The 144,179-nt window shown below is 43.4% G+C and overlaps 2 protein-coding genes, 2 long non-coding RNA genes and 1 pseudogene across 7 annotated transcripts in view; 4 read left to right on the forward strand and 1 right to left on the reverse strand.

The window, feature by feature from the left end:
* Positions 1 to 3,743: 3,743 nt before the first annotated feature.
* On the forward strand, positions 3,744 to 78,187 carry SEC22A (SEC22 homolog A, vesicle trafficking protein). Of its 3 annotated transcripts, XM_045502290.1 has the most exons (8): positions 3,744 to 3,840; positions 4,539 to 4,671; positions 9,796 to 9,996; positions 23,699 to 23,862; positions 24,985 to 25,179; positions 52,607 to 52,722; positions 69,167 to 69,232; positions 77,552 to 78,187. In XM_045502290.1, exons 3-8 carry the CDS (start codon positions 9,815 to 9,817, stop codon positions 77,750 to 77,752), a joined length of 924 nt encoding a protein of 307 aa, XP_045358246.1. In that variant the 5' UTR covers positions 3,744 to 3,840; positions 4,539 to 4,671; positions 9,796 to 9,814; the 3' UTR covers positions 77,753 to 78,187. The 3 variants fall into 3 exon arrangements, with proteins under 3 accessions (XP_045358246.1, XP_045358244.1, XP_045358245.1); XM_045502288.1 differs by lacking the exon at positions 4,539 to 4,671 and having other exon boundaries at positions 3,759 to 3,840; XM_045502289.1 differs by lacking the exons at positions 4,539 to 4,671; positions 69,167 to 69,232 and having other exon boundaries at positions 3,759 to 3,840.
* Positions 62,537 to 63,813, forward strand: LOC123610979 (annotated as a pseudogene).
* A 9,055-nt stretch (positions 78,188 to 87,242) lies between the features above and the next one.
* On the forward strand, positions 87,243 to 90,500 carry LOC123610980. Of its 2 annotated transcripts, XR_006718362.1 has the most exons (3): positions 87,243 to 88,018; positions 88,490 to 88,641; positions 88,848 to 90,500. It is a non-coding gene; the product is annotated as an uncharacterized LOC123610980 (long non-coding RNA). The 2 variants fall into 2 exon arrangements; XR_006718361.1 differs by lacking the exon at positions 87,243 to 88,018 and having other exon boundaries at positions 88,025 to 88,641.
* The window catches only part of ADCY5 (adenylate cyclase 5), a 147,975-nt gene continuing 92,551 nt past the window's right edge, over positions 88,756 to 144,179 (reverse strand). Inside the window, exons 4-21 of the mRNA XM_045502281.1 lie at positions 132,142 to 132,253; positions 130,411 to 130,538; positions 128,253 to 128,411; positions 127,243 to 127,384; positions 124,856 to 124,996; positions 120,610 to 120,632; positions 119,538 to 119,682; positions 118,252 to 118,349; positions 115,163 to 115,250; positions 105,838 to 105,954; positions 105,306 to 105,470; positions 102,376 to 102,551; positions 100,698 to 100,727; positions 99,273 to 99,405; positions 95,371 to 95,634; positions 94,180 to 94,384; positions 93,099 to 93,223; positions 88,756 to 91,274 (exon numbers count right to left, since the gene is read on the reverse strand). Coding sequence (XP_045358237.1) covers positions 91,146 to 91,274; positions 93,099 to 93,223; positions 94,180 to 94,384; positions 95,371 to 95,634; positions 99,273 to 99,405; positions 100,698 to 100,727; positions 102,376 to 102,551; positions 105,306 to 105,470; positions 105,838 to 105,954; positions 115,163 to 115,250; positions 118,252 to 118,349; positions 119,538 to 119,682; positions 120,610 to 120,632; positions 124,856 to 124,996; positions 127,243 to 127,384; positions 128,253 to 128,411; positions 130,411 to 130,538; positions 132,142 to 132,253 — 2,380 coding nt within the window. The 3' untranslated portion in view covers positions 88,756 to 91,145. The remainder of the gene's footprint in view (positions 91,275 to 93,098; positions 93,224 to 94,179; positions 94,385 to 95,370; positions 95,635 to 99,272; positions 99,406 to 100,697; positions 100,728 to 102,375; positions 102,552 to 105,305; positions 105,471 to 105,837; positions 105,955 to 115,162; positions 115,251 to 118,251; positions 118,350 to 119,537; positions 119,683 to 120,609; positions 120,633 to 124,855; positions 124,997 to 127,242; positions 127,385 to 128,252; positions 128,412 to 130,410; positions 130,539 to 132,141; positions 132,254 to 144,179) is intronic.
* On the forward strand, positions 102,649 to 110,842 carry LOC123610981. Its single transcript, XR_006718364.1, has 3 exons — positions 102,649 to 104,558; positions 107,883 to 108,090; positions 108,507 to 110,842. It is a non-coding gene; the product is annotated as an uncharacterized LOC123610981 (long non-coding RNA).

Here is a 144,179-nt window from a genome sequence, read left to right on the forward strand (position 1 = left end):
GAAGCAGGCTCCAAGCTCTGAGCTGTCAGCACGGAGCCCAATGTAGGGCTCAGATTCACAGAACCCTGAGATCATGACCTGAGCTGAAGTTGGATGATTAACTGACTGAGACTGAGCCACCCAGGCGCCCCTAGTATTTTCTTTTAATTATCGATTTTTAAGTGTGAGTGTAGTGTGCTTTGGTAAGGATTTCTTTGTGTTTATCATTTTTGGGGTTATTTTTCTTTCTTGGACCTATGGGTTTATATTTTTTATCAGTCTTAGAAAACTTTCATTATTTCTTCATATTTTAAAAAATCTCCTCTCCTGTCTTTCTGCATCTCTAGTTACACATATGTTAGATAACTAACATTGTTAGTTATTGTTTTACAATTGTTTTACAATTGTACATTGTTTTACAGGTTATTAAGGCTCTGTCCATTTTATTTTCAAGTTTACTTGTCCTTGCACTTTGTTATAGTTCATTCTTTTGAACAGTTTCTTTCTTCACAGATCTTTTCTTCTGCAGTGTCTAAGCTGCTTTTAAGCCCATCCAATGAAATTTTCATTTTGGATATTATATTTTACTACTCTAGAGGTTCTGATTCTTTTTTATAGTTTCCATTGTTTTAATTACATTTATGTCTTTCTTCAAATTCTTGATCACACTTATAACACCCGCTTTAAAGTTCCTATCTGCTAATTTCATCATCTTCACCATTTCTGGGTCTGTTTCTATTGACTGATTTTTCTCCTGTTCACATTTTCCTACTTCTTCACATATACAGTAATTTTTTATTGAATAATGGACATTATAGGTATTACTGGTTTGGTGCCTGGATTTTGTCTTTATGTAAAGATTAAGTTTCATTCAAGCAAGTAGTTAATTACTTGCAGGTAAGCTTTTTCAGCTTTGTTTTGAATGGATAGAATAGCCTTTAATCTTGGGCTAGTTTATTTTTAGCCTTCTCTCTAAAATGTGGCCTTTCTGAGGTATCCCTAGCAAATGACCCAGGTGTTTAATAAGGTTTCTTCATTCCAATTGGTCAGAACTTGAATGTTTCTAAACTTTACTTAAGTTCTAGTAGTTGTTCAGCTTATAGTTCCCCCAGTAATTGTTATTTAACTAGCCTCATGAAGTCTATCCTTAAACCTACACTAAAGATTCATGCAGACCCTTATGCATATTTCTGGAGCTCTTTCTCTGATATTCTGCCCTGCAGATTTAAGTTGCCTGAATCTCTCCTAATTCCAATTTCTCTCTCCTCATTTTGCAAGAGAACTGTATCCCGTTTGACTTTCTTCTATCCCGTGCTTAGGTAAATACCTCCAGAAAGAAATCTAGGGAAACCTTTGGCCTCATCTTATTTGTTTTCCTTCTTTCCAGTATCACAGTCTTACTGTACCTATTGTCCAGTGTCTGAAAACACTTGTTTCATAGATTTGGTCCAGTTTCCTATTGTTTGTGATAGGAAGGTTATCTGGTACCAGTAACTTATTGATGGCTAGATCACCCATATCAGTTTTATTTATTTTTTTAAGATTCCACTTTTTTAAGTTATCTCTACACCCAACATGGCACCCAAAGCTCACAACCCTGAGATCAAGTGTTGCATGCTCTTCTGACTGAGCCTGCCAGATGCCCCACCCATAACATTTTAAAAATGTAAAATTTTTACTGAATAAAAAATATATATACTAAGGGTGCCTGGGTGTCTCAGTCAGTTAAGCATCTGACTCTTGATTTCAGCTGAGGTCATGATCTCATGGTTCTTGAGTTTGAGCCCCACATTGGGCTCAGTGCTGATAGCATGGAGCCTGCTTGGGGGATTCTCTCTCTCCCCCTGTCTTTGCCCCTCCCCTGCTCACACACACACACACACACTCTCAAAAAAAATACATATATATATATATATATATATATATATATATATATAAAATACATACTGAAAAATTGCATAAATCTTAAGTGTATAGCTTGATGAATTTTCATTAATTGGACTTACTGGTGTAATTAACACCCAGATCAAGAACAACAGTATCAGAACTCCAGGAGCCCCCTTAGTGGCCCTTTTTAAATTTAATACCACTTAAAGATAACCAATATCCCAACTTCTATTACCATATATTATTTTTGTCTGTTTCTGAATATTTTACAAGTAGAATAATATAAAAAACAATTTTTGTGTCTGGCTTCTTTTGTTCAATTTTATGACTGAAATTCATCTATGTTTTGTGTGTAGTTGTAAAATGTTCATTCTCTTTCCTGTGTGCTATTCCACTATATGAATATTCTAAAATTTGCTCATCCTGTTAACATTCTTATATATGTCTTTTGGTTAACATATGAATACATTTCTATTGCATATATACCTATAAGTGGAATTACTGGGTTAACCCATTCCAACAACCACCAAACTTATATAATTAGTCTAGCCATTTCTTCTGACCTCCAGACTTAAACATCCGAATCTGTTTGACACCTCATTTATAAGCATCTCAAATTTGTATCCAAAACCATTTGCTCCTCTATGTTCCCTGAATCAGTAAAAGCCTTCTTAATCCATCTAGTTACTTAGGGAGTCATTCTTAATGCTCCTCTTTTTTTACTCTTCCCAGAAAATCAATCCATTATCAAGTCCTTAGATTCCACCTCTCATTTATACATGTCCTGAAATTATCTAACTCTCACTGTCTCTACTGCCATTACCCTAGGTTAAGCCACCCTCATCTCTAGCCTTGACTAATGTAACTGCCCCTAAACTGGCCTTTCAGCAACACCTCCTGCCCTCCTCCAAACTATTCCCCACAAATAGCCCGAGTGAGCTTTTAAATATGTAAATCAGATTCTACTTAACATTTTATATTAGCTGCCCATTAACCTTAGGATACATTCCAAAATACAGTCTAAAATCTATTATGTGGCCAATAAGAGCTTGCATGGTCTGGCCTCTGTCTCTTCTCAGCCCAAGCTTGCTCCCTTCGTTTCAACCACATTGACTTCCTTTCAGTTCTTAGAACGCACCAATTTCTTTCATGCCCCAACCACCTAACACTTAATGTTCTTTTGGCCTGAAACATCCTTTAAGGTTGTTTCATATACCTGGAACTTAAAAGACACTTCTTAAAAAATATCTTCCCTGATAGTCCAAAATTAATTCATCATCACACCCACTAGTTTTTCTTCATAGTACGGATCACAATTTATAATTATGTAATGATTTATGCTTTAACATCTCTTGCTCCTGTTACACTTTAGATTCCATTCAGTGTTATGTTCTTTCCTGTAACCCAATGCCCAACACCGGGCTTGGCACGTGGTACACAGTCATCAAGTGTTTATTTAATAATGCATGTCCAGGCAAAGGGTGAAAGGGGCCGTAGGGTCTGCATCTGGCATTTCTTTGCCAAGGTTAGGTGCCTGCTTGTGTGGTGATAGATGGGACAAGTCCTTTTCTTGCTCACTCAGACGGGGCTTTTCCCCCCGCTCCTTGCTGTGTGGCCGCGTGAGAGACGAACTGACTCCAGATACCGGCGACCAGCAGGAGAGATTAGCTTCATTTGTGAAGGACAACATTAGCTGTCACCAGAGGACTTTGCAACGTCTTGGCGCAGGTGCGTGAAACGCTGCCAATCTTTCCTGGAACCGGGCGGGACAACCTCGGGCCTGGGGAGGGGGCGGGCCAATGTGTCTTCCCACAGACCCTGATTGGCCTGGGCGGGCGGAGGGGAGGGGGCGGGGCTTGATCCCGCCAGGCGCCAGCCACGTTGGACGTGGGGCTGCCCCGAGGAAAGGCCACTCCCTGGCCCCATAATGCACTGCGGGCGCGTCACTTGGAGCGGCGGGTCTCGGCTCGACAGGTACGACCTGGCCCCTCCCAGTTCTCCTTCCTCAACCCTCTTAGGGTCGCTCAAGATTGGGTCCCTTCGCTCTCCCTCTCTCCCGCCACGGCTGTGACCCTCGCCCTCGCGACTACAGACCTCCCGAGCAGGAACCCAGCGCGTGCCTTGGGGGGCGGGAGCTGGGTGGTTGGAGCCGCGGAGCATTGGAGGGGTGGGATTGCGGGGACTTCTTCCCCTTCAGCTTAACGGGGGCTGTGGGGTCGCGCGAGTGGCAGTTGCCCCTTGGCTGACCTGTCTTGGGTATGGGACTGCTCAGGCAGGGGACCCCGGGGGAGGGACAGTCGCTGTGGGCTGCCAGCAGTGGGGGGCATTCCCTGGCGTCCAGTTGCTAGAAACACGGCCATCTACCTAGGCTACTTAGGTGGACCAGAGAGCTTGATGTGGCATTTCCTATTTTTTAAAAGCAGGGTGGGATTTGAACTAGTGGCTTACTTTGCGTTCAGTGGGGTTTTAATGAGCATTGAGCCCAGAGATTTGACCTCGTTGGCCAAAGAAGCCTCTTAAGGCCCGTTAGTGGCACTTTGGGTGCAATGTGGCTTATAGGAGATCTGAGCAATTGGCTCCACAGATGGAAGAGGGCTCCAAAATAGGAGGCCGAGCCCCAGCTGGCTTGAATCTCTCTGCCAGCGAAAACAACTTTGGACTTTTCTCCTCAGTTTCCTGGATCAACCTCTTGGGGGCAGTTGGAGAGCTTGAGAACCAGTCCCTCCTATGCCTGTACAGCCAAGGCAAAGTCCAGGGCTAAAGTGTCAGCCACCAGACGCGAGATGTTGTAATCCCATCTAACAGGTGGAACAATCACTTTTCTAAATTCTGAATTTGCTCACGTGCTGAGATTATAAGGAATTAGTACTTGAAACAGTACCAACACTTTCCATTATTGAAGGTTGTATTTCAATATTTGATATGTGTGATCATGCCCTAAATTAATGGGATATCTGGACATTTCTTATGTTGAGAACCATGATAACCAATTTAGTACCTTTGTGTGTGTGTGTGTGTGTGTGTGTGTGTGTATTGATTTTTTAAAAATCTATGTTTTATATCGATGTTTAAAAGAAGCCTAGGTCTTTTCAAAGGGGTGCCTGTGACTTTCCAAATACCTGAGTAAGAAACTTGAAAACGTTGTGAGGCAGTATCTCATAGGGTGGTTAGAGTTAGGCCTGGATCTAAATCTGTCACTTGCGAATTTAAGAATTGAATACATTTCTTAACTTTTCTGAGCTTGAATATCCTCAAAGGAAAAATGGAACTGATAGTACCTATCTCATAGGTTATTGGAAGGCTTAAATCAGGTGGTATATAAAGTGCCTGATAATTAGAGGGCAGTCAGTAAATTAATAATAATAAGCAATATTGCACTTTCAGTCTTCAAGGTGATGTTTCAGGTTCTTTATGTAGCTCTGTAAGGTAGATACTATTAGTGTCTTTAAAATAATCCTAGGAGATACGTGCTATTAGTGACCACAATGTATAGGTGACCAAATTGAATACAGAAAGGCAAAGCTTGCCCAAGTTTACAGTTAGCACATGGTGGAGCCAGTTTTTGAACCCAGGCACTTGTTCCAGACTCCATCCTGTTAACTGTTATACTGCCTCTTACAGAAAATGTAAGGTGGTCTTTTATTATTTCAAAGAGTAGCTAGAAAGCTTCTGTATCACTGGCTTCTTGCTCCTTGCTGGTTTAAGGAGACTGATGTAGCACAGTGATACAGAGATACAAGATACTTAAGTTTAAGCACCAGTTCTGCTGTATATTCGTAGTGACACTGAGAAAGGGACCTTCAGTTTCCTCATCTGTAAATGGAGATTATACCTACCTCACTGTTGGGGACTCACAATTTGTGCATGTATTGAGGGCCCTGTTCCTAGATATGGGTATCTACTCTGGAGCCTGAGGTCTTATACATACTTTGTAGTACAAGCACCTATAATAGTATTGAAGGCTTCTGGTAAGGTGGGGGCATAGGCAAAGCCATAAAATAAATTCTGATTGTCCTTGGCACTCTTTTCCCCTTTTCCTCTTTGAAGCTCTGTCTTTCAAGTGTCTTTCTGTTAACCTATGGCTGTTGAGTCCTTCCCTTTTCACTCAATCTTGCTCCCACCCTGTGTGCCATAATTAGTATAGCTTTCTCCCCCCAAAACCCCTACCCCCATTTCCACAGATTTCAGCCAGCATTTTCAATGAAATATGTACCAAGGGAGTGTTTCCCATGCAAGATAATTTGAGTATAAGCAGATGAACATTAAATAATTTTCCAAAAAATTAAACACACACATTTGGATGAAAGAAAAAAAATTCTCTAAATTAGAAAAATGTAATACCTCAAAACTGATTTCACAGATATTATTGCTAAGGATAGGGCAAAAAATAAGTCAGTTGAAAGGCTGCTTTAGGTAAATAATAGTACAAGTGCGATGTAGATATAAGAATTCTGAAAAGGATAGTTGGATAATTAAGTTTGGGAAATAATGAACTTAAAATATGAGTGGTTAACGCAGTATGAAATGTTTTTACCTATTATGAAAGCATCTTGTTGAAAGTAGATATAAAATATACTTCTGTATTAGATTTTGTTAATTACTTTTTGAGAAACTGCCTTCCTGGTGGCCCACAGTCATTACCCCACAAGGTTGTGAAGAAGAGATCAGCCTCTAGGTAAATGCTTTCCCAGACCTACCTAGATTCTAATTTGGGTTTTTTCCTTTAGCAGTTGCTCTTGAGGAAAGGATATGCAGGTCAGTACCCAAATCCCTATGAGTTTTCTGCTATCTAAAGACAGATTTTTTTCAGGGTTAAAGGTGAGGGAAAATGGATCATGCTAAAAATATACCTATGGCCCTGATAAAACTACTATTGCCTTGAATCTCCCCATGCAAATGTTAACCTCTTGATTTCCTTGGTTCCTCCCAACGCTTCCTTGGTTTCCCAACCACCACTGTGCCTAGACTCTAAAGGTACTCTGACCTTAGCTTGGTCTTCATGTGGGTGGATACCTTTTTCTACTATCATAATCCAGATGAGATTGGAGTGTTTTTTTTTTTTTAAGGAATCCAAGATAGAAAGAATCCAAGATAGAAAGAGAAGGGAGGTATTAGTTGATAGAGGAGAGATTGCTTATCCTAAAGTGATTGAAGTCCATCTACAAATTAGTTAAGCCTGACATTATTCATTGGACAGTCATACTAGTTTCTTTTGTTAGTTCACTGGTTTGGATGTTAGGTCAAATGACTCTGGGAGGAAGAGATTTAACTTTTTCTCTTCAGAAGAATCTTATCTACTAATAGAAGCAATTTTCTGACAACCTTTTAAGAATTTTGACAGGGACTATCAGTGCTGTGTTGTGCTTTTGGTTACAAGCCCAAATGTATTAGGGGTATCTGAAATGCAGGTTTGTCTAACAATGGTTTTCTAATTAGCTAAGTGGTGGTCAACACAGGTTGTGTTGTGTTTGCTCTTTTCATCTATTGATGATTCTTGGGGGTAGGAATAGCCTTTGGCATAGTCCCTGGCATTTGGTATGTACTCAATAAATGTTTGTTAAGTGAATGGAATTTGCAGGTTGGTATTTGTTTCTCAGTATATATTTTAGGAAATACGAATCATATCTTTCTGTTTTTAATTCATAAAAGAGTAACTGACAATTACATGAAAATTGCCACTCTGTAATAAAGATTATTCTTAATATTTCTGTTGAGATCCTAGACAGATCAGGCATAAAATAATACAGTCTACTTTTAAATACTAAGAATATGGGTGTTTGGAAAACTAGAAGTCACAACCCTGCTCTCATGTTGATTCCCCGGGTACTTATTGTGTTGCGGTAAACTTTGGGAAGAAAACATTTTATGTTTAAATAATACATGCCTAAAGGTATGAAGTAAGACATTTTCCTACTTTCTTATTCTTAGGCTAAATATCATAATTATGGTTTAATAATTAAGCAAAACATAGTAACAGTTTTTAATAGGGGTTTTTACTTTAGATATCATCCTTTGAGGGAACCCAGCTTTCTCTTGCTACTGCTTTTAGAAAAGGAAATAAACTGGGGCGCCTGGGTGGCTCAGTCGGTTAAGTGTCCGACTTTGGCTCAGGTCATGATCTCGCGGTTCGTGAGTTCAAGCCCCGCGTCAGGCTCTGTGCTGATGGCTCAGAGCCTGGAGCCTGTTTCAGATTCTGTGTCTCCCTCTCTCTCTGACCCTCCCCCGTTCATGCTCTGTCTCTCTCTGTCTCAAAAATAAATAAACGTTAAAAAAATAAAAAAAATAAAAGGAAATAAACTGATTGAATAGAAAAAAATAATTTGAATATGTCATGTTGGAACTTTTGTTGGAAGATCCCATTATGGTAAAGGCTAATTTAATTTCTGTTGGTTATTTTTTTTCATTTTAAACGAATGGAGGAAAAAATATTAAAGAGTAAGGACATGTTAATACCTATCTATTCCTCTCATTTCCCCATGAAAAGATGATGCATTAACTTTGTTATTTGGGTTAATGTTTCTAGTCAATTACCATCATGAATGGATAGTCACATTTTGACTTTACATAGCAACAAAAGCTAGGAGCTGTAGTACTAATTTCCAGATTCGGTACCACTTGGTTTTCTGCGGCATTTTAAAATATTCTAACTAACTCAGTTTTTCATTTTTGGAATGAGATAGTCTTGACCTATCTGAACAGGGCAGGTAAGGGTTAATTTAGTCCCTGAGATACAATATCTTGAAAAAAGCTATGAAATTGTTAGCAAATTTTTCAGTGTTCACCGTTGCCCCTACTGCTAGCAAAGCAGTATTTAGTAGCATTATGCTCTGAAGGCCTGTCAGGAAAGAGTTACCACTTAATTTCAGACTGTGAACATGTTTTAATTTAGTGTTTTTGAAAGTATGATCTGTAGAAACTAAACATAGCATTTACCCGGGAATTTGTTAAAAATGGAAGATTCTCAAGCTCCACCCCACAGTCAATGGATCAGAATTTGGGGGTGGGAGGAGGTTCAGAAATCTGCCTTTCTGACCAAACTTCCAATAGTTTTTATACAAGCTAAAATTTGAGCAGTATTCTATATCTTAAATCTAAGTTTCCGTTTACCTGATTTTCAGACCTGGCCTGTGAAGTCCTTTTATCTATTTTTATGAAGCATGATCAGAATATAATAAAAGAGACCATTATGATTTTCTGGTATAAAGAGATTGAGAGCAGTATTAAAACCACTATTCCTTTAGCTTTAAGATTTACTATGAATAATTTTTTTCTTATTATAAAGGTAATATATGGCCATTGTGGGATATTATGAAAATTTAGGAAATTATAAAATAACAATCACACATAATCCTGTTTTCTGGAGATAAGCATTATTATAATTTTGGCATGTTTCCTTCTAATATCTATTTCTCCATTTATCTCTCCCTTCTTTTTGTCTTTATGGAAAACAACATTTGCAGTTTTTATCCTGCTTTTTTCCTAATATAAGGATTTTACCACATTATTAAACTGTTTTTCACAAACATAACTATTGTGCTTTATATTCCATCATAGGGATGTACTGTAATTAACCATTTCTTTTATTGTTGGATGTTTAGATTGTTTTTGGCAATTTCTATGAAAGAATGTCTTTCTGTTTAAAATGTTGTCTGAATCTGATTACTTCTGTTAGGATAGGGTTATATATTGTGGTCAAAGGGCATAAATATTTTCAAACTCTATTGAATACCACCAAATTAGTTTGAGTAAATATTTCAATATTTACCTCTGTAGATACTTATGAGAATACCAGAAAGAAGCAAGTATTATTTTTTAAAAGCTAATTTATTAAGGAAAGTGTAGTATGTCATTGTTTTAATTAGTATATCTTTGATTATTAGTGCGGCGAATAGTTTTTTTATCTAACCCAAATTGTTCATTTTGTTTCAGGTCTTCTCTGCTGGTTGAAATGTCTATGATTTTATCCGCATCAGTCATTCGTGTCAGGGATGGGCTGCCACTTTCTGCTTCTACTGATTATGAACAAGGCACAGGCGTGCAGGAGTGCAGGAAGTATTTTAAAATGCTCTCGAAGAAACTGGCTCAGCTTCCTGATAGATGTACACTGAAAACTGGACATTATAACATTAAGTAAGACTTCAGTTTGCTCTCTTTACCGAGTAGTTGCCATCCGAATGAAATTTAAGTGGTTGCAGTAAAAATCAGTGAGTGATTAGGAAAGTGTGTTCAAGTCAAGAATCACGTGGTTCTGAACTTACACAAAGCAGTAGTCATGTCATTGCCCCTTTTGCAGTTTCTCTGTGTTTAAATCTGGCTTTAGAAATTTTTATAGTTTTGTAGATCGAAGGTATTTTATAAGTTGGTCACTAGGTTATTTATTGGTGTTCTTACATGCCAGGCAAACTGTAATGGGAAATACAAAAAATTGTACATGATACTTTACCTCAAAGAACTTAAGAAGTTTACATTCTAGTGAGAGAGGATAGCACTCATCTGTATTTATTGTATATAAAGATGGTAACACTGGGTGATGGGGTAGAGTGACTTTATGGTAGTCTAGGGCTTCTCTGAAAAGGCAATATTTGAGCAGAGACCTAAAAGATGAGAAAAAAGATGGTCGTGTGAAGGATGCTGTGGTTAAAGAACAAGGCAGAGTAACAGCTAGTGCATAAGACCTTTGATATTGATGACTGGATGGAAAGAAAACCAGAGATGCTGAAGCAGTATGGACAATTAATACAGTGGTGGCAGAAGCTGAGGTCAGAAAGGTAGGAATGGGACAGGTTACATAGAGCATTCTAGGCTGTGATAAAGAGTTTGGATTGAGTCTAATGTAATAGGAAGCCACTGGAGAGTTTTAAGCTGGAGAGTTGTATAATGTGGTTTTGGCTTTGCGTAGATCATCCTGGCTGCTGTATGGAGAATGTGCTCTAAAGGAGAAAGAGTAGAAGCAGAGAGATCATTTAGGAAACTCTTAAAGAAGTTCATTTAGAGGTGATGGCTTATAACTTGAATGACAGTGATAATGATGAGAAATGGTTGGATTGGGGCTGTATTTTGGGAGTAGCACCAACAAATCTTCCTAATGGATTGTAGTGGGATGTGAGGAAAAGAGAATAATCAAGAGTTGCCTCTAGATTTTTGGCCTAGAGAATGTCCATAATTACTTGGCTAATGGGGCTGAAATGAGTAAGATTGGAGAGTGTATGTTTTTTGGTAAAAATCAAGAGTTCTGTTTGGACATGTTAAGTCTGAGATGCCCAGTAGATATTCAGGAGGCACTGTCAGGTAGGCAGCTGGATGTGTAAGTCTGACGTTTAGTGAAGAAGGACAAGTATGGAGATTTAGATTTGGGGGTCAGCTTATTTATAATTAAATCCATGGTAATAGATAAGAACCCCTTGGGGAGCATGCACATGAAACAGAGGACAATGAACTCTTCAGAAGTTTGACACTGATTTTGCATACAGAAAGAAATCAGATAAGGACAGGGTCCACAAGGGATATAATTAGGAGAGGGCTTCATTTTTGAGATGAGACACGAGCCATGTCCTGAAGAATTCATAAGATTTGGTTAAGGCAGAGAAGAGGGTGTTTCAGGTGTAGAGAGGAAAGGCAGAGTGAGTAAAGAATGACTTAGCACTGGGAGTACATTCACCCATTTGACCTGATGTAGTGAATGGTGATTTAGGGATAGTTATGGGAAATGTCAGATAATTAGTGTGAGGCCAGATCCTGGATTTCCCTGAAAGTTCAGACTGAGGGATGTCACTTTGATGTAATAGGTTAAAAGAAGCTGTTATTGCAGGTTTGAGGGAAGTGACTTGGTAAAAAACAATGCTGAGGCAGTGAAATGGAAAGTCTGAGAAAGAGATTAACTTATAATTGGGGCCTGAACTAATAAGATGTAAGTGCAAATGGAAAAGAAAAATGCCAACCACAGAGACACTTCAAAAGAAGAAATGGTCAAGCCTGATAAGATGGAATACCAGAGATGAAGAGATGGAATTCCAAAGATGACTTAAACCTTGGAATTGGACACAAAGAGGTCTTTGGAAAGCGTTAGGCTAGGCACTGTCTTGGGTATTTTACATGAGGTTGTGACTAGGCAGTCCAGTTGAGATGGGTAGAGATTTTGGAATCATTCACATAGAAGTTGAAACTGTGAGGGTAGAAATGCCCACTGAGTTTCTGAGATGCCCAGAATAGACCCTTACAGAATGTCCATAATTACTTAGATCACCTGGATAATGGTAAGATCATTAAATTGGGTTTTCAAAGGGTTTAACTGGAAAATGTGGTGGTGGTGATGGTTAAAATATATTTAAAATGATGTCTAACCTACTTTTGTTTTATGGAGAGAAACTGGAAACATTTTAATATTCTGTTTAATAGGCTCTTTTAGTACCCTTGGTCATTATTCTGAGTTTCAGTTGATATTATATAGTATAGTAGACACATGTCAGAATTATAGAAGATTGTTTGAATGCATATGAATTCTGGCAGATATCCTGGACTTGAAAGAAGAGCTTTTTTTTTTTTTTTGCAAATGGGTTTTCTTTCTGTATTCTCTTCAAAGTATAGTATCATGTAGTAAAATTTTAACACTCCTCCAATTCTGTTTTGAGTTCTAGATTTTGTATTGTTTCTTTGTACCTCATCTTATTCCACAAAGGATGTGAGGCAGTTTACAAAAAAATATAATAATTCAAGAGCACAGGAAAGAGAATCACATAAAGGTAGAGATAAAGATAGGAGAATAATAAACTGAAGTAACATTTCCTTCTGGAGATGCAAACTGCATAGTCCATTCATTTGTTGAAAAGGACTGCAAATATTGCCCTGAGCTTCCTCATGGCCAAAACAAAGGAGGAGGATGAATCATTTACAGGATACAGTGTCCAGGGAATAAGAACATTGCTCTTCATGTTACTGAGACCTGATGTATGTAAAGAGGGACAGCATTTGGGTAGCATTCTTCCAGCAGCCATAACAATGAGCTTATGATTTTTCTTATAATATTCCTCAGTGTAAGCAAATGACATAATGCAAAAAGCAATTTTATGAGAGAGAGTTTATGAGTGAGATGAATCAGCAGTGGTCTAATCTGGCCTGATCTGACAATTTTGAAATGTCTAAAGGAATAAATAGATTACATGGCCTTCAGAACCACACCTAGAAAAGCCTATATGCACATTATTTTTGTAACCAAGTTTTTTAAAAGGATTGAATAGTAGATAAGTTTAATTCTAGCTCTTGACAAGAACCTGGGTTTTATGTATTTTCTATCATTGACTAGAGGACTTGTTCGTTGTTTTCTAGTTTATTGAGGTTTTCATGCTATATGACAGTACATTTAGACTGAATTATAAAATCCCTATAAAATTGGGGGCTTATACATTACCTGAGTATTTAAAATTCTCTTGTGACACCTCTTTTTCTAACTACCCATGAGCTTGCCAGATAAAATTTAGAGATTTGCAGTTATAGCATCATAGCATAGCCTGAAACTGACACTAGGCTGCCTGTCTGCCTTCTCGAAGCCCAGCCTATGGCCTCCTTTTTCTTGAATCCCCTTCCTTGCTGCTATTATTTTATTTCTCTCATGATCAGTCCCTTCATACATTGCCTGTAGAACTTACTTGACTTCTTTCTCATTTATATTTTTCATATTTTAAATTTATTTTTAAATTTCTATATCCTTTCTCTGTAGTTAGATAGCTCACTGAGATAATTGATCTGGTCTGGCTTATAAATGATTCCTCATCTCTTAGCATTGTGTTTTTCAAACTGGTGTAGAAATTGAGGTGCTCTTTGCAGAATACCACTGAGAACCAAAACATAGTAGCTAATAAGTATGTAATTATATGCTAAATCAGATGGTACCTTGCACTAGATTCTAGTGCAGTAGGTAGAGAAAAACCATAGAGTTTGAGAAAAAAATTGGGAGAGTAACATTTTAAAATTAAATTCCTCCCCTCCCCCGCCCCCACCCTGTATTAGGAAAATGATGAACTTTACCACATTGTAGTGGCTGAATACTTGAGTTCAGCTGATGGAGCCCATTCTGTGGAGCTTATGTTGGCACAGTGCCTTGCACATAAGATACTAGCTGCTAAATGAGGGATGGTTGTTTTGGGAGTATGGCAGTGTTCAAAGTGCCATAGAGTTAAGTCTTCATTTTGTCAAAATACTTCAGTTTGCCTTGTTGCTTAGTGGGTGGTTGAGGGGGTGCATAATCTAGTTTTGTGATTTCTTCTCATGGTCCAGTTGAATCTTTGAACAACACGGGTTTGAACTGCACAGGTCCATTTATAAACTAATTCTTTTGAATAAGTATAGTATAGTACTGTAAATGTATTTTCTCTTATGATTAAAAATTTTTTTAATGTTTAGTTTTGAGAGAGAGAGCACACATGAGCTAGGGAGGAGCAGAGAGAGAGGGAGACACAGAATCTGAAGCAGACTCCAGGCTCTGAGCTGTTATCACAGAGCCCAATGTGGGGCTCGAACCCATGAGCCATGAGATCACTACCTGAACCAAAGTTAGACGCTTAACCGACTGAGCCATTTAGGTGCCCCTCTCTTATGATTTTTTTAAATAACATTTTCTTTTCCCTTGCTTATTGTATGAATACAGTCTATAATACATATAACATACAAAATATGTGTTAATTGTGTTACTGGCAAGGCTTTCAGTCGGTAGTAAGCTATTAGTAGTCAAAGTTTTGGGGAGTCAAAATTCATGCTGTTTTTTGACTGTGCAGGAAGTTGGCGTCCCTAACCCCAGCATTGTTCAAGGGTCTGATGGTACAATTCTATGTAAAACTTTAAGGAATTTATCTATTCCATAAGTTGAAGGAAACTTTCCTTAAGTTGTCATAAATGTTTAATATATAAACCTATGTCAGAACTTAGGAAACAATGATAACTAAAGCAATAATTAAGAACCATATGAAATTAAGTTGTGTCATGTGGGATCTTAAAATTTTGAGATTGGTTTTGGGGGTTTGAAAATGATAGTTGTACATTTTGAGGTCTCATTAAACATTGAGATACTCCTCTTATGAAAATGTAAACCGCTTTGGGAGGTCAGTCATACTCTACTGTGAATTTTAGTGCGAGAAATAAAATTTCTTAGTTCTTTCACTGTGAATTCTTTTTAAGTCTGATAATGTCTGTGAGCTTTATAGGTTCTCTCTTTACCTGAGTCTTTACTTCCTCTGTATTTGTCCACAAACTACTATCTCTAGCCAGGAATGCTATTTTAGGCTTACCTGCCTTTGTTTTTAGTTTCTTGCAGTGCTTTTCTTTCACTCTTTGGTGCTATTTTCTGATTATAAGAATAACAACTTCAACAATGACCCAGTTATTAAGTACCTGCAGTTTCCAGGCACTTTTCTTACGTTATCATTCAATTTTGCAACAGCTCTTTTGCATTGTCCAGGGCAGACACACAACTCACACTAGCTTAAGTAAAAAAAAAAAAAAAAAAGAAAGAAAAAAAAAAAAAAGCGTTCTATGAAGGCTAGATTGGCTTCTGAGTTAAATGGAGCCAGGGACTCATGTTGTTATCAGGAATATTTCTCTCATTTCTTCCCTCTCTCTCCTTTTGCAGATAGGTATTCTCCATGTATAGGAAAACACTTTACTGCCAGCTGTAGGCATACTTCATTTCAGGTGAGCCAGCCCTCTCCCTCCATGTTTCAGGGAAAGGACTTTATTAGTCTGGCTGTGTTGTGGCCCATTTCTGGAATAGCATTGTGGTCAGAGGGCTGAGGTACTTTTGGTTGGATCCTGGATACATGTCCACCCTTTGGATAAACAGCTTTACCAAAGTCATATAGAATAGGTAGTAGAGCTGGAGAGAATTCCCCAAAGGGAAGGAGAGAAGGGTTGTTGGACAGATAGCCATTGTAGTACTACCACTGCTTTTTTACAGATGAGGAAACTGAGACTTAGGGACTTAAGAAACTTAATCACTGTCAGAAAGCCAATAAATGGTATATATGAACCATAGTCTTTTAGCTTCAGCATTCACATTATACTCTGGTAAAAGAATTGCCTCCCTTTACCTTTAACCTCTCTCTTTATAAGGTGCATGTGTAACTCTCCTAATTCTTTTTACTTTTTATGGAGAGAAAAATTAACTAGGGAAGAGAATTAAGTGAAACTTATCCTCCCCCCTTCTGTTTTTGGTTGAGAAATAATGAGGAATAGAGTATGTGTGAAGTCTAAAATTGATGAGCCATGGGGTGCCTGGGTGGCTCCATCAGTTAAGCGTTTGGCTCTTGATTTTGGCTCAGGTCATGATCTCGTAGTTCATAAGATCGAGCCTCACATTGAGCTCTGTGCTGATGGTGTGGAGCCTGCTTGGGATTCTCTCTCTTCTCTCTCTCTGCCCCATCCCTGTTAGTGCATGTGCGTGCGCACGCTCTCTCTCTCTCTCAAAATATATACATATATTATATATATATACATATATATATGTATATATATATATATAAAACAGCTTTTCAACCACATACATGTTAAGTAGGCTTTTATGAACTGGTTTTGGGACCTCATTTCTCTTACAATACAGTTTTTGTGGAAAAATGAGTTCTAGGTGCCGTAAAGTTTTGGGATTCCACTGAGAGGTAAATGAGGGATTACCTTTGACTGATTATCTTAAAAAGTCAAGATTTCATTCTTTGTGGTGTGAAGGTGTTAGAGTTAGTGGGAGAGCATGAATCAAGGGATAGGTTAACTCTGCAGAAAAGAAAATGAGGGACTTCATAGGCAGATTTTTTTTGCTGTTTATTTCATCCAAGGTTTGGATGGTGTAATCCTTTGCCCACTTAAAATTCTCTGATTCTCGTTTTGCTTACTGTTATAAGTTGCTATCACCTGGCATGCTGCATATTAATAAATATTTTCTTACATAATGGGTTTAAAATTAGTGACTAAATGGGTCTTTTTTTTTAATGTTTTTTTTAATGTTTATTTTTGAGACAGAGAGAGACAGAGCATGAACGGGGGAGGGTCAGAGAGAGAGAGGGAGACACAGAATCTGAAGCAGGCTCCAGGCTCTGAGCTGTCAGCACAAAGCCGGACACGGGGCTCGAACTCACAGACCGTGAGATCATGACCTGAGCCGAAGTCGGATGCTCAACCGACTGAGCCACCCAGGCGCCCCTAAATAGGTTTTTAAAAAAATTTTTTTAATGTTTATTTATTTTTGAGAGACAGAGACAGAGGTGTAGAAAGAGAGAGGGAGATGCAGAATCTGAAGCAGGCTCCAAGCTCTGAGCTGTCAGCACAGACCCCGTGTGGTTCTTGAACCCATGAGCCGAGATCATGACCTGAGCCGAAGTTGGATGCTCAATTGACTGAGCCACCCAGGTGCCCCTAAATGGGTCTTTTATTCATTAGATAACGTATTCATAATTTATCTCTTCACCAGTGGAGGATAACTGAAAGTTGGCCACATAAGAGAGGCCTAAGTGAGAAAAGAAGTTCCTGGTAGAATGCTGCACATGGGAGACACTCAGTGTTACTGAGTTTTCTTTCTGGTTCTTTCTACTCGCCCAGTGATGGCACAGTCTTGCTTTCACTTTATTTCCTATTAGGAATATTTGGTGATAATAAAATCTGTAAGTTATACTCACTTTCTTTTTTTTTTTTTTTTTTTTTTCAACGTTTATTTATTTTTGGGACAGAGAGAGACAGAGCATGAACGGGGGAGGGGCAGAGAGAGAGGGAGACACAGAACCCGAAACAGGCTCCAGGCTCTGAGCCATCAGCCCAGAGCCCGACGCGGGGCTCGAACTCACGGACCGCGAGATCGTGACCTGGCTGAAGTCGGACGCTTAACCAACTGCGCCACCCAGGCGCCCCAATTATACTCACTTTCATAGTGTCCAACTTATTCTTATTTAAAAGTTTAAGTGCTTTATTTTAGGGAATGGAATTCAGCATGAAAGGTTCTGTTTCAAAGATAATAATTTTCTTGGGATGCCTGGCTGGATCAGTTGGTGGAGCATGCGAGTCAAGATCCTGGAGCTATGAATTTCACCCCCATGTTGGGTGTAGAAATTACTTTATTTTATTTATTTTTGAGATTACTTTAAAAACATATATATATATATATATATATATGTATAAAGTTTAAAAAATAATCTTCTTACACTTAGCAATTTTAACAGATGGCATGTCCTTCTGGAGAACTTTTCTTCACCCATGAAAGCTATTCACAGGGCAAATGAGGCTACAAAGGATTGACAGATTTTCTATGTGTAATGGTACAATGGTACGTACCATTGTAGGGAATACAAATGTTAATTATTACTGGCTCAATTTATTAATAGTTTGCTATATACATTGTCATTTAGCATGCTACAAAATGCAGTTTTATTTTCTTGTTTTGTATGTTGTTGTTTTAAGTGCATTTACAGCACCGTATTGCAAGTGCCTGGCAGGCAGAGATTTGGTCTTTGAAATCAGAGTCTGTAGAGTAGAATGCTAGACATATGCATGAGAGGTGCTTTGTATTTGCTATGGGGAAGACCATTGCTTTCACTCATTGTTTACTTTGGTACATCAGGCCACAGTTGTCCTAATAATGTCAGTGTTTCATTGGTGATGTGTAAAATTTCTTTGACAGTTCATAAATAAAATCAGATACTAGAAAATGCTTAATGTTTAAAACTGCTTATTTTATTGGATTTTAGAAATCACTTGAGGTATGGCCTGCTTGGATACATGACAGAATTAGCTTTTTAATGAAGTGATTGAAAGGGGTAAATACGCCTTATCTGCAGTTTGAACTTTTCTGTCAGCCTTACCTGTTTAAGACACACTTGATCCTAGAAGGCCCTAAAGAAGTTCCTACTGTTGGGGGGAGGAACCAAAGATGTAATGAGCATGGATAAATTCCTTGGCCAGAAGAAAGACAGTAGCTCTAAAGACCAAACCCCATTGGTACCAAAGCCCAGAAATAGAAGGAAAGTAAAAAAGAAATTAGAGCAAAGTAGGAAGAAAACGATGGCAATTTAAAAATTGTGCTCAGGGTGTTGACAGGAAAAATTTTGGTGTGTGTGTGTGTGTGTGTGTGTGTGTGTGTGTGTGTGTATTAGTAATGTTCATGATAAAAGGAGAGTAGACCTATCTAACAGATATGTATAGCCATCTGTAGATGAGTAATTCTGCATGGTATCTGAGAACATCTCTGTCTTTAGGGGAATGTTGAAAATTCACTGACCTGAACCCTAGAGCCTTCTTGGAACACTGGAAGAGGAGGTGAAGTTGTACTCTGTTCTGTAAAATTTACTCAAATATTTATTGAGCTTCTGCTTTATGTAGATACTTTGTGTAGACACGGCTGGGCTGTACAATTATATGTGCACAATATGTTGAACAAATTAGTGTGTAAATGAGTGAATGAGTGATGTCATCTTTGCACTCATATATTCACTAATTTATTGATCACTTATTGTATCCTAGACACCAAATATTCTAGTTGCTAAGAATACAGTGGTGAACCCTACAGAAATTATCTCTGCTCTTACGGAGCATAGTTATTAGTGAAAGAGACATTACAACAAATAAACATATGAATATCTAATTACAAACTGGGCTAGTTACATGAAGAAAAATAACAGCTGCTATGATACAACCATAGGGGTGGGATCCATTTAGATTGTGTGCTTTGGGAGGGTCTTTAAGTCCAAGAATGATGAATAGGATCAACCATGTCAGAATTGGAGCCATGATAGATGGGGTTGGGTTGGGAGCATTGCAAGTAGGGAAGACAGAATTCATGAAGTTTCTCAGGTTGGAAGTTGGAGGACCCGGAGTAGGTTGGTATCCCTTGGATCTGAAATGACACTAGTGTGGCTGGAATGCAGAGAGGGAGGAGTGGAGTTGCACAGGAAGTAGAGAAGTTGGCAGGGCTTCCTGAATATCCTTGTAATACAAGTTCCCAAATCCTTAAGATTCATTACTTTTAATTAGGGGGGAAAATAGAGATTGATTTGTAGCTTGAAAACATGAAAAAAAAGTTGGTGAGTTGGCACATAATTGGCTCATCTGTAACATTGGGAAAGAATGTAGGCTTTGGAGTTAGAACTAAGTTCGTCCCTGCTGTGCTTCTTAATGGTTGTTGTGGCCCTGGGTAAGCTACTAAACATCTCTGAGCCTCTGTTTCATCATCTGTAAAATGGAGATAGTGATGTCCCTTTACTGTGAGAATGAAATTAAATCAAATACATATATAAAGCACTTAGCAAAGGGCCTGGTTCAGACTAAATGGTCAGTAAACTATATCTGCTGCTGTTACTACTAATCTTCTTTCTCCTCAAGGCACAAAGGCAACAGCCAGATTGTTTGTAAAATGTGAGCCAAATGAACCTAATGGACATACTAAAGCTTGCACAAACTGACATGCCTGTAGTCATTTTAGACTATATCATATGAGGAGTTATCCGTGAAAGGGTAGGAGTCTTTGAATTTGTCCCCATGATAGTTGAAAAAGCCAGAAAAAATCTTTTGATAACAGAAGATTTGTATGTACTGTTGGAAAACTGACTTTGCATTTCAAAGAAAAACAATAACGTAAGAGTAAATTCACTATGAAAAGCCATAATATTATAGAGCACTTTGTAGCCTTTTCAGAGAATATCCTGTAATTATAGTAAAATAAAGGCTTGGGAAGAAGGACTCTCTGAAAATGCTGACATAAAATCTTAAAAACAGAGGCTTTCTTTTATTTTACAAGTAATTCTCTAGCGCAAGCAAGAGAAACCGTTTGGGATAAACTGTCATGTATATGTCTGTGGTTCACTTTATTATTAATATAGAAATACAGTAAAATTTTACCATAACACAAAAAAATGAAGTCCTATTTTTGGAGGATAATGAAACAATTCCTAGTTAGCTACTTGGGTGTTCTGAGTATGGGGAAGCCAATCATCATTGTGTTTTTATCCCAATTCAGGTTACTGGGGCATTTATTTGAATGCTAGTGACATGTCAAAGAATTTTTATAATGATAGAATTTTTATAATGATTTTTTGGGAAGAGAAAATTGCTTGGGAAAAACATACTTTGTCTTTTGATTTCGTTATTTCATAGAAAAATTTTCATAGAAAAATGCAATGTGTATGGCTAAACTTTTTTGACTGATCCATAAGAAGAGATAATTTTAGTTTCTGAACATTATCTATATAAAAATAAGAAACTAAAAACTTCTTTGAAGCAATGTGCATTCCAATATTTTGTTATGTGCTATTTCAATTTTAAAGAAAATATGTAGTTTACTACACTAACTTTATGACCTTTTAACAGTAACAGTTGCAGTTTGAAAAACAGTGCATCAAATGATGGTGTTAAGTGAACCTCAGAAGGGAATTCCAGGTTATTCCAGTAGTAGAAGATGAGCACAATTTTTCCAGTGGTATATCCCATGCCATTAATCATAGATGATTAATAGGTGCCAACTCCACATCATTTGGCTGCATGGGATGGTCTTTTAAGAGAGGGTGGAGGGGAGGGAGGGAGGAAACTGTATATGCATGAACTCTCACTGAAGGATACTTAAGAATTTAATAATAATATGAGTTGGGGCACCTGGCTGGTGTGGTTGGTGGAACATGTGGCTCTTGATCTTTGGAGCGTAAATTCAAGCCCCCATGTTGTTTGGGTGTGGAGATTACTTAAAAAAAAAAATCTTAAAAAAATAACATGAATTGCTTGAGGGATAGAGAACTGGGTATCTTTGGGTGGAGGTAGTGATAAAACACTTTAAATACCGTATTTCATTTTCAGTTTTTAAAAATTTGAGTTACTTGAACATATTTATTCTATAAATATAAATTTAAAATAAATTCTGCTTCTACATTATTAGAGAAAAAAGAGGGTAGGAGGACTCCCATATGGATCAGGGTTTGGCAGTAAAGATTACCGTGATAGATTAACAGTGTTTTTCGCAGGAGTGGGAGGGAGGTACAGCCTTTATGCTCTGTTTGCTGCCCCTGATCTAGATGAGTTACACTGAACAGTACTATTAAAGAATGTTAAATTGACTCACTAAGAAGGGTTAATTTGTATCCCATTCTCTGCTTATTGTAGGGGGTTGTACACTTTAGAAATTTTTGTTTTCAGTAGAACATAGCTAATTTGAACATTTCAGTGCTTAAAGTAGACATTTTAAAAAAATTTAACTTAGAAATAATTTCAAACTTACAGAAAAGTTGTATAAATAAGAATAATACAAATAATACCTATTTCCAGATTTACCTTTTGTTAACATTTTAGTCCATTTACTTTATTGTTTTTATCTGCCTACCTATTTATCTGACTTATCTTTGTCTAAGTCATTTGAGATAAACTTAAAATACCATGTCCCTTTATTCCTAACTTCTAAGTGTATTTTCTAAGATTAGGGATACACTTCTATTTAACTACCGTACAGTTATCAGCCCTAGTATCAGAGATACCACACTTTACTGCCTGCCTTCCATTTTTATCAGTTGACCCGGCATGTCCTTTATAGCATTCCTTCCCCCAACCCCCTTTCCCCACTCCTGCCCTGGCACAGGATCCAGATTAGGGTTAGGTATTGCATTTAGTTGTGTCTCTTTAGCTTTTGATCAGAAACATTTACATAGTCTTTATGTCTTTTTTATAACATTGAAATTTTTAAAGACTATAGGCCCCCCCCTTTTAAATAGAATCTTGATATTCTTTCATGATTAGATTCAGATTATGCGTTCTTGGCTAGAATACTACATGCTACATATATATATATATATATATATATATGTATATACACATATATATATGTAGTATGTACATATATATGTACATATATATGTAGTATGTATATATCATATATATATATTACATATACACATTTAATACTACATAGCTGATATGTCTTTCTGAGGATATCACACCTAAAGGCACAGGAGGTCCATCTGCCCATCATTAGTAATGTTGGAATACTCAGTCAAGATATTGTCTAGTGTCTGCTGTATAATAAATATTTTCCCCTTGCAACAAATAAGCAATCAATGGGAAGACGTTTTAAAACGATGCAAAATTTCCTACTCCTCACCAAAATTTCCCCCTAGATTCAACATTCATTGATTATCCTTCCTTGCCCTACTGTGTTGGTGCAAAATGTTGATTTTTCCAGTTCTAGCACTACCTCCACGTTTACTGGTTGGTGCTCAGCATTCTGCTGTAAGCAAGAGTTCTCCTTTCTACCCTATTTATTTTATTTGTTGTTGTTATAAACTCATAAATTACTCTTATTTACCCCATGGTTCGTAATTCATTATGATGTGAAGTAGAACATTTGATTGTGGAGTCAGTGGATGACTTCAGAAGCTCAGTGACCACCCTGAAATTATGTGCCAAGTTTTGTGTTGTTTGCACATCTGAGGAGAGTGTCCATAACTTTAATCGGAATCTCTAGAGTTCTTGATTCGAACAGTATTAGGTTCCACTAGGTTGAATAGTTAAACCTTAAGCTATCTGTAACCCTTGCATATTTGTATATTCTTTCCCCGGCTTTCTACCCCCAATGTTAAATGACTGAAGTGTTAGAATTATAGTGTGTGTCCATCTTTAGGTACATTACATTTTTTTGGTTTACTGTTTTTAACTGCAACTGAAAGTAGAATTATATTTTGGTTTCTTTAATTTTTTTTGCTAGAATATATAATAAATGTTAATATCTTCATTGCCACTGTAGCAGCAGTTTACGGTGTATAGAACCAGTCTTTTGAAGCAACGAATTACTTTGATTTAATTTGAAATTTTAAAACCAATGTTTTTTACACTGTAGTTTTATTAGCTCTCTGGGAGTGAGCTACATGATGTTGTGCACTGAAAATTACCCAAATGTTCTGGCCTTCTCTTTCCTGGATGAGCTTCAGAAGGAGTTCATTACTACTTATAACATGATGAAGACAAATACTGCTGTCAGACCATACTGTTTCATTGAATTTGGTAAGGGCCTGATTTTTTTCCTTTTCATTGTCCTGTCTCCATCCAGTCATAAGCTATTTTTCATATAATACTGGGGGCCAGGGGAAAAACTCAGAAAATTCTGCTACCTTGCTTTTGATAGAATAATTTGACAGAGGGTCTATAAATTATGGCAACTTCTTCATGTAGGTGCCTATTAGAAAAAATTGTGTCTGAGCTGTGGAGAGGATTGTGATTATTGACACATAGAATTAATCCCAGAGGACAATTTTTCAATGAGAAATTTATAAGCCAGAGATTCAGAGTTCTGTGTTTATGTGATAATCTTTTATAGTCTGCTTAATGTAGAATGGAGGTTGGCAAACATTTGCTGGAAAGTACCAGAGAGTACATATTTTAAGCTTTAAAGACCATATGGTCTCTGTCACAACTACTCAGCCCTGCCATTGTAGCTTGAAAGCAGCCATAGGCAATACATAAATGAATGAGTATATATTCCAATAAAACTTTATTTACATAAACAGCGGGCTTGATTTGGCCCATGGGCATTAGTTTACTTGACTCCTGGTGTAGGAGGAAAAGAAGTAAAACCAACTTGTAAATATGAAAGTAAAATTGGAAGATATTTCGAAAATGTCTTTTATTAAATTTATTTCTTCAAAACATACATTCTAATGGTGTAAGCAGTAAATAAGAAAACAGGTTTGTAAGAACATGCTATTTACAGTGTATGTTCTTATGTAATTACAATTGGTAAATAGTGATAAACTTTATATTTTATGAGATATGAAACCCTATAGAAATTAAGACTGATCTAAAATTAAACAAAGCTGTTTTTGTTTTTTTTTGTAAAAATTTAAAATAATTCCGTGAAGTGGATATAATAGAAATGGTCTCACAGTCATTATTTTAAACTATTATTTTATTTATAATTATTAATTTCTAGAGTGAAAAATGGATGACCCCATGATATATTAACCATTAAACACAAATAATATTAGAATATTCCATGACAAACTGAATAGTTTTGGATAACAAATTAAACTGTTTATCTGCAGAATTTACTCCATTAACATCACACTCTCACACACTTTATTTAATAAACAAATGACTGCAAGGAAATTTATTTTTTATTTTACATAGATAACTTCATTCAGAGGACCAAGCAGCGATATAATAATCCCAGGTCTCTTTCAACAAAGATAAATCTGTCTGACATGCAGATGGAAATCAAGCTGAGGCCCCCTTATCAAATATCCATGTGTGAACTGGGGTCAGCCAATGGAGTCACATCTGCATTTTCTGTTGACTATAAAGGTGCTGGTAAGATTTCTTCTGGTGAGTTATGGATCTCAATTATTTCATTAAAAAAACAAACTTTAATAAGAACTGAATAACTCTTGAAAATGAATTACTTTTTTCCTAATATTTTAAAGCAAGTACCTGAGAGAATATAGACATTTAAAGTAATTCTTTTTCCCAATGTTTTATACAGTAATCCACCAGATATGTGACTAATCAGGAAAATACTTTTAAATAGCAATCTCAGATGAACTCTAAAGTTTTTCTAGAGATGAATAATTGTAATATGTTAATTTACATGTAAAGTGCTTTGCATTATGTCAAACTGAGTACATTCAAGGCCAGATTTCTTGACTACCACAGAAAATGGGATCATCTACTTAAACCTCCTCTTCCAAATAAGAAATACCATCCTTAACAGTTGTGACAGATTGAAAACTTCTGCTTAAAAATGGAAACCTCATTGTTGTATAAGGCAGCTTGTGCCATTGTTGAATTTCTTGTTTAAAAAATTCTTCATTATATTTTGAGCTAAAGTCTGTTCCCTGTAATATTGACCTGTTTGTCTAAGTTCTGTGACTTTTCCTTGCTTTTTAGCTATACCAGAAAAGCACTTCAGAACTTTGAAATCAGCAACTCTGTCTCCTTTCTATCCTATTAGTAAGATCAACTCATATATAATCAGTTTCTTTAGCCTTTTGGCCTGTGACATTTTAAAACCTCCCCAACCTGGAAGTTTCCTCTGCATGTGCTTTAGTTTGTTAGTATTCTTCAAATGTGGCATTCAGGAATGAACACAACATTTCTTGGGCTGATTAATACAAATTATGGGAGAAAGAGGGATGCACATTTCCCTAAAATAATCCACTCAGGAAACAGACCAGAAAACAGACCAGTACTAATAACAAGCCCCAGGAGAGAGGAGGTGGATCAGTATTCAGAGTTGTTACAATTCAGGGTTTTCTAAAATGCCCAATTTCCAACAAAAAATTATAATACATGTAGAGGAAGAGGAAAGTATAATCCATATACTAGGGGAAAAAAGCAGGCAATAGAAACTGCCTGTGAGACTAATCAGATGTCAGATTTAACAAAGACTTCAAAGTAGGCATTTTAACTATGTTCAAAGAACTAAAGGAAATTATGACTAAAGAAGTAAGGAAGGTATAACAATGATGTTATATCAAATAGACAATATCAATAAAGAGATAGAAATTAAAAAAAAAATTTTAATGTTTATTTTTGAGAGAGACAGAGTTTAAGCGGGAGAGGGACAGAGAGAGGGAGACACAGAATCGGAAACAGGCTCCAGGCTCTGAGCTGTCAGCACAGAGCCTGATGCGGGACTGGAACTCACAGACTGTGAGATCATGACCTGAGCCGAAGTTGGACGCCCAACTGACTGAACCACCCAGGTGTCCCAAGAGATAGAAATTTTAAAGAAAAAGAACCAGGAGGAATTTCTGGAATTGAACAATACACCTGAAATAAAAAATTTACTAGTGGGGCTCAAGAGTAGATTTGAACTGGCAGAAGAAAGAATTAGCAGACTTGAAGATAGATCAATAGAGATTATTTAATCTAAAGAAAAGAGAAAAAAGAATGAGGAAAAATGAACCTCAGGAAAATATGGGGCACTTAAGCACACCAACATATGCATGATGGGAGAACCAGAAGGAGAGGAGAGAAATAAAGAAGCAGAAACAGTATTTGAAGAAATAATAGCTAAAAAGTTTCCAAATTTACTCAAAAACGTGCTCCTCCAGGAAGTTCAATGAGTTCCAGATAACCATACAAGAAATCCACAAATAGATGAATCATATTAAAAATGCTGAAAGACCAGAGCACCTGGGTGGCTCAGTTCGTTAAGCGTCTGACTCGATTTCAGCTTGGGTCATGATCTCATGGTTGTAAGATTGAAACCCACCTCCACACTCAGCACACAGCTTGCTTAAGATTCTCTCTCTCCCTTCCTCTGCTCCTCTTCTCTGCTTATCCTCTCTCTCTCTCAAAAACAAAATGCTGGAAGACCAAGACAATGAGAAAATCTTGAAAGCAGCAAGAGAAAAACAATTTGTCACTTATAAGGAACCCCAATGAGATTAACAGCTGACTTCTCAACAGAAACAGTGGAGATCAGAAAGTCACAGGACAGCATGTTCAAAATGCTCAAAGGAACAAAAAAACTATCAGTCAAGAATCCTATGTACGACAAAGCTATCTTTTTGTTGTTGCTGTTTATTGTTTTTGAGAGAGAGTGCACGTGTGCGAGTAAGGGATAGGCAGAGAGAGAGGGAGAGCGAGAATCCCAAGCAAGTTCCATGCTTTTAGCACAGAACCTGACACAGGGCTCAATCTTACGAGCTGTGAAATCATGACCTAAGCTGAGATCGAGAGTTGGACATTCAACCGACTGAGCCACCCAGGCACCCCAGCCAGCAAAGCTATCTTTCAAAAGTAAGGTGAAATAAAGACATTTGCAGATAAGCAGAAGCTGAGAGAATTTTTGCTGGCATACTCAAATACTAAAGGAAGTTCTTCAGGCTGAAAGCAGGTGATCTAGACAATAATTTGAATCCACACCAAAAAAAAATCAAAGAGCAATAGTGAAGGTAATTATAAAAGACAGTTATTTTTCTTTTCTCTTTTGTTCACTGGTGTAAAAGGCAATCGTTTAAAACTGTATATAATGTATTATTGAGCCTGTAACATATAGAAATGAAATATATATTTTGCATAACAGCACAGAGGAGGTGGATGGGAGCAAAGGTGCATTAGGCTAAGGAAATGACTCCAGATGGTAATTTGAATACACAGGAACAAATGAAGAAAGCCATAAGTGATAATAATTCATATTAATAAAACTTACAAAAATATAATTGCTGTCCTTAGTTTCTTTGAAAGACATAAAATTATGTAATGTTATGACTATAACAGTGTATTTTGGTGTTTGTAATGTTTATAATATATAACAATACCACAGAAAGGGAAGAAAGAGGATAGAGCTATATAGGAGTAATGTTTCAATAGCTCATTGGAATCAAGTTAGTATAAATATTAAGCTGTTTCTGATAAGATGTATATGATAAGTACTAGAGTAGCCACTAAGCAAATCACTCAAAAAATAGTGAAAATCATTAAAAATATTAAAGTAATGCAGTATTCACTTAATGCAAGGTTAGCAGTAAAGGAGAAATAGAACAAAGGACATGTGACATATAGAAGTAAATAAAATGGCAGATGTAAATCCTCTATGTCAATAATAACTAATGTGATTGAATTTAAAAGTGTCACTGAATGAAACATTCCAATCAAAAGTTAGATATTATAAAAGTAGATTAGAAAAATAAAAAGAGATTGAAAGTAAAAGGAATAAAAAAGATACATAATGCAAATAGCAACCAATTGATGGAATGGCTTTTTGATAGTAGACAAAATAGACTTTAAGGCAAAAATTGCTACTGGAGATACAGAAGGACATTTTATGATGATAAATGATTAAGGTATAACAATTATAAATATATGTGCATTTAACAACAGAGCTCCCAAATACGTGGCGCAAAACTTGCCAGAAATGAAGGGAGAAACAGACAGTTAAACATAGTTGAAGGCTTAATATCCAACTTCCAATAATGGATGGAACTAGGCAGAAGATAAGGAAATAGAAGATTTGAACAACGCCATAAACCAACTGGGTCTAACAACTACAGAACACTCCATTCAACATTAGAAAATACATTTTTTTATATGGTTATTTTTGAGAGAGAGCATGTGTGTGGGGGGGAGAGAGCAAATCCCAAGCAGGCTCTGCACTGTCAGCACAGAGCCCAATGCGGGGCTCAGTCTCACAAACCTGAGATCATAACCTGAGCCGAAATCAAGAATTGGATGCTTAACTAACTGAGTCACCCAGGCGCCCCTAAAAAATACATTCTTAATTGCACATGGACCAACATTCTCCTCTGAGATAGACTTTATGCTGAGCCAATTGAAAAAAAAACCTTCATAAATTTAACAGGTCAAAGATAATACAGAGCAAGTTCTATAACTACAGTGGAATGAAATTAGAAATTAATAGCAAAAAAGAATTTTGGAAACTCATAAGTATATGGAAATTAAACAATATATTCCTAAATAATGAATGGATTAAAGAAGAAATCGAAAGGGGTATTTATACTTGGAGATGAATGAAGATGAAGACACAATATAATAAATTCTGAGATGTTGCTATAAGTTGTACTTAGAGGAAATTTTATAACTATCAATACCTGTATTTTTTAAAAAGGAAGATCTCAAGTGAATACTTTAACCATCTGCCTAAAGATACTGGAAAAAAGAAAAGCAAATTAAACCTAGAATAAGGAGGAGGAAGGAAATAATAAAGATTGGAACAAAAATGAAAATGAAAAAGAAAATAGGATAGGAAAAATCAATAAAACCAAAAACTGGTACTTTGAAATGATTAACAAAACAAACTTTTAGCTAGATTGACCCCAAAAAAAAAAAAAAAAAAAAAAGGAAAAAAGAAATTACTGGAACCAGAAATGAAAAAGGACATTTCTTTTGATCTTATAAAGGATTTTAAAGGAACACTGTGAACAGCTGTATGCCAATGAATTAGACAACTTTGATGAAATGGACATATTTCTAGAGATACACTACTGAAACTGACTCAAGAAGAAATAAATAATCTGAATGGATTTAACAAGAATAGGGATTAAATTAGTAATAAATTACTGACAAAACCCTAGGCTGAAATGGCTTCACTGGAGCTTTTTACCAAACAGTTTAAGAATTAACCAATTCTTGGGGCGCCTGGGTGGCGCAGTTGGTTAAGCGTCCGACTTCAGCCAGGTCACGATCTCGCGGTCCGTGAGTTCGAGCCCCGCGTCGGGCTCTGGGCGATGGCTCAGAGCCTGGAGCCTGTTTCCAATTCTGTGTCTCCCTCTCTCTCTGCCCCTCCCCCATTCATGCTCTGTCTCTCTCTGTCCCAAAAATAAATAAACGTTGAAAAAAAAATTAAAAAAAAAAAAAGAATTAACCAATTCTTTACAAATTCTTCCAAAAAAATAGAAGAGTGGGAACACTTTTCAACCCATCTGTGAGGCCAATATTATCCTAATCCCAAACCAGATAAAGATATCACAAGAAAAGAAAACTACAGACTAATATCTCTTATGAATATGGACAGCAGTCCTCAACAAATGCTAGCAAACCAAATCCATCAACATACAAAAATGACTATGTACCATGACCAAGTGGGATTAATCCAGCAATGAAAGGTTGGTTTGACATAAAAAACCAGTTAATGTAATACACAACAGTAATAAAATAAAAACCAAAAGCACATGATCATCTCAGTAGATCAAGAAAAAGCATTTGACAAAATCCAACAGACTTTCATTATTAAAAATACTCAACAAACTAGGAATAGAAAGAAACTTCTTCAACCAGATAAAAGGCATCTACAAAAAACGCACAGCTAGACTCATACTTAATGGTGAAAAACTGATGCTTTCTTCTAAGATCAGGAACAAGATAAGGATGTCTGCTCTTACTACTTCTATTCAACATGGTACTGGAGGTTCTAGACAGGGCAGTTAAGGAAGGAAAAGGAAGAAAAAAGCATCTGATTGCAAAGGAAGGACTAAAATAACTCTTCATATATGACATGATCTTGAGTATAAAGAGTCCTAAAGAAGCCACTGAAAAACTTAAAACCAGTGGTTTTAGCACGGTTGCAGGACACAAGATCAGTATATAAAAATTGACTGTATTCTGTATGCTACTAATGAACAATCTGAAAATGAAATTAAGAAAATCCGAGCAATTAGTGGATGAGACAAGGCAGATTATACTTTCTATTGTTTGCAATTTAAAAGAAAGAAAATCCCTTACAATAAAACTACAAAACATAGAAATTAAAGAAAATCTAAGTTCATGGAAAGAGGTCCCATGTTCATAGAGTAGAAGACAGTATTGTTAAAAATGGCTGTACGTCTCCAGTTGATTTATAGATTCAGTGAAATCTCTATGAAGTAGCTATCTTTTTGGCAGAAATTGACAAGCAGATCCTAAAATTCACTTGGAAATACAAGGGACCAAAAATAGTCAAAATAATCTTGAAAAAGAACAAAATTGGAAGATTCACACTTCCAAACATACTACCAAGCTAGGTAATCAAAACTATGTAGTTCTGGTTTAAGGACAACAAAATAGAATTGAGAGTACAGAAATAAACCCTTAGTTTATGGTCAATTAATTTTTAACAAGGATGCCAGGACAATGGTGAAAGAATAAACTTTACAATTGATGCTGGGACAAGTGGATGTCCACATATAAAGGAATGAAGTTGGACCCCTGCCTCACAAAATATATAAAAACTAACTTAAAAATGGAACAAAGACCTCAATTTAACAGTAAAAACTATAAACCTCTTAGAAGAAAACATAGATGTAAATTTTTGTGACTTGGTATTAGGCAATGGTTTTTTTTTTATATTTGACACCAAAAGTGCAATGAAAAAAGAAAAAGTAATTAAGGTGGACTTCATCAAAGTTAAAAATTGTATTCTTCAAAAAGACACTGTCAATAAATTGAAAAGACATTTCACAGACAAATCATATATCTTCTAAAGGATTTGTGTCCAGAATATGTAAATCACAACAATAAAAAGATAACAGTCCAATTTTAAAATGAGAAAAGGATTTGAATAGATATTTCTACAAAGAAAATGTGCAACTGGCTAATACATGAAAAGATGGTCAACATTATTAGTCATAGTGAAATACAAAGCAAAATGATAGGAGGTACCTCCTCACGCCCACTAGATGGCTATAATTTAAAAAAAAACTAACAAGTGTTACCAAGGATGTGGAGAAATTGGAACCATCCTATATTGCTGGTAGGATTGTGAAATGATGAGCTGCTTTGGAAAATAGCTTGGAAGTTCCTCAAAAAGGTAAACATAGAGTTACCACATGACCTCGCAGTTCTACTCTGAGGTACATACCCCAGAGAGTTGAAAATGTAAGTCTAAATAAAAACGTGTACATGCATATTTATAGCACTATTATTAATAGCAACCAAAAAGTTGAAATATCCAAACATCCATCAGCTGATGAATGAATAAACAAAATATGACATAAGCATGCAACAGAATATTATGGAGGAAAAAAGGAATGAAGTATTGATGCATGGGACAACATGGGTGAACCTTAAAAACATTATGTTAAGTGAAAGAAGCCAGGTACGAAAGGCCACATATTTATAGTTTTATTTATACAAAATGTCCAGAATAGGCAAATCTATAGAGACAGAAAGTAGCTTAGTGGTTGACAGGAGTTGGGAAGGGTACAGGGAAATAGGCAGTGATTACTAATGGTTATGAGATTTCTTTTTGGAGTGATGAAAATTATGGAATTAGATAATGATTACACGATTCTGTAAATGTACTAAAAACTTGTGAATTATATATACCACTAAAGGGCAAATTTTATTGTATTCAGATAATATTTCAATTTTTAAAATCAATAGTTAATGAGAGTTACTACTTTGAAGACTTCTACTTCCAGTAGTGATGCAATAGGTAATTCAGACCAATAGTTTCACAAAATACATGTAGGAAAGCTGAGTGGAATGTATATATTCTATATAATATGTAGGTCTAATATGATACAGAATTTAATTTAAAATATAATCTTCCTGAAGTCTTTGGAGATCCAACAAGATTACTAAGAATTACTGGTGGATGTCTAAAGAGATGAACTTAATGTTTGGAGCTACTTTTACCAATTCTAGAGGGAACAGCTGATAGCCACCCAAGACTAGGGAGACAGGGATTAGAAAGCAGGGCCCACCAAGCTGATGAACCTTATGAGCAACCTCCAGCTTTTGGTGTGAACCTTGGATGTCAGTGCTCTAGGAATGTGAGTAGACAGGAAGATGAAGTAGACAGGCTTTTTATCAGGACTGCAGCTTAGTCTTGAATCATACTGGTCTTTAAAATTGGATTTAGCAGATTCCATAGTGATGTGCTCCAAAGATCCTGGCAGAAGCAAACAAGTACCTTTCCTAAAATAGTCACATAAACTTCAGATTGTATCTACAACAGTATTTTGAAAATAGAGTGTTTGGTAAACAGTGAAGTAACCAGGCATAAATAACCAGGCACTTGGAAAGATTAGGCTACGTGAACATGAACAATTACACACACACACACACAGTCTCATAGGAGTCATGGAAGTCAGAGGACAACTTAATGATATCTTCCAAAGCATAAAAGAAAATAACTGCAAATGTGGAATTCTGTGCTTGACAAAAATATACTGAAAGAATGAAGGGGCAAGAGTGGATATCCTTTCAGTGTTCCTGATCTTACCAATTTATATAACTGCTTTTTTATCAGGTGGAGAAAATTCTCTTATATTCCCAGTTTGATAAGTGGTTTATATCAGGAAGTTGTATTTTGTCAAATGCTTTGTCTACATTTATTGAAATGGTTATATGATTTTTCTTCTTAAAGTCTTTATGTGGTAAATTACATTGATTGCTTTTCAAATGTTAGACCAACCTTGCATTTTTGTGATAAAACCCCACTTGGTCATGATATATTACCATTTTTATATATTTGTCAGATTCAATCTGCTAAAATATTTTAAGTTTATTTATTTTGAGAGAGAGAGAGCATGAGCAAGTAGGGGAGGGGCAAAGAGAGAGGAAGAGAGAGAATCCCAAGGAGGCTCTGCACAGAGACATGGGGCTTGAATCCACAAACTGTGAGAGCAGGACCTGAGCTGAAACCAAGAGTCGGGGGCTTAACTGACTGAGCCACCCAGGTGCTCCCCAATTTTGTAAAATCTTAAGATATTTTGGTGCCTCAATTTGCTAAAATATTTTACATTTATTTTCCTGAGGGAATTGGTTTGTGGTTTTCCTTTTTTGTAATTGTCTAGTTTTACTGTCAGGATAAAATTGGCCTCAGAGTAAATTGAGAGGCATTCCCTCTTCAATTTTTTTTGGGAAAGGTTTCTGTAGAAATTTTATTACTTTTTTGTTCAGTATGTGGAAAGAAGCCTTTTGAGCCTCTGGTTTTCTTTGAGGAAAGGCTTTTAGCTACAAACGAATTTTTTTTTTTTTTTTTTGATGGATGTAGGGTTATTTAAGTTACCTATTTCTCCTTAAGTGAGTTTTAGTAGTTTGTTTCTTTGAAGAAATCTGTCCATCTCAGATGCCAACTTTTTTGGCATAAAGTTAATATTCTCTTATCCCTGTAATATCTGTAGAATTGTAGTTTACAACCATTCCCGTTTATGATGTTGGAAATTTTTGTCTTCTGCATTTTTCTTCTGATCATTCTTATTAGAGTTTAGCATTTTTGATATTCTCAAATCACCACCTTTTGGTTTCATTGACTTTTTATTGTTTTTGTTTTTTATTTAATTGGTTTTAATCTGATTTTTATTACTTCCTATCTTCTTAGGGTTTAATATGCTCTTCTTTTTTAGGTTCTTAAGGTAGAAGTTGAGGTTATTTTTTTAAAAAGTTGAGGTTATTTTTTGAGATCTTATTTCTTTTCTAATAGGCATTTAGTAGTATATATTTCCCTTTAAATATTGTTTTAGCTGCAGTCATAAATTTTAATATATTGTATTTTCACCTTCATTCTGTTTAAAATGATTTTTGATTTCCCTTTTGATTGCTTTTATGATCCATGGGTTATTTAGAAAAGTGTTATATAATTTTAAGTATTTAGAGCTTTTTCAGACATCTTTCATTTTTTAATTTCTAACTTCATTGTGGTCAGATAACAAATTTTGTATGATTTTAATCCCTTTAATTTATTGAGACTTGTTTTGCTCTCTCAGAATGTGTTCTATTTTGGCCATTTTTCTGTGTTATGTGTTGAAAAGAATGTGTATAATTGGAGGGTGGAGTGTTCTATAAGTGTCATAAAGATCAAGTTGGTTGATAACTGTTCAAATCTTTTGTATGCTTTCTGATTTTCTGTCTACTTCTCTCAATTACTGAAAAAGTTGTGTTGAAATGTCTGACTAGATTTGTGCATTTATATCTTTCTCCTTTTAGGTCTGTCAGTTTTTATTTTATATATTTTATAGCTTGTTAAATATTTAGGATTGTTCTTTTGGTGCATAGACTTCTTTGTCAGTTTGAAATGACCTTTATTCCTAGTAATAATCTTAATTCTGCAATCTATTTTATTAATACAGCCATTCTAACTTCTTTTTTAAGTGTTGGAATGATTTATCTTTTTCTGTCATTTTTCTTTTAACCACTGTGTCTTTCTATTTACAGTGATTTCTTGTAGGTATTATTTAGTTGGGTCTGTTGGGAAAAAATCCAGGTTGATCATATCTGCTTTTTATTTAGGTGTTTAGACCACTTAAATTTAATGTGATGGTGATGATGATGATGATGATGATGATGATGATTTTAATAATGTGATTATTGATGTGGTTGTGTTTAAACCTACCATCTTGGCTATTTTCTTTTTATCCAGACTGGTTTTGGTCATCTTTCTCTTTTTCTGCCTATTTTTTGATCCATTTTCTGTTCTGTATTGACTTATACCTCTTTGTTTCATTTGTTTTTACAGTTGCTTTAGGGTTTATAGAATATATCTGATATTTCATGGTAGGGCCACTAGGTTTAAGCCAGGAACTACTTCTCAAATTGAAAACAGTTTTTTGTTTTTTGTTTTTCTTGGGGTTTTTGTTTGTTGGTTTGTTTGTTTTTTGCTCACAGGCCATGTCATTGCTTCAAAACCCAGGAACCTTTTTTATGATTCTTTCTTTCCAAATTTGCTACAGAATTAAAACATTGTCTCTTCTTTTTATATTTTGGACACCATTAGATAACATGAGGCCTAAGGACTGAGTGGCAAAGTGTCCTGTAATGCAGTCTCAATCTTTCTGTTGCTTTGGCTCTCCTCAACCATTTTCATTCAGTGAACATGTTGGAGCAGTGTACCCAAGTCTAGTAATGTTGCTTTTGAAAACTAGAAAGGCATACTCAGCAGTGTACCTTTTCTTAGTGGTGTGGGTTTCACGGTGCAACTTAATCTTTACTTTCACTATACCCTAGACTTTTAACCACCAGGTACTTGACTGAAAGCGGTAGGCTTCTATAATTTTATTATTTTCCACACTTGGGCATACATGTATCATCCCAGGGTATCTAACCTAAGGCATAAACTGTCTTTTCTTCAGATCCTATCAGCATGGGGTCATCAACAAAATGAGCCAATATAATGTTATATGAGGTGTTAAATGTTGAGTCCTTGTTCAGGGTGCCTGGGTGGCTCAGTCAGTTGAGCATCTGACTTCGGCTCAGTTCATGATCTTGTGGTTTGTGAGTTCGAGCCCCACGTCAGGCTCCATGCTGACAGCTCGGAGCCTGGAGCCTGCTTCGGATTCTGTGTCTCCCTCTCTCTCTGCTCCTCCCCTGCACACACTCTGTCTCTCTCTCAAAAATAAATACTAAAAAAAAATTAAAAAAAAAAGATGTTGGGTCCTTGTAGGCCAAGAGTCAACAGATTTTTTTTTAATTTTTTTTTTCAACGTTTATTTATTTTTGGGACAGAGAGAGACAGAGCATGAACGGGGGAGGGGCAGAGAGAGAGGGAGACACAGAATCGGAAACAGGCTCCAGCCCAGAGCCCGATGCGGGGCTCAAACTCACGGACCGCGAGATCGTGACCTGGCTGAAGTCGGACGCTTAACCGACTGTGCCACCCAGGCGCCCCAGAGATTTTTTTCTGTAAATGACCAGATAGCAAATATTTTAGGTTTTACAGGCTAAATGGTCTCTGTTGCAACTACTCCACTCTACTAGTATAGTGCAAAAACAACCGTAGTCAGTATGTAAAAGAATAGGTGAAGCTGTGTTGCAGTAAGGCTTTGTTTGCACAAATAGGTGGTGGGTTAGATTTGGCCTATGGGTCATAGTTTGCCAACCCCTGCTATAGACTAATCTCTGGCTTAGAGTTGATATAACCTAGTGGCAATATAGTGAATATACTGCTATCTCTATCAAGTAAAAGCAAAAATGATTCTGATTTTCTTTTAATTAGGATAGAGAGAAAAGTGTTAGCAAATTAGTACCTACATGTTATGAAATTAATTGATCCATATGGAGAGTGTGTCTGGAAAAGCATGCAGTTGGAACCCACAGTAATATGTTGTCATCCTCTAAGACACTTCCATTTTGGAGCCTTCAACTGGAGTAAATAGGTGTGTAGTAGGAATCACCATCTATGCATATATTAAGAAGCCTTGGATGATGACACGGATTTCTACAGTTACTTTAGGGAATAATATTTTGATCAGGTTTGGGTAGGGGAAGCTCCAAGACTTATGTTCGCCTTTCCTTCTCTAAAGGTTTAATTCCATAGGTCTGGCAGTCAGTGTTACTGCCAGAATATCTGTACATTAATGTACACACTCAGGATCTAGAAGATCAATTTTTTTTTCAATATATGAAGTTTATTGTCAAATTGGTTTCCATACAACACCCAGTGCTCATCCCAAAAGGTGCCCTCCTCAATACCCATCACCCACTCTCCCCTCCCTCCCACCCCCCATCAACCCTCAGTTTGTTCTCAGTTTTTAAGAGTCTTTTATGCTTCGGCTCTCTCCCACTCTAACTTCTTTTTTTTTTTTTCCTTCCCCTCCCCCATGGTCTTCTGTTAAGTTTCTCAGGATCCACATAATAGTGAAATCATATGGTATCTCTCTTTCTCTGTATGGCTTATTTCACTTAGCATCACACTCTCCAGTTCCATCCATGTTGCTACAAAGGGCCATATTTCATTCTTTCTCATTGCCACGTAGTACTCCATTGTGTATATAAACCACAGTTTCTTTATCCATTCATCAGTTGATGGACATTTAGGCTCTTTCTGTAATTTGGCCATTGTTGAAAGTGCTGCTATAAATATTGGAGTACAAGTGCCTCTGTGCATCAGCACTCCTGTATCCCTTGGGTAAATTCCTAGCAGTGCTATTGCTGGGTCATAGGGTAGGTCTATTTTTAATTTTCTGAGGAACCTCCACACTGCTTTCCAGAGTGTCTGCACCAATTTGCATTCCCACCAACAGTGCAAGAGGGTTCCCGTTGCTCCACATCCTCTTCAGCATCTATAGTCTCCTGATTTGTTCATTTTGGCCACTCTGACTGGCGTGAGGTGATATCTGAGTGTGATTTTGATTTGTATTTCCCTGATGAGGAGCGATGTTGAACATCTTTTCATGTGCCTGTTGGCCATCTGGATGTCTTCTTTAGAGACGTGTCTATTCATGTTTTCTGCCCATTTCTTCACTGGGTTATTTGTTTTTCGGGTGTGGAGTTTGGTGAGCTCTTTATAGATTTTGGATACTAGCCCTTTGTCCGATATGTCATTTGCAAATATCTTTTCCCATTCCGTTGGTTGCCTTTTAGTTTTGTTGGTTGTTTCCTTTGCTGTGCAGAAGCTTTTTATCTTCATAAGGTCCCAGTAGTTCAATTTTGCTTTTAATTCCCTTGCCTTTGGGGATGTGTCCAGTAAGAAATTGCTACGGCTGAGGTCAGAGAGGTCTTTTCCTGCTTTCTCCTCTAGGGTTTTGATGGTTTCCTGTCTCACATTCAGGTCTTTTATCCATTTTGAGTTTATTTTTGTGAATGGTGTGAGAAAGTGGTCTAGTTTCAATCTTCTGCATGTTGCTGTCCAGTTCTCTCAGCACCATTTGTTAAAGAGACTGTCTTTTTTCCACTGGATCTTCTTTCCTGCTTTGTCAAAGATTAGTTGGCCATACGTTTGTGGGTCTAGTTCTGGGGTTTCTATTCTATTCCAGTGGTCTGTGTGTCTGTTTTTGTGCCAGTACCATGCTGTCTTGATGATGACAGCTTTGTAGTAGAGGCTAAAGTCTGGGATTGTGATGCCTCCTCTTTGGTCGTCTTCTTCAAAATTATTTTGGCTATTCGAGGCCTTTTGTGGTTCCATATGAATTTTAGGATTGCTTGTTCTAGTTTTGAGAAGAATGCTGGTGCAATTTTGATTGGGATTGCATTGAATGTGTAGATAGCTTTGGGTAGTATTGACATTTTGACAATATTTATTCTTCCAATCCATGAGCACGGAATGTTTTTCCAGTTCTTTATATTAGAAGATCAACTTTTAATTTAGGATAGGGGTCCATCCAAGTTGACCTACCAAAAGACAGATTATGAAAAAGTCCATGTATTGCTTGACTTCTGTAAGTCCCCACTTTAACCTGAAGACTGTAATGGTATCCTGGATCACCAGACAGCAGACACTTGAAAAACGGGGGGAATCTTGGATTTGATATTGTTCTGGGGCGCCTGGGTGGCGCAGTCGGTTAAGCGTCCGACTTCAGCCAGGTCACGATCTCGCGGTCCGTGAGTTCGAGCCCCGCGTCGGGCTCTGGGCTGATGGCTCAGAGCCTGGAGCCTGTTTCCGATTCTGTGTCTCCCTCTCTCTCTGCCCCTCCCCTGTTCATGCTCTGTCTCTCTCTGTCCCAAAAATAAATAAACGTTGATATTGTTCTAAGAAAGAGAAGTTTTTTTTATTAAAGTAATACACAATTAGAACTTATTTTAATATTAACATAAAGTGCCTGCATAATATTTTCTGTAGTCTCTGAGTTTAAGTATGTTTTCCTATTTTAGCTTTTTTGTTTTCATAAATAAAATTATTTACTTTATTTTGGAATCTTGTTAATAGTTATTTGACAGACATTACTTTTCAGGTCTTTTTCTCTGTTACATTTTGATTTCTTGACTTTTTTCTCTTTCTGACCTTTTGACTCCTCTTCCAACAGTCTAGCGTGAATTTTTTTCTATATTATTATTTTCTGAAGTCTACATATACTTGATCACAGGGTCAATATGTTAAGTTAAATACCATGTCATACTTTAACTTTTTTTGATTTCTTTTTGAAACATTTTATTATGGAAAAAATTTAAACATATACAAAGTAAACAGAATGGTATAATGAACTCTTAGGTACTCATCACCCAGCTATAACTGTATCAGCATTTTGCCATTCTTGTTTCATCTGTATCTCCATCCACTCTGCACTCATCTACTTGATAATATATTTCTGTGATTCTTTAAAGGAAATTAGCACATACTAAAATGCACAAATCTTTGTCATTTGGTTTAGATACACAGATATATTTGTGTAAACCACACTCTGTTTTAGAGATTTTATTATTCAGGTATGAAAGGTCAACAGATCAGAAGACATCTGCCACTGAAAAGGTAGTTTGTTATACTCCAGTCCCAAGAGAAGGGTGCATACTACACCAGGGACCACGTGGGGAAGTGTTAGTGTTGGTCAGGAGGTAAAGGAGTGGGAGGAAAATGTGAGCAAGAGCCTCTTTTGTGTTTTCCCTAGGAAGGACCTGGAGGGGCAAGTTTAGGATTGGGTAGCTTCAATACTTCTAGCAGGCTCTGGGACATAGGGCTGTTCTTAGTTGTCTGATACTAAGGGGATGATTTGGCAGGGGGATAGTGGACCTGAGTGTGAGAGCCCCATAGAGGAGATAAAGTGTGGGCTGTGCATTAGGGAGTTTGCTTTTGAAAAGCACTCTTGCAGGTAAGTTGTTTGCTATCTCTAGGGATTAGGCCATCCTTTAGGGTCAGCAAGGCCCCAAGATATCAAAGCATCAGAAATACAGAATATGATAAAAAACCTAATACATACCCCATCACAATATAGAACATTTCCATCTCCCCATGAAGGTCCTTCCTGTCTCTTCCAAATCTCTGCCCCTGCCCCCCCCCCACCCCGCCCCAGACAACCATTGTTTGGATTTTTTACACTCAAGTTATTTTTAGTTTTGTTTGCTCTAGAACTTTATATAAACAAGATTATATAGTATGACTCCTGTGTTCAGCTTCTTTTAGTACAGTGTCATACAGTATGTCTCTGTAGTTTGATCCTTTTTATTGCCGAGTAGTAGTCATTGTATGAACGTGCCACAATCTGTTTATTCATTCTCCTGCTGATGGACATTCACTTGTTTCCAGTTTGGGATTATAAAGCTATTACAGACATCATTTTTTGTTGACAGGTTTTCATTTGTTTTGAATAAATACTAGCAGTGGAGCTTGCATAAATACACCAATAAGTAAAATAGGAGAGAAAATGTGATACATGTTCCAAGGGAGATCAACAGAGGGAAATAGGAAGTACCACTTTTAGGCCCTGGGGCCTTGAAGGACATGCAGGCTTTTGACAGACGATGATAAGAAAGGGCCTCACTGATGAAAAGTGTGTTTTTCATACCATAAAATTAGTCTCATTCAGTCATAATTTAGCAATAAGTTATGCTCATTTAGATGGAACCGACCTGAAATTTCTCTTGAATGTTCCCAAACCTGTTTCTCCAGATATTTGGGGCATCATTGAATGACTATACCTCCTGAACTTTGTCCTTGCTCAAAGAATAGGCACTGTGGTATTATGATGAGGTTTGAAGGTTAGAATGGTACCATCTTCTTGAATCTTCATAATGACTGTTCTGGTATTCTCTTTCATCATTTTTCCTTTCTCTTGACTCTTCTGTGTCCTTTTCACTGAATTTTTTCATTCCACCTATAAATGTATTAAAATCTCCCTTTTCCACCCCATTACGGAGGAAAAATAGTTATTTCTCAGTCCTAGTATACCTGTCAAGCTGTCATCCTGTTAAACTGCAGTAGCATTCACTTAATGCTTCCATCTCTTACCATCAACAGTTATTTAACCTCTTGCAGTCCGAATTTTGTCTTCAACTGCTCCTCTGAAACTTTTATAAAGGGTCAACAACCTTAGTCAATAAATCTAATAATCTTTTTATCTTTTTGAGTTCAGACTGTCTTTGGTCTGTCCATAGGCGTTGTTACCATATCTTTCTTCCAGATGTTCTCCCCTTCCTAGGCTTCATTAAGCTCTTTCCTCCTCTTGTTCTTCTACATCTGTCTTGCCTGACTCCTCTTCCTCTTGGTAAAGGTAGTGTTTACCAAGGATTTGCCCTTGGCCTACTTTCTTTAGTAATCTCACCCCAACCCTTCCTTTGAGAGGCAGACCTCATCTGTTTCTCCAGCTCCACTACTGTTCCATTCTTCCCTTGCTTGTGAAACATGCCTCATTATCACTACAAGTTTGAGATCTTTAAAATGTCTCCATTCTTTTTTTTTTAAAGCTTTTTCTTTTTTTTTTTTTTTAATGTTTATATATTTTTGAGAGAGAGAGACAGAGCATGAGCAGGGGAGGGGCAGAGAGACAGAAGGAGACGCAGAATCCGAAGCAGGCTCCAGGCTCTGAGCTGTCAGCACAGAGCCTGACATGGGGCTCAAACTCACGGACCATGAGATCATGACCTGAGCCGAGGATGAACGCATAACTGACTGAGACACCTAGGCACCCCACAGTGTCTCCATTCTTGATCAAACCTGAGTTTCTTCTGGTGGGTTTTGTTGGTAGCACCCTCATCTTTCCAATCATCCACACTTAAAACCTTGACATTTTCTTTAATTTTTTCCCTTTTGTTCCCCATATCTAATTAGTTGCTATACCTACTAATTTTAACCCCTGTAATATATAATATTACTTACCTCTTTCTTCTTCATTCCTGCTGTCATTATCCAAATTTAGGCCCTTATTTCAGTCAGTCTTTTACAATGACTCTCTAATGAACTTCCTAAGGTAGATTTGTAGAAAGAGCATGGGCTTTGCAGTCTTACAGATAGACCCAAGTGCTAATTGTGAAGATGACACTTACTAGCTGTCTGACTTATAGCAAATTATTTAACTTCCATTTACCGATGAGAAAATTCAGACACCAAGTTAGTCATTCCTGCCTTATGAAACACTGCATTTTGAAGGATAAGTGGGACGATGTGTACCTAGTGAGAAAGCACTGAAAAAATAGTCTTCCTGCTTTTAATCTCTACAATCCATTAATAGATTAATATTCTTTAAGCATAGCTTTAATCATATCAGTCTTTTACTCTTCAGTGTTTCCCCATTGTCTAACTTGCTCATAATTTTTAGCCTCGTATTTCCAAATGTCTGTAAATTTGCTTCAATCTCCCTTTCTGACCTTATTTCTTCCTACTCTTCATAAACATTGTTTTAAGCCAAACAAAACCACTAGGAATGCCCAATGGCAAAGTGGTTAAGAGAATGCGTTGTATAGTCAGGCTACCTGGATTTACATCCCAATTCATTTACTTACTTTGGGCAAATTACTGAATCTCCCTAAAGCTTAGTTTCCTGTCTGAAAAGAACAGGGATAATTATAGTGTCTACTTCAGTGGGTTCTTAGAAGGATGAAATGAGATATGCATATAAGCACTTGTGCCTGGCATATTGAAAGCAGCCACTGTTAGTAGGATTGGCAGAGGTAGTAGTTCTTTATGCTCTTATTTGCTCATTATTTGCTTATTATTTGCTTATTATTATGCTCATTTCCACTTCTATGCTAAACATTCTTTTGTCTGCATGAAATACCGTTCTTCCCATTTGTATCTTTCTAATTTTTAATCATCTTTAAAGATCTTCCCTGGTTTTCTTACCACCCCTATATCACCACCTTCCTCCTAGTTATCTTTCCTTTTCAGAATTCCTTAACTCTGTTATTTTAGAATGCTTTACTTTCATAGGCTTATCTTTTTCCCTTCAAAAGACTTGAAGTATCTTGAGGGCAGATTGTGTAAATCATTTTTTGTATTTCCTTTTTTTTTTTTTAAGTTTATTTATTTTGAGAGAGAGAAAGAACAGGGGAGGGGCAGAGAGAGAATCCCAAGCAGAGAATCCCAATCCCACACTGTCAGTGCAGAGCTGGACATGGGGCTTGATCTCACAAACCATGAGATAATGACCTGAGGCAAATGAAGAGTTGGATGCTTAACTGACTGAGCCACCCGGGGCCCCCATTTTTTGTATTTTCTAAAGCACAGCATCTTATACAGAATCGTGCCAAAGAATAATTGCTGAATAAATATATTAATTCTCTATAAGCAGTAGCGTTTTGGTTCCAAGAGATTTACTCTTCTTTAGGAGCTTTTGTAAACTCTTCATTAATCATTGCTTCATGAAAAATTTAATTTTGTCTTGAAAATGCCATATTGGGCTCCAGGAGACTAATTAAAGAAAAGGCACTGTAGCAGAAGACAATAATAGCAAAAACAGAACAAAAACTGACCAGGTGACACTGCTTTGGATTCAGCAACATGTTTTTTTTTTCTACATTGCCTCTCATTGTTCCAAATCCACTCTGTACCTAGTAGTGCCTATCATAGTGCCAAATTGAAGTGTGGAGTAAGCATTTATGCATAATAACATCTAAAATTTATTTTACTGAAATAGAAAATAGCATATATCACATAATAAATACATTAAAATGTGATTAAGTATCTTATTCAGTTTGTTAACATGAGAAATTGTCCTTAAGGATTGTCACCCTCATGTGGTATGTTGTTGAAATTTTTTCTTGGTAACCATGCCCACAGGTCCTGGTGGGGAAGGGGTGGGAGTGGGTGAATCTCTACTAGAGAATTTCTTTCCCACAGTGATTTGGCATAGCTCCAGTCTATCCTTCAGCATAATACATGCCTTGTCCTTTTTAAAAGAGGCTTGTCATTTGTTTTCATGCTTTTAAAAATATTTCTGGTCATTTTTAAATAATTTTAATAGTAAATAATAAATTGTATGCTATAATTATAAAGAGAGGTTCCAAGGCCAAGAGACAAATAGTAGAAACTTAATATTTATCTAGTCATATTATTTATTTCTTAAATAGATACTGATCAACATATTAAAATGTTAATATTTTTCCATTCAAGAATGGCCCTTCTGTACCTAACCATAAATAGCTGAGATTTTTAAATTATAGTACAGCATATTATTTGGTTTTTTTTGTAAGGTAAGCTTGTATATTTTATTTATTTTATTTTTTTAAATATGAAATTTATTGTCAAATTGGTTTCCATTCACTACCCAGTGCTCATCCCAAAAGGTGCCCTCCTCAATACCCATCACCCACCCGCCCCTCCCTCCCACCCCCCATCAACCCTCAGTTTGTTCTCAGTTTTTAAGAGTCTCTTATGTTTTGCTTCCTCCCTCTCTAACCTTTTTTTTTTCCTTCCCCTCCCCCATGGTCTTCTGTTAAGTTTCTCAGGATCCACATAAGAGTGAAAACATATGGTATCTGTCTTTCTCCATATGACTTATTGCCCTTAGCATAACACTCTCCAGTTCCATCCACATTCCTACAAAAGGCCATATTTCATTCTTTCTCATTGCTACGTAGTATTCCATTGTGTATATAAACCACAATTTCTTTATCCATTCATCAGTTGATGGACATTTAGGCTCTTTCCGTGATTTGGCCATTGTTGAAAGTGCTGCTATAAACATTGGGGTACAAGTGCCTCTGTGCATCAGCACTCCTGTATCCCTTGGGTAAATTCCTAGCAGTGCTATTGCTGGGTCATAGGGTATATCTATTTTTAATTTTCTGAGGAACCTCCACACTGTTTTCCAGAGGGGCTACACCAGTTTGCATTCCCACCAACAGTGCAAGAGGGTTCCCATTTCTCCACATCTTCACCAGCATCTATAGTCTCCTGATTTGTTCACTTTAGCCACTCTGACTGGCGTGAGGTGATATCTGAGTGTGGTTTTGATTTGTATTTCCCTGATGAGGAGCGATGTTGAACATCTTTTCATGTGCCTGTTGGCCATCTGGATGTCTTCTTTAGAGAAGTGTCTATTCATGTTTTCTGCTCATTTCTTCACTGGTTTATTTGTTTTTCGGGTGTGGAGTTTGGTGAGCTCTTTATAGATTTTGGATACTAGCCCTTTGTCCGATATGTCATTTGCAAATATCTTTTCCCATTCCGTTGGTTGCCTTTTAGTTTTGTTGGTTGTTTCCTTTGCTGTGCAGAAGCTTTTTATCTTCATGAGGTCCCAATAGGTCATTTTTGCTTTTAATTCCCTTGCCTTTGGGGATGTGTCCAGTAAGAAATTGCTACGGCTGAGGTCAGAGAGGTCTTTTCCTGCTTTCTCCTCTAGGGTTTTGATGGTTTCCTGTCTCACATTCAGGTCCTTTATCCATTTTGAGTTTATTTTTGTGAATGGTGTAAGAAAGTGGTCTAGTTTCATTCTTCTGCATGTTGCTGTCCAGTTCTCTCAGCACCATTTGTTAAAGAGACTGTCTTTTTTCCACTGGATCTTCTTTCCTGCTTTGTCAAAGATTAGTTGGCCATACGTTTGTGGGTCTAGTTCTGGGGTTTCTATTCTATTCCAGTGGTCTGTGTGTCTGTTTTTGTGCCAATACCATACTGTCTTGATGATTACAGCTTTGTAGTAGAGACTAAAGTCTGGGATTGTGATGCTTCCTCTTTGGTCTTCTTCTTCAAAATTATTTTGGCTATTCGAGGCCTTTTGTGGTTCCATATGAATTTTAGGATTGCTTGTTCTAGTTTTGAGAAGAATGCTGGTGCAATTTTGATTGGGATTGCATTGAATGTGTAGATAGCTTTGGGTAGTATTGACATTTTGACAATATTTATTCTTCTAATCCATGAGCATGGAATGTTTTTCCATTTCTTCATATCTTCTTCAGTTTCCTTCATAAGCTTTCTATAGTTTTCAGCATACAGATCTTTTACATCTTTGGTTAGGTTTATTCCTAGGTATTTTATGCTTTGTGCAATTGTGAATGGGATCAGTTTCTTATTTGTCTTTTTGTTGTTTCATTATTAGTGTATAAGAATGCAGTTGATTTCTGTACATTGATTTTGTGTCCTGCAACTTTGCTGAATTCATGTATCAGTTCTAAGAGACTTTTGGTGGAGTCTGTCGGGTTTTCCATGTATAATATCATGTCATCTGCCAAAAGGGAAAGCTTGACTTCATCATTGCCAATTTTGATGCCTTTGATTTCCTTTTGTTGTCTAATTGCTGATGCTAGCACTTCAACACTATGTTAAACAACAGTGGTGAAAGAGGACATCCCTGTCGTGTTCCTGATCTCAGGGAGAAAGCTCTCAGTTTTTCCCCATTGAAGATGATATTAGCTGTGGGCTTTTCATAAATGGCTTTTTTGATGTTTAAGTATGTTCCTTCTATCCCGACTTTCTCGAGGGTTTTTATTAAGAAAGGATGCTGAATTTTGTCAAATGCTTTTTCTGCATCAATTGACAGGATCATATGATTCTTATCTTTTCTTTTATTAATGTGATGTATCACATTGATTGATTTGTGAATGCTGAATCAGCCCTGCAGCCCAGGAATGAATCCCACTTGATCATGGTGAATAATTCTTTTTATATGCTGTTGAATTTGATTTGCTAGTATCTTATTGAGAATTTTTGCATCCATATTCATCAGGGATATTGGCCTGTGATTCTCTTTTTTTGCTGGGTCTCTGTCTGGTTTAGGAATGAAAGTAATGCTGGCTTCATAGAATGAGTCTGGAAGTTTTCCTTCCCTTTCTGTTTTTTGGAATAGCTCGAGAAGGATAGGTATTATCTCTGCTTTAAATGTCTGGTAGAATTCCCCTGGGAAGCCATCTGGTCCTGGACTCTTATTTGTTGGGAGATTTTTGATAACTGATTCAATTTCTTTGCTGGTTATGGGTCTGTTCAAGCTTTCTATTTCTTGAGTTTTGGAAGTGTGTAGGTGCTTAGGAATTTGTCCATTTCTTCCAGGTTTTCCAGTTTGTTGGCATATAATTTTTCATAGTATTCCCTGATAATTGCTTGTATTTCTGAGGGATTGGTTGTAATAATTCCATTTTCATTCATGATTTTATCCATTTGGGTCATCTCCCTTTTCTTTTTGAGAAGCATGGCTAGTGGTTTATCAATTTTGTTTATTTTTTCAAAAAACCAGCTCTTGGTTTCATTGATCTGCTCTACAGTGTTTTTTTTTTTTTATTCTATATTGTTTATTTCTGCTCTGATCTTTATTATTTCTCTTCTTCTGCTGGGTTTGGGGTGTCTTTGCTGTCCTGCTTCTGTTTCCTTTAAGTGTGCTGTTAGATTTTGTATTTGGGATTTTTCTTGTTTCCTGAGATAGGCCTGGATTGCAATGTATTTTCCTCTCAGGACTGCCTTCGCTGCATCCCAAAGCATTTGGATTGTTGTATTTTCATTTTCATTTGTTTCCATATATTTTTAAATTTCTTCTCTAATTGCCTGGTTGACCCATTCATTCTTTAGTAGGGTGTTCGTAGCATTGTGGTCTGAAAATATGCATGGTATGATCTCAATTCTTGTATACTTATGAAGGGGTGTTTTGTGACCCAGTATGTGATCTATGTTGGAGAATGTTCCATGTGCACTCGAGAAGAAAGTATATTCTGTTGCTTTGGGATGCAGAGTTCTAAATATATCTGTCAAGTCTATCTGATCCAATGTATCATTCAGGGCCCTTGTTTCTTTATTGATCCTGTGTCTAGATGATCTATCCATTGTTGTAAGTGGAGTATTAAAGTCCCCTGCAATTACCACATTCTTATCAATAAGGTTGCTTGTGTTTGTGATTAATGGTTTTATATATTTGGGGGCTCCCGTATTCAGCGCATAGACATTTATAATTGTTAGCTCTTCCTGATGGATAGACCCTATAATTATTATATGATGCCCTTCTTCATCTCTTGTTACATCCTTTAATTTGAAGTCTAGTTTGTCTGATATAAGTATGGCTACTCCAGCTTTCTTTTGACTTCCAGTAGAATGATAGATAGATCTCCATCCCCTCACTTTCAATCTGAAGGTGTCCTCAGGTCTAAAATGAGTCTCTTGTAGACAGCAAGTAGATGGGTCTTGTTTTTTTATCCATTCTGTTACCCTGTGTCTTTTGATTGGAGCATTTAGTCAATTTACATTCAGTGTTATTATAGAAAGATATGGGTTTAGAGTCATTGTGATGTCTGTAGATTTCATGCTTGTAGTGATGTCTGTGGTACTTTGTGGTCCTTGCAACATTTCACTCACAGAATCCCCCTTAGGATCTCTTTGTAGGGCTGGTTTAGTGGTGATGAATTCCTTCAGTTTTTGTTTGGGAAGACCTTTATCTCTCCTTCTATTCTGAATGACAGACTTGCTGGATAAAGGATTCTCGGCTGCATATTTTTTTCTGTTCATCACATTGAAGATTTCCTGCCATTCCTTTCTGGCCTACCAAGTTTCAGTAGATAGGTCTGTCACTAGTCTTATTGGTCTCCCTTTATATGTTAGAGTGTGTTTATCCCTAGCTGCTTTCAGAATTTCTCTTTATCCTTATATTTTGCCAGTTTCACTATGATATGTCGTGCAGAAGGTCGATTCAAGTTATGTCTGAAGGGAGTTCTCTGTGCCTCTTGGATTTCAATGCCTTTTTCCTTCCCCAGATCAGGGAAGTTCTCAGCTCTGGTTTGTTCAAGTACACCTTCAGCCTCTTTCTCTCTCGCTGCCACTTCTGGAATTCCTATTATACCGATATTGTTGCGTTTGATTGCATCACTTAGTTCTCTAATTCTCCCCTCATACTCCTGGATTTTTTTATCTCTCTTTTTCTCAGCTTCCTCTTTTTCCATAATTTTATCTTCTAATTCACCTATTCTCTCCTCTGCCTCTTCAATCCGAGCGGTGGTCACCTCCATTTTATTTTGCACCTCATTTATAGCATTTTTTAGCTCCTCGTGACTATTTCTTAGTTCCTTGATCTCTGTTGCAATAGATTCTCTGCTGTCCTCTATACTTTTTTCAAGCCCAGTGATTAGTTTTATGACGATTATTCTAAATTCTTGTTCCATTATAATGCTTAAATCATTTTTGATCAATTCGTTAGCTGTTGCTACTTCCTGGAGTTTCTTTTGAGGAGAGTTCTTCTATTTTGTCATTTTGAATAGTCCCTGGAGTGGCGCAGAACTGCGGGGCACTTCCCCTGTGCTGTCTGGAGTAACTTGTATTGGTGGGGGGGGCCACAGTCAGACCTGATGTCTGTCCCCAGCCCACTGCTGGGGCCACAGTCAGACTGGTGTGTACCTTATCTTCCCCTCTCCCAGGGGCAGGACTCACTGTGGAGTGGTGTGGCCCCTGTCTGGGCTACTTGCACACTGCCAGGCTTGTGGTGCTGCTTTGATGGGATCTGGTGTATTAGCCGGGGTGGATCCGCAAGGTGCACAGGGGCGGAAGGGGCAGGCATAGCTTGCTTTGCTATCGGTGGTCCCCTGAGGGAGTAGTCCTGCAGCACCGGGAGGGAGGCCAACCTGTCGGAGGGATGGATCCACAGAAGCACAGTGTTGGGTGTTTGCACGGTGCAAGCAAGTTCAGTAAACTGGTTCCCTTTGGGGTTTCGGCTGGGGGATGGGAAAGGGAGATGGCGCTGGCCAGCGCCTTTGTTCCCCACCGAGCTGAGCTCTGTCTTCCAGGGCTCAACACCTGTCCCTCCCCCTGTCCTCTCACCCTCCCGCTCTCTGAGCAGAGCTATTGACTTATAACATTCCAGATGTTAAGTCCCACTGGCTGTCAGAACTCACACAGGCCGACCCCTCCGCTTTTGCAAGCCAGACTCAGGGACTTTGCCTTACCAGGCGGGCTGGCTGCCCCTCCACTGCACCGGCTCCCTCCTGCTAGTCCGTGTAGCACGCACTGCCTCTCTGCCCTTCCTACCCTCTTCCGTGGGCCTCTCGTCTATGCTTGGCTTTGGAGAGTCTGTTCTGCTAGTCTTCTGGCCGTTTTCTGGGTTATTTAGGCAGGTGTGGGTGGAATCTAAGTGACCGGCAGGATGAGGTGAGCCCAGTGTCCTCCTGCGCCGCCATCTTCCCTGGATTTCTAAGCTTGTATATTTTAGAAGTGTAATTTATGTAATCTGTTCAGTTGTCAGGTTTTATGCTTAAGGCTCATATTAAGGATTTCTTATTAGAGGCCAGTTTTTCCTTACTACTGAGAAGGTGTGGGGAGGGATGAACAGAGAGTACAAAACATGACTAATTGGTAGACCAGTTGCATAGATTAAAAAAAATTTTTTTTTAATGTTTATTTTTGAGAGAGAGAGAGTGAGTCAGCAAGGAAGGGGCAGACAGAGGGGCAGAGAGAGATGGAGACATAGAATCCAAAGCAGGCTCCAGGCTCTGAGCTGTCAGCACAGAGCCCGATGTGGAGTTCAAACCCATAGACCACAAGATCATGACCTGAGCTGAAATCGGACATTTAACTGACTGAGTCACCCAGGCACCCCAAGTTGCATAGATTTTTAAATTGTGACTTTTTTTCTCTACTGATATACAACTTAGTCTTAATACTTTACAAAGACATTGAATTTTTTGTTTTCATATTAAAATCTCAAGGAAACTGATTAAGAGACCAAGCAATCAGCTTGGGCACAGAAGAAACTTAAGAAAATGTTATCCCATATTAGCATTTTCTGCTGAACTTGAGGAATAAATACTTTTTGTGATATTTGGGGTTTTATGTTTCAATGACCTGTTTAGGGAAACTTTTCTGCTATAAGGGCTGAATATAAGTTGCAAAGATTTAAGCCTTTCCTGATATTAATGTTCCACCTCATTAACTTCATTGTCAGCGCTTTTACACTTCATTGATTTAAATAAAATGATCTAACTGTAGTTCTGCTGTCCTTTCTCTGTCTCTCTCTCCTTTTTGAGGTCTAGATGATTGTGTATTTAGTTTTGTATTTTCATTTAGACTCTGTTGTTAATTTTGTTAAGCCCAAGATGAGGATAAAGGGAAACTATGGTATAACTAAATGTCTTACCCTGCTGAAGCCCTGACAGATAAGGGAATGCATTTGTTGAGATAAACTAGTCACTTTTTTTTTTAGCTAGTGCTTTAACATTTGTCATGGTCTTCAGGTGCTCCTCAGAGATCATGAACTTCTATTCTATTGTGAAGTTCAGATTGGTGATTATATAGGATCTTTCACATATATCCCATGGTATTTTTAGACCTGGAACCCAAATAATGGAGAGCTTGGCTTTAAAAAAGCAAGCTATGTTTGTTCTTAAAAATGTTATGTAAGCATTTTCAATAAAATAGGAATTATGCAATGATTTCTCAAGGAAAGTCACCTTTGCAAATATTTGCAATTACTTCCAAGTGGTAGACCTATTTAGGCAGTAAGGTTTTTTTTTTTTGCATGATTTACTGCCAGATGTGAGCCCTCCTTAGCACCATATACCCCAAGTGCGAGTTAGATGTCTTTGTTAACATTTAGAGAAAAAGAACTTAATGAACTTGAGTTCGGGGCAACGAAGCTGTCATGTTGCCAAGATATTTTGCATTAAAAAATAATTACTAACATATTAATAAATAACTTTATGAAGATTAATCCGTATTTGACCCTTAAATTTAAATATTTAGCAAAGAATTTCATTTTACAGAAGTTTAGGTGCTGACATGAGATAGTAGTGTTCATTTCTAACCATTTCTTTTATTTTCCAGCTCACCAGCGACTAGAACCAGCAACTTTGTCAGCAATTGTGGCATTTATCCTCAGTCTTTTATGTGGAGCTCTGAATTTAATTCGAGGTTTTCATGCCATAGAAAGTCTTTTGCAGGTACTGTGCTGATTTTGCAATTTCAGGTGACTGTGCCTGTTGCTTCTACTTGTTACTCAGTTGATTTGAATTGATTTGGGTATTAGTACAATTTACGTTGCATGCTCAAATTCTGTATTCTTTATGCCAGCCCTGGTCCCCCCTTCCTCTAAGAACAATGATTTCTAGTTGGCCTCTTTGACTCAATTAGCATGTATTTATTTATAATTTACTCTGCAGGAGGCACTGTAGGTGGATACTCTGGGGACACCAAGGTATGTGTGACATGAACACTGCAGTCTCAGAGCCTAGAGTTGAGTTGGGAGGGGGCAAAGCCATCCATCAATAATTACCAAGTACATAGAGTTTGGAAGAGGAGCAGTCACTGCGAGTCAGGATAGGAGAAGACTGTGGAGGAGGGGTGAGCTGGACCTAGAAGGATCTGAGTGGAAAGAGAGGAGTGGAAAAAAAAAAGAGGGCATTTATGGGCAGGTTTTTGTCCCACTTTTATGTATTTCTACCTTGTTATCTCCTTTTTTTTTCCTTTTTAATTGGAGGCTACCAGAAACCACTATTTTTTTTTTTTTTTAAATATTGCCAACGATTCTGTTTTCCAGTGGAGTTTTCTCAGAGACTCTGGCTATCAGAATATACTAACTTTTTCTCTTTTATAAAGTTTTTGAAACTTCCTTTCTTAAAGTTTAGCACATTTCAGACTGGACAGCTTTCCTTACCTTTGTTTCTGCTCACTTTCTCTGAAGATTTTTTCTTGACACTTGCACATATAAATAAATTCTCTGTTTTTGGTCAGCATTAAGCTCAGAATACCATTTGTAAAAAAAACCACTTAACATGCCTTATATTCTTTTTCAAAATTGCTTGTTTTGTTTGGGGAACACTCAGAGAGTACCATTCTGAGTACCCTCTGAATGTCGTCAGCTCTTTGAAGCCAGTAGCAGAGCACATCACAAGTTTCAGGCAGCTGAACTGTCCCTTGGGTGGGGAGGAGGAGTGTCTCATGACTTTTTAATTCTTCTTTCAAATATCCTGAGCCCTCAGGTAAAGCCCCTCTTCCCTTTCAGGCACAGTGTCCCTTGGTGTTCCTGCCCCTGTTCCCTAGCCAGGTCAGCTTTATTCCAGCAGGAGTTCAATTTTGAGCCAGTTAGACAGCCTGCCAAAAAGAAACAAAGGCAATTTGGAGACCACTGACTGAAAAAGTTAATAAATAAGATATTCTCTCCCCTCCCCACCTTTTTTTTTTTTTTTAAACTTGTTGTAGTGGAAAGAACAGTAGTGTGGGTGTGTGAAGAGTTAGTTTTTATTTGTGGAGCAAAGAGAGTGTTGGTTCCAGTTCAGCTCCTGATTAGCTCTATGACCTTGAATAGTTCACTTTGGTTTCTGGTCTTCAGTTTCATTACTTATAAATGAAGGAGAAGGTTGGATTTGATGAGTATTTCTCAAAGTATGGAGCACATTTATCAGTGGTTGCATAGTAGATGACTTTAGGTGGTAGAGGGATGAATGTTTTTAATTTTAAGAGTTATGTATTTAATGTATATTAATGTATAATAACTGTATTTGGTAAGAGATAGTATCTGTTAATGATAGAGATATAAAATTTTTTTATGTTTGTTTATTTTGGGGGGAGGAGGGGCAGAGATAGGGAGACAGAGGATCCGAAGCAGTCTGCCCCCTGTTAGTGCAGAGCCCAACGTGGGGTTCAAACCCTCAAATTGTAAGATCATGACCTGAGCTGAAGTCGGATGCTCAACTGACTGAGCCACCTAGGCGCCCCTAAGATTTTCTTTTTAAAATAATTTTAATAAAATGCCAACTTTATGCATTTTATTAAGTAAATAGTGGTATAATTAGTATTTACAGTTGGCAAAAATGGTGAAGATGGTTTTCTGTGGTTAAAAAAAAATTCTCAGGTTGTTTGAAAGTAGCAAATTAGTAAGGGGAGGGGGCAGATCTGGGTAGAGAAGTTTTTGTGCTATAGAGCCATACCATCCCTGACTCAGAAGACAGTGTACAAGTGTGAAACCTGGACCTTAGACCCTCCTTACTTTTAAAAGTCAGGCAAGGTTGTTGTATCTCACAAAACCTATTAAAGAAAGTAATTTCTGGGGTGCCTGGGTGGCTCAGTCACGCATTCGACTCTTGATTTAGGCCCGGGTCATGATGTCACAGTCATGGGATCGAGCCCTGTGTCAGACTCTGTGCTGAATGAACGTGGAGCCTACTTGGGATTCCTTCTCTCCCTCTCTCTGCCTCTTTCTCTCACTCTCTCAAAATAAGTAAACATTTTAAAAAATAGCTTCTTTCAGGCACTTAGGTATCTTATCCCTCAATTTCCTGATTCTTTCCTCCCTCTTCTGATTACTAACTTCAAAGCTAAGGAAAGTAGTATAAACTACAGCTTTTGATGCTTTTGAGCTGCTACAGTTGACACATGCCTGCCTTGATGCCTAAGTATTCCATGTTTTCCCTCCGACCAGTAATGTCTTTGCCTCATTGCAGTTGTTTAGGGTTCAGAAGAACAATAATCTGATTAAATGGATTATTACGTGTAACTGGCTGATAGCTCTGAGATTACTCAGCCTGTTTACACTTTAAAAAGACATTGCAGGGGCGCCTGGGTGGCGCAGTCGGTTAGGCGTCCGACTTCAGCCAGGTCACGATCTCGCGGTCCGGGAGTTCGAGCCCCGCGTCGGGCTCTGGGCTGATGGCTCAGAGCCTGGAGCCTGTTTCCGATTCTGTGTCTCCCTCTCTCTCTGCCCCTCCTCCGTTCATGCTGTGTCTCTCTCTGTCCCAAAAATAAATAAACGTTGAAAAAAAAAAAATTTAAATAAAAAAAAAAAAAAAAAAAAAAAAGACATTGCAGACCAATGTAACTCATGAACACAGAAAACTCCTCAACAAGATATTAACAAATTGAATTGATATATAAAAAGAATCATACCACAGCTAAGTGGATTTATTCCAGGTATGCAAGGCTGGTGCAACATTCGACAGTTAATATAATCTGTCACATCAACAGGCTAAAGAAGAAAAATCATAGGATCGTGTCTTGGATACAGAAAAAGCATGTGACAAAATCCAATACCTATTCATGAACTCACCACAAACTAGGTATGAAGGGGAACTTCCTCAACTTGATAAAGAACATCTACAGAAACTCTACAGCTAACACCATACTTGATGAGAAACTAGATGCTTTGTCCCTAAGATCAGGAACAAGACAAGGATGTCCTCTCTAACCATTCCTATTCAACATCGTACTGGGAAACCTAGTTAATGCAGTAAGACAAGAAAACAGAAGGCATACAGATTGGGAAAGAAGGAGTACAACTGTCTTTATTCACAGATGTTCTGATTATCTATGTAGACAATCCCGAAGAACTGACAAATTCCTAGAATTCATAAATGATATAGCACAGTTATTGGTTCCAAAGTTAATATATAAAAGTCAATTACTTTCCTACATACCAGCAAGGAACAGTTGAAATTTGAAATTTAAAAAACAATACCATTTATATTGGCACCCCCCAAAATGAGGCGCTTAAGAATAAATCTGACAAAACATATATAAGATCTGTGTGAGAAAAACTATAAAACTGTGATAAAAGAGATCAAAGAAGATCTGAATAAATCTTCTGAATTATCTGAATAAATGGAGTGACATTCCATTTATAGTGACATTCCATGTTCATGAGTGGGAAGATTCGTTGTTAAGATGTCAGTTCTTTCTAACTTGATCTATAGCTTCAGCACAATCCCAATCAAAATCCCAGCTAGTTATTTTGTAGATACTGACAAAGTGATCCTAGTAAGGACAGGTAAAAGCCAACACAATACTGAGGAAAAGGAAATCAAAGGACTGACACTACCCAACTTCAAGATTTACTGTTAAGCTATAATAATTAAGACAGTGTGGTGTTGGCAGAACAATAGACAAATGGATCAATAGAACAAAATAGCTCAGAAACATACCCATATAAGTATAGTCAACTGATCTTTGACAAAGGAACAAAAGCAATTCAGTGGAGACAGAATAATATTTCAACAAATGGTGCTGAAACAGACATCCACATGCAAAAAAAAAAAAAAAAAATCTGGAGACAGATTTTACACCTTGAATTAAACAACTTAACTCAAAATGGATCACAGACCTAAATGTAAGGTACAAAACTTTGAAGAGATATCAGGAGAAAACCTGGATGACCTTGGGTTTGGTAATGACTTTTTATATACAACATCAAAAGCATGACCCATGAAAGTTTAAAAAGTTTTGTCCTGTGAAGGACATTAAGAGAATGAGAAGATAAGCCACAGGCTAGGAGAAAATGTTTGCAGGACACATCTGACAAATGGCTTGTATCCAAAACATACAAAGAACTCTTAAAACTTAAAGTAAACAATGCAATTAAAAATTGGGCAAAAGAACTGAACAGGCACCCCACCAAAGTAGATATCCAGGTGGAAAAAAAGCATATGAAAAGATGTCCAACATCATGTGTCACTAAGGAATTGCAAATTAAAACAACAATAAGAAACTACTAAACTACTAGAATGGCAAAACAAAACAAAACACTGGCAGTACCGAATGTTAGTGAGGATATATAACAATATGAAGTCTTCATTCGTTGCTGGTGGTAGTGCAAAATGGCAGTCATTTTGCCATTTGGCTGTTTCTCACAAAGCTAAGCATAGCCTTACTATATGATCCAGCAATCATACTCCTATGTATATTTACCCAAATGAATAGAAAACTTATATCTAAAACCTGCACATGAATGTTTATATCCTAATTTCAAAAAACCAGAAGCAATTAAGATGTCCTAAAAAAGGTGAAAGAATAAACAATCTGTACAATGGAGTGTTATTCAATGAGAAAAAGAAATAAGTTCTTAAGCCACAAAAAGACCTGGCTAAACCTGGGGTGCCTGGGTGGCTCAGTTGGTTAAGCATCCAACTTCGGCTCAGGTCATGATCTCACAGTTCGTGAGCCCCACATCGGGCTCTGTGCTGACAGCTCGGAGCCTGGAGCCTGCTTCAGATTCTGTGTCTCCATTTCAATCTGCCTCTCTCCTGTTCATTCTCTGTCTCTGTCTCTCTCAAAATAAAGACATTTTAAAAAATTAAAAAAAAAACAAAACATGGCTAAACCTTAAATGCCTGATGCTTAATGAAAGAGGCCAGTCTGAGGAAACTACATAGTTACATGATTCCAACTATATGACATTCTGGGAAAGGCAAAACTATAGAGACAGTAAGTGAAAGGATTAGTGGTTGCCAGGGGTTTAGAGGGAGGTAGGAAGGGATGAACAGTTGGGACATGGGATTTTTAGGGCAGTGAAACTATTCTGTATGTTAATGTAAAGGTGATTATTTCATTATACACTTGTCAAAACCCAAAGAATGTAGAACACAAAGAGTGAACCCTAATGTAAACTGTGGACTTTGGTTAATGATAGTGTGTCGCTGTCGGCTCATCAGTTATAACAAATATACCACATTAATGTAAGATGTTAATGAGAAAATGGTGAACAGGGGAAAGATCCGGGTATATGGGAACTCTTTGTAGTACACTTTCTGCTTAATTTTTTGTAAACCTATTCTAAAGATAAAAATCTATTAACTTAAACACACACGCATACACACCAACATTAAAACAAAGACCAGAAAGGGAGGAGCATTCTCTGGGCTTTAATTTTCATTAGGTGCAGCTCCACTTAGTAGTTAAAAGTATAGCTTGTTGCACCCAGCCAGCTCTTAGGGAATGGTGGATCGGCTTTCTCTTCTCATGAAGGAGCTGAGCCTTGTCCTTCACACAGGCAAGGAGGGGATGTCAGGGTCCCAGCCAGAGTGGAATGTGTCCAGGAATGTGATTCATGTTTTAAGGTCAAATGTACAACTTTGTGCCCTCAGAATAGTGGCCATTTTGAGAGAGCTAGAGACCCTCTGATCCTGTGCCCACCAGTCCCTCTCAGCTCAGCCCCAAGTACTCCCACCAAAGATGGCCTGGAAAACTAACAATATCTTTTAATCTGCATTTCTTTGCATAAAGAAACTCTGGAATGATAAACTTACAAATGCAGTAGGAACTGGATAGATGGGAAGCAGGGTAGGAATGAGACTCTTCATAATATATACCTTTGGTTATATTATTTTTACTTTTTGAACCATACTTGTTCAGATTTTAAGTAATCAAAATGAATATTTATTAGCACCTGTTATTTAAACTTGAAAAAAAGGCAACAACTTTTTTTTTTAATGTTACTTATTTTTTAGAGAGAGAGAGATGGTGCACACATGTGCGTGGGGGAGAGGAGAGGGAGAGAGAATCCCTAGCTGGCTCCACACTGTCAGCACAGAGCCAGATACAGGGCTTGATCTCACGAACTGTGAAATCGTGACCTGAGCCAAAACTGAGTCAGATGCTTAACCGACTGAGCTACCCAGGTGCCCCCCAAAAAAGACAACTTCTGTTAACCCAACGTAATAGGAGGATTTTCAAGTAACATTTCAGTAGAGTAAAGGCAACTATTTTTATGGGGGTTAAAAGGAGCCTGAGCATTTTCCCTGGGTTTTTATAGTTTCTTACTGCCTCTACGAATCCACAGTTTGCCTAGAAGCTTCAAGTTGTTTGTCTTAAACAGTTCCTTAAGACTGTGATGCTGGAGTGTGAGGAAGCATGGGATAAATTACAAGTAGGGACAAAGAGAGCTTTTTTACCAGATCATTTTATAATTTGGGGACTCAGTAGATGCTTGTATCTTTGAGATGTGTCTTTCTAATGATTGATACGGAATTCTTTCCTTTTCCATTGTTGTCCTAGACTAAATTTATTCCAAACAATGTTTCCTTCTTACCTGATATAAGGAACTTTAAATTGGTCCATATGGGATTTTTAGCTGCCTAGAAAGTGTGGACACCTGGTTATTTTGTTCTTTTAGGAATGTTTTAAATCTTTGTTCTGCCATAGACACCTGATGTACTCCACATACACTTATCAATAATTGAGGTTTCTAAAACAGGGATGCTCAGAGAAAAGAACAAGGAAACAGAATGCAGAATTGTGAGGTAGTTCATGGTAGTTTGTCACTCATAAGTAGTTTAAAAGGATTTTCTAGCAAATTCTGATCTCACATAAATCAGACACTGCTTTTGGAAATTCATTGGACCAAAAGTAGAGATTGCTTGTGTTCCAATTATTGGGGATCTTATATCAATATAGAGGAAAATGTTCTGGTAAGTGGTGCTTGGCATTATTTTCCCATGTCTTGTTATAAGAATAATGAAGGAGCACAATGGAACGTTGGATGTATCTGCCTTCTGAGGATTCTGTATCCTGAAAGGTGGAATGGACAACAGGCAAACAGAAGGAGAGAATGAAATGTCAGAATGCAGAGGGCACTGATAACTTCAGTTTTAAGCAGGGTAGGATTAGGGGTACAAACTAGATTAATTTCCACAAGTACATCCTTTATAGCCCAGATCAACTGGAAAGAAAATATATACAAAATTGGGAACGTAAGGTCTTTTGCTTTTAATTTTCCCTCCTTGGGGTCTATTTTTGTGACTTGGATAAAAGGTCCTTTTTATTCTCACAAAAGCCATTGAACTTAAGCCTTCTGTCAACCTTCTCTGTGGTTCGTCTTTGTATTTTGTGTGAGAAATAGTCTCTGGAGTCAATGTAGATAATTTTTGGTAGTAAAAGTAGATCTTTTTGAGATGGTTGCTGTGTAGCCTTGAATGTAAATTCTAGGACTTGGGACTTAAACTTCCCTGTTTTGAAGTTACCTGTAGTAGAGTTACTCAGATCATGGTGGTCACAGAGGAGGCAGAAGGGCAGTACACAGATTAAGTGGTCTCAACATTTCTTTAATACTTAATTTAAGAGCCAAGGATTTATCTAGGGATATTTATAGATTTAGCTGAAAATATGTAATGTATTTCCTGAGTGTGAGTACATTGATATTAAAGTTTACCTTTTTAAGACCACGAATTTTAACTACTCTTTTTGAATGCTAAAAATGATTGCCACATTTATCTTCTAGTATGTAAGTTGTTGCCTAAGGCACATTTAAATTTGAGAACCTACATGAATCAACATTCCTGTGTATTTTTAACATCGTTTGAAGATTTGGCACAAGTTTGTTTCTTCTTAATGAATAACTGCTTCTTAGGGTAATAACAAGGAATTTATTAAAATATATAGCACTGAAGCATTTCTTTAGAATGTAAGTTCAAACTGGGGAGGTGTAGGATGAGTAGAGTTTTATATTAAGTTGGAAAATTTGATTTGGTGTTCATAGTAATGTGTAAATTAGATTATTTTCACTCATTTCCTAACTTTGTTCTGAGTTTAGAGATGTTAATGGGTTTATTGTGAATTGGCACCTCGCGAATGTATAATCTTTTATCACATCAGGTTTATGTTGTCTGTGTTCCTTTAAGGAGCCACCTTGAGACAGTGATATTAATTAGGCTGGTGTCAGTCTAGAAGTAATTTTCATGTGGTGCATTAGAGAAAAATTGAGTATTCTGATACAGCAGTAAAAATGCTGGCCTGGAATTCAGGATACCGGGGTCCCATGTGCCAGTAACTAACTTAGTGACCTTGGATGAGTTATTTACCTTCTTGGATCTCATTTTCCTATTTTGTAAGATGCAGGTATTAAATTACATAGGCTCAAGGACCACTTCAGTACTAACGTTCTAAGACTCTCTGGTTCTGAAATTGTTAGTAATGGCTACTACGAAGCAGAAGTAATCAATTTTCTTTTATTCCTTAAGTTCTTTATTTCCCATAGATTTGTTAATACCTAATTAAAATTCAGAAGGTTTTGATTTATTTAGTAGCGTACTATCTATGCTAAGATGCAGTGCTTGCTTGTTTTCAAAGAAATAAAAGTATATTTCCTGATTCTATGTTCATTATTAAAGAGTTGAGGGAAAAATGTATAAAGAAAATAAAAATCATCTCCAAATTTTCTCTGTATTTTTATATATATGCATATACATACATATGTACCTGTATATATGTCATATCCATTGTATGTTTGTGCCCTTTTTTCCACTTAAGATTAAAAAGTGAATATTTCCCAATTATTACAAACATTTTAATAGTATCATCCGAAAACATTGTATGATTATTATATATTGCCTCTGTTCCTCTCTTTATCCTTTCATTTTTTTTAATTTTTATTTAAATTTTAGTTAAAATATACAGTACAGTATTGGTTTCAGAAGTAGAATTCAGTAATTCACACTTATATACAACACCCAGTGCTCATCACAACAAGTGCCCTCTTTAATACCCATCACTCATTTAGCCCATCCCCCAATAGTTAAGAGTCTCAGGGTTCCTGGGTGGCTCAGTCAGTTAAGTGTCCGACTTTGGCTCAGGTCATGATCTCATGGTTTGTGGGTTCAAGCCCTGCATGGGGCTCTGTGCTGACAGCTCGGACCCTGGAGCCTGCTTTGGATTCTTTGTTTTCCTCTGTCTCTGCCCCTCCCCCACTTGTGTGCACATGTACACTCTCTCTTAAAAATAAGCATTAAAAATTTTTTTCTTTAAATTCACCTGTGGTTTGTTTCCCTCTCCTCTTCTCCCCCATCTTCCCATATGTTCATCTGTTATGTTTTTCATCCTCACATTTAAAAAAATATTCTTTCCATTTGTTAGTTTGGAAATTGTTTTAAATGTTTATTTTTGAGAGAGAGAGAGAGAGCATGCACGGGCAAGTGGGGGAGGGGCAGAGAGAGAGGGAGACACAGAATCTAGAGCAGGCTCCAGGCTCCAAGCTGTCAGCACAGAGCCCCAAGTGGGGCTTGAACCCACAAATCGTGAAATCATGACCTGAGCCAAAGTTGGACGCTTAACCGATTGAGCCACCCAAGTGACCCTCTATTTGTTAGTTTTCAAAGCAATATATTGGTATCCTAGCGTTCTCCTAAAGGTGAAAGTGACGTTTTTAAAATTTTTAATTCAACCTTTTGGCCAGAACCTCCATCTTTCAGTAATTTGCCAAAATGACCAACACAAGGGGAAAGAGGAGAGGTACTCGCTATATGTTGTGTAGGCCTTTTAGAAAACATGGAGTTGTTCCTTTGGAAGCATACATGTGAATCTACAAGAAAGGTGATATTGTGGATATCAAGGGAATGGGCACTGTTCAAAAAGGAATGTCCCACAAATGTTACCGTGGCAAAACTGGAAGAGTCTACAATGTTACCCACCATGCTGTTGGCATTGTTGTAAACAAACAAGTTAAGGGCAAGATTCTTGCTAAGAGAATTCATGTAAGTATTAAGCATGTTAAGCACTCAAAGACCTGAGACAGCTTCCTGAAGCGTGTGAAGGAAAACAATCAGAAAAAGAAGAAAGTCAAGGAGTCAAGGAGAAAGGTACTTGGGTTCAACTGAAGCGCCAGCCTGCCCCACCCAGAGATGCACATTTTGTGAGAACCAGTGGAAAGGAGCCTGAGCTGCTGGAGCTCATTCCCTATGAATTCATAGCATGATAAATGTAAAAAAACAAGAACAAAAACCTCAAGACTGTGTAAAAAAAATAAATAAATGAAATAAAATAAAACTTTTATTCGAACTTTACCTCTGCCCCTTCCTTCCCTGCCCCACCCTGCCTTCATCGCTCTATTGTCTCTTCCCTCACACACACTTCTGTGCCCCCTCTTGAACCTCTCTCCCACCTTCCCCAACTGCTAGCTGTTATTCCCTCACCTGCATTCCATTTGCTTTTTCTCTGCTGGCTCTTTCTCTTAGCTCATAAATATGCTGTAACTTGTTGATCTTTAAAAACCTCTTGATGTATGTTCCCTTCTAATTTTTTGAAAGAATAGACTGGTTGTTCCCACTTCGTTGCCTCTATTCTCTTAATCTATTGTGATCTCTTTTCTGCCCTCAGTTCTTTCAAATACTGACCGTTAAGCTCACCAGTATCCTTCTGATTGCAAGATATTGCAGCCACTCTTGAGGCCTTGTCTTATGGGGCCTGTCTCCTCACACATGCTGTTCAGGTTTTCATTTTAAAAGTAACTGTTTAGGGGCGCCTGGGTGGCTCAGTCATTTTAGTGTCCAACTTCAGCTCAGGTCATGATCTCGTGATCCATGGGTTCGAGCCCCACATCGGGCTCTGTGCTGACAGCTCAGAGGCTGGAGCCTGTTTCAGATTCTGTGTCTCCCTCTTTCTCTGCCCCTCCCCCACTTGTACTCTGTCTCCTCAAAAATAAAAATAAACATTAAAAAAATTTTTTTAAACTAACTTTATTTTCAGAAATATTTTTAAAAATTTAGAAGCAAATAAGTCACTATTAATAGTTGTATTTTACATTATTCTTGACATTCTCTTATCCCTTTATTTCCAAGAAACAATTTTGTCCTGTTGTATTTTTTTGTCTTCCTGTCCCTCAGGTTATTTGGTAAACTTCTTCCTTCACCTGTCCTTTAAATAGTGGTGTTATCCAATTCTGCCCTTGGCTTTATAGTCGTCTTAACTTTACACCTTCTCTTTGGATATTTTCATGATGACCTTTTTGAAAGAAGGTCACATATGCACATGTACATACATACCCTCATAGAGTAAAATGTACACATGCCTATAGTTTCAAACTCTATAATTTCAGAGCCTGTAATTGGCACAATAAGTAATTTTTTACTCATTTGTCTTCCCTAGAATTAACCACTGGGTTATCCTTCTAAAGAGATTATTTGCATCTGCTAGTATGTATTTGTAATTTTACTTAATTATTCTTTTCGAAGTATTTTAATACAAATGGCAGTCTACTCTTTTTTTTTTTTTAAGTTTATTTATTTTGAGAGAGCGTAAGCAGGAGACGGGCAGAGAGAAAGAGAGTCCCAAGCACACTCTGTGCTGTCAGCACAGAGCCCAAAGTAGGGCTCAAACTCAAGAACTGTGAGATCATGACCTGAGGCAAAATCAAGAGTCAGATGCTTAACTGACTGAGCCACCCAGGTGCCCCCAGTAGTATATTCTTCATACTTAATTGCATTTTTTCCACCTAATGATATGTAGGGGATCATTTAATGTCAGTATTTGGAGATCTGTTACATTCATTTTAGTGGTTACATAGCATTAAAAAAAATTTTGTATCCCCCTCCCCCCCACTGCACATTTTATTTTAGAAGAATTCAAATTTACAGAAATATTTAAAAAACAGTACAGTTAGCACCCACCTGTATACCTACCTACCCTTTTTTCTGTTTCTTTCCTGAATCATTTGAAAGTAAAATTGTAGGTATTGTGATAGTTTATTTCAAAATTATTCAGTATGTATGCCTTACGGGCTAGGAATTCTATAGATTCACAATACCTTTATTACATCAAAGATTTTTTTTTTTTTTAATTTTTTTTCAACGTTTATTTATTCTTGGGACAGAGAGAGACAGAGCATGAACGGCGGAGGGGCAGAGAGAGAGGGAGACACAGAATCGGAAACAGGCTCCAGGCTCTGAGCCATCAGCCCAGAGCCTGACGCGGGGCTCGAACCCACGGACTGCGAGATCGTGACCTGGCTGAAGTCGGACGCTCAACCGACTGCGCCACCCAGGCACCCCACATCAAAGATTTTTAAGGTCAATTCAGTATTACCTATTATTAAGTTCATATTCAAATTTCTACAACTGATTCCAAATATCCTTTATAGTGTTTTTTTCTCTCTCCAGCTAGGAGCCAATCAAGAATTAAGATTTATACTTGATTGTCATAGGCCTTTCATTTAACAACTATCTAAATAGATGACTAACCTAAGATCTCTACATCCAACCCTTTACTGAAGCTGACTTAAATATCTATGACATATATTTATTTGGTTGTCACATTGACACCTCCAAAATAGCATGTCCAAAACAAATTCCGTGTAAGGGGCACCTGGGTGGCTCAGTCGGTCGAGCGTTTGACTTCGGCTCACATCATGATCTCACAGTTCCTGGGTTTGAGCCCCGTGTCAGGCTCTGTGATGACAGCCTGGAGCCTGCCTCAGATTCTGTCTCCCTGTCTCTGCCTCTCACATGCTAATGCTCTTGTCTATCTCTGTCTCTCTCTCTCTCTCTCTCTCTCTCTCTCTCAAAAATAAAAATAAAAATTTATTTAAAAATTAAAAGCAAACTTAGTGTTTTCTGCTCTCAAACCTACTTTTCCTCCTATAGTCCCACCTTATTGAATGGTATCATTCAAATGGTGCCTTAACGAGAAGACATGAAGTCATCCTAGGCTCTTCCTTCCTTGAGACTGTATGTGCTACTCTCTTTGCCTGGAATTCTTTCCCTATTTTGTCTACCTTTCCACTAGTTCATTCTTAATCAAGACCCAGATTAAGCATTACTTCCTTGAGCAAACCTTTTCTGACCCTTTTTTACTCCAGGCAGAATTAGATCTATCTCCAGTAGGCTCCCCTTGTATCCTGTACACGCATTTATCCCATCAGTTCTTACTTTGAGTGTGAATTGTTGGTTGATGTACCTGCCTTCTTGATTAGAAAGTAGGCTCCTTGAGTTCATATGGACTTAATTTTGTCTTCTATCCTGGGTGTAGTAATACAGTGCCTGGCTCTTAAGTGTTTAATGAATATTTATTGAATGGAAGAATAGGTTTATAGATAGTCTTCTCTTTAGCAAGTAAAAATAAAGATTTTTTAAAGCTTAACTTTACCTGGAATGCATTTGTTGAATTCCTACTACGTGCAGTTTCATGCAAGTAGTAAGACTGATTTTCTGCCTTGAAGAGAGGTTAAGGTGACAGGATTGGAGGGTGGGCAAAATGGGTAAAGGGGGGTCAAGAAGTACAACCTTCCAGTTATAAAATAAATCATGGGGATATAATATTAACATGGTGATTACAGTCAGCAATTTTGGGTTGTATATTGAAAATAGCTAAGAGTAAATCTTAAAAAGTTCTCATCACAAGAGAAAAAATTTTGTAACTTTGTATGGTAACAGATGATAACTAGATTTATTATGGTGATAATTTTGCAGTGTATACAACTATAGAATTATTACATTGTGCACCTGAAACTAATATAATGTTATATATGTCAATAATATATCAATTAAAAAGAAAAGAAAGGTTTGTGTCTACTTGAGAAGGTAAGACCAGTATACTACAGGGTTAAACAATACTAGAAAGGGGCACCTAGGTGGCTCAGTCAGTTAATCGACCAAGTCTTGATTTTGGCTCAGGTCACAATCTTAGGGTTTGTGAGATCGAGCCTGGCTTTGGGCTCTGCACTGACAGCATGGAGCCTGCTTGGGATTTTGTCTCCCTCTCTCTCTTCCCTTCCCTCATGCACTTGTTGGTCTCTCTCTCAAAATATTTTTTAAAAAAAATACTAGAAGGTAACCTAATTACCTGATAAATGATGCAGACAGGAACCTCAGGGAGAGAGAAGTTGGTGAATGTTTTTTGAGGACCTACTGTGTGCCAGTTACAGTTCTATGTCTTTGTAAATGTTATTTAATGTCTACAGCTTTTATTTTTGAAAAAAGGAAGTTGAAGTTTGCTAAATAGTCCAAGGCCATACAGATAGTAAGTAAAGATTTGAACCTAGGTCTGACTGACTCCAGAAACATGCTTTTAAGTGTTCCAAAGGCAATTAAGAGAGCTATAAAGTGATACTGTAAATTGAGGGAAAAATAATATCCAACTGTAGGATCATTAAATTAATGGTATATCCCCACAGTGAAAGGTTATATAATTGCTACAAATCATGTGGTTGAGGAATATTTAGTATTTTGAGAAACTGTTTGTGATATAATGTGTGGTACTAAAAAGCAATATATAAAAGCATGATTCAGTTTTTTTAAACGTACATATATTTTTGTGCAGAAAAGATTGGAAGGAAGTACATGGAACGGTTAGTGGTAATCCTCCCAGAGTTCTGGTATTACAGGATGTATGAATTTCTTCTTTGTAACAGTCCATTTTCTAAATTCTGTACAGTGAACATATGCTTTTATAATCAGAAAAAAAGATCATTTAAAAAGTAAAGCATTAAGAAAAAAGAAGTTAAAGTCTTAGAATTATTAAATTTAGAAATGTTTAGTGTTGACCTTCCATGCCTCTGAAGGCCTGGAAGAACTGGCCTAAGCATCCCAGACAGATTAATGTTCCTATTTTAAGATCATCTCACCAGGATAAGCCACTGTCCCTCTGCCTTCCTGTCAGTTCTGTTGCCCAGTAGCAAGTGGAAAAGGAGTTTTCTTTGTATATTATTTCATGAAGACAAGGTCATGAGAGAAATTCCCATGTCTTGTGAAAATTTTCATTGTATAAAGATCCTTTTTTAAAATAAGGGCAAAATTCAATGCTCCTGCCTGGGCTTTATGCTTTACTTCATAAAAACACTGAAAGAAATGAAATATACTTAAGAGAAATTAGAATAGAAAAACTTGGGTTTCCTATTAGTTTTCCGTCAGTTTTCTTTGAAAAGAATCATTCTATGCATGATGTATCTCTGTTCGTACTCTGGGTGGCTATTTTTCTAGCAGAGCGTGTCTGACTGTCCTCATTGGGATTTAGCACACTCTAGTGGACAGTAACTTTTCAGTTTTGTTGGGCGTTTTTTCAAAATCATGTCAGATTATTTTATTGGATGATTCAGTGATATGCTTACTAGATAGTTAAGTTTGTCAATATTTATTTGAGTCAAGTAGTGATCCAAGTGAGCAGGACTGACTTTATAGGCCACTGGGGTGTTGTACATTTTTATATGTTTTTTTCAGTAGAGAGAAGAGAGGCTTTTTACCTTATGTGGAAACTTTCCCATTGGCTTTTATCTTTTCTCGGGTTGATTGAGAAAAGAGGCAGAGCTGAAATAAAAGCATTTGTTTAGGATCTCAGAAGTGCAACTTGGGGAGCACAGATTTGGGTAGCAACTCATATTGTGTTCCTTTAGGGTACAAAAATCCAGGGTTTAAACAAGACAAAAAGGAATGGGTTTCTTTTGTTGTTGTTTACAAATTATTTTGTCTGGTGTTGGCAGCAGAAAACTAATCTTGTCTGAATATAATTGATTGCTAGGTCTCTCTCTAAGCAAAGTCTCTCACTATAGCAAATTGCAGGTGTTTGGGCAGAGGCCTAAGAATATTTGTAGTTTGGCCCAGTTCAAAGTTCGTGGTTTTATCTGGTCATCTCCTTAATGGGCTCCGGCTCCATTTAAAAAATCCCTTGGCATGAATGATTCCATTTCATTTCACCTTTCCCATGGGTAAGATGAAATTGATGGACCAAGACATAGAGGAACACTGGTAGTCTTTCTGTATCTCACATTCCTTGGGACTTTTAGGACTCTTGAAAATTTTTATATAACTCTGGGAAAAATTCGACCATTTGTGCACAAACATGGTTGTAGCCTATCCTGATAGATTACTCTTGGAAATGGACTTCCACCAAAAAAAGTAATTTTTAATTTTGTTTTTGCAGAGTGATGGTGAAGATTTTAATTACATTGTTGCATTTTTCCTTGGAACAGCAGCCTGCCTTTACCAGGTAGGGTCTCTTCAATGTTTAAGAAACACTTTCCTGTTATTGTTTGTTTCAGTATCAATTATAATAATTGCTTGTGCACTTTAAATAAATAAAAATAATGTCTGAATTCTTTGCCTCTCTTTTAGTTTGAACCTGTTAGCTTTGTGACCTACATCTCCATTTTGAATGTGGTTAGATCCCAGTGAACTTAATGTTAACTCCCTCCTGTGCCTGGTTTCCGTGGTACCATGTCATTTGCCTGTGGTGATAAAGGCTACTTCTAGATTTTTTTGGGGTGATTTATTACTCAGCTTCAGGGCTCTGCTTATACTTCAGCATGAGAATTTTGTACTTTTGGGAAAGTCTTTGAACAGGGAACAACAAAAGCAGGATTTTAGGATATTTAATTCAGTAGTGAGGAATAGGGTGGATTGCCAGAGCGGAGAAATTGGAAGAAAGGAAATTAGTTGGAAGTTGATTCCATTAGTTCAGGCAGAAGGCAATGAGAGTGTAAATTCTGGTAATGCTGGTAGGAATGGGGGATGAGGGAAGAACATTGAGGAGGAAGACTCCTAGGACTTGAAGAAAGGATAGATATGAGACTTAAGGAGCACGGAGTTTTTGCAGCTGGTAATACGGAGATGGGTACTCGCATTTCTAAGAGAGGAAGCACAGATTTGTAGGGAAAGGAGGGGTAGCCATGCCAGTTACCCAAACTTGGGAGTGTCTTTGCTGAAACACGGTAGAGCAAGCAAGACCTTTTGACCTAACTTTTATAAGTGACACATTTCTCTGGCTTACATAGAAAAAATGTTAGAAAGCTTCGCTTTGGGACTGAAAATATAAGGCTACCTAAAACTCAGTAGAAGTCTCTAGTGAAATACTTTGAATATATGCATTTGACTTTATGTAAAGATGGATTAAAAATTTTAGTTTCAGGGGCACCTGAGTGGCTCAGTCAGTTGAGCATCTGACTTTGGCTCAGGTCATGATCTCTCAGTTCGTGAGTTCAAGCCCTGCATTGGGCTTGCTGCTGTCAGCACAGAGCTTGTTTCAGATCCTCTGTCCCCCTTTCTCTCGCTCAACAAAAAAGTAAACGTTTATTAAAAATATTTTTTTAGTTTCAGGTGGTCCTCTTTTTTAAACTCCTCAAATTTTTCTGAATTACTTGTATTTAGAAATTTTCTATCTAGTTTGACAGATTTAATTATAATGAACGACACTTCATGCAGGAAATGTGAAAACTTGCATTTGTTAATGTCACAAGTGCTTTAATTTTATGAAATATTCTTGGGTAGATTTTTTAAAACTTTAATCTCTGCTATCACACAGACGATATTATCTCATTTTTGAAGATGAGAAATTTGAGGCAGTTTGAGTCCTATCTGGAAATCACATGGCCAGTGAGTGCTGGAGTCAGGACTTAAGTCTAGGTCTTCTGATTTTAAATATTGTATTCATTCCACTATCTTAGGCTGTCTATAAGCAAAATTCTATATTTGTATAATTTTTTATGCTATAAAATTACAATTTTATAATCTTTATATGCATTATTTCATATTCGAAAATAATGTGAGGTAAATGTTACCTTTAAAATAATTTCATGAGTAATTCTTGTAAAATGTACTTTTGGCTGTTTTGCCTTAATGAAATAATTTTAAATACTAATAATAACAAAATGTATTGAGCTCTTATGTGTGCCAATAAGCCCTTTACATTCCTTGTACCATTAAGTCCTCACAGAACGTCCCACACTAAAGTTACCATTGCCATTTTTCAGTGAGGCCCAGATGTTCCTATAGCCGGTTAGTGACTCGAACTCCAGTCTTGGGCTTCCCAAGCAGTGGTGTTGCTCGTAGAGGCGCACCTCTGCCACATTCCTCAGAATAGCTGAAAAGAGTTCTAAGGGGAGCACTGTTGCTCAGCTGTTCTTTTACTGGAGAGAAATTAAACAAATTCATGCTTTAAAAAAGAAAAGCAGAAAGGCAATTTTCTTCTCACTGACAGACAGGAAGCTGCATGCTTTCCACATATGCTGAGCAGAGTGATAATAATGCTGGTTTTTTCCAGAGTAAAACATGTGATTACCTGTTACCATATAACATGCTCCATCTGCTGGTGTCAGGATTTTTTTAATCCTCGTTAGATCAGACCTGACTGGCTACCAGGCTGTGGGGACTTCTGGATGCACAGAGCTCAACAAGATAGGAGTCATCTTGCTATGGAACATTTGAAATAGTATATCAAAGGACCTAGAAACTAGAGACTGTTCTTTTTTCCCCCTCAGTGCTTTACCTTGAAAACTTTCAGACTTCCAGAAAAGTTGAAAGACTGGTACACTTAGAGCCACCACTTTATAACATTTTGCAGCACTTCTTCTGTCTCACTCTCTTTTTGTATGTGTATGCGCATAGTGTGTATGTTAGTTGTTTATACAGTAAGTTGCAGACAAATACGTGGAGTATAAAGTTGGTTTCCTTATTAAACTTTTTATTTTGAGATCATTATAATTGTTGTAAGAGAGATATATAATCTTTACCTGGCTTCCCCTAGTAGTACCAGCTTATACAACTATAATACATTATCACAACCAGGATGTGCGTGTCAGCACAGTGAAGATGTAGAATATTCTTATCACCACAGAGACCCCTTAGGTTGCCCTTTTATAGCCACATCCACTTCCTTCCGGCCTCTTAATCTCTGGCAACCACTAATGTGTTCTCCATTTCTATAATTTTCTCATTTTAAGCAGTGTTCTATAAAGGGAACCATATAGGTTGTAACCTTTTGTGATTGTTATTTTTTTACTCCTCATAATTCTTTGGAGATTTTTCCAGGTTGTTGCATATATCAATGTTTTCCTTTTTGTTGCTGAATGGTATGGTGTGGTGGCACCACAGTTTATTTTAATCATTCATCCATTGAAGGACATCTGGACTGTTTCCAATTTGGGGCTATTATAAATCTGCTATGAGCATTCATTTATAGGTTTCTGTGTGAAGATGAAGACTCATTTCTCTGAGATAAATGCAGCGGAGTGCAGTTGCTAGGTCTTATAGTAGTTGCATGCTTAGTTTTATTGAGACAGACAAACTGTTTTCCAGAGTGGCATACCCTCCAGCAGTGTGTGAATGCTCCCATTTCTCTGCATCCTTTCCAGCATTTGTTGTTATCACTGCTATTCTGGTCGGTGTGTAGTGATCCCTCGTATTGATTTTAACTTGCGTTTACCCTGGTGGCTAATGATGTTGAACATGGTTTCTTGCACTTATTTGTTATCTGTGTGTCCTCTTGGGTAAAATGTCTTTTCATGTCTTTTGCCTCTTTTCTAACTGGGTTGTTTGTTTTTTACTGTCCAGTTTGAGAGTTCTTTGTATATTCTAGACATTAGTCCCATGTCAGAAATGTTATTTGCAAGTATCTTATCCCAGTCTGTACCTTGTCATTTCATCCTCTTAGCCAGGTCTTTTGCAGAGCAAAAGTTTTTAATTTTGCTGAAGTTCATTTTATCAGTTTTTTCCTTTATGGAAAATGCTTGAGGTTTCAGGTCTAAGAACTTTTTTTTTTTTTCTTTTCACTGAAGTAGAAGTTGACGGGTAGTGTTACATTAGTTTCAGGCGTACACCATAGAGGTTGAACAAGTTTACATGCTATGCCAGGTAGCTACCGTCTGTCACCACTCACTATTATAATTCCATCGATTCAAGAACTCTTTGCCTACCCCTAGACTCTGAAGATTTTCTCCTTTCTTTTCTTGTGAAAGTTTCATAGTGTTATATTTTACATTTAAGTTCATGATCCACTATTAATTAAATTTGGTATAAGATTGTATAAAATATGAGACTTAGGTGATTAGATTGCAAGTTTTTTTGTGTGTGTTTTTAGTTATGGGGATTTTTTTGCTTATGGATGAATGGCCAGTTGCTCCATTTGTTGAAAAAGCTATCTTTTTCCTCCACTGAATTGCTTTTGCATCTTTGTGAAACATCATCAGTCAGGCATATTTGTGTGAACCTGCTTCTGTGCTTAGTATTCTGTTTCATTGATCTTTGTGTCAGTCTCTGTGCCAGTACCATATAGTTTTGATTACTGTGGCTATATAATCTGTATTAAGTTCCATTTTCTTAGTACTTACAGGGTTATTCAAATTATTTTTAGATGAATTATGATAGTTTGTATTTTATGAGGAAGTGGTCTATTTCCAGAATATGGTCTGTCTTGGTATATGTCCCATGGGCACTTAAACAGAATGTGTGTCTCAAATTTATGTGTGTAGAGTTGGTCATAGTATTTCCGTACTATCCTTTTGGTGTCTGTAGGATCTGTAGTGATATTCTCTGTTTCATTCCTCATGTTGGTAATTTGGATCTTTTTCTCTAGCAGTCTTGTTAATTTCATTGATCTTTTCAAAGAACCTGCTCTTTGTTTTGTTGTTTTTTTCCAATATTCGATTTTATTGATTTCTTCTCTTTTATTACTTCCTCCTTCAAGCTTGCTTTGGTTTACTTGGCTCTTTGTCTAGGTTCTTGAGATGGGAGCTTAAATAATTGATTTGAGAATTTTCTCTTTTGCAATATATACATTTAGTGTTATAACTTTCCCTCTTTGAGCACTTTATTATCTGTGTTTCATAAATTTTGATATGTTGCCTTTTTTCCATTTTTTTGTTTTTTTTAAATTTTTATTTTTATTTTTTTCAAGTTTTTATTAAATTCCAGTTAACAGAGTGTAATATTAGTTTCAGGTGTAGAATCTAGTGATTTAATCACTTACAGCACTCAGTGCTCATCACAAGTACCCTCTTTAATACCCATCACCTGTTTAACACATCCTCCCACCCACTTCCCCTCCAGAACCTGCAGTTTGTCCTGTATAGTAAGAGTCTTTCTCCTGGTTAGCTTTTCTCTTTTCCCTCCCTGTGTTCCTCTGTTTCTTTTTTTTTTAAATTCCATATATGAGTGAACTCAAATGGCATTCGTTTCTTTCTGACTTATTTCATTCTTTTTTATGGCTGAGTAATATTCCATTGTATGTATACACCACATTTTCTTTATCCATTCATCAGTCAATGGATATTTGGGTTCTTCCATAATTTGGCTGATACATTGCATTTTTATTTTCATTTAATTCAATGTATTTTAAATATTTTTTCCTTGTGGCTTCCTCTTTGACCTATGGATTATTTAGAATTTTGTCTTGCTTTTGTTTTGCTTCCAAGAGTTTGAAGATTTTTCAGTTTTTTTTCTATTATTTATTTCTAGTTTGATTCCACTGTGGTTGGAAAACACTCTGTGTGACTTCTGTTCTTTTAAATTTGTTGAAATTTGTTCTATGGCTCAGAATATGGTCTGTCTTGGTATATGTCCCATGGGCACTTAAACAGAATGTGTTTTCTACTATAACTAAGTAAATGCTTTATAGTTCTCAGGTAGATCATGATGGTCGATGGTATTCAGCTTTTCTGTATCCTTGTTGATTTTCTATCTAGTTCTGTCAGTTGAGAGAGAAGTATTGAAGTTTTAAGTTTTAATTGTGGATTGGTGTATTTCTCATTTCAGTTCTATCAGTTTTTACTTTGCCTATTTTGTAGCTCTGTTGTTTGGTTCATACACATTTAGTATTGTTGCCTTCTTGGTGGATTGATCCATTTATCATTATATGTTATATCATTATATAATATAAAAATATATATAATATATGATGATATATCCCGCTCTAGCCCTTTTTTGAAATAATTTTATATTTATCTGATAGTAATACAGCCATTCATGCTTTCTTTTGATTAATGTTTGCATATAATATATCCTTCTCCATCTTTTTACTTTCATCTTGCCTACATTATTTGAAGTGAGTGTCTGGTAGACAGATTAAAAACTGTTTCTAAATCTGCTCTGCAAATCTGTTTTTTTAATTGTATTTAGGCCATTACATTTAATATAATTATTGATATATTAGGGCTTAAGTTTGCCATCTTATTTTTTGTTTTCTGTTTTTCATTTTTCTGTTTTCTTTTTCCTGCCTTCCTGTGGGTTATGTGAATGTTTTTGTAGAACTCCATTTTTATTTATCTGTAGTGGTTTTGAGTTTATCTCTTTGCATAGCTTGTAAATGGTTGCTCTAGGTATTACATAACACATACTTAGCAGTTTTTTGGTGTTGTCATTTTACTAGTTCAAGTGAAACACAGAAATTGTATCTCCTTTTATGTCTCTTTGTCCCCTATTTATAATTTGTCTTGAATATTTCCTCTACATACATTTAGAACCACATCAGACTGTGTTATTAATTTTTACTTCGGCCATCAAACATAATTTAGAAATCTCAGGAGGAGAGGGAGAACCTATTACATTTATCTATATTTTTCCTGACGGTGCTTTTTGCTTTCCCAGTGTTCCAGGGTTTTTTTCTTCTAGTGTTTCCTTTCTGCTTCGAGAACTTCCTTAAGTCATTCTTTTCGGGTGCCTCTTTAAGTGCCAAATTCTCTTAGTCTTACACCTGGGAATGTCTATATTTCTCTTCCCACAATATACTTATTAATTACAAAGGGGAAGATACTAACTTCACAGTGGAGAAACCTGTTAGAGCCCATCTTACCAAGAGGTCAAAATTAACATCACCAACTATAAGATACATTGCACATCACCTCTGTGGTACTCTTGCCCAAACTACGTATCCTCAGTTCAGTCTTGAGACAATATCAGGCAAAATAAAATTAAGGGACATTCTACAAAATAACTTTCTACAAAATAATTGATACTCTTTAGATTGTCAAGGTTATGAAAAACAAAGACTTGAAGAGCTATAACAGATTTGAAGAGATAGGACAGCTGAATGCAGTAGGGAATACTGGATTGAATTGGACCAGAAAAAGGGCCCTAGTGGGACAACTGGCAAAATTCCAATAAAGTCTATAGATTAGTCTACAGTATTTTATCAGTGTTAATTTTCTGGTTTGATCACTGTACTGTGGTTATGCAAGAGGATACCATTAAAGGGAACAGGCTGAATGAAGGCTAAACAAGGACTTATTGTTTTTACAACTCTTCTCTAAGACTAAAATTATTTCAAAAGGAAAAATTATTTTTCCAACATTTTTTACACAATGCAAATCACTGAAATAAAATAATGCTTCCAGTTCATTTTGCTTGGATATCCGTCTTCTTTTTAAGTAACGCAAAGTCCTGATTTGTGTAAGAACAGATTTAACAGAACATTTCCATATTCTTTGTGCATTGTTGCAAACACCTTAAAGCCCTTCCTATACTGAAGCCTGGATACAATTTCACACAAAGACCTGTGCTTCTTTGTTAAGACTTTGTAATCACATATGATTCTATATTTAACAGATTGTGAATTTTAGATCTCGTCTAGAAAACAGTTTATTCAGTCAGATTTTTATTGAGCAATTGCTATGTGCCAGGCACTGTTCTGGGCACTGGAGATAAATGAGTGAACAAGACAATCAAAAATCTCTCCTCTCATGAATATAGATAACAAACAAAACAAGCATATTTTTAAAGTGTGTTTATAGTTACATTGTGGAGAAAAATAAAGCAGGAAAAGGTGAATACCCGGATTTGGGGGTTGGGAGAGTAGTTTCTTTACTATATTTTCGAAAATAGCAATCATCTCATATGCTCTGTCCCCTTTTCAGTCTTTTATTTTAAGGCATAACTATTTGATATTTTATATCCTCTATCTAATCCCTTATATATATATAATCTTTCTTTCTACACTAGAATGTAAGCTCCATGTGAGCAAGGGCTTTATTTGGTTACTTGAAACTAGAGAACAATGCCTAACTTGTAGCAGGACCTCAATAAGCATCTGTTGAATGAATTCTAGCTCAAACGTTCACTCAGATCCTCTACCTTGCTTAGTTCCTTGCACTTAATGGGGGATCAGTAAGTATTTGTTGATTTCACTAATATGCAGATTCAGGTTATATAAGAGTCCATTTTGCTATAGTTTGGTTGAGTTTTTTGTACTTTTCTGGGATGACCATGAGAGATGGAATCCCCTTAGACCTTGAGAATGCTTCAGAGTTGCCTGTCCCCTTGAGGAATGTATTCAGGCTGTTTGCAAGGGAGTTATCCACTTGTAACTCCATTTTACATGTGATATAAAATGTATCTTTTGACAAATGAAAAACATAAAAGGAAAAATCTGTTTTCTTTTCAAGCTGTACAGCTTTCACAGCGAATGTCTTAAAGATGTTACGTTATCTTATCTGTAGATGAAAAATCCCCTCATATTTTACTCTCTGGCCTGTTAATATTTTATAGTAGAAGCATCTGTTTCTTGTAACCCTAATCATCTTTCATTTTATATTTTGAACAGTGTTATTTACTTGTCTACTACACCGGCTGGCGGAATGTCAAATCTTTTTTGACTTTTGGTTTAATCTGTCTGTGCAACATGTATCTCTATGAACTGCGCAACCTCTGGCAGCTTTTCTTTCACGTGACCGTGGGAGCATTTGTTACACTACAGATCTGGCTAAGGCAAGCCCAGGGCAAGGCTCCTGATTATGATGTCTGACACCATCCTTCAGACATACTGCCTTGGCTTCTGGGGAAAAAGGAGGGAGTATATTTAACTGCCACTGTGATGAAGAAACTGTTCACCACAATCAAGAAGCTCTGCTTTCTTTTTCTCCAGCTATCCTTTTTGTTTCAAGTCAGCATGGCATGCCTGGGAGCATATAGTACCTGTTAGGCAAACTCTTCATATTAGCCGTGAGATTATTATTCAGAGGAAGAGACTTCTCTCTCCAGGGCCATGACAGTGGAAGAACAATCAGATGCCATTGGAAGACTTGGCCAGCAGTCCTGAATCCTTCTGAAGAGTTCAATCAAAAATGTATGTGGTACATGCTCTGAGGACCGAGTGGGAACTCTATGACCTGGGTTCGCCTTTATGAGGCATGAGTATAGCCCAAATAAAAAGATGCCACAAAGTTTATATTTAAAACAACTTGCTAAATATCAGATTATTTGCACATTTAAGGTACCATGAGTTTATGAAGTCTAGGATGGTGTGGAATTGGTTCTTTTTGTCTTATATTTTTGCTTGAATCTAAAGTCTGGAAATCACTTGATGTATGAGAAAGCTGTTATGAGCGCATCTTTCGAACATCACAAGTACTGAAAACACAGTAACCTATGTTTCCTTTCTAGACCATGTTTGTAGTTTCTTTTGAAATCACTTTTTAAAAATGTGGTTTGTTAATGGGGCGCCTGGGTGGCGCAGTCGGTTAAGTGTCCGACTTCAGCCAGGTCATGATCTCGCGGTCCGTGAGTTCGAGCCCCGCGTCAGGCTCTGGGCTGATGGCTCAGAGCCTGGAGCCTGTTTCCGATTCTGTGTCTCCCTCTCTCTCTGCCCCTCCCCCGTTCATACTCTGTCTCTCTCTGTCCCAAAAATAAATAAACGTTGAAAAAAAAATTAAAAAAAAAAAAATGTGGTTTGTTAAATTATAACCATTGTTTCCCAAACTTCAATCACTTAAGTATTATATATAAGTATTATTTCTTAATATTATCTTTAAATTTTAAAATATTGTAAAAACAAACTAATCTCTACTCCAAGAGGAAAACCGGCATCAATTTACCATGAATAAAGGGTAACAACAAAATAAAATTAAAACAAGAAATGTTATTAAATTCTAACTAGATACTAATGTCTGCTAAGGTGTTGAATCAAAGAAGCCTGCTGTGTGTTGCAGTGAGAGAGATGTTACCCAGCACCAAAATGGGGCTCTCTCTGTGGGATTATGAGAAGAATGAAAGAGAATTGTAAAGGGAATGACATTCTCACTGTGATTCTGCATTATTTAGCTCTGTGTTGTATACCACCTAAAATCCTCCTGTGTGCTACCAATGGTGTGGATCCGGAACACTGAACTTGTACTAAGAGAATCAGAAGGTAACTTCTCCCAGCAACTCTTATTATTTTATGGCTTTGAGGAGTTCTGCACCTAATTTCTTAGAGAACTCGTTTGTTTTTTCATAACATTATAAAGATTGTTCAAGAGGTTATGAATTAATAATATAGGAAGCACAATTTGATTCCATTAGCAAAAATCTACATCTCTACTGGTTTTGCAAGTTACCTTCATTAACGATTTTCTTTTGTTTTTAGAGAAAAGATTCCAAACAAGGAATACATAAGGAATACGAATTTAAAATTTGATATCCAGAAAACAGTGGACCCATTGCATATAACTCATGTTACTGGGCATATTTATTAAGCAGAAGAAATAGTCCGGAGGGGTAAAGTCGTTGAACTACCATGTTTGTTTGAACCTGTATATGTAGGCATGCCTGCAACTAACTGTAAAATCATGCTAGCTAGAACTTTTTGCTGCACTCCCTTTTTAGGAGAATGAGGCAAAAGGAAGACAATAAGCTTGTAATGTCAGGGATTTATTTAAAACCGGAAACTCCAGTTCACTTCAGTTTTCTGCCTCTAACAAAACTGCAGAGAAATTATATATATTCTGAGAGCTGCCCCAAGATATACCACATGATCCTGACTCATCAAAATAAAACTGTTTGGCATTTTGTACTTTTGAGCCAGGAGAGTGAAGTGGTTCAGTGTGGAAAGATTTTTCTGAACTGTTAAAACAAGAGGAGTTCTCTTGTAAATAGCCAATTAACCAAGAAGTTGGAGCATTCTGGTTAATTGTGATTTTGCTATATATTGATACTTAATAGCTCTCTTACCAGTTTGGTTCACTTTGGTTTTCCTTTATCATTGAATTATTGAATTATGGTGTTTGGTGTTTTGGATCAGTCAGCAAAGACATTTGAAAACTCAACCAGCTGTTTAATTTGTTTTTTTGCTTTTGTTTTGTTTTTTTCTATTTTTGGATGATGGGACGTTTACATATTAATGTAAAAACTGAAAACAGGTATAAATAATGTTTTATGTATAGAAATGCTTTTTTTTTTCATTATTTGGTATCTGCATCGCTGAGTGTTTATATAACTTCTCTGCCCTTTCGTGTTGTTGCCAAAGAAACTGTGAATTTGGAATGAAAAATTTTTACCGTGAGTATAAAGTTTTTAAGCTCATTAGGCTTCTAATGTGTATGATAGTAATACCGCACTGTTACTTCTAAGAGCAGTTCCGCATTTACCTAATCATAATGAGTTTTGTCATGGAGGCTGAGAATTAATTGTCCTCTTGTTATGAAGGAGGAAACTGACGTAATCAGATGTTAATGACTTATGTAGGGTTACAGAGCTAAGCACATACAACTCCTAATCCCTTAGCCTTGGGGCCCTGCCTCCCCAGAGTGGGGACTGATGAAGATAACTAGGGTTGCACTCAGGAAATAGATCTGTTCTTGGTAAAATCAGGGAATTGGGAACTTAATGAGCTCAGGCCTGCTAGTGTCAAATATAGGTGTGTATTAAGGTGACTCTGAAATACTGCTTTTTTATTAAGGTGTTCTAAAAGTAATTACAATATTTGCTTACGATATTTGCTTGGTCTGTATTTGAAATGTATTTATACCTAGCCCATTTCCCAAAAACAGTTGAAGCACGCTATACCAAAATAAGACAAATACAACAGCAGTAACTATGAACAGAAAGGAAGAAACACAAGATCAGTGAAAATGAAAGGTGAACATGTTGCTGTTACCAAGTGTGAAATTTGACTTTTGAACTTCCTGGAAATCATGGCTAGGAGGGAAACAAGTTTCCCGTTGCTAGCTCTGTCTGTAAGAGTATACCAGTTCCTCAGGGAAGACATCTTCCTGAGGGATTTTGGTAAAGAGGTTCACGCTTGGGAGTCCTGTGAAATGCTAAAATGAACAAAATCCTCAATGGTTTTAGCCGCCTGCATATTAATGATTGTGCCTTCATCCTTGACTTGTACCAGCTTTCAGAGGCGTTCATTTAAGGAGTTTCGGTGTGGTTAATAGAGGATTTTGTTGGCATGAGGAAGAATTCTTCTCCTAAGCTAAAAATAGGTACTTGTTAAAGCTTGAAAATCCATTTGAGACAAATGCCTAGAGACATAGACCTTTACCTAATTCTGTCATTTTATAATTCATATAAAGTTAATGTGCTGCCCCTGGATTAGCACATTTATTTTGTATTAAATGTGGTCTTTTTCACAGTGGAATCTAGTCTGGAGAAATGACTGGTTCCATTTCTGTTAGGCAGTGTCCGGATTTGTCAAGGCTCCACAGACCAGGTTTGTCATATGAGCTTTAACCTCCATGTCACATAAGTGCTTCCTGTTGAGTTTAGCCACCCACCAAAATGGGAGTTGCTTGGCTTTATTCCCAAAGTCTTACTAAGTAACCTATGGAGCCCCACTCTGAGCTGTTGGATTTCCAAGAGACACAGCAAAAGGTGTGTGCATGTGCGTGCACACTTGTGATGTTATTTTAACAGACTTTTAGTTTATTTTAAAAGAGCTGTCATGAAGTATATAGTAAAACAACAAATAAATTGCACTTGACCTTGAATAAAGCAGGGGTTAGGGGCACCAACCCCTCCCCAGTGCAGTCAAAAATCCATGTGTAACTACTTTTCTAATAGCCTACAGCTGATCAGAAGCCTTACTGATAACATAAGCAGTCAATTAACACATGTTTTATATGTTCTATGTATTATATACTGTATTCTTATAGTAAAAATCTTAAGATCATAAAGAAGAGAAAATACATTTATAGTACTGTAATTCTAAAAAAGTCCACATGTCAGAGTGCCTGGGTGGCTCAGTTGGTTGAGGTTCCAACTCTTGATCTCAACTCAGCTTGATCTCAGGGCTGTGAGTTCAAGCCCTGCATTGGGCTCGGTGTTGGGCATGCAGCCTACTTAAAGTCCACATGTAAATGGCCCCACACAGCTGAAACTTGTATTGTTCAAGTATCAAGTGTATTTCAAAGGCAACCACCATTCAGATCAAATTGAACACTTAGCCTTTACCACAAATTACAGGTAATTCTTCAGGGCTGCCATCTTTGTGGTCAAGCCTTCTTTGTATTTTCCTACTTTATCATCTCTAAGGAAATGCTGTAGTAAAATCAACCTGATTTTTTTTATTTTGATTGGCTTTAGTAATATGCTACTTAAAAGTTAAACACCTTCAACTCCGAGGGTTATGAACCAGCTTGTGTGTAAAGGCTGTGTTGGCTGAGAATTTACCTCTTCTAGTCTTATCAGTTAGGGTTAGAAATGTCTGATCATCTTCATCAATGTTCTGAGACTGCTGTTGAATGCTGGCTTATTTTAGCATATTTCAGCTCATATTTCTGAGCGGTGAACTTTTCAAAGAGAAGCAGTGTCTGTGGCTGCCACTCTTGTAACATCTTCTTTGAGTGGCCAACTTTTCTGGGTTACTCAATTTCACAAGATGAAGTCACAGTGTTGAACATACTGTTGAATGCACTCAGTGGTTGGAAGCCATGTGGCTTGTATCCTCCTTGCTTGTGAACAGGGAGTGCAGTTGACATGTGTGTACATGTTTTCTTTTGCATTGGCAGTGCCCGTATATAAGTAGTCTTAGCACAATTGGAGGCTGTAGGAAACTCCAGGAGAGAACAGGCTTAATTCTCAAAGAGTTCCTGAAATCCATACCGTAGCCTTATGAATTGTTCCTGCTATTTCCTTGGTAACAAATGGTATTTTCAGCCTCACGTCACCCACAGTTCATATTTGCCCCTTTTCCCTGCATCCCACAGCACAGCAGTGCAACTGTCACTGAACGGAAGCATATTCAGGCTCCATCTGAGAGTAGGAAACAGGACTCCAAACTTTTGTTTCCCATTTGGTCCTGGCGGCCCTCTGCAGCTCTGCCTTCATTGTTTGCCTCCTTAGTGCCAGTGCTTTTCTGTGAGGCTTCAGCTCTCCATGACCTTGCCAACAATGTTTGGCCTTCTACTTGGAATTCTTCCAGTGCCTGGGACTAATGATAAGAATTCTTAGCACCTTTTGTGGGCCAGGGCTAGGTCCTCCTACATGGTTAATCCTTAGGGCAGCCTGGGGGATGGGAGGCACTATCTCATATTCTCTTGAGGAAACAGACTTGCATTCAAACCTGAGATTCAGGCTTAAGTGATTCAAAAGTTGGTGTTCATTTTTCTGTGCCGCAGAATCTCAGAAAGAATACTTCCTTGTATGTTACAACCACTGGGCCTTTACTGTTCTAGCAGCAGTGAGAACAGACAAAGCTGACATGGAGGGAAACGGTACTGTGTACAATAAGGATGTCATCCTTACAGAAAGCCTTTCTGTAAGCTTTCTTTTTATAGACGGAGTACCCGAGGCCTAAAGAGGTTAAGTCACTTGACCTCAGTCAATCTTGCCACCAATCTTGGTGGCACCAAGATTTTATTCCAGATCAGTCTTACTCAGAACTCATGCATGCTCTTAGCACCATGTAATATTAAGCTAGACAACATGGAAATATGTTGAAATACATAAGGAATATATGTTGGAATGTATATCCAAGTAATCTACATTTTAAAAGTTTTATATAAGTAATCTCTATACCCAACATGGGGCTCGAACTCATGGCCTTGAGATCAAGAGTCACATGCTCTATGGACTGAGCCAGCCAGGCACCCCTCTGCATTACCTTTTTAATAAAAGGGATTGGTCAGTGCTAACTTCTGCAATGTGGCTATCCAAGACTGAGCAAAATGGTTTCCTGAAATTCCTGTATGTAGAACAGTGACATGGGGACATGTGGATGCAAGGGGTATGGTGAAACTTAAATGAGCCTTAGGTTTTAGGGCAAGAGCTATACAGTCTGATCTTTGTATTAAGTCTAATGATTCTTAACATAGAATGTTAAAGCTTCACTGGTGATTCATTTGTTACAAACATTTACTTTTTCTAATTGAAGGACAGAATTGGTTCTCTGATATAAAGTAATTTTATGGAAATTCTGCTTTAAGTGATTCTTGTATCTGAAAACACTAAACAAAAATAATAGAACATAACTATTTACAATATTGAATAGTGATTATGAACTTGGACTCAGATTCTCTGGCTCTCTTCTACTGGCATTGTGACCTCAGCAAGTCACATAACCTCTCTGCCTCCATTTCCTCGTCTGTAAAATGGGGGTAATAGTACCTTGGGCAAAGTGTTGCTGTATTAAATGAGTCCATATATAGAGAGTACTTAGAACAGCACCTGGCACATTGAGTGCTAGGACAGCACGGTATGTCTTGTTGTGGTCCATCTTGTTGGTGTTGCTATTACTTTCAAGGTAATAAGTCTTTTATGTTGCAAATGCCCCTAAATATAAGTCATTGTACCAAGTTTTTCAGAGATCAGCAGCTAAGAGAGGATCCTGTTGAAATGTCTAGCAGGCATGTTGCCTGCCCTGGCAAGCTCTTGTGTGCAGATCTCTGGGCAGGGCAGTAGGGATGCATTCAAGGACAGGAGAAGGGAATGGAGACACATGCTTGCCAAGTGCTGCTGTACATCAGGTGCTTTCGGTATAGAAGGTTATGTGAACCTAACAATATCCATCTGAGGTAAGTGACTAGGATCAGTTGTTTGTTGTCACACAGTCTGGAAATGGTAGACTGTGCTTTCCAGGACCCCACAGTCTCCCAGGTACTGGAGTGCTGTCAAAAGGGGAAGGTGCCTCTGGGAACGTCATGTTGTCCAATGTGGCCCTAGCACTGTGGCCCCATCATTGTTTGCTTTGAATGCTCTGATCTAGTGGGTACTCTTGAATGGTGGCCACCCTCGTGCCCACCACTTTGTAGGGGCCTCCATGAGTGTGCATGTGCGTGAGGTTTGTGCATTGATGGGAAGCAAGGGGTGGCAGGATGCAGCCAGCAGTCTCTAAACCATAATAAAGAAATAGCATATAGGTGCTGGGGATGTGATGCTCAGGGCACTCTTAAAAAGTGCAAATGCAACATGGCTCTTAAAGGATTAGTCTGATACAAAATGCCTTCCTCTGCTCCCCACCCCCCAAAAAAATCCCACATGAACCAGGAAGTGCCACTCTAGCTAACTGACAAAGTCAAAGCACAGAAGCAAATTTTGCAAAATTGGAAAATAAAGATGCTGACAAACCAGAGATTCCAGGCAGGTCTAAATTAGAAATTGGCTGAGGGGTAGAAAAAGTGATGAGGCCCCTAATGGATTCCAATGAGAATTCTTTAATTCACAGTCCTAATAGACCAGCAGTAGGCAAGGGACCTTAGGGATGAATATGCGCTCACCAAGTGAGGGGGTGGCTCAGTTCTGTTCACTAGAAACAGATGCGTGGGTGAGGTTTAAAGCTAGCAAGCTAGTTGGGACAGGGTGCCTACTTTACCCTCAGCCCTAGACAATCCTCTTCCTTCTTGTGTTTCACCTTCATCCCATCTTCTGGACCTTCTGCTGGGTCTGTGAACCGAGACTGATCACCTGGCCCTCAGCACTGTATGGATCAGGGCCCTTGGTAGGAAAGGGCTCTGGCCACACTGCCGATGCATATGGCTGCTGCTACTTCTGCTGGCGTGGTGTCTGAAGGAGGACAGAGCAGAGGCTGTTGCAACTTTGGTTTGAAGGTGGTCTTCCCAAAGATCCCCCTTGATGGGATGCTTTCATCTATTTGTCTGCCTTTGGCTTTAAAATCTTAAAATCCTAACTTGATTGTGTTTATGTTTGTGTCATATTTGTGGTCTGGCACATGAATATTGGACAGGGTCTCACAAATATTTAGAATCTGAGAATTCTAGAGGAGAAAGGAACCTTGGAGGTCAGCCATTCCAGTGGCCTGACTTGGCTTTGTTCTGGTGTCTGTCTTGAGAAGCAATGACCCTGCAGGTGGGAAGGAAAGATAGGCAAGAAGAAGACAGCAAATACTATATTTTTTGTTCCAAGACAGGAAAAAAAAAAACAAAACAAAACAAAACACTAAAGGGCTTTTGTGAAAATCTGAGTGGCCAAGAAAAGCTATAGTACTTATAGTAAGCGGACCTCATTTCACCTGCTGTCAACCTTGAGAAGTGGCAAGCCCTGTATCCCTGCAAGATCATCAGGACCCAGCCAGATCAGTGCACTGGACAGAAGTGCCTGTGGGCACAGAAGTGCCACAGCTTTTATCCTTGAGGATCAGAGCAGCCTCAGGACATGCAACAGGTCTTTCTCCCACTGCCTCCTGGGCCAGGGAGGAAGCACAAGTGAGAAAATGTATAGGAAAGCTCTTTATACACTTTGGATTAAGTTCATCCAAAGGCAGGGTGTGGAGGGCATGGTATTCTCTGGTCTGCCGTGCCCTCTCTGTACCTCCTCCATAGAAAACACAAACCCTCCAGCTCTCCTCCTGACCCCTGTGCTAGGTGATACTTGCCATGGCCAGCATGGCCCAGACTTACAGTCCCTTCCTTCTAGAGACAACCTGTACATCATTTGTTCTCTTCAGTGAGGAGTTATTTTGATTTAGATGAATTCAAAAGCGGGGAGTGTCCCTGCCACTGCTGCTCTCTTGTTCAGGTGGTAGTGAGAATCTGCTCAGCGCTACTTCTGAGCATTGTGCATCCCAGCGCCCAAGAATGCTTTCCTGTCCTGAAATGATACGGATTCAGCATCTTTCCCAAGCTCTGGAGGCTCGCTTTCTGCTAATTAGCAACTCATGGCCAGCTTGCAACATTATGGAAAATAGGCACATTTTATCATGTAAAAACTATAGCTCTGGGCATCATTTAACTGTATGACACTCAGGTGATAGTCTGCTTTTGGAAAAGTTCTGTAAATGTATTTGTGTTTTTGAAAGTCTTAAAGTAACAGGACTATCTGGTGAATATGTAGCTTCAGCTCCCTCAGTGCACCAAGCTTCACTGTGCCTTCCCATAAACATTGCTAATCCCCCTCCCCCACCCCCACCCCCAAATCAGATCATCAGCATGTTGGCTGAAGTCTGGTCTTGGTTTTAATGGTCTTTGCTGTCAGTGGGTTTTTTTTTTTAAGTTTATTTATTTATTTTGACAGAGAACAAGTGGGGAGGGGGGGAGGGGAAAGGGGCAGAGAGAGAGAAGAGGACAGAGGATCTGAAGCGTACTCTGCTGAGTGCAGACAGCCTGATGCAGGGCTGGAATTCCGGAACTGTGAGATCATGACCTGGGCTGAAGTTGGATGTTTAACCGACTGAGCCTGCCAAGCCCCCATAATATACTGCCTTCTGCGGGCACACTGTCAACGGATGTTAAAGCGGTGTTCAAAACTCACCACACATGTGTCTTTGCTAATAAGTTTTGCTAATTAACATTCTAGGTTTGGATATGCTTTTGCACAAAAGTATAAATCTATAAGGGAGAAACAGATACGTTCTCTGGAATTAGTTCAGTGGAGATGGGAATGGGAAGGGCTTATGAAGGTTATGAGTTGCATTCCTTTGCTGTCCTGTGTGTTGGGTGTGCATGCATGCACATCCGGTGCCATGGACCTGCCTGAGGACTTGCCCTCACTTAGTCCAGTCAGCCTAAAGCTTGGCCTTTTCGTTTGGTTTCCTTTTCTAATTGATGTACCCTAGCCTGAAAAGTTCTCAGAGTTAAACATGAGCTCTATACCATTGCATCCTTTACCATGGACAGTGGGATTGCTAATGCTATTCAATTCTTTGGAGCAGGGGACCTGCCTATGACCAGGACTGCCATGGCTATGTCTCCACGTGGCCTTTGTTGAAATAACCCCGGGGAAGTCTTTTTCACTGGCTCCTTCATTTTCACTTGACCAGATCCCTCTGGTTTCATTTCCTGAGCCCAAATATAGCCCTGCATTTGATGGGTGCGGCCGACAGGAACTGCCTTTCTGCCACCTTTCCTTTCCTCTCGAGGTAAGAGGAGTCCTGGGGCATGCATGAAGCTACCTGTATGAGCTTAGCAGACAGGCCTGCTCTGAATCTCTTCTCTCTTAATTACCAGTTGTAGGAGTTTAGGCAAGTAACTCAACCTCTCTGTATCTCTTCATCAGTGAAATGTGGTGGCCAGGAGGATTAAATGAGATGAAGTTTGTGTGATGCTTATCCCTGTGTCTGGCACATAGTGTCCAGTAAATGGTAGCCATGGTTATTAGCTGCCCAAGTCCAATCAGTACACTTTGAGCCTGCATCTCCCTGTCCTCCCTGCTACTTGGGTCCTTTCGATGATCTGTGTTCTTGTATTTTCAACTTTCTTTCCCTTAGCATAGAAATGAGTTGGGCTCACTTGTTTTAAAACCTCTTCCCCTCAACCCTGCATCTTTTCTGGTCCCATCCTAAATCCCTTGTCCCTTCACTCCTGGTGTCTCTCACCTCCTCATTCCTCAGCCCGCTGCACTCTGGAACCTGCTCCTCAGCCCAGTGTTCACTGGGCTGGTAACTCTCGCCAAGGTCACCAATGCTGTCTCACCTGACTGCCACAATGACTGCAGGCCTTCGCCGACATTCTCCCCGTAGCAGCGTGCTGTTCCCCACTCAAGGTAGGTCTCTGCCCTCTGGGGCTCCCTGCCCAGTGCCCTAGCAAGGGCCGAGTGCACTGTTCTTCAGACTGGAACCAGGCCCTTGGCCCAAGCCACAAATCAGACCAGGACACATTACCAGTGAAAGTGTTTAATAGTTAAATTATTTAAATAGACTTTTCAATTTCCATGGGAAATCATAATCCTATCTGTTTTTGCAAGAGCAGGAATAAAAAGAGTGCACACCCTTGGAGGGAATGAAGAGCTAGCACTGCATGGTGTCGCCAGTCACTGCTGGGATAGGAGGGATGGGCCCCCGAGAGGCCAAGGAGACCGTAACCAATGGGGGGAACCACTGGAGGAACTCAGCACGCACACGTTAACTCAGGTTGGAAGCAAAATTAAAACCTAGCACCACTGGTGGGTGCTATGGAGGGGCCGGGGACTTGAGAATGCCACCATGGAGAAAGCCAGTCCCCCCAACAGATGCAAGAGGGGCAATGCAGAACTCAAAGGACAGAGCAGCAGAAGCGTGGACAGACTGGAGCTGGCAGTTTTAGGTCCATAAACTTTGCTTCTCAGAGCTGTGTTCAAATTGGGGTGAGAGATGGTGTGTGGAAAGGGGAGCTCGCTTCGGCAGCACATATACTGAAGAAAAAAGGGGAGGCCGGTGCTAGTGTCCAGTGAGAGGTGGTGCAGATGGGGATCAAAATAACATTTTGCAGTTGGCATATAGCTGCCGCCCTACCTCCTTCAAGCTCGTGTTAGAGGTGAGAATAATTCTGCCCTGAGAAGCAACAAAAAGATGTGGGCACAGGACCCAAGGATTCTGTTTGAATATATCCCTATGATAATATATCATTTTTCAGTTTTAAGCCCGTTTCCATTTTATACCCTCAGAGGATATAACAAATATAATTTTTTCCAATATATTTCACTTCCACCTCCCAAAAACCAGACAAAACAAAATTTCTGCTAGCTTTGCCCTTTGGACGCTGAAGCTAGCTAGGCTCTATCCTTTTCTCTGGTCTGCAGATGAAGAGCAAAGCCACCACCCTCCCTGAACCCGAGGGCTGCACATTACCCCCAAGTCTGAGGCACTATCTCTGGGTGAGCCACCTGCACGGTAGCCAACTGAGAAAGGTAGGCAGGTAAGGCTTCCCACCACCGTCCGCCCCCCCCCCCCCCCCCCCCCCGGCCAGCTGAGCACCTGCGGCCATCCCTGAGCACTCACAGCTGCCTCTCTGCAGGCAGCAAATGGTTGGCATCTCAGGGAGAAGAGGGGACAGGGGCCGTGCTGTCTGGTGCAGGCTGAGGCTGCTTCCCTTGGTTCCACCTGAGCCTGAGATGGGAAGGCAGTTTTTGTTTTATTATCCATTTGCATTTTACTTAGGGGAAGTGATGTGTTAGAGAGATGGGGTAATGTACGCATGCACCTTCCCATTTAATCTGACTGTAGGGCACCCCAAAAGGACATGCTCACTGCTCTGGTTGGACCTGGGAAAACCCAAAACTGCCTAATCTGAAGTGAAGTGAGGGCAACAGGCATCCTGCATGTGACCAGTTCCACGGCATAAACACACACACATCTACACCAGTACATATGCTGACACACGTACAGTACAAACGCTGTGCACAGCTGTTTTCTAATATAGTTTACAAAATATAGAATTTGGTATATTTGTTAGATCTCCAAGGTTTTCAATAATACAAAATAAAAAATACAAAAAAGACAAGTTGGGATCCTTGCCCTCCCCCCAACCACCAGTGGCATCTTTGTTTGCTTGTGGGTCTCTTATATGCATACAACTAGCATAGTCTAAAGAAGGGCACAGAAAGTTGTTTTATTTAATAAATATTTTCTTTTTCTCAGAACCACCCCTCCTTGCCTCGCGTCTTCTCACCTCCCCCTTACAATTTGTTCTGTTCCCCTCCAAGAGGCGTTGTCCACCTGTGTAGGTGAGGAGGAGAGCTGCGGAGAAGGCCGCAGTCCCTCCAGAGCCAGCACTCCTGCCAGCAAGCCCCTCCATGGGGCAGGGGCCGTGGCCTCTGTCAGGGGTTTAAAGGCTCACACAGGGAAGTGGACCCCTGGGGCCGCTGGGTTACCCTGGGCCAGAGTTGGGCCGCCGACCGACCCACCCACCCGAGGCTGAGGCCTCCCCCTCAGCTCTGTCGTTGCACACTCGGCTGCCACACACCGTAAGCACTCAGCAGCTCCTTTCCACCTGCGCAGCAGCATCCGTTAGAAAACTCGGGATTCGGATCGCGCCTAGCGGAGTCTTCTACGGAGGAAACATCTTTGGTCAGCTTGGTGCTCGCAGGACGCTGGCACCCTGGGGCCTGGGACGGAGGCTGCGGCCTGCCCACAAAGGCAGAAGCTGCTTCTGGAGTCAAAGTGGAGAATCTCACCGGCGCAGCCACGTGGGCTAGAGCGCAGGCTTCCACCTGCCCCCCCTCCGGCACACAAAGAAGCCATTTCCGTTTCTCTGGAGGCCAGGCTGCCTGGCATCACTGGCTGGCAGCTGCTAACTGAGCGGGGGCCCACCGTTGAGGAAGTAGGTCATCATCTCTCCTTTGCCCTTGACCTTGACCACACCCCTGCACTCCAGCTGGTATGTGTTGGCAGCCAGCACCTGGTACATGTCTGTGGTGACCTGAGGAGGCAAAGAAGGGGAGTGGATAGGCCATTGTTGAGCCAAGCCGTGAGCCTGCTGTCAGGCAGCTCTGTCCGACTGTCCCCAACACACAAGGGTGGGTGGCACCTCCCTGGCAGGGGCTCTCGGGGACTGACAGCTGCTCGCCCCTAGACGTGCCTGTTTGAAACAAGAAGGATGACAGCACCTACTTTGTGCCAGGCAGGGTGGCCTGTGGTCCCTGAACTGCCTGTCATTATCCACAATGAGAGAGGTGCAGAAGCTGAGCAGAACTGCTTAGGGCATCCACAGCATTCTGACGCTGCCCCACTGATCCCAAGCATGGGCCCAGCGTGTCCACCCAAGTCTCGCTCCAGGACAGATCAGCGATGTTCCTGGAAATTGGTTTTTCACACCACAGATGGAGAGCCACTGTTTATCTCACTGAATCTATGAGGTAAATACTGTTATCTCAGCCTCAGGAAACCTAAATCACTTGTCTGAGGCTACATAGCTAACAAATGGCAGAGTGTGGATTCAGTTCTATATCCTAGTGCCCATCTCTGCTTTAGCTTTTGGAACAAAGAGGGGAACTCACCAGTGGCTTCAGTAATCACTGCACTATTGTAGGGTTGATGTGAGCAGCAATACAGATGAATGCTTCATGAAGTGACCCAAAAGCCGTCTGAGTACAGCCCACATGCCCCGCCAGCCACCCCACAAAACCTCTGCTGAGGATCCTGGCCCTGTCTGGCTGTCATGCCAGGGAAGAAGGGGCCAGAAATCTCTAGATGGGCCGCTGGAAGGTGACCCTACTGGGTTATCACGTGTATTCCACGAATGGGAAAGCCCTATGCAAAGGTGAGGTGCCGGGCCGTTGTGTGGCTGCTGACAGAGTCCCTCACACCTGTCTGTGGGTGGGGTCGGACACTCTGCAAACACACATTCCTTTCTCCCCAGCTGCCATCTTGTTGTCCCTTCTCCCTTTGGCACAGGGATGGAAGTGAGAGAAAACCATTTGGCCAGGTTCCTCCAACAGCACCTATCAGGCCAGGGCCATGCTTGGGCTGACCCTTTGTTCAGAGGTCCCACAGAAGAGAGGATTTAAGGGACATTTAAGCAGTGTCAGTGTGAGCAAAGGGCCATGAAGAGAGCAGAGTTCAAACTTGGGAAAACAGATCAGGGAGGCTAAGTGACCTGCCCACTTATGGCAGGACTTATGGGGGCCCTGGGGGTTCAGAGGTACAGGAATACAGCCCAATCCAGGACCTCACTGTTGTCAGACGGGAGCAGAAGGAATTAAGGGCAGTCTAAGAAAAAAGCAGTTGAAGAGAGGTAGGCCTGGGAATCGCAAGAGCCAGCTTGCACAGGATGAAGAGAGGAGAAAAAGTCTCTGGGTCTCTGGCCAGGCCCCTTGGCAACTAGGGTGGTGGGAGCACCATCCCAGGGATCACTGGCCTTCCCTGGTTCTATTGCACCAGGCCCTGAGCGCTGTGGCTCCAACTGGCAAGACCTTGCTCCCTGCAACCATCTTGGTGTCCCCTTGTATGCCTGGGTCGTGGCATTAGCACTCCTGGTTTAGCATCAGCAGCAGTGGCTCCCGCCTTTAGTCCCCCAATTCCTTCTGTGGCCAGTAGAGGGCTTTGCACAGGAGTGAAGATCTGTCCAAGGTCCTGAGGGCCTGAAACACAATGATCTCCAAGCTCCCGAGACAGTGCCAGCTACCTTCAAAATTGACTGCAGAAATTCTGACTGGGGACTGTGGGCAGCTTGCACTAGGGACCTGGAGTATCAGGCAGAGGCCCCCATGGGGGTGAGCCGGGTGGTGGATGCTCCGGCACTCACCTGGATGCGGTCAGGCACACCGGTGCTGTCCATGCGGCTGGCCACGTTCACCGTATTGCCCCAGATGTCGTACTGAGGCTTGCGAGCCCCGATCACCCCAGCCACCACGGGGCCAATATTGAGCCCTGCAGGGGACAGAAGTCAGCAATGTCATCAGGGCTCAGACCAGTGCTCACCACACTATCATTCCTCCCTTGACACTCAGCAAGTTCCTCTGGACTCAGTCTGAAGACCGCCAGTGTCCTCCAGGCCTGAGACCATGCTTTACCCTGCAGTTCCCACGAAATGCCTGCCAACCCAGACCATGGGGTCTGTTCCCACAGCACTGTTCCTGTGTCCTCGCCCCCAATCAGGTCTCAGCTCCTGCAAGTCCATCACCAGGACCACCCTCTTCAAGGATCCAGTGACTCACTGCAGCATCCCACTGCCTGTCCTTAATCATCCCTGTTGGTGGCATTTCAGTTTTCAGTTCATTCTAACCACACGTACCAGAACTCATCCTTTTCTTCCTCATCACTCCTGTTTCTTTCAGGGGCACAACCATTTTCATTCTTAGTACCTTGCTCCTAACCCACAGTGTCTTCTCTGTCCAGGTGATCCTCCCCTGGGCGTCTGAGCTCAGGCAGGGAGGCCACCGTGACCCAGCTCCAGGAAGCAAGGCTGCCATCTCCCTCCTGGCACTTCTGCTCTCATCTGTCCACCTTCCCGGTCCTAGGCACGCCAACCGTGATCACCCTGCCCCTCAGCCTTTGCTATGCTGGCTCCCCACCTCAAATGTCCTCCCTCTTCTTCAAGCAAGAACTTTACCCAACACACCTGGCTTAACTGACACTGTCTAGACATTTTCTGCCGTGTTTCCAAGCCCCTGGGCGCTCCTCCTCCTCTCTCACATGGGGCCACATTAAACCTCACTGTTGTGTGTGAAGTAGGACTGCAAACATAGCAGAAGCTCCCAAATAGAAACACCGTTAGTCCTTAAGACCCTTCCCTCCACGACCCTCCTCTCCAGTCCTGTCAAGGCCCTGCAGCTTTTTACCCGACCTGCTCTTCCCAGGCTGGACTGGCCAGAAGGCAAGCTCACCGATCTTCATCTGGAAGTTGTTGAAGGAGTGCTCATTGATGTACTTCATTTGGTCCATGAGCTTCATGGCAAAGTCAGCCAGGGCTTTGATGTGGGTCTTGCCCACCTTGTCATATGTAGAGTCATTGAGGCCTGAGGCAGCCATGTAGGTGCTGCCAATGGTCTTGATCTTTTCCAGCTGCCTGAACCGATCCTCGCTGATGATCTAGATGGAAGGAGGCCAAACCTGGGTTACCACCAAGGCTGGGGCACTGAAGTCTATGGGGGAAGGGCAACAGCATGACCCCTCATGTCCTCCCAGTTCACACAGGAGGCCCAACTCCACACCAGCTCAGTGTGAGGCCAACAGAGCAGGCCTCCTCCCATACTTACCCGTGTGTGGTCACTGTGAGTCACTGTCTGCCCTGCACCAAGAGCCCCAGGCCAGCCCACTAGTCACCTCAGCGTCTCTTGCCCCCAACAGGGGCTGGTGGCCATCTCCTCCCTTCCCTGGCTCATATCCCCATCCCTCCCAGGGACACCACCTCATCTTTGTCCAACGAGACACCCACCTTCTATCTCCATTGTCTGTCAAAAGCCTGCCCAGACCCAACTTCAGTCAATTCCAGCTACACTCTGCCCCAGGAGCCTCATGGGCTGTTTCCAGCACAGCCCGTTCCCAGTTCCATCCTCTTCTTCCTCCTCCCAAGGCTCTGTATTCCTGCTGGGGTTGACCTTCTCACCCTCACCACTCAGGGGGCTCCCAGGGTCGAAATGCCCTATTGGGCACAGAACCCCCAGCACCTGGCACACACTCGGTGCTTGGCGAGGGTGTAGTAAATAAGACACGTTTGTGTTTCCACCGGGCTTTTCCGGGCTTTGCGTCTTTGTCCTGCCTTCTCCCTTAGCCTAGGAGTCCCTCCTTCCTTGGAGTCCCTCAAAGGCTGGGCCCCAGCCTGGCGGGAAAGGAACGGTGGCTGATGGAGAGTGGCTGGCAAGGTAGCTGGGCAGGGCCTCAGTGGGACAACAGACCTGCAGAGACTTCAAATTCCAAACGCCTGGGCTGGGACCCCCATTCTTCCACCTACTAGCACTGACCTTAGGCAAGCAGTGTCTCTAGGCCTGTTTTCTCCTTTGTAACACAATAGAGGAAGAAATGTAGGCAAGGTGCCTGTCTCCCCCGCCCCTCTCCTGTTTGCCCACCCGTCGCACCTCGTCAAAGTCGGCGATGATCTCATTGAGCAGTCGCAGGCACTCAACACCCTCATTGTTGGCCTCCAGCTCCACGTAGAACTCAGAGAAGTTGGCGATGGAGGCGAACATGACGGCCACGCACTCACACGACTGGTAGTAGAGCTCATCATTGCGTCGCTCGCGGGCCAGGAAGTGGGCGGCCACATCCTTGGGCAGGATGTTGTGCAGCAGCCGCCGGTTGTAGGCCTGCAGCTCCTCCATCTCCTCCTTTTCCTCTGTGGCCTAGGACACGGCGCCCGGTCAGGAGAGGCATGCGGCCTGCCCGCGTGCACCCGAGACCTCCACTGTGCCCAGCCTCTGTCCCCCTGCTGTCCCCACCTCTGGCTTTCCATGAGGAAGCACCAGAAAAGTGAGACACTTGTACACATCCAACTGGGCTCTGCCTGCCTGCCCCTCGGAACGTGTTGGCCCCGAAGGAGGGAACCCCGGACTGGAAACGGGTCCTGGAAGACAGGTTGAGAGCGTCCTGTCCGACCAAAGCTAGACCAAGGCAGGGGGTTACAGGGATGGCCAAAACCACAGCCCCAGCGGCCCTCCAGCTACCAAGTGCTCCACAACTGTCCATTTTCTTCTTCATATCAGGAAGTACAATCAGAAAAGCAGTTTGATAAGGATCACTTAATAGACCAACCCCACTGGGACGATGGCTTGAAGCCCCACCAATCTCCCTGGTTCCCACCAGAGCAGACTCACCCCAGGGCCAGAAGGTACAGATGCCCCAAAGTGCCACCAGGGGTGGGATGGGCACATCACCATTGACTTTGGTTCCCCCAGTTTGGGTCCTGGGTCTGGGAAATTGGGGTTTGTGGTCACTCACCCTCTAGCTTAAGAGCCCTCAAATCAAGAGGCCAACAGTGGCCCACAGCCTGAAGAGCAGAGATAGTTATGCACCAAGGTGTGCAAGGAGCCATCTGACCAGAGTTCATGTGACACAGGAGGTACACAGTGCAGTCTGCTAGCTTCCTCCCCCTTGATGGCAAACAAAATGGCCCCTTTAACTGGGAGTGATCATGTTGGTAAAACAGGCAGGTAAAGGGTCATTAGCAGGGCCATTGAAAAGATCTAGCCAGCCTGCTGGGGGCTTTCCTAACTAAACGTGGAGGCCTTTCTATTTGGCTGCAGCTACAACCTCCAAAAGCACCAGGACCACTTCCCTGGCTCTCCCTGTGGATGGTGGCTGCTCATGGGGAAACTGCTGGCACACCCACCCAAAGGCACAGGACCTGGGTCCAGCAGGTAGGGTAGAAAGCTCAGGGACCCCAGGGCTCAGAGGCCTAGCCTTGCACCTGAGGTGAGAGGACCCACAGCCCATCAGTCCTAGAGCCACTGGAAACACAGCCTTGACAATAGGGGTTATGCCTAAGGAAGTTCCTGGATCCTGAGATGCCACGTGGGTCCAGTGGGACCTTTGCTTCTGAGATGCCTTGATCAGGCCCCTCCTCCCAAGCCACCCGCTGCCTAGCTCTGGTACAGGTGTGCCAGTGGGAGTAGGCCAGAGTGGGAATCTCTGTACTTCTCGAAGGTTACTCCCTGGAAGAGCCCCAGCCGGGCCATCTGCCTCGGAAAATGCACAGGCTGCCCACAGTGCTACTACTGCTGAGACCACATGCCTGGGGGCCCAGGAGCACTCTAGCTCCTTTGATCAGCCCAGCAGTGGCAGAAACATAACACATGCCCTTCCCAGAGTGCATCTGCCCAGTGCCAGGCAGCTGGTGGTGGAGGCTGGGGTTGAGATAGTCGGAGACTGGTTACTGCAGGGAGCACAGGCCAAGGCCCCAGGGTTCTGACCAGGAACTCCCACCACATCTCGACAACTCTGCCCTGAGACGTGACGGTGGGCAGCTCCCAACACAGCCAACCGCTTCTAGGATTGGGCTCTGGCCAGGTGGAGGGCTCAGGTGTCCACAGCCCCCTTGCTGATCCTAATAAGGTCAATGCTGTGGGAGAGGGATAAGACCTGAGACCCAGTGGTCTGGCCAGGGGCAGGCTTGTGGATAAGGGTGTGTTCCTGGTACAGACGCTTCAGGGAAGTGAAGGACCTCGGGCTTCCCCAGCTCACTGCCAGCACCACACCCACCCACCATGACCTTAGATCCAACAGCAAAATTAGCTGCTGAGTTAGACTGGAAGGGTGGGGAGCACCAGACTATCACTCACCCAACCCAAGGACCTGTGTTCAGGTTTTTGCTTGTTGGTATGTATTTGATGTTGTTCCACCTCCCAAAAGTCCTGGAGGAGGACGGGAGATGAAGGGACGTGTAAGCATCACGAGCCTGTTGCAGGGGTTCAGTGGAGAGAGGCTGACACGCCTGCCAGGTAGAGACATGCTCACCCCCAACCCCACACACCTGTGTACAGGCCTTCTTAATTGTTTTCAAAATGGGAGGGGAGCTGCGGTTGCCTGAACACTGGGGTGGGGTTGTGAGGGAAGCTCAGACTGCTCTGTTCAGCCCTGGCAGGCAGCCTCACTTCGACCCTGCACCCTGCGTACTCAGGAGCTAGACAAAGAAGCAGGGTGGGGTGACAGGGCAGCAGGTCACAAAGGCAGGCTGAGTGGCAGGCTCACCTGTCCCTTGCTTCCAGCCCTTTCTCGAGATCTTTGCCACACAAATGAGTGGCAGGACAGCCACTGTCTTGGGGGTGGGGGACTTCCTCGGGGCTCACATGGGAGGTGGGGTGCGAGTAAGCAGAGAAGTGGAGGGAAATCAGCCCCAGGTCCCACAGAGCCTGGTCAGCCCCTAGGAGAGAGCTGGGGCCTCTGGGGAGCTTCCCCAGAGGCATGAGGGGCATGATCGCTGGGAGGAGGCAGGGAGGCAGCAATCTGAGCCAGAAAGGTATGGCCTCACACTGGATATCCCCCGGGTCCCGCCCAACCCAGGGATGATAAGGGGGCATTCCACATGCAAAAAAAAATTTCCCCCAACCTCAGGGCATCCGTTCAGTGGGGAATCTCAGCCAACCTCCTGCAAAACACAGCAGGGGCCACTGGATGCTCCCATCTTTAAGAATGAAGTAACTGGAATAACAGGTCTGAGGCTGCCCACAGGGAAGACTTTCTCACCGTGGGCGCCCTCTCCTGGACCTTCTGAGTCGGTCCAGCAGGTAACAAGCAGTGGCTGGGTCCATCACTAGCACCTGGAGCATCACCCTGTGTGTGGCCCAGTGGCATCCCCTCCTCCGGGTTTTGACACCATCAGGGCACAGGGCACAAAGCCTGGAGGCTGGAGCACTTCCCTGGGCACTAGCACCCCACTGCCTCTGCCCCTACCTGGACCACCTCTCCCCAGGGCCAGGGCACAGCCACCTGTCCAGGCTTCCGGTTGATGGTCTTTGATTCCCCCTCCATCCATTCTCCCCTGGAAGAGTCTTCAAGCCAGTTCTGGTCACATCAGGCCCTGCTCAGGAGCCTGTGGGACCAGCTCCTGCACTGCAGCCTCTGTGACATGGGGACTGCGCGTCCCACAGTCCTCACCTCCTGCCCGCTCCCCTCTCTCCTGACTCCTTGCTGCCCACACTACAGACTAGAGGCCATGCCTCCCCTCTGTCCCTGCCTCTGGATGCACACAGCAATGCCTGGCCAATATTTGTGACTTAAGACCATATGTCTTGGGCCCGTCAAAGTCCCAGCGCTGTCAAGGGTGGGATGGTTTGGAGTAAGCTCCAGGGTTTTGGCTCTTGGCTCCAGAAAGCAGGGAGCAGACCTGCTGGGACATGGGGCACAGATTAGTGGGACTGAGCAGGACACCTTTTCAGTGCAGGACGAAGGCTCAGCTAGCCCAGGTGATGAACTCGTTCACTCACAAAGTGCTGCGAGGACTGGGTGTGTCCCCCATCCCAGTTCCAGTCCCGGGGCCACCCACCTGCAGTTTCCAGAGGAAGTCCAGGCGGGCGGTGGACTCTACTTGCTGGGCGTGCAGGTACAGGGCCAGCACGAAGACTGAGATGATGATGGGCGTCACCACCTTCAGCGCAACCTTGGTCGCATGCTCAGGGCTGCAGGCAGGAGGCAGATGCCTGGCACCTCATGGCAGGCTCAGAGGCCCCCTCAGGCCTTTGTCTTCCTCCTACTACTCCCCCTTCTCCTTAACCTCCAGCTCAAATTTTGCCTGACGTAATGCCTCCTCCAGGAAGCCGCCTCAGCTGGCAGCCCTGTCTCAGCCCCTGCTCACACCAGCAGCTCAGCAGCCATTACTCCTCTCCTGATGCCCGCCTCTCCCCCATCACTGGGGAGCTTCCCTCTGGTCACATCAGGGGATAAATGAGGCCCTTGTAAAAGGCAGCATGTACATCCCAGGCGTCTCCCAGTGGACAAGATAGCGTGGGCATAGTAACAAGGGAGCCAGGCAGGCCATACTGGCCATCTCTGGGCTTTGGGCAAGTCTCTCTTAACCTCTCTGAACCTTAGTTTCCTAATCTGTAAAATGGGATAACAATACCCACATTTTAAGAATTAAAGATACCAGGGGCACCTGGGTGGCTCAGCAAATTAAGTGTTCAACTCCTGATTTCAACTCAGGTCATGATCTCACAGTTGTGGGATCGAGCCCCTGCATCGTGCTCCAGGCTGAGCATGGAGCCTGCCTGGGATTTTCTCTCTGTCCCTCCCCTGCTTGCGCTCTCTCTCCAAAATAAATAAATAAACATTAAAAAAGAAAAATACACAAAATTCCTTGTATAGCACCTGACAAACAGTAGGAACTCCACACCTGGTAGCTAATAATGACCAATTGCATTCCTGTTAACATTAATACATACTCTTCATAAAAGCTGCTCTCCCAAACCCTGCTTGCTCCCTGTCCCAGCAGAGAGCCTGAGCCTTGAACACTGCACAGACTCCCTGACCAGCAGTAGCCCTAGTGCAGGGCCTACCCTACAAAGCCCACAGGCCTTGCTGGCCCCTCTCTTCTGGCAGGGAGCCAGGGGGCACCAGCTCCTATTCTCCTGGGCCTGGGGTCTGACACACGCTCCTGGGGAAGAGTGGGAAGCCAGATGCTTTAAGGTGAGGTCTCTGGAAATGACCTGTGCGTCCTAGGTCATCTTGGGCTGGTGGGAATCACACAAGAAAAGAAGGGCATCTACCCAATGAGGCATCCTTGGTCCCTGGGGAGTAAAGGGCTTCCCTGCCCCCTCCAGCCTTCTCCTTCACTGCCCACCTTGCCTCAGAGGCCCCCTCCCCAATGGGCACCACCGCCTTCTCTGCTGGGCCCTGGGCTGCTGGCCTCTGGCAGCTCTAGGCCAAGGGCAGGGAGAGGCTGTGTCAGAGGACTTGGAGAGTATCCACTCACCACTGGGAGGTCCCGTTGTTGCTGAAGTCTCTGTGAACAGGAAGCGGGGAGGGCTGTTCGGGGCTGCTCTTCAACTGGCAGTCTCCACTCCCGCTCTGCCCCCCTCCCCCGTTCTGTCTCCCACCTTGCTCTGCCCCTCCCACCGCCGTGCTCCCCCACCACTCCCAGCCCTGTTGCCCCGTGCCTGATACCACTGCCCCCACTACGGTTGCTCCCTCATCCCCCGCCCCCAACACCCCTCTGGATCCAAGGAGACTTTCGGGATGGGAGGCTTACAGAAAGCCCAGCCCCAACTAGCATCTGGTCTCCATGACCACAAATCACCCAGCCCATACCTGGGACCCTGGGGCCCCCCAGCACCTCCGCCTGGACAGAAGCCAGCCCAGCCACCACCCCAGCCCTTTGCTGCATCCAGAGGAGAAGAAACACTACACCTATGCTGTGTCCAGTGTAGTTACCACAGCCACGTGTGGCTAGAGCCTTCAAGTGTGGCCAGTACAAGCTAAAATGTCCTGCAAGTGTAACATAGATACTAGGTTTTGAAGAATTAGTGTGGGAAAAAATGTAATAGGTTTCATGAATCATTTTATATTGACTACATATTAAAATAATATCTTGAATATATTGGTTAAATAAAAATATGAAATTTGTATGCTTTGCCTTTTTAACATAGCTACTAGGAAAATTTTAAATTACATTGCATTATTTATCTATTGGACAGTGCTGCCCTGGAGCCAAGCCAGGGACTCCCAAACCAGAAATGTCCTCTGTTCTCTGCTGCTGCTTCAGCAAAGGAGGGGGGGCGGGAGGGGATGGGGGAAGAAACATGGTAGACCCTCAAGAAATATTTTTGGATGAATGGCTAGATGGATGAATGGATCCCATCCTGTAACTTGCAGAAAACACAGTTTGCTGCATTTTCTCAGGGGACACAGACCTGTCACATTTTTTGCACTTCCCAATGTATATGTGTGTGTGTGGGGGGGGGGGGTGGATAGAGTGATGGGAAGAAAAGAGCATTGATATCAGGCATTTTACCTACATTTTACTACTATAGGTATGATTCCCAATTTACTGGGAGCTAGGTAGCCTGAGGCACAACTCCCATGCCTGCTACCTAGATGTGGGACCTAACGACTCACAATCATAACTAGGAGCCTTTGAGCAGTGCACAGACTACCCAACCATCCTGGCAGCCCTGCCGACCTTGCTAAGCTGCTCTGAGGCTGAAAAGGGATAATGTATGACCAGTGTCTAGCTCGAGGCAGGACATAGAGCCCATGAACAACAAAGGCTGTTCTTTTGCTCTCACAGACCTTGCCGTCCAGCTCTGTTGAATCTTTACCCCTCTGGGCCTGAGGTGCCACAGGCAGATGGAGTTAAGTGAATATAGCTCATCAGAGACTGTCCTGAACAAATGAGGAACAATTCACTGAGGCCTGAGGGAAGGACTGAATAACAAACTGGAGGGGACAGCAGGACCTACTCACCCTGAGGCCACTCCCCCACCCACTGGGAAAGAGAGGAGGAAGACAAGACACTGGTGCTTTGCCCAGGTGATAGGCTGGGGGGCAACACAACACTCCCCTCGCAAGGGCCCCCTGCAGCCCAGGTTCCCAGCCACCTGCTCTTCCAACCTCCCTGCACTGCCCCAGACCCAGTGTGGGGAGCCACCTACATGGCGTTGGCGGTGACCAGCAGGTCGGCGTTGTCAAAGAGCGTGACGCGGGGCACCTCAACAATGAGCACGTATGTGAGCTCAATGGCCAGCATGAGCACCAGCTTCCCAATGCAGCTGATCTGCAGGAACACGGAGCAGGCCAGCAGGCTGAGCAGCACGCTGTAGGTGAAGTACTGTGGAGAGAGGGCATCGGGCTTCAGCGCCCCGGCCCCACCCTTCCCGGCCCCACGCTCCGCCCCCCTGAGCCAGCCACACGTTTTGGCGAATACGAACTTGTGACGAAACCAGAAGGGCCCTGGTTAGGAACCAGAAGATGGGGCTCTAGGCTGAGTCTGGCCAATGCTGGCAGCAGCGCCCAGTGGTTAGAGCAGAGCTCCAGGCTCAGGCAGACTTGAGTCGTAACTCTGATTCATTGTGGACTGTTGGTGTGACTTGCGCCATTTATTCAACTTTTCTAAGCCTCATTTTCCCCATCTGCAAAAGCTCCAATGTCACGGGCTCACCACTGCCATTCCATGAGAGGAAGCGCCTGGTGCCCTCAGTAACTGCAGAGAGCACAGGCCCCAGCCCCTGACCTGCAACGTGAAATCCCACGGTTTGCAAACCGAAACTATTTTCATGACTAATGTGGTGGCAACATCTGAACTGGCCTTATTTGGTGACAAAGCCTGCCCCACGTGATGTGATGCTAATTATCATCTTTAGCCTGCTTCTGGGGACGATTCATACATTTTGCTGCAGAAATATTACTGTATTTCATTATCAGGTGCTGCCCAGGCTACACTGGGGGTGTGAGATACTCTTTCAAACTCTGAAAAATTCCAAAGTTCTGAATCTGTCTGGCCCAGAAGGCTGCAGACCAGGGATTGTGTCCCTACATGATTTACCCTGGGGAAGTCCCTTCTGGTCTTGGAGCCTCGGTTTCTTTCTCAGACAATAGAGGAGCTGAACCAGAGACCTCGGAGGTTCCTTTCTGCTCTGTCGTCCCCTGATGCTAATTCTAGACATGCCACCGTCGTTATTTTGTTCTTTCTTTTAAATTTAGCATCGCGACTTCTGAGTCAGGCACTCAGACTCACTATGCACTTCCTCTGCTTTGGGCTGGAGGCCAAATGGCAGTGGGGGACGCTCCCAGGTTGGACCTTGAGCCTCTTCAGGCCTTCAGGAACCCAGAGAGGGGATACAGAGGGCCCCCTGGGAGGGGCCAGCCTCAATCCACTACCTGGAACAGGGGCAGAGGAAGGAGTAGGGGGGGTCCACCCAGATAAAAACAGCCCCAAGGATAATAATCCTGTCCTTGGGGGCGGGGGGCGGGGAGGGTGGGGACGGAGCCCCCAGGGCCAGCCTGGATGCCCATTCAGACCCTGAGCCAGACAGCCAGGAGGCCAAGGCTTACAGGTGGTGTCCCCAAGGGCCTTGGGATCTGTGAGGAGTTGCTGAATCAGAAGACATGTGAGCCCGAGAGCTCTGTAGTCATCAAGGCCTGGGGTCAGTGGGACTGGAACTGGTCAGACTGGTGAGGGCCGAAGGCTGGGACCAACCATCTCCCTCAAGTGAGGAGCCAGAATAAGCCCTGCAGCCACCATCCCCACTCTCTTCGCCCATTCCTCAGCATCTGCCATGAAACAGCAGCCACCAAGGGGCAACTGTAAGATCAAACAAGCCCCTGCTTCTCAGCAAACAGCCCTCAAGCAGCAGCTCCTGTGAGCTCTGCCAGCTGCACGAGGGAGCAGAGGCAGAAGGGAGACTCGGCTGCCCCCCCCCCCCCCCCACCGCCCCGGCAGGTTGGGAGGGCTCAGCCGGACCCAGCGGCAGGTGGAAGAGAGGCGCTTGTCTAGGTGAATGCTGGCGGGAGTCCTGCCCTTCATGGAGGTTCCATTGTCCCATCTGTACAGGGGAGATGGATCGGGCTCCTTCCCAGGGCTGGGGGAGGGAGGCCAGCTCTGTGACTGCCCCGGTGGCCCTCACTGCAGTTCTGGACCTTTCTGTGAGTCACGGGGCCCTTTTGGAACTAGATGAAAGCTTGGACTTTCCCCCAGAAAAGGGTAACAACTACCATCACCTCACAGGTTCCGTGAGAGCCCCGAAGGCAGCTGGGGTATGGGAACTACCCAGTGCATGCAGTAGACGCCCTGGGCTGGAAGCCTGGCCTCAGGCTCGGAGAGCTTCCTGAGGAAAAGGTAAATGAAGCACCGCACATACCATTGGCACTTAATGCATGCTGCTTTCTAAGGGTTCTCGGTGTTTAAACCCAATAACCTATGGGTATGATTTCTTTGGGGGTGATGAAAATGTTCTACCTAGATTACGACGATGGCTGCACACATCTGTGAATATCCTAAAAGCCACTGAATTGTATGTACACTTTGAATGGATGACCTCGATGGCAGTACTGGGTTGAGACTGGGTTCCTTTGCTTCCCTCCCTGCTCTCTGGCCCATAGCAGAGAAGCTCAGGCAGGTTCTCCTGAGGCAGGCCTGCTCCAAAGTGGAGGGTCCACAAACAGCTCTGCCCTCAGGTTAAGGCTAAGAATTCTGGAGCCAGAGGACCTGGGTGAAAGCTCTGGCTTTACCACTTCCTAGCTGTGTGACCTTGGGTAAGCCACTTACCCTCTCTGTGCCTCACTTTCATCTGTGTAAAAAAGATGTTAACAGTGTCTATTTCAAAGGGCTGCTGTGAGGACGAAATGAGTAAATCTATGTCAAATACTCAGCACAGTGCCTGGGCCACGGCAAGCATGCTGTTTTACTGTTGCATGGAGAAGGCTGGCCTCGTTCACTGATGTACGACACACGGACTGAGAGACTGGGACAGGGTCTCTGGGATGGCTGTGAGCTTGAGAGCCCTTGACTCCCCCAGAGCAGCCAAAGGCAGAGAGGGAGCAGGGCAGAGGGGTCTGTCTGCACCCAGAGTCCCCTGCCCATTACCTCGGGGAAGTTGCAGTTGGGCCGGGGGCTGCTGCAGAAGCCCCGCTCGTCACCCAGGCTGTAGTTGACTGCCGACTCCACCACATGGCACGCGTTGACCTGGCTGGTGCTGATGTTGTGCTCGTCCGCCAGGCAGCCGAACAGGTCCTTGGAGTTACACATGAACTAGGGGCAGCGGGGGAGAGGGTCAGCTGTGGGGGCCAGGCGAGGGCAGCCCATCTCCACAGGGCAGCGGGTGTCTGTCCACCCTGGTCTCAGGTGCAGCCTGACACTGACGGGGGGGACAGGAGAGGAGCCTGGAAGAAGTCAAGGAGCCGGCAAGGTTGGCCCGGCTGCCCAGGCTAGGGCTCATAAATGTCCCCTGGGCACTTCCTGAGTCTTTCTGGTCCCTCCAGCCTTGAGAGCAAGGAACTAAAAGCCTGTGTGAGAGGCTTTAGGAGTCAAATCTGAATCCAGACCTAAGGGGAAGACCGAATAAGAAATTCTGGGGGAGAGGGAGCTCCAGGGAGGCGTGGGGGGTGGAACCACCTACCATGTTGACAAAAGCCGACAGGAACACCAGGGTGATGGTGAACACTCCGACCAGGGTGCTGTTCGTCTTGGACCGCACGATCTTCCTGGAAAGGGTCTGCAGCGGGGCCGGGAAGAGCTAAACCAAGGGAAGAGGAGGGAGAGAGACAGAACAGAGTTCAGTGAGGACTCTATAGACTGCCATAGAGGAGCTGGGGGAGCCCTCCCTCCCCTCCACCTTTGTCTCGTGCCAGCATAACCCCAGGTCCTTTCTGAACGCCCTCCTAGTGTGCAACTGTGCGATGGCTCACACCACTGACCCACTGCTCCCAGCCGACGACAGCACAGAATCTGCGGCTGGCCAGGAGTGAGTCTACCTGGGAAGCTTACAGGGGAGAGAGGTGTGGTGGAAGGAAAGGTGCTATCCTGCCCCCAGCAGAACAGAGGAAAAGGCACATGAATCCGCCATGTGAATTCTGGGCCCGTCAGGGTTACAATCAGGCAGTTAAGGAAGCCTGGGAGGACCCAGAACTTTCCCAAGGAGGGTCAGAAGGCTTCTTGGCAGTAAGAAGCTGTGGGTCTGAGGACTTGGAGAAAACTTAGGGTCTGAAGGGAGGAAATGGGCTTGTGAGAAGGGGACAGAGTAGCATGTGAGCAGGAGGGTGGGGCCCTAGACAAGTGAATTAAGTGAACCTTTTGTTCAGGACTCCCATTGATCTCCTGTTTCCCCTCACCTACCCTCCCTACATTTCCTTCAATTAGACAAACAGCATGTCCAACCAAAGACCCACCTCAGTTTTGGTAGCTAAATGACCCAGTCCACTGTATCTACACAGTTGGCTTTGTCCACCATGGCGGGTGCCAGGGGTAAAGGCAGAGTGGGGAGTTAATTGGTTAATGGATATAGAGGTTCAGTTTGGGAAGATGAAAAAGTTCTGGAGACGGACAGTGATGATGGTTGCACCAGAGAGTGAATGCATTTAATGCTGCTGAACTGTACATTCAAAAAGGTTACAATGGAGAATTTTGTATTATGTACCATTTAAGAAAGAAAGCAAAAAGACAACCCAGAGAATAGGAGAAATTGTTGCAAACCATATCTCTAATAAGGGTCTTGCAACCAGAATACAGTAGTCTCCTCTTATGCGTGGGGATATACTCCAAGACCCCCCCACCAAGAGACCTAAAATTGTAGACAGTACAGAAATGCATATATACTATGCTTTGTCCTATATACATACACTTAGCATAAAGTTTAATTTATAAATTAGGCATGGTTAGAGATTAATAACAATAACTAATACAAAAGCAGAACAATTACAAAAATATACTACAATAAAAGTTATGTGAATGTGGTCTCTCCTCTCTCTGAAAATATCTTATTGGATTTGCCCTTCTGCTGATGATGTAAGATGATAAAATGCCTACGTGATGTGAGGAAGTGAGATGAATGATGTAGGCACCGTGAAGTATGACCTTCTGACGATACGTCAGAAGGAGGGTCATCTGTTTCCAGACCACAGGAACTGAAACCATAATAAATGAAATCATGGATAAGGGGGGGACTACAGTATACAAGGAGCTCTTACAACTCAACAATAAGACAACCCAATTTAAAAATGGGACAATGATTTGAATAGGTATCTCTCCAAAGAATCTATACAAATGGCCAATGAACACATGACATGAAAAGATGTTTGTTGTGAGTCATCAGGGAAATGCATATCAAAAACATGAGATACCACCTCACACCCACCAGGATGGCTATAATCAAAAAGTCAGGTGATAACAAGTGTTGGTAAGGACATAGGGATATCAGAATCCTCATCCATTGCTGGTGGGAATGTAAAATAGTGCAGGTGCTTTGGAAAACAGGTTGGCAGTTTCTCAAAATGATCAACAGTTACCATATGACCCAACAACTGTACTTGTAGGTATATACCCAAGAGAACTGAAAACATAAGTCCATGTAAAACCTCGTATACAAATGTTCATAGCAGTACTATTCATTATAGCTTGAAAGTGGAAACTACTCAAACTGATAAACTAAATGTGATATTTCCACAGAATGGAATATCATTTGGCCATGAAAAGGAACAAAATGTTTTTACATGATATGACACGGGTGAACCTTGAGAGTATATGCTAAGTGAAAGAAGACAATCTCAAAAGGCCACACGTTGTAGGAGTTCAGGCAAATTCATACGGACAGAAAGGAGAGTTTGAGGCTGCCAGGGGCTGTGGCGAGCAGGGAATGAACAGCAACTGCTAACAGGTATGGGGTTTCTTTTCAGGATGATGACAATGTTCTGGAATTATAGTGGTTAACAGTTGCCCAACTTTGTGAATATACTAAAAACTACTGAATTACAGTTTCATCCACCTTCATAAAGGTGCATCTTATAGATGTGAATTGTATCTCAATAAGGAACTTATTACACAGCTCTTACCAGCTGCCTGACCCTGGGAAAATCATCAAGGGCTCTGAGCTGCAGCTTTCCTAGTTATATGTAGGGGAGATCTATCTCCCAAGGTGGCCATGAAGACTCAGTGAAATGATGCATACTAAAGTGCTTCATGAGCTGCTAAATTCAATAGAAAATTTAGTTAATATTTGCATTTTTAAAGAGCTCTATTGCCAGTAAGAGTGAAAATCCCTGTTTCCTATTGAAGGACTTTTTTGTTTCATAGCTGGGGAAAGTGTTCTGGCACTAGCATGAGGATCCCACTCTGAAAAGGTATGACAGATGGTTTCTAATTTTTGTCTGCTTGAAATGTTGCCATTCCATCCTATCCCCCAACCCATGTTATTTAAATCATTTCAGTTCTAATCACCCTACCCATCAATTGAAGGGTTTCTTTTATTATTTTGCACTCACCGATGAAATGTAGGCAAAAGTTATTAGTTATTAGAAATTGGCTGGGGAACAGGATATGCACACGGGCTTGCTTCCCGGGGAAGGTGGGACCAGGAGCCCCACAGGGGCCACCCAGAGGCCGGGAGGAGAACTGCAGGCTATTTTTAAAATTCAGTCTGGAAAAGTACTTCACATCTAACAAATGATTGACTTTTAATGCACTGGCTTGCTACAAGCCGATTTCCTTTGTCATCCTTTAAAAAGACCTGCTCTTCACTTTAAAACTTCAAATCTCCAGAAGATTTGACATCCTGCTCTGGTATCAGTTGATATAGAGTATCTCATCTCCTGTAGTCAAAAAGTTCATCTGTATGTTGACCCTAACTCCCATCATATTAATCCCAGTGCGGACGGTGAATGTCTTCACCTGGACAGAGTTTTCTCACAGAGATGCATCACAGCTGCCACCAGATCTTGGAGACTATTTTTTTTTTCCAGCAGGATAATCGTGCCTGTGCAAACAACTGTTCAATGCCTGCTCACTCATAATTAGAGCTCAAAAAACAAAAACAAAAACAAAAACAAAAAGATTAAAAAAAAAAAATTCCAAACCAGTACATTCCCAGTCCGATGAACTCAAATCAATTCAACATGAAATACAGGAGTGGGGACATAATTAATAAACCATGACTGGGGTGAAGGACAGTTTTGATCTCGGCCACTCTGAAAACCTCCAGGCAAATTGATGACCAGCCTGGGGTCCTGGTTCTGTGATGTGGGGTCAGGGTATTGCAGAGATGAAAAAAGGTGATGAAATCTAATGGGAAAAAAAAATGAAAACAGCCTATTTGACAAGAAACTGATTTTAAAAAGCAGTAGCTCCTACTTTACATTTTTTTTTTTTTTAAGATATAAAAACTGCAGAGGCCAAACAAGGCAGGCTCCACACCACTGCACTTCCTGGGGTCAAATGGACATATTAACAAAGGCAGCGTCTTTGGGAGGAAGGACTGTGGCTCTGGAATCTAGAACCACTAGGGTTTAAATCCCAGCTATGGCACCTCCTAGCTCCAGGGCTTCAGGAAAGCTGCCTAACCTCTCTGAGCCTCACTGACCCCATCTGCAGTATGGATATGATAAACGCCCTCTTCAAAGCTTAGAAAACACAGCTCCAAGTGCAGAGCTGGGATGTGGACCCTCAACTGCCTGACTCAACAGCCATGGGATGAACTGAAGATACGCCTCCTGGAGTGAAACGCTCTCTATCCCCAAAGAAACGTGTGTCTGGCAAAATGTATCCTCTAATAGACAAAACGTGCCCCTGAGCATGCTAGGAGAAGGTGAGTGTGGGGCTCTAAAGTCCCCACAGGACAGAAGATACCTAAGAGGTAAGAGGTACTGTAGTGTAGTAAGACCCTATTTCAGAAACTGGGGACAGTAGCCAGGCTGGGGTAGAAAGAAGCGCCAGCAAGGGCAGGGGGGTGCGGTGGTGGACTTCAGGCTGCAGGGAGGGAGAAGAGGTTTCTGGTGACTGCACAGAGCACACAGAGCCTAGAAGCAGCCCTGGCCACAGTTCCCAGGAGCTCAGGCAGTCAGGTCCCGGGAGTCTGTGGGAGACAAGCTAAGAGGAGCCAGCAGCCTGGAGGATGGAGATTTAAATACACACATGTATACACCTGTGCACGCAAGCATGCACACACACGCCAAGAGCTATGTGGCCAAGTACTCCTTCTGTGCCTATCTACTCCCAAGCTCCAAAATGCAGGAAAGGAGTCTGGCCTTCCAAGTAAGAACGTGCTAATGAGCCACAGTAAAGACAGGGGGCCCAGACCAGAAGGTGGGGAAAGGAGGCAGCCAACCTCTTCTACCCATCTGAGTGGAGGTAGCAGAAATGCTAGCATTGTCAGAAACAAGCATAGGAGGATGGGGCAGAAGTCACAGGGAGGCTGATGGAATAGTCAGAGGTGCCCAAAAAGAGGAGAGGCTGTACTCAGGAGACGTGACTGAGCTCACCATCCCTGAAGGTAATCAAGCAGAGGCCAGCCCATCCTTATTATCATAAAGGGATTCCAGTCTCAGGTGGGTGTCTGGGCTGCTTCACTGCTCCAGCCATTTCCAATTTGAGATTCTGAGTCCGGACCCTTGTGTGATGGCAAGGAGGGATGCAGCATGGCTTTTTTTCTTTTCTTTTTAAATTAAAAAAAAATTTTTTTTAACGTTTATTTATTTTTGAGACAGAGAGAGACAGAGCATGAACAGGGGAGGGGCAGAGAGAGAGGGAGACACAGAATCTGAAGCAGGCTCCAGGCTCTGAACGGTCAGCACAGAGCCTGACGCGGGGCTTGAACTCACGGACAGTGAGATCATGACCTGAGCTGAAGTCGGACGCTTAACCGACCAAGCCACCCAGGCGCCCCTCTTTTTAAATTTTTTTAACGTTTATTTATTTTTGAGAGACAGAGAGAGACAGAGCATGAGTGAGGGAAAGGCAGAGAGAGAGGGAGACACAGAATCTGAAGCAGCTCCAGGCTCTGAGCTGTCAGCACAGAGCCCGACATGGGGCTCAAACCCACGAACCGTGAGATCATGATCTGAGCTGAAGACAGACGCTTCACCAACCGAGCCACCCAGGCACCCCTCAGCATGGCTTTTTCTAAGACAAGCAGCTGTGGGGCCCAGGGCAGCACAGATGCCAAGGGAAGGGAGGAGCGACGTGTGCAGATGCTCAGACTGGCCTTCTGAGACGGCATCGCCAGAAGAAAAGAAGTGCTCCAGGGATGATCGTTAGGGCAAAGCAGCCCGGAGACCACGGGGCCCTGAAGGGAAGCCGATGCTCTGAAGAGCGAGGCCAGGAGACCAAGACACCAGGTTAGCCCCAAGTCCCCAGAGATGTCTGTGAACCAGATCACGCTTTGTCAGGAGAGGACCAAACAGGCCCACCATGAAAAGGCCATCGGAGCACTCGGTAGGAAGTTCCAGAAAAACTTTCCCACAAAAAGGACCCAGGAAGCCATTCCCTGACAGACAGCTGACAAAACTAACTTGGCTAATCCGACTAATTCAGTCGATACTTTCTTCACATTTCTCTCTACAAAAAGGTGAAAACATCAACAGTTGAGCAAGTAAGGCCACACTGTATTGGGGAAATGGGAAAACAAATGGAAAAGAGAAAGAAACCGTGTCTGACAGAGCTGCCTGGCTTTGCATCCGCTGGGCTCATGCTGCGGGTAATTTAGAACTGTCATATCTCATCAGAAAGCCACTGCCCATGACTCCTGAAAAACTGTGCAAGTAAGATGAGAAATGTCTGGGTTCTGCTAAAGGGCAAGTGTTTTCGAAGTGAAAACAGAACGACACGGAAAATTCCAGTTCAGTCAGCTATAGGGCAGTACCTTGAAAAGGTGATAAAATCAACTTTTAGTCTGTGCACCTGCAGACAGTGTGCAGTGGGGTCCAGGACAGGCCGCGCCCGGCATTAGGGAAAGCGAGGCCAGTCCACCCTGCTGCACAGATGCCAGAGAAGTACCCCTGTCACATCTCAGTGTGCAAACAGTTCATCCACATGGAAGAGGAAAGAATAATGAAATGGAAGGAGTTCAAGCTACAAACAACTTCTCCAGTGAGGGTCTACTTCCCAGAAAGTGGAGAAATGCTGAGAAGATGGTGCATCAGAGGTGGTGGTGGGAGGGGGGGGGGGTTGGTGCAGGGAAATGCAGTGAGGACCTCAAGGTGGGTACTACAGTCTACTTGACTCCTAGCCCAAAGGCCCAAATCAGCAGGTGTCAGATTTGTTACGCCAGGGAGCACTTTTCTCCTAAGTAGTTTATAGAAGCTCTATATCTATAAGCTGGAAGCAGCAGCCTCTCCTGGTTGAGGGGGGGTGTGTGTGGAGGGGCGAGGGATGGAGTGGGTGGGGGACAGGCACTCCATCCACCAAGCTCTCCCGCCGAGGGAACCCTGGCCACCACAGAAGCGTCAGAAAAATCACTGAGCTGGATAAAGGAATTGAGAATAAAATTATTGAAGGTGACATTGATTACAAAATAGATAGATTCAAAAAAACACAAGGAGACAGGAATGATTTTCATAAATAATCTCGAACAGTGGCAAAAAGAATTCACTGGACCAAAGTATTAACTCAAAATAGCCAGTGCAGGCGGGGCCATGAGCCTTCCTCCCCCACCTCCACTCCTCCCTACCATCAGGAACACATGCCAATCAGGAAACATAAATGAAGTCAGAGCAGCTCAGATTTCTCAAAGCAGGGAACGGGAAAGAGAGAAGTCTAGATTCTAGTTTTAAAATTGTAGACTACATATAGCTTTGATTCAGACTTGAATAAGCTCATTGGGTACATCAAACAATGACTTTGCCTCAATTTATAACTTAAAAAGAGAGACGATTCTTTTGGATGTTCAGGTAAAGAATGTTTACAAGGCCTTTTTAGCTATGGTGCACCTTTTTTCTTAGGTTGTTGTGACTTTACTGTGGTAAAATACATGTACCATAAAATTTGCATTTTGGGTGCCTGGGTGGCTCAGTCAGTTAAGCGTCTGACTTCGGCTCAGGTCATAATCTCACAGCTTGTGAGTTTGAGCCCCGCATCGGGTTTTGTGCTGACAGCTCAGATCTTGGAGCCTGCTTTGGATTCTGTGTCTCCCTCTCCGCTCACACTCTGGCTCTCTCTCAAATTAGTAAATAAACATTAAAAAAAGATAAAAAAAAATTTGCATTTTAACTGTACAAATTAGTGGCATTAATTATATGCATAATGTGCAAACCATTACCACTCTATTTCCAAAATGCCCTAGTTCCAAAACCCTTCCATCACTCGATACAGAAACTCTGCACCCACGAAGCACTAATTCTCCATTCCCCATCCTGACAACCTCAGGACCCTCTATCTGCTTTCTGTCTCTATGAATTTGCCTATTCCAGACATTCTATACAAGTGGAATCATACAATATATGTCCCTTTGAGTCTGGCTTCTTTAAGCATGTTTTCAAGGTTCATCCATATTGTAGCGTGTGTCAGAACTCCATTCCCTTCTGTGAGTAGCTAACAGTCCATTGCGTAGATATACCATTTTTGCTTATCTATTCATCTGTTGATGGACATTTGTGTTGTTTCCCCCTTTGGCTACTGTGAATGTACCATGTACTTTCACAGCCACGAGATAGAGAAAGTGGAAGTGCTCCCGAGGGAAAAAGCAGGTTGGGAGTGAGGTGTAGGGGCAAGACAACAGAAAGACCAAAAGGCAGGAGGTGACTCAACACAGACTTGAGGAAGGAGCTGGTGGAGAGGCAGGGGACTAGGATTAAACCCTACGAGGCAGTGAAGTCACTGGCCAAGCACACAGCTCAACACGCCAACTGACCCAGGCCCATCCTGCCTCTCTCGGGTGTCACCTTCTGTATCCGCTCAGGGGGAGGGCTAAACCACTCCAGATGATTCCCAGTTGGGGGGTGGGGGGGGCTTCCAGTTCTGACAATTACTCCACCAAGACCTTGACCATTAGGTAATTAAACAATTAACAATCTAACAAAATACCCTGCTTTGAGCGTGGAGAGAGAAAGGGGACTCTGGAGGTGACAAAGGTCCAATCCTTCCAGAAGAAGAATGTGGTTCTTACTGCAGTGTGTGTAGGGAATGATGGCAGAGTCTGCCCCTGACCCTGCCCAGGGCTTGGCTCCAAGTGAGTGTTGAGGAGGAGCACAGAAATGGTTACAGCAGAAGCCGGAGGGGCTTGTCCCTGCCTGAGGACAGAGTGCTTTCTGGGGCCAGGCTGTCCCATCAGGGAAGTCTTAAACCACTAGGGAAGGAAATGACGGAAAGGCTTGGTGGACAAAGCAAAGGGGAACCTGAGTGATTTCCACCACAGACCAGAATGGCTTGTGGCCAGGTCTCCTGAAGGACACAGTCTGCCTAAGAGGAGGCAGGGGAGAAAAACACAGAATAGGATTTTCTGCCCACATTATTAGCTGTGTGGCCCTGTTTGAAACACTGAACCACTCTGGGCCACTCTCCTCATCTATATGATGGGCGATTCAAAAGCCATCATCCCTGTGGTCCCCCCAGAGCCAATTCCAGGCACATGGGGACACTGAAGGGGGTGTTGAGAGAGGTCTCTTCCACACTCAGCCTTTTAGCAAATATTTATTGCCCATTGCTCCAAGCAGGCATTGTGCTAGGTGCCCTTCCTTCATCCTACCGGATACCAAGGGGACAGACAGAAGAGGCAGTGACACTACCTCCTTGTTGCAAAGATTTGCAAAGGCAGATTAAAGTAGCCAACACAAATAAGGCTCCACTGACAAAGTGCTCCCTATAGTCGAGCTTGCTGCCAATGCCAATCAAGAGTTGTGCCCCAGCATAATGTACCCCTGACCCCAAGGGTGACTCCTGGGCTCCTGGGAGGAGCTCCTTATCAGTGGGCTGGGGAGGGAGGGAAGAAGGTGGCTGGGGGCTCAGGTGCGAGCTAGACTCACCTTCACGCAGGAATAAATCACGGACACAAACACCACCAAGGTCAGCAGCAGGAAACAGGTCAGGTAGAAACTCAACATGAACACGGAGCTGGAAAAAGAGAGGAGGTGGGGAATTCTGGGGCCCTGAAAATCTCTGGAAGGAAAAGGAAGTTGCTCCATTCCCCCTGAATCCATTGCCCAGTCTTTTCTAGCCCCTGATTCACTAAGAAGGGCTTACACAGCCTTGAGAACTGATTCAGGACCCCTCCGTAATGGTCTGGCTCCTGTCCTTGCCACCTCCCCGCACCTCCCTGTGGGGAGCAGAAGCCTGCAGTGGGTGGGGGGGGGGGGGCTAAATGGAGAAGCAAGTGTCACCTGCTCAATATTTTGCCTAATTAAGGACCTGTTTTAAAAATCACCTGGTTATTCCCTCCAAGTAGTTACTCTCAGCTAGGATTAACTGTGAAAGCTGGAAACAGATTTGATAAACAGCCATCATTTTTTAAAATGCATTTGTCAGCAGCCCGACCAGACACTCTGAGAAACATCAGTGATGTATCCTTCTAGAGGAGAGAGTCCCTAAATCTTGTCCCCTGCCAAGCCCCACACCAAGTCGTACTCAGTTTTGCTCCCCTGCTCTTCAGCCAGTTCAGCAAGAAAATGCAAGGAACCTCCCCCACCCCCCACCCCTTCTTCCCGAGGCAGATCACCGGTGACTTTCACCATGGGCCAGAATCCTCAGACAAAAGAGTGGCCAGTGACTTTCCACCTGGAACCTTCGTTTGGCCCTCCTGGGGCAGGGGCTGGCCAAGGTACACACCATCATATCAGGAGACCACAGAAGTCCCTTTTCCCTTTCAGGGTATAAGAATGGCCTAGAGATGCCAGGCGTTGTGAGCCAGTTAAAGGCAAGTGGATGACTTGAAAAGGCAGGTGAATACCTCTAGAGAGGCATCCAAAGGGCGTCTGTGTTCCAGGCTCCCCCAGAGGCCAGCACTTAGATGCCTTACACAAATAGAACAAGGTAGAGAACTCTTTTCAGAGGGAAAGAAAGACCTTTAAAGTAGGTCTTTCCTGCTTCTGTAGAGAAAGGACTGCTAGAGAAAGACTTCCGTCAATGCCTTAGCAACTCAGAGCTGCGGCCAGGGGGAATGAAGCCACTGTGGGCAGAGCAGGGAAGGAGGAAAACCCCGCCCACAAGCCATGCTGCAGAAAAAGAAAAGCGGCCCAGAGGCAGGGTTATGCGCCCAAGCTAACTGGACTAGCAGGTGCAGTGGGACAGAAGGACTAGGTTGCCTATTTATACCTGTAGCTCCATTTCAATACCAGAAAAATTGGATCCTGTGGCAATAAGAACCCACAGTCCCACCAGCCCCGCGCCACCTCCATGTGGGGGGCAATGGGCATCAGCTGCACAACCAGAGTGGAACTGGCTGCCAGTGACTGGTATCCTGACAGAGTCATAGCGGGTACACATGTAATGGCTCTATCTCTGCAACAACGTGTCATTAAAAATTCAAGGCTTTGAGCAGCAAGACATGAAGGCATTGTGTACCTCCTGATAACATGCACTAAGAAGGACACATCACTTGTATGGGATTCTTGTCAAAAAAGCATAACCTCAGTCTAATCATGAGAAAACATCAGACAAGCACAAATTGAGACATCTGCACATTAATTGGTCAGTACTCATCAAGTGTGTTAAGGCCACAAAAGACAAATAAAGGCTGAGGAAGTATCACAGATTAGCTGGGGCCAAGGAGACAGAAGAGGTAAATGCAATGTGGGATCCTGGACTGGCCCCTGGGACACAAAAAGGCCATTAGGGGCAACACTGACGGAATTAGATTATGGTCACTAGTTACTAGTGTCACCCCAGTTACTAGTGTGTCATGCCAGCGTTAATCTCCTGGTTTCGACCATCACACTGCAGTTATGTAAGTGGTCAACATGAGGGAAAACTGGATGAAGGATGTACAGAAACCCTCCATAATACTCTTGTCACTTTTTTATAAGTCTATAATTATTTCAAAATGAAGAGTAGAAGGCATTGGGATGAGGGGCCCCTTCTGGATCAAGTTGGACTTAGGAGACATAACTGAACACAACCAGTGGGTCCTGGGTAGATCCTGGCTATGAATAAACTAACAGTTGAAGACGTTGGGAGACAATTTTGGAAATCTGAACATGGACTTGGTGTTACACGACTGCAGAGAACCGCTGCTAATTTTGTCTGGTGTATAAGGCACTGTGGTTAAGAAGGGAAAGCCCTTAAAATAGGACTGTATTGAGGGTTTTTGAGGGGAGGGGGGGAATGTCCTTTTGTCTAAAATTTAAATAAGCAGAAAAGAAACAGATAAATGATAAAATATCAACAATAGTTATACTTTACAGTATAGGGGATGGGTGCTGCTTATATTAATTACTTTTCTGTATGTTTGAAAGGTTGCATAAGAAGTAACAGATATGTGTACAGACATGGGCACACACATACAAATGTATACACACACATGCAAACAGACATGGAGCAGTTATCTTTCCTGTTTAGATGTGACTCTACTGTGACTATGTCCCTAACACTTCATATCAAAAAGCCCACTGGCAACATCCGAGTGGTTCCTCAGAAGCCACAGGCCTCTGTAAGGGACACAGTCAGTCCTTGGAAGCATTCTAGAATATCTCTTTGAGGAAAGTCGTCAGAACCAGAAATCCATTCTTTGAAATACCCAGAGTTGCAGAAAACCCTTATCTTTTGAAGATGTATTGATGATTTTGCAAGAACCAAAGGTCACACAGAAGCAAACCTGAGTACTTTGGGGTGATTTACTGGGCAGCCGCAGTGTGGGTACAATGGGCCAAGATGACGAAGTGCCGACAAGGAGTCTCTCATGCAGCAAGGCAGCGCCCAGAGGGAAGTCTCCCACCCTGGAAGGAGCAACTCACCTCTCTGTCACAAGAGAGGTGTCAGACTTGTAGCTTCCCGGTCCCATCGAGGACACATTTGGAAACTTCTCCCTCTAAACAGGCTTAGCGCAGACCTCCGCCTCTGCTCTCCTACATGACCTCCCCTCCCACCCTTGAAGCCCCACAGCCAGAGGGACGGTACTTACTGGGGCACGATGGTGATCTGGACAAAGCAGATGAAGAGGAAGACAAGCGAGGCACATGCCACATAGGCACCGAATCGGTCATCCACCTGCTTGGAGTACTGAGAGGGATGTGCGGGATGAGAGGGGCAGAGACACCTGGCCCCATCCACTCCGGCCCCGCTCCACCCCAGAACACTCCCAAGATCTGGAGACCTGGAAGAATCAGCACTAGCCTTGGTGCTCAAGAAACCAGTCCAAAGCACTATAAAGTGGTGCCTGTTGGGGAGGACAGTTGAACTGTGTCAAACCAGAAACTTCCTGTAGGTCGGGTCACCATGAGAGTAACTCGTCAGGATCATGGCTCACATCACGGAGCGCCATCTGCGCGTGAGGACACATATCAGGTCTATGGCATCCTTATGCATGGACGTAGGTACTGGACCTATATAGCTGCTACTTCCCAGGTGAGCGAGCTGGGGCTCAGAGAGGACATGAGGCTTACCAAAATCACAGAGCTCATCTCTGAGGGCCCAGCTCCCAGCCCCAGCTCCTCCCAAGACACCAACAGGCGGTGGGAACAGAGGCTGTGCTGGCACAGAGTCACCAGAGAGGGTGCTTTGTGACTCAGTTCCATTAACTGCTGGTGAACAGTGCTTGCCTCCTAGGCTTGCCTCACCGGATGATGACGTGAGTTCAACAAGCCCGTTTTAACTCAACACTGGGGAAACGCCGTGGTGTGGGCAAAGACCCTGGACCAAGGTCTGGTTCTGGCTCTTTCACTACTTCACTGGTGGCCTAGAGCAAGTCACCCAACCTCTCAGTCACAATTTAAGGAGATGGGACAAAGAGATCTCAACTGACTGCCTCTTCCAAATGTTTTCCAGTGTGCCAGAGGCAGCAGGGGGATCCACTGATGATGATAATGATAGCAATAATAGCAACAATAAAAATAACATAAACAGCAATGGACATTCACGGAACATCTATGTGGCCAATACTATCTTATGTGCTTTCTATATATGGATTTATTTAATACTCACTATGACCCTATGAAGAAGGTATGTTAAATATCCCCATTTTCCAGATAAGGAAATGGAGACATGAGGAAGTGAAGACTTCTCTCTTCTGACCATGAAAGTCCCCCTAAAATCTCCATCTACTGGGTAGCATGGCATCGGAGCAGAGGGAACGGAGACAAAGGGCTCTTTCCATGGTGATGGAGAGCAGAAGGGAGCCTTCTATTGTCCTGTCCCCTCCCCCTGGTTATGGTTCTGCCCAGGGCCTCATTCCCACCCAGGGTGCTGTACCTTCTTCTCTAAGTCAGGCTCCCTGAAGGTCAAGAGGAACTTGCGGACATGCTCAGACCGCAGCCTGTCGATGCTCCTGGCGTCAATGGCACGGCCCAGAAATTCGTCCACTTCATCCTCGGGGTTTGCACTTTCCTGGGCGTTCCTGGGGAGCAAGACATGCAGACACACGGCAGGCTGACCACCAGGGGGCGCCGCAAGAGGGCCCACTTGGGCCCATGCACCCAGGCCCATTAGAAAGGCCCTAATAAGGGCTGGGGAAGCTCGGACTGAGATCCGGAACCCAAGTCCCCCCGCTTCTTAACTGCACACATGCACAGAAAGCTGCCAGTGTCTGACCTTCTGGCTGAAGGGCCTCGCCAACAGTAAGGCTTTTCTGACTCTACTCATGTATTATTATAGTATAATATGACTTATTATCAAAGTTTTCATTGTTTTTCCCCACAGCTAACAGTCTCTGCTCTTCACTCTCCAGCGGTGCCATCATCCTGAAATAAAGGCCAAGATCCAGAGGCAAGACTGCTGCCCCAGGGGCTGTGAGCTACCCTGCTGCTTTAACCCGGCCCAGGGCACCCTCTGGGAAGCAGGTGTCATGATCAGGGTGCCAAACTAAAAGCCCATCACTCAAGGTGATGCCTAGTCCTTGAGTGGGGTTTCTGACAGCCCCCAAGAACCAGGAAATGGAAGAGAAAGAGGAGCACATTCCCTCAAGGCACCAGGATGTGGCCAGACCTGGTGACCAACGTGCAAGGTCTGCATTTTGCTGAGAGAGCAGGCGCGTGTGTGCGCGTGCACACAGGCATGTGAAGAGCGTGCACGTATGTAGTTGTGAAGTGCACACGTATGTCCACGCATGTGTTTGTGGGAAGATTACAAACGGGCAGTGCCGAGCCCAGCCTCTCTGCCCTGGGCTCCTGGGCTGCCCATCTGTCAGCTGCAGTGCTCTGGTCATTCTCAGGCAAGGCTGTGTGGCCTCACTCCCCAAGCAACGTGGGGAAACTGAGCTATAAGACGAATGTGGGGCTATCCCCCAGGCCAAGAGAGCAGGAATAAAGAAGGGCATGTTACTCACTTGTCCTTGGGGTCTTCAAAGCCCTAAAAAAGAGGGACAGAGAGAGAAGGAAAGAAGTATGAGAACAGAGAGGACGGAGAACTGAGGCTTCCAGAGGGACTACGGGAAGGCTGCAGCTCATTTACTCTCTACGGCTCACCGAGGAGTCTGCACAGAGAGAGGACTGTCACCCAGGAGTTTGTCCTTCCTTCCCTCAGTGAATACAGCCAGGTTCTTCCTATGGGATACGCTCTGTGCTACGTGCTGGGGGCACACTGTGATTTCATGTCACCCACGGGCAAAACTCACATGTCTAAGCTCTTCCTGTCCCCACATCCAATTCCCCAACTCCCCTTGCCCCAGAGCCTGGGCTTGGTGCGTACCTCTCAATTCTACCACTTACTCAGATGGAATAAGAGAAACCATTAAGTGACCACTGCCCCCACCCCAGCCTCACTGAGCACACAAAATCTGGGAATTCACATGTTTTGAGCTTAAGAAAGTTAAGCTCCAGTTACCTGTAACAGCTTTCCTAGAATATGAGAACTAGCGTGTTCTTACAAAGCCAGGATTGGTTGGGGTGAGAAACCTGCGTTCCATGGGTTTGACTGCTGCTCACATACACAGGGCAAGGGTGAGTGTGAAGGTCCCTTACCGGTCTCCAAACTCAAATCCCTATTTATCTACGCAGTCCACAAAGGGACAGATGTGTCTCGGGGTGTGACCAGCTGTGGCAGAATGAAGGGTGGGTTCCCTAAAAGTGGCAAAGGGGTGGAATCCAGGAGGTAGTGGAGGAGGTAGCAAGCAGCCCCAGGACTGTGTCAGGTAAGGCTCCAGTTGCCAGGGCAAGGACCGAGTGTGACCTGTGGTCTTTTGGGGCCCAGCGTGGGGCACACTGCTGGGCAAACATGGAGGTCAGTAAGCGCCAGGTGAACCCAAGGCCAAATGAACACACCTCTCTTTATGCACACTGCAGACAGTTTGAAAATGCAAAAAGCATTCATGAGCCAGAGTTGCCAGGCACTGAAACAGATGTGGGGTCCACACCACACCCCATGTTCTCTGTTCTACCCCCCACCCCAGTGGAGGGCCCCCAGGGGCCTCGGCAGCCTCTAGTGGCACATCCAAGTGCCCAACTGTGGACCCCGAGCTCCTCCGAGGATGCCAGACCCTTCTTGTCCTCTGAGAACCATCGGGCCCTCTGTCCAGGCTGGAAGACCCGGCCCACTTCACCATCCCAGCCCCAGGCTGGAGGAGTTGGTGTTAGTCATGTGGGTGCTCCGCCTGGGGAGCAGGCCCAAGCTGGGTGCCCCCGCGATCCCTCAGAGCATGAGCTTGAGTGGGCAGCACAGGGCCTGGACAGGCCAGCTGTCCGCAGAATACGGTGAGGCGCTGGCACTGAATTCCACCACGGGGGCCAGCAAGGATTTTACTCCAGGACTGAGGACAACCAGGCTGTACTATGCTTATGCCGGTCTCTGCAGCTCAGAAATCTACCCGACACGTTTTTAACAAACCTATTTCTGACCTTCCCCTACGCTCCTCTGGTCATTTACTGGGGTTGGCTGGGGACTGGGTCCAGTGGATGCCATGTTAGTGTGGAGAGCTCAGCACTGGGTTAGGGTGTCGGCAAATGAACCATGGCAAATGGTTGTTAAGAACACAGTCCCGCAGATGGGTTCAAGTCTCATGATCTGCTTACTACTTCTAGAGCAACGGTCCTCAGCCTGGCTAGGAGGACCCTCACATGGGTTCTGCCACAGCACTTCTGGGGAGCAGCTCAGCTCAGGGGGTCCTGTGTGGTTCCCAATTCCGGTCCCTTGGCCCTAAAAGCAGGAACAGAGGCCATGGCCCCTCGGCTCATCCACACGGAGGTTCGCACACCCGCTTGGCAAGCTGCTCGTCTCCTCTGGGCACTCAGGCTCAGCCCGCTGCCCCCACAGAATGCAGAGCTTCCCTGGTTAGATGAGCAGATGCCCCTGCATGCCCTTCCTGTCAACCTTCTTATTAGTAAGTACCCTCAGGGACTTCACGACACTTGTGCCTAAGCACACACCAGAGCAGCTCGTCACTACGTTTTAAAAGCTGAGTAAAAGCCGAAACAAGATTTAAAGAAATAAGAGTGCTGCCTACAGGTTAGTACCTTTCTTAGTGTTCTCAGACACTGCTTAACCTAATCCTCCACCCCCACCATCGGTGGAAGTCAGGGTAGCATCTCTCCTTTTGAGCATCTTTCCCAAAGGTTTCAGGCAAGTTTAACACCAGAAGTCAGTGGTGTGCCTGGCGGCTGGCAGAACTACCTCCTCAACAGCCTAGACACTCGGACTGGGCGGGCTGGGGGCTAGAACTGGTCCTTTGACGCCAGCCTCTGGCGACTCTGCCCGGCCAGGTTGAGGGATGGGAGTCTCTTCTCCCAAAGGCTGCTGCAGAGGCGTCCCCAACCCTGTTCTTCCACACACCTTCCCATCCCTCTGTGCTGGCGAGGCAGCTGATGCCATGGAGGAGCCTGGCAGCCAGTCTCCCCCGAGACGGCCCTTTCCCCAGTTACAGCCCTTCCGCTGATGGTTCCAAGGCTCCTGGTCCTAACAATGATTAATGCATCTGCTAAACCGGTGCTTATGCTCCAAACTGTCTCCTTTGGGACTCTGAAATAACTGAAGACTCTGCTTATACTAAGTATCTCCAAAGAAAAAAGCTTTCCAACAATTTTAAACAGAGAAAGCCCACCAGGCACCTTTCCTGCCTGCTTGTGGCTCTTCTTCCTCTCCTCTCCCCGCCTAGTCTCCTGCTCAGCTCTGTCCTCTCCCTCCTGTCTTCCTGCTCCTCTTCCCTCCCACCTGGATGAGAGCCTCCCTCTTTGCACCCAGCTCTCAGTGGCCCCACACTATGCTCACCCCCTCTGGACCCAGTCACGTGGATACAGAATCCACAGCAGATTATTAAAGGGCTAGGGTGAGAACAAAGAGGTCCACCGACTGCTCTTTGCCTTGAGGAGGGCCCCCCAGGGAGAGGGAATGTGGCTAGTGGCCTGGGCGGCACTGGCCAGACCTGTGAAGTCCAAGTTCAAAGCCCTGGGGGAAGGCTGGGTCCCTCCCACTCTGTTCCCTCATAACCTTCATGTCCTGCAAGTTGCTTCTTGACTGTCAAAAACTAAAATAGAGGTCTTGACTCAATTCATTTTTTGATCTTACACATTTTCCTTGAACCTCTGTCATCTGTTATTTGCCAGTTAGCAAGCAGCAGAGTGGCTGGGTCCCCAGCCTGTCCCTGGCTCAGTCAGCTGACTCAGCTGGATTTTCATGGAGTTTATCTCTAGTCCCTGCTGCTGTAGCTAAAACCTGCTCCAACCTACAGACCCCAAATTGGGGATCCTAGTGCCGGCACGCCCCACCTCATTCTTCTACCCTGGCGTGTGCATGTGCGCGCTCTGTCTCTCTGTCTCTCTGTCTCTCTCTCTCTCTCTCTCTCTCACACACACACACACACACACACACACACACACACACACACACACACGGTTCCCCACACCCTGCTGCTTCACCCACCCCTCTCTCACGGTGGGCGACTCCCATGGGAACCAGGCTGCCTGTGAGCCAAGGAGTTTGTTCGGACATAGATGCCAAACTCTTTGATAAAAACAAAGGAAAACACTGCTGCCAGACCCTGACTTCTGTTACCCCTCTCCCTCTTCCTCTCACCCTCTGAATTCTTTGTCATCACTGACAGAACCCAGGCAGCACATCCTGAATTAGCCTGTTCTTGGTGTGTGTTTAGGGACAGTGGGGGGGGGGAGGCGGGGGGTGTTTGTCCTCCAAGGCAGTTGGGGTCCCGTGTCCCCCACCCCTTCCATGGCCTCTGCTCACCCTGCAGAGTGCCCCGCAGTGAGCAGGGGCACTTCTCAGCACAGAGGGCAGAGGGGACCATTACCTGGCACTTCACCAAAAAGTGCTGAGATGGTCTCTGAGCAACTGAGCCAAAGGATGTGTTTCAGCTGCCCAGGAAGGGCACCTGATAAGCTGGTGCCCACCAGACAGTGCCAACGGACCACTGGAGGCTCTGGCTGGACTCAGGGGCTGCTTCCAGCCTGTGGGACTCATGGAGAGAGCTCAGGGCCAGAAATCAGGCACTCTGGCTCCTAGTCCAAAGTGGATTCTGTGGCTCTCCAGGTGCCATCAGGCAACACAAGGGGCTTGACCCCGTCCTCACACTCAAGGGAGGCCCTAGCCCTGGAGAGTACTGCCCACCCGCTGTTCCCCCCACTACTCACCATCCGCTTCATCTCCTTGGACACCTGGTTGCCCCCTAGGTGGTTGTAGAAGGGACGCTCAGCCCCCCAGTGGGGCGGGTTGTGCCCAATGGAGTTGGTTCTCTGGCGATTCATCTTGGCGATCATGGCCTTTTCTTCTTTCTGGGAGAGCCAAACACATGCATCAGTCTGTGGGCAGAGCCTACCAGGTGAGCCCAAGTGGGCAGTTTCTCATGGCTCCCAGGTGCCTGGCCAGGTAGGGGCTGAGGCAGGTGCCCCTCTCTTCTGCGCACATCCTGGAGCCTAGACATCTGCCAGGATCCTAGAGCTCACTGGAGAAAGCATCTTAAATCCCTCCAAATTCCCCAACATAGCCCTAGCTGGCTTAGGTGGGAGGTTGGTCTTATGAGAAAGCAAAGAGGCTTTCCCAATTGTCATTGGCATAGAATTGTCAGGGGTGGGCAGAGCTTGGGTCTGAGGCGCTCAAAGTGAAGGAGGGAGAAGAAACCTAGGATTCCAATCCACTCAACTTATCCCAAACAACCATGTTCTGCCAGAGGGTGCAGTAAGACAGGCCCTGTTGCCCAGAAGGCAGCTTGGAGAGGTTTGGGTCACTAGAGTTTGAGGTGCAAAGGCCGATAGACATTGTACAAATACACAAGCGGGGCCTCAGCTGGCTCCCCACGTGCCAACCATCATCTCTGTCTGTCCATCCATCCAATAGGCTCCAGGTGGAGGGCTGGAGAGGCCCTGGGGAGACCTGAGGTAGCCTTCCCCTCAACTCCCTCTCTGAGCCTGGGAAGGGAGCCCATAGGATCAGGGACACAGAGGGGAGGGGACACAGCCTGCTTCAGCTGACATTGCTCTGGATGCGGGGTGTCACTCTCTGTCTCCATTTCATCCTTTCTGGACCGCTTGTCAAGAAGCTGGAAGAACACACCCCATAGAACCCAGGGTAGAAGGTAACAGCCCTCAGCCTGGGTGGGGCAGGAAGGTGGGGCTGAAGACCTCATCAACCTAGCAGAGGGGAGGGGGTGGGAGGAAGGCCTGGGAGGAGGTCAGTTTACTTGAACTATAGTCAAACAGCAAGCAAATGTTCAAAAATGTGACAAATAAACCACCAGGTGCTCTCCCCAGAGTGTATAAATCCTCCCATCCCTCTTCATGGTCTGTGGGGGGCCTGGCACAGCTCCCTGGAAGGGGCCCCACAGCCAGGACCTGTCTCCGGGGCTGCACTGCTGCGGCGGATGAGGTGCCCGTGTGATGTCCCTGTCAGGGTGGACACCTGTCCCAAGGAGCCCTGTATCCCTTTAAAAATCAACCTCTGCTGTCACTCAACACTTTCTCTGGACTTTTCTCTCAGCTTAATTTTATCTTTAGTCTAATGTCTTTTTTTTTTTTAATTTTTTAATGTTTATTTATTTTTGAGAGAGAGAGACAGACAGAGCATGAGCAGGGAAGGGGCAGAGAGAGAGGGAGACACAGAATCTGAAGCAGGCTCCAGGCTCTGACCTGTCTGCACAGAGCCCAACACGGGGCTTGAACTCATGAGCCATGAGATCATGACCTGAGCCAAAACCAAGAGTCAGACGCTTAAACGACTGAGCCACCCAGGCACCCCTAGTCTAACTTCTTAAGAAAGGAAGAGGGAAGATTTCTCTGTCAAAAGGTTCTGACCAACAGGTCAGTTCAATGGAAAGATTCATCAGTAAAAGGCATTTTAATCTAGGGAGAAATAGAAAATGTTCTCTTCATTCACTTTAAAAATTAAGAACATGGAACATGACACTATTAAAAATAGAATGCCAAAGTCTGCTAATAATTCAGTTTTATATTTGGGCAAGTGTGGGATGGGACAAAGCGAGGGGGAAGAAGGGGACTATAAGGTGAAAGAGGGAAAGAACAGAGGTCCTCTTGAGAAATAAAGGTCTGTAGGGACAGAGACCTATCGAGACGAAGAGATAGGGAAGGAACGTATCCACCTAGTTCACGCAACAGACAAGGAGCAAGGCAGAGATGAAACCAATGGCTGGAGATACAGTAGATGGCGGACAGACCTCCTAGTTGTTTTATTTCCATGCCCTGGCCTACTGCTGTGTTGCTAACTGATTTGAGGCCTGTTGCATTTTTGCGACAGAAGCAAAATGAAAACATTCCCTCTTTGCTGTCAGCTGTCACAAGGCCTTTCTAACTCTCATGTCCTTCCCGAGATGCAGGAACCACGACCGTGTGAGGAATTCACGACTTGACTCAAGGGAAGAGTGAGAAGACAAGGAAGCGGCTGCCAAGAAACATTCCTCCCCAGAAGAAGAAGGCCGAGCAACCCCTGGAGCCCTCCCCCGCCCACCTGGCCCACCTGGCCCACCCGGCCCACCCGGTCCACCCGGCCCCTCAGCCCTTGGCCCGACCCGCTTCTGGGTGCAGCGCAGGATGAGGAAGGTCTCAATGCTGTGCTCCTTGAGGTAGGCATTGCGCTCGCCCCCACAGCCTGGCTCCACCTCGTAGTCACCATTCAGGTAGTTGAGCGTGGCCTTGGTGATGTGGATGCGCCTGCAGGTAGGGAGGGATGCAGGGAGAGCAGGGCAGAAAACATGACTTCAGAACTCCAGTCCCCATACAGAACCACACTGCAACCGACTTGGCCACAGTTCAAACCCCAGGGCCCAAACCCTGGCTCAGATGCTAAGCCCAACTTAGATCCCAGCCTCAACACACTGCATCTCTCCACTGTTCAAGGTAGACCCCTTCCCACCTGACCACACCACATCACATCTACGTTATGTCATCCTCATCACAGAATACATCATTAGTCTGTCAGGAGGACACAGTCTCAGTCGCACAGATCTCACAAACCCGCTCAGGAGCCAGCAGTGGCTCTGGCTGAGTACACGACTGAGTCCAGGTCCCCCAGCCTGGCACGAATGTTCTTTTAACACAGGCACTGTTTTTCCCACTGGTCCCTAAGCGGTCATGTGCTCTACTTCCATTCCTTGGAAATACCGTGTTTCCTATACCTGTGCCTGTCCTCACTGTGGTCCCTCATCCTGGCCCTCTCTCCACTCCCACCTTCCTTACCTGTCCGAATCCCGCCCAGTCACCCTGGCCAGCTCACATCCTTTCCATCCTGGCCACCCCTGAAAATTACCCACAGTTCCTCCCTCCTCCAGAACTCTACCCCATCTATCACATCACACAACAAGTTGCCCTGTTTTGTGCAAATGTCTTCTGGGTAAAGCCCGGGCAAAGGTTGAGAGGCTGCTCCCTACAACTTGCCATGGTGTGGTGCAAGTAATTTGTTAAGGAGAGGACCTTCTACTAAAATTCTGCCAACCCCATCCTGCCCACCCCCTGCCCCATGCCTCGGGACAGTCACCCTGAGTGGGATTGGGTGGGAAGCGAAGTCTGGGCCCTCACTCACCCTGCCTTGCCTCCAGCTTCCATGTGGTTGGCCAGCGTGACGTCATTAGACCAGACGTCGAACTGCCACTTCCTGAGACCAAGGACACCGCAGTGTACTCGCCCGCTGTGAATTCCCACGCGCATGTTCACGTTCACCCCAGTCACCTCCCGGACCAACCTGGGGATGGAGCAGGGGTAAGGCTGGGAGAGGGTCGGGGGCCAGGCACACAGAGTGGGGGCGGGGCTGAAAGGCACGGGGTCGGGGGTGTGACAGAAGGTGCAGGGGTCAAAGAGTCATTTCTCTCTGGTCCAGCCCAAATTCAGAGTCTGAGACTGTTCCACCCGACGGGCACCACGGGCACGGCACCGGCTGGGCCCTGGTGCTCAGGTGCTGTAAGAAGTGAGGCGTTGCTTCCCGGCATGGCCACAAGGGGGCACAGCGCCTCACACTACAACCCAGGACTCGCTGCTTCCCCACTAAGGTAACTAAGGTTCTCTTTGCTACCCTCAAGTCAATTCAGCTGTGTTCCGCATATTAGTGCCCGACCGAGACAGGGAAGTTATAGCCGCTTCAAACCCCATTCATAGAATACTCAGATCTGTCCACATTGCTGCTGCTTCTTGGACGTTAGCAGGATAACGGAGAAAGGTGGTTAACTATTTCAAGAGAGGACACATGTCCTGCTCAGGAGAGAAGGGGAGCCTGAGCAGGTGCAGGGGACCAGGGATGTTCCATGTGCTGGAAGACAGCACCAGTCCCCACCGCGGTGGCACATGCACCACACCGTGGGGCGCGGGGGCCTCTAGTAGATGGGTGGGCCCTCTGCAGGATGGAGAGTGTGATGGAAGCTATATTGCTCTGGGTATATGTCTGAGGTGCAGGGTCTGCAGAAGAGGGTACAGGTGCTTGGGGGGGGGAGGGGGTACACGGTGTGTACTCTTTAGGGACCTGGATACTCTCTGATACCCTGGGATAGATCTACTCAGCCAGCTGTGGGACCAGCAGTCTGACCTGGCCTAGAGGGCAGGACCATCATGTGGACACTTGCCCTCCTCACCACCTCACCGGCAAGAGGCTGACGCCTGACACAGGAAAGACTGATGTCATTCATCATTGCTCTTGTCTTGGGATACCTCGGCTGTGGCTGCGCCTTCCATCCACAGTGCCTCCGGCCCTTTGCTTAGGTTGATAACATCTCATTCCACCTTTCTGTCTTAACTCTGGGGCCACTTCCTACATGAAGCCTCTCTTGGTCTTCCCAATGGAAACAACTGACCCTTCCTGGACCCTCCCATCTCGATTTGCCTCTCCCACCTGGTGGCGTCTGCTCGGCATGCCTGGTATCACAGTGGCGGGAGTCCCAGCCTCTCCCTCAACAGACTCCGTGCTTCCAGGCAAGGGAGGGAAGCACTGGCTAGCCCAAGCATGCAGCGGCAGTCAGTAAACACTGCAGAAAGGAACTCCACCAAACCGAATGGACCCCGCCACCCTCCTGGACAGCTACTCTGACTTCTGACCTTGTCCACTGTGGCTTTTCCTTTGCCCCTCCCTGGCTACTTCTGAACCTCGAAATTCCTGAGCCTAAGCTTGGATTACCCATACCTTTTCATGACTGGACACCCTTCTCTGGCCAGCAGTGACCAAGAATTGGCCAAAGATGTTTTTTGCTATTGCTCCCAGGAAGGACGGGACACCTGTTTGCATCCACTTGCCCTGTTGTGTTACCCTGGGGAGCTGTTTAATCCCTGTGAGTCCAACCTTACTCATCTGGAAAGAAATGGGACCAATGGGCTCTGCCCCTGGCTGGGTAGTCGTGGGACCTAAGAGACTAGGGTGCAATGCATAGGACCAGCACGACGGCCACCTGGTTCTCCTCTCTTGCAGAGGTGAGGCCACATCTCCCGCTACCCTGGAGTCTGCAAACCCCTCCCCTCCTAGAGGACATGTTCCCCTGGGAAAAGCTTCCTAGGCTGCTGTGGATAGAAGTTGCCCAGGAGAAGGCTCAAAGTCTAGAGGTGCAAATCAGCCCTCCAGCATGGCCACGGGGCCTTGGGAGACAGCTTTGCCCCAGTTTCCCTGCCTCCATTAGTTCCACCTGGAGGCCAGCTGGTCAGTTACTCAGGCTGTGGGACAGCACCCCCACAGATGGACAGTCCCCCCGCAGACTGGCACTTACGAGATGGCCTCAATCATGTCCATGCCCATCTCCACGCAGCAGTGAGCGTGGTCAGCCCTCGCTTCAGGCAGCCCAGAGACACAGTAATAACAATCCCCCAGGATCTTAATACGTAAACAGTGATTCTCCTGGAAAGCAAATTAATTTTAAAAATTAAAAATAGTAGGAAAGAGAAGTGGGAGGGAAAGAAACGGGAAGCAAACAGATTCACCCCATGCCTGGAATAACTTGCCTTTTAGGGCAGTGAGCACAGACCCAGTGCCGGCAGATGCATGGCCCCGGCCCCAGGACAGGCTTATCGGGACTGGCGGGGTGGGGGGGGAGCGGTGGAGGACAGGCTGAGCAGCCCTCACAGAGGCATTCCAGCCTCCCCAGGCTCAGGAACTCACTTTTATGGTCACTGCTGAGACCCAAGAAGAATGCAGTTGGTCTGATGAGGGAGCAAATAGGGCAGACTCATCAGAGTGAGGAAGGTCCCAAGTTGAGAGCCAGCCCCTGGTTCTACTGCCAGGCCCCAGAGAACGCTCTGACTCTTGGCCTAAGGTTCTACGGACAGTTTGCTGATTCTCCTTCTTTTACAAAAAGACTGAAGCAGAAATGAGACCTAACCAAAGCTCATCTGACCCTCAGCCTGAGACTTATACCAAAAAGAATGCTGCTAAACCAGCAAGCACATGAGCGCTAAGATACCCACAGAGCTGAAGCACCCGCCCACTGCTGCTCCTGAACAGAGGAACTGGCAGGGTCACCCGACAGTCAGGTTGACCCATGACTAGGGTTGGGATGGGATGTCGTTAGTCACCAAATTCTCCAAATCTGGCCCCTAGAAGTTACTCCATGAAGCGGGATGCTAGGACACACCAGTCCATGTGGCCTGGACTCTCATTTAAGGCCCCCCCCAAACCCAAGGGCCCAGCATACACGCACTCGCCCCACCCACGTTCAGTGATAGAAACAACCAGTGAGGTGTGAGACCCGCCATCTAATGCCCTTGGCGGCCCTGCTGCCGCCTCTGACCAGCACTGGCCTCTCATCAATGATCTGGTCTGGTGTCCTGAGAGGGCAAAAGGGAACGTGTCCACATGTCGGTGATACCGCAGCAAGCAGCCCCTGACGTGCAAGGACTCTACAAAGGTCCAGAGCATCACTCAAAGACACGAAAGCTGGGAAAGGATGACAGTGTCAACAAGGACCTAACGAACGAATGCACAGTTTACCACTCCAGGCCCCGGGGTGCTACTTCCAATTTGCCAAACAGTGCAGCATCCTCTTTCCGGAAGCCTCTAGGGGGTGGCACGTAGCTGTCTGCAGGCCAGTTGCGACTCAGACTCATTCTCTTATCACCGGCCAACCTCATCAAGAAAATGGCTCTATGGCACCTAATTTGCCAACCAAACAGAAATTCCTCAGGAGCCTGGGCAGTGTTACCTGTGGGCCTTGCCACACTCCCCTCCTCAGATGGAGGGCTTGCCCACTTGCCCCCACCCGTGACCAGTGACAGTGTAAAAGTAAGGTGTGAGGATATGCAGCCACAGCCCGTGCAACCCCTCTGCCCCTCCCCAGTTCTCAACAGTGGACTCTGCTCAGCAGGGCACACGCTGGCACAGTGCCTGTCCCTGGGGTTCAGCGAGTCCTTGGCCACAGCACTCTCCCTCAGGCAGCCCAGATGGAGCCACCCTCTGGCTCCAGCACAGGCCCTTGGGTGCTGAGGACAGCAGGCAGGAGACTCACCGCAGCCAGCTTGTCGAAGCGGGCGAAGAGCTCGTTGAGGGTCATGACTAGCTCCTGGGCAGTGCACTGGGACGCCAGGCTGGTGAAGCCCTCGATGTCAGCAAACAGGATGCTGGGGAGACAGGTGGAGGAAGACTCCCATGAGAGAGGGAGTTCAGGGGGACACAGCCAGGGCCACCCTCTGCCTTAGGAGAGCTGCTGGCCAGAAAGAGTCCAGGTGCAGGCAGGGGCAGGCGGGGGGCTCCAAATGGCTGCTGGGGAGCAGATCAAGAGCCCTGGCACCAGAGAGTTGAGGATGCTGGCCTCTCCATGCTGGCCGGGAGATATGCTAGAGTCCTGCTTCCTGTGCTCTAATTGTGCCCACACTCCCACCCAGGAGGAAAGATGGGACAGAGGCATATGAAGTCTGGGAGTATGCATCTGCCTGAGTTACCAAAGTCAGGGGCCTGCCCCCCTCCCCCAGTTCTGTCACCTCTTGGGCCTGCCCTGTTTAACTCCTGAGCAAACGCCTCAAGGTAACTGGGGCCTTTGATTCATCTGCTTGGAAAGTGTTTCAGGCCTAAAGGGCAGCCATATTAAGGTCTCACCTCTCCACCCTACAGATAGGGTTTTAGACCCCAAGCCCTCCATCCCAGGGAGTCCTCTAGAAGGGACAGACTAAAGCGGCCTAGGGGAGAGAGACAGAGAGGAAGACACAGCCAGCAAGCTTCTCTGGAAGCCTCCAACTCATCCCTGCCAGCAACTTCAGCCTCATCCCCAGGCACGTAGTCAAATGTACCAGCCGTTCCCCGCAGTGTGCTTTGTGGATCTTCTATCCGTTTCTCTGGCTTTTGTTCAGGAGACTGAAAACGTCTTCCTTTTCTCCCACAGCACACTGCCAGAGGTGAGTCCTCAGGGCTGGAATGTGTAAGAGCCCCAAGAGTTGTTTTCTTTCCCCCCGGATGGACACAAAAATGTAATCACTCTCAGGTACTGAGATGCTCTCGGTGGCCCGACTCACGGCTGGGAGTTTCCAAACTGTCTTCTCACCAAGTCCTCCAGGCAGCCCCAAAGCCAAGGCTTGGTGTCTTCTCACAAATGAGGAGGCTGAGCCTCCAGGAAGAAGCTGCAGACAGCAGTGCGGTGGGCTCCTTCCCCCAGGCCCGCGTTCTCCCCATCGCACCGCGAGGCTCTGAGGCACCTGACTCTTCCTTTTTCAAATGAAGAGCGTAGAACTAAACAGATTTTGTCATTTTATTTGGAAAATCTGTGTTGGTAAATTAAGCTTGTCTTTCTATCCTGATGCTTGATCTCTGGGGCCTTACTGACCCTGGGGAGCCTGTCTCTCCCAGGCTAGCCTTTCTTGGAGATAGTCAAAACTCACGCTGGGGCCAGAGCCCGGCACCCCAACCGGCTCTCACACCCGGGGCCACTACTCCCCTGCCCTAATCACCCCAGGGACAAGTACCGGACCCGAGATAGTCCCTCTACTCCAGAGCCTGATGAAATTATTCAAACTAGCCCATCCCAAACCTGCTTATCCTGCCTCACCCATTCCTTTCCGCAGAAACCCCAATAAACGCTCTCGTCCACAGTGCCCTCTCACCCTGCCTCCTGATCCTCCACAGCGCTTCTGCACATGGCCCCCATGGTGTGTGCTGTGCTCCCTTCTCTTGGGATGAATAACAAACGATCTTTTCAATGGCAGCTGCCTCCTGATCTATTTGCCTTTGTACACCTGGATAATAATAAAACCTACCTTTTAAAACAGCTGGACACTGTTCTGAGCACTTTGTGTGCATTAACTCACTTAAACATCATGACCATCCTATGAGGTTAGTATCCTCCTTTTACAGGTGAGGAAACAGACACAGAGAGATTGAGTCACTTGCCCATGGCAACCTGGCCAGGCTGTTGGCCCCACAGCCAACTTAAACCAATAAAAGCATAATTCAGTGGTCTGGCATTGTATATGGGGCAGAGAAGGGCAGAGGGGCACTGCGGGTAGGCAAGTCCAGGACTCCATCAAGAGGGGGCACAGTTAGCAGCTGCTTGCCAGCTCACACGAGGTAAGGTGGAAGCAGAGACGAGCCAAATGGGGGGAAAGAAGAAAAGCTGAGGAGAAAGAAGAGGAACGGAGAGGAGATACACTGCTCCATCAGGCCACAGGACTAAGGACAGCAGACAGGCTGCTTCTGAGTGGACAGCTATGCAGGCAGGGGCTCAGGAGATGCAAAGGATTTGGGGTCTCCATCAGGCTTTGACGCCTGGGGTCTGACGGGGCAGATGGGCTCAGCACCCTGCCCAGAGGGAGTGCATGGTGTCTGCATGCAGGGTAAGAGGAGCAGGTGAGGGGAGGCCGCTATGCTCCAGATGCTGATCTCAGGCCCTAACTAGGTGCAGCCCCCTCCCCACCCACCTGCTGCTTCTCCAGCTCTCAGTCTCTTAGGCAACTGCCCGACTCCATTCAAGAACAAGGGAACCAGCTCTCTCAGTCTATGTGAAAGCACCATCACATAGTTGCTCTGGAAATTCTTTAACTCTGAAGACACCAAAGCCAATTGAGGTTGGGATCAAGACCTGTTGCTCCAGAGTTAAGAAACATATGCATTCAGCTCAAGTCAGTTTTTCAAATGCAAAGCGAGGAGATACCAGGCCCAGCGGCAGCTCCATGCAGAGTAAAGCTACGGGGAGCAGACGCCTGGCCTCGGGGGCTGATGAGACCCCCACAGCAGGAAGAGAAAAACGTCCCTGAACCCAAACCGAACCCAGCAAGGCAGGATGACTACTACTAGGGTCAGGTAACCCACAGCACCGGGCCAAAAAGAGGAGTGGAGGGAGAGAATGGGCTGCCCCTAGAATCAGGAGTGTGGACCAGGGGTTCAGAGGGCGAGTACAGGATCCATCAAGAGGGGGCACACTTTGTAGCTGTGACCCCCACACCTGCGGAGCTTACCTAGCTACTCAGGAGGGACACTCTGGCAGGGCTGGCCGTGGGCAGGCCTGCCATCGTTCTCCTTCTCCACGGGGGACCTTGCTGGGCCTTAGAGCACTGTCCTCCACAGCTGCTCACATCCTGCTGGACCAGTGGGCCTTAGACTTGGTGTCTGTTAGAAACACCAGGCACTTTCACAGGAGTGGTCCCTGAGCCCCACCCCCAGAGATTCTGGCTTAATTAGCCTGAGGTGGGGCTCTGCTCTTGATGCATTCTGTTCCGTTTTGTTTTATTTTAAGCTTCCCCGGTGATTCTAACATACAGCCACGGTTGAGAGCCACTGCACTAGTTTAAATGTCACTTCAAGGAGACCTTCATCACCCTATGTGAATCTATAACCCCTCCCATGTCTGTTTCCCTTCCCTGCTGTATTTTTCTCCACTGTACATCTCACTATTTAATATATTATTGCGGGTGTTTTTGTTATTATTATGCTCCTGTCTCTCTCTGTCCTCGCTAGAATGCAAAGTCCTTGAGGGAGGGATTTTGGCCTCGTCCATTCACTGCCACATCTCAGCTACCAGCACAACGTCTGGCACATGGAATAAATGTTCAGTAAAATTCACAACTGGATAACCCTCTGACTGAGGACGGGTCACATCCCCCTCGCCCTCTGCCTTATTCCCCATCCTCCCCCGCCCCCGCCCCACCCTGCACAATGCCCAGCCCGCAGCAGCTGCCTCTATTAGTCTCCTGCCATAGCAAAGTACTACAAGCTGCGTGGCTTGAAACAACAGAAATGTGTTCTCTCACAGTTCTGGAGGCTAGAGGTCGGAAATCCAGCTGTCACCTGGGCCGTCCTCCCTCTGAGACTCTGGGTAGGACCCTTCCTCGCCTCTTCCTACTTGCTGGTGGTGGCTGCCCACCCTCAGTATTCTGGGACTCAGGAGCTCTGTCACTCCAGTCTCTGCCTCTGTCCTCACACAGCGCTGTCCCTGTGTATCTGTGTCTTCGTCTTCTTTTAAGGACACCACTTATATTGGATTAGGGGCTCACCCTACACTAGCATCCTAATCTGATTTCATCTGCAAGGACCCTATATCCAAATAAGGCCACATTCACAGGGACCAGGGGTTAGGACTCGCAACATATTTTGTAGGGAGACACAGTGCAACCCATAACAGTGCCTAATATAGGTTTGTTGAATGGAAGAGAATATGCACAGTTTGAAAGCAAGCAAGAGGCAAGGCCAGCAATTCCAACAGTTCTTCCTTCGACCCCATGGGGCCTCTTGGGATCCCAAGCAGGTTGCCTAAGACAGGAGCCTGTGGAGCCCAGGGCCTGGCATCAGCAGACAGCACAACGACATCCACGGGATAAATGGTAGAATGGTTGCAGAGGCCATGAGCAGCTTCCTGGTTAATGCCAGGAGGTGTCGGAAACGACATCGACCACGCCAGTGTGTGAGGGGCCTGCAGGTGGCTGAGAAAGCCAGAGCCTCCCTCCAGACTGCTGGGATCTACTCTTTGTGCCCCCCCCCCACCCCCACTGCCGCTGCCGCCTGGGGCTTTCAACAGACACTGAGGAGTCAGAGAAGGTAGGCTGCTGGCTGGCTGACGAGTGGGTGGTGAGCCAGCCTGCTGGAGAGGAGAGGCTCAGAGCAGGCTCCTCACTTGTGCAGAGGTTTGGACAGGGTCTCTGAGGTCCCAGCTCTGAACATTTATGGAAATTCTGCCACCTCCACGTTCCCCCCACCTCCTGTCAAAGGCAAAGTCACCCTCCTCTGCTGCCTTGGGGGAGGCTTCTACTCAGCGGCTGTCACTCTGGAAGCTCCTCTGTTTTTGAGGTTGACCCAACTGCAGACTTCTCCTGGCCGAGGTTTCCTGATGTGCTCCTTGGTAATCCTCAGGGCCATTGTACAGCCATGCCAGGCCCAGACCTGCAGCCCGGTGTTCGTTCATTGATCAGCTCCCACTTGAGAGCTCATCTCGGCAACGCGATCAGGCCCTGGCGGTGGGCACGCGGAAGCAGGGTCGGCCGGCCCTGGCAATGCACTCCTCCCTAATTGCCTGCCATCCATCACTCGTGGTTGCCCGCCTCCTACTCCAGAGGCAAGAGTAGGCAGGCACTTCAGCCCAATTACCACAATAGGTCCTTCAGTGTTCCGTCGCAGCTCGGCTCAGCTTTTCCACACGTATTTGTGGGTAAGCACATTTCCTCACCGTTGCTCCCTCTTGCACCAACAGGTGCTGTGGCCTGATGAAGATGTTGGAGTCTGACCCCGCTCCCGAACAGAAGCCACTCCAGGGAGCGCGTGGGACGCCTAGACGCCGAGTTCTCGTGGTGGTCTGGGCGGGAGGCCATGCCCAGGACCTGCTGCTCTGATCTGCAGTCCTCGGCCCTGCGTGCAGAGGGGGCTCAAGAGATGCTAGAGGCAAACCGTCTGTTGAATTGGGCCCAGGAAAGGTCATCGGGTAGGGGCAGGAAGTGGGTATGGCCAGGTCTCAGCCCAAATCCCAGGATGTTGGGCCCAGCGGGGGCTAAAGGTCTTAGGGAAGCAGGGCAAGAAGTGCTGTATGGGCCCCAGCAGCGTAGCCTGAGAAGGCCCAGCCACAGGCCGGGGGTCCCACTTGCTGCGGCATGCCTCCCACTTGCTTCAAGCCATACAACCTGGGGAGCCTCTCAGGTCCACACCCCTTGTAAGATAGAAGAGGAGTGATGGGTCACTCGCAAGCATTCGGTGAGCAGCACGGTCAGTGTTGTGTGGTCACATCAATATCTGGCTGAGAATGGATGCCAGGTGACTGGGCATTTTCCAAGGGGTGGTGCAAAAACAATTAGAGCGGGGTATGTGGACCAGGCCCTATCTAAGGGACAGGCTGGGAGAGGCAGAGGGGGAAGGCCAATGAGAGAATGCTGAACACAACGGATATCTGCACAGACTCCACCAGCAGGGCAATCCACCCGGGGACAGCCATGCCTTCTCCACTCTCACGGAAATGGACCCCTTCCTTCAGAACCTGGAAGGGCCCCAAGACTGGCCTGACTATCAGGATTGGTTCCAGAGGGCCTGGGGTCGATCTATGCCCTGGAATCCATGTTGCCAGCCTCAGGATCCCCTGCAGACCCCATTCCATCCCCTGAGCCCTTGATCTTGTTTCTGCCCACCAAATCCTACAGCCACCACCCAGACAATGGACTTTGTGTTCACAAAGCCTTGCAAGAGCTGGGGAAATGTATCTCAAAAGAGAAGCCCATGAGGGGGAGGGGACTGCACCAAGACCGAGCAGTAGTCAGTGACCTCTCAGTGATGAGAATGTGGTGCTTTCTATTGTCTTCTTATATTGTTGATTCCTGATTTGTCTACAAAGAACATACATCCTCATATAATAAAAGGGGTTGAAAACAAATCATATTTTTCTAGGATCTCATTCTAACCCTTCCATCTTCATGATATCTTCTCTGATATCTTTCTTGCTCTGATTTCTTACAAGAATCAGAATTTCACAGACATAGCCTGACACATTCAACAGGTTAGTGCTTCTTCAGCCTAACTTATCTCCCTTCCTACCTACCCCAGGGCCCCCAATTTTGAGTCCAAAGAGCTAAAATAATAAGTCCTTGCTGGCCACTGGCTCCTTTGCCCACTGATCCCCATTCTGTGTCCAAGGACAAACTTAGGTCTCTTGTGAGACCCAATTCCATGCGAGGAAGTGAAGAGACTAGAGCCCTTATACACTGCTGGTGGAAAGGTCAGAGGGTGAACCACTATGGAAAACAGTATGGACTTATTTAAAAAATTAAAAATAGGGGACACCTGGGTGGCTCTGTGAGTTAAGGGTCCGGCTCTTCATTTGGGCTCAGGTCATGATCTCACAGCTGTGAGATCGAGCCCCTTGTTAGGCTCCAAGCTGGGCATGGAGCCTGCTTAAGATTCATATTCTTATATTCTCTCATTCTCTCTCTCCCCCCCCCTCCTTACCCCTTTCCCTCTGGCCCTCCCCAACTTGTACTCGCTCTCTCAAAAAAAAAATTAAAAATGGGATTACATGCCATATGATATAGCAATTTCACTTCTAGATATACACCCAAAAGAACTGAAAGCAGGGACTCAAGAAGGTTTTTGCACACCCATAGCACCATCATTCACAACAGCCAAAAGGTTGAAGCAACCCAAATGTCCATCAACAAATGAATGGATAAACGAAATGTGGCACCTACATGCAATGGAATATCATTTAGCCTTAAAAAGGATGGAGAATCTGGGGTGCCTGGTGGCTCAGTCAGTTAAGTGTCCGACTTGGGCTCGGGTCATGATCTCATGTTCTGTGGGTTCAAGCACCGTGTCAGGCTCTGTGCTGACAGCTCATAGCCTGGAGCCTGCTTCAGATTGTGTGTTTCCCTCTCTCTCTGCCCCTCCCTTGCTTGCACTCTTTCTCTCAAAAATAAAATAAACATTAAAAAATTAAAACAAAAAAGAATGGAAAGTCTGACACATGCTACAACATGCATGAACCTTGAATACGTTATGCTGAGTGACATAAGCCTGTCACAGAAGAACAGATACTCTATGATCCCACTTAAATAAGGTACCCACAGAAGCCAAATTCATAGGCAGAAAGTAGAATGGTGTTTGTCAGGGGCCAGGTGAGGGAGGTATGGGGAGCTGTTAACAGGTACAGAGTTTCAGTTTTGCAAGATGAAAAAAGTTCTGGAGATGGATAGTGGTGGTGGTTTGCACCACAACGTGAATGGTTAAAATGGTCAGTTTTATACTATGTATGTTTTACCACAAGTAAAATAATGAATTATTTAGTTAGTTAATTAAAGAGATAAGACCCAGCCCCAGTGGCTTCCCCCATGGGGCCAGCTGCGTTCTGAGGCTGCTGTCCTCATGGCACTGGGCTCGGCCCGGCCTCACTGGTGAGGCCCAGATACTCCCTGAGGGGCAAGCGTGGTATCTTTTCTGTCTACTCTTAGTCACGCCTGGCAAAGAGTGGCAGCACAATAAATGTGGAATGAATGAGATAATAATATAAAGGCCACCTCTGTCTATAACTGGTATAACGTAGAGCTCAGAATACTTTTCTTAATATCAGGTTGGAGACAGGAACGCTAGGTGTTTACAGAACCATCCCTCATGTGGTCGGATGCCGGGAATATGACTGGAGGTAAACATTTTCCCTCTCTGCCCACAGGATGCACAATCCACCCACAGGTATCTGAGCATCACGGACGTTGTCGTGAGGCCATTACAATTCACAGCCATGCTGCAGCTGAGCCAGACACCAGAGCGACCTGGGGAACGCAGCCAAGTCCTTGAAGGAGATGGGAGAGGAGATGATAACCTTAAAAGGGGGAGGTTCAGGAGAGCCTGAGGGGAGAAGGGAAAGGAGGGGAAGTGAGTGAGAAGAGGGCAGCCTTCCCCACACCCCCCCCCCCACACACACACACACAACCCTGCTGTGCAGGGATGGGCATTACCTCAATTTCACCCCTGGGTTAGCAGCTCTTCTGGCCAGGCCCATGAGAATGAGGCTGTGATTCGAGCCAATGAGCCAAGACCCCCACACTTCATCCAGGACCCCTCCCAAGGCCCAAACAGACAGAGCCAGGTGAGGAGTGTGTTACCTCAGCTGAGGACCAGTGCCCCGGGGAGGAGTTGGCACAGACGGCAGTCTGGAATGCTCTGTGTTCCTCCCACCATCTACAACCTTTAAAACCTAAGGGCTCCAACATAAGGACAGGTCATTCAGGCGTGGAGCTGTCCTCATTCAATAGCAACCCTTAATGGAAGTGGGGAATCCTTCAGTGCCCTTCAGAATCCTCAGGTGCTCCCTGGCTCCTGAAACATTTGGGGTATTGGTCACCTGACCTTGACTCTTGCCTGGTAGCCTGCTTCACCTCCATAGGAGGAACAGTCTATGGCTACTGCCTGGGTGGGGGGGCCTGGCCAGGGACACCCCCATAAGGAGTGAGTCTTAGGGCCCCGTCTTACAGGTTCTGTTCCTTTGTGGCTTCCATCATGACAGAATAATTGAGCAGTAAGTTTTGTAACATCGATAGCCTTCAAGAATGCAAAGCCCTACCCCCATTCCTCATGTGATACGTTCCCACATTACTAATTAATCCATTGTGTAGTGCATGTCTTCCTGAAAGGAAAGTGAGCCTGCCAATATCAGAGAGGGGGTCCCTCTCAGTTCCCACTGCAATCCCTGCCTCATAGCTAAGGGTCTGTGAGTGCAGTTGGTGGTCTCCACCCATGGAAGCAGAGGAAAACATCCACTGAATGAATGAGTGAGGGGGCACCACTATTCCCCTTTACAGATGCGGAAACTGAGGCTCAGGTTAGGTGACTCATCCAAGTTCCCACAGCTATTAAGTGGCAGAGCAGGGTGTGACCCAGGCTGCTCAACACAGACACTCATCTTGCTTCACAACGGTGACCTCTTGGCGAGGGCAATCTGGTGGCACATGAGCTCTGACAACATCTGTACACTTACTGCGACCCACGGGGATATGCCTTCCCCTGCTGTGAGCTTCTAGGGCTCGCCCCTTCCTCCACCCTCACTGTCTCTCCTCCAAGGCAGAGCACTGGGACCCCCCAGCCCAGGGCTGTCTCTGCTGGCATGTGCTGGAGGCCCAGGATGGCACAGCCCCCCTCTGCTGGCTGCAGGAGAGGCAGGCATCTGGGGAGAGGACGGCGAGGAGGGCTCTCAAGCCACAGGTCTGACACCCAGCAAGGGCCCCAGCCCCACCGACCAGTCCAGCTAGAGGGGTTAACACATCTCCATCCGTCACCACATGAAAGACGGGACAGGCTGGGGGCTCCAGGGAAGGGGTCTCCAAGGGTCCTTGGCCTCTGGTCCACCTCAATGCATAGCCAGCACCAAAGCACCTGACAGCCTCCTGGCAATCCCAGGAGCGACTTTTGTGTTGGGGGCCAGGAAAGGGTGAGGCCACAGAGAGCGGTGGGGGCCTGTTGTCACCCCTTCCTGCCCAGGCTAAACTCTCCCCACCCATTAGTCTCTTCCCCTTCCGTAGATCCAGGCCCAGCCTGTCACACCGCAGGGTTGATTTATTTTTCTTGTGGCCTTGCTCTCGGAGGGGCTAGAGGGCAGCACGTCATCACCCTCTCTAAATATTACCACTCAGCAGAGAATTGACAAGCGTGACTCCTCACCCTTCCACTCTCCAGCTAGAGAATCCCCAGGCCTTTCTTTGTTGATAGGAGTGCGATAATAATCATAATAGCAGTACCAACAATAATAGCTGTTCCCAATTACTGAACACATGTCCGGTGCCAGACGCTGCACTAAGTGCTTTCCTCACACGATTTCATTTGCTTTTCACAACCCTACGAGGTAAGTATTCTTCCTGCCCTATCATGTAGATGAGGAGACTGACGTTCACAGCATCAGTACCTATAACTTGCCCTGGTCACATGGCCACGAACAGCAGAGCTCGGGTGACTCGCAGGGCTGCCTGACCCCACACCTAATCACTGTGCCATGAGCCCAGCCCCAAAGTGCCCTTCTACACTATGATGTCACCCCTCCACCTACTACTCAACCCCCAATCTGAGTCAAAGGTTCAACCCAAAAGAGAGACCAAGCATACAATGTGTTCCCATCAAGAGCTGCAGCCAGGGTTGCTAATGGAACAAGAAACAGGGCTCCCGCGAGGTATTTGCATATGATTGCTTGTGGCTGGCCTCGGATGTGTACCAGCCACAACTAGCCTGGCAATTTCAGAGTCAGAATTATGTCTGTCCCTATAAAAAGGGCAGCATCTTGATTTTTCTCTCCTTTTATCTCTTTCCTGCTTGCTGTCATTGATCCTCTGCACGTCCTAAAACAGAAATACCCCCGTTATGGCTGCAGGTCTGATTCTTGCCACATGGACACTGACGCTCCAGCCACTTTGTGATTAGAGTACTATTCTTTTTTTATTTCAATGTTTACTTATTTTTGAGAGAGAGAAAGAGAGTGTATACACATGTGAGAGTGGGGGAGGGGCAGAGGGAGAGGGGACAGAGGATCTGAAATGGGCTCTGCACTGACAGCAGTGAGGCTTGAGCTCACAAGCTGTGAGATCATGACCTGAACCAAAGCTGGACACTCAACTGACCGAGCCACACAGGCGTCCCTAGAGTACTAGTCTTTTACCCGTCCAAAGTCAAGCCTCTGTGGGAGTGGAAGGGTGAGGGGGATGTCACCCCAGGGGTGGGCCACTCTTTGTGGTGGTGGAAGAGGCGTGAGTCAGCCCCTCTGACCAAACCCCCTTGCTGGAGGGATAGGGGCCCAAAGCCACTGAGAGGAGGAGATGAGTGGGCAAGGTGCTGGGCAGAGATGCAGAGGTGGCCAGATGTGTTAACCAAGTCAGGCTGAGAATCTATGCCTTCAATGCCAAACTGTTTCTGAGCACTAAATTTTCCTCATTCCCTTCGTGTTCTACCTTATATTTGAGTGGAATCTGCCAAAAGCACTGCCACACTGAGAACAGTCAAAGAAAGCACCTTTTGTCCAAGCTGTGTTTGGAAGGACGCCAGGGCCAGTGGGATGGTGAAGACAGGATCAAGAGAGAAAATCCCAGAAACAGGGAGCTCAGGGCTTTATATGTGCTAGAACCACTAGGCAGGTTACTCCTTCCCAACCTGATTTGGGCTTCTGGGATTTGTTCTAATAGGGAAGGCTCTTTCTTTCCATGTCATAGAGTCCCCAGATCTCAGGGGTTTCAATCACACAGGAAAGGCCCATGGTGGGTGTACACACACATACATACACACACACATGCTAGAAGCCAAACCTCCTTCCTCTCTCTCTTCTGAGTCTCCCCTTGGCTTGGGGGCTCCCTGACTCCTTCCCACAAACCCTCATACACACTCCTTTCTCCTAAGCATATAAAAAAACCCTAGTCAGGCTAGGTAAGAACTCTGATACCAAAAAGCTTTCTGGAGACAGTTGTCCTAATTAACCAGATCTGCGATCTTAGACAAACTAATCTCTGTGCCTCAGTTTCCTATAAAATGGAGATAATAATAGCACCAACCTCTTATATTGTGAGGACTCCGTGAATATAGTGAAGCATTGACCAGTGTGTGAGTTAAAGAAGGCACTATACA

The sequence above is a fragment of the Leopardus geoffroyi genome, chromosome C2 (genome assembly GCF_018350155.1).
Source record: "Leopardus geoffroyi isolate Oge1 chromosome C2, O.geoffroyi_Oge1_pat1.0, whole genome shotgun sequence".
Taxonomy (NCBI): Eukaryota; Metazoa; Chordata; class Mammalia; order Carnivora; family Felidae; genus Leopardus; species Leopardus geoffroyi.

Bases quoted from the DNA above. Each gene is read 5' to 3' on its own strand.
- SEC22A (XM_045502288.1), top strand. From the start codon at position 3,794: ATGCACTGCGGGCGCGTCACTTGGAGCGGCGGGTCTCGGCTCGACAG. The intron at 23,863-24,984 runs GTAAGGGCCTGA...TATTTTACATAG, and splicing joins ATACTGTTTCATTGAATTTG to ATAACTTCATTCAGAGGACC. The intron at 25,180-52,606 runs GTGAGTTATGGA...TTTATTTTCCAG, and splicing joins TGCTGGTAAGATTTCTTCTG to CTCACCAGCGACTAGAACCA.